Here is a 144,179-nt window from a genome sequence, read left to right as displayed (position 1 = left end):
TTTCTGTAGTGTCTGTTGTTACGTTTCCTTTTTCATCTCTGATTTTATTGATTTGGGTCTTTTCTCTTCTTTTTTTAGTTAGTTGGGCCAATGGGGTGTCAATTTTGTTTATTTTTTCAAAAAACCAGCTTCTCGCTTGGCTGATTTTTTGTAATGTTTTTTTGGATTCAATCCTATTAATTTCTTCTCTGGTTTTAATTATTTCACTTCTCCTACTAGATTTGGGTTTGGTTTGCTGCAGTTTTTCTAGGTCCTTGAGGTGCGCTGAAAGCTCATTTATTTGGTACCTTTCCAATTTCTTGGTATAGGCACCTATTGCTATAAATTTGCCTCTCAATACTGCTTTTGCTGTATCCCATAAGTTTTGATATGTTGTGTTGTTGTCTTCATTTACTTCCAGAAAGTTTTTGATTTCTCTTTTGATTTCTTGAATGACCCAGTGTTCATTCAGGAGCATGTTGTTCAGTCTCCATGTGTTTGCTTACTTTCTGGGGTTTCCTGAGTTGCTAATTTCCAGCTTCATCCCGCTGTGGTCTGAGAAGCTGCATGGTATGATTCTAATTCTTTTAAATTTGCTGAGACTTGCTTTATGGCCTAGTATGTGGTCAATCCTAGAGAAGGTTCCATGCGCTGCTGAGAAGAATGTGAAGTCTGTAGATGTAGGGTTGAAAGTTCTGTATATATCTGTTAGATCCATTTGGGCTATAGTGTCATTTAAATCTGCTGTTTCCTTGTTGATCTTCTGTCCGGATGATCTGTCTATTTCTGAGAGTGGAGTATTGAAGTCCCCCAGTACTATTGTATTGGAATCTAAATCTCCCTTTAAGTCCCTTAACATATCTTTTAAATAGACCGGTGCCCTGTAATTAGGTGCATATACATTTATAATAGTTACATCTTCCTGTTGAATTGAACCCTTAATCATTATATAGTGTCCCTCTTTGTCTCTCTTAACAGTTTTTGTATTAAAGTTTATTTTGTCTGATATTAATATGGCTACACCTGCTTTTTTTTGGTTTCTGTTGGCATGGAATATCTTTTTCCAACCTTTCACTTTCAGTCTGCATGCCTCTTTGTTAGAGAGATGTGTTTCTTGTAGGCAACAAATAGTTGGGTTGTGTTCTGTGAGCCAGTCAGCTAAACGGTGTCTTTTAACTGAATAATTCAGACCATTAATGTTCAATGTGACTATTGATACGTAGTGACTTTGCCCTGCCATTTTCCCGGAAATATTTTCTAGTATATGCTTTGAGCTTCCCATGCTCTTTTACTGGTAGGTGTTCTTCCTTTCCCTTCTTTCATATTGATGGCCGTGTTTCTGTGTTTCTGAGTGTAGCACATCTTTAAGTATCTTTTGCAGGGCCGGACGAGTGGCCACAAAGTCTTTCAATTTCTGTTTGCTATGAAAGGTCTTTATTTCACCTTCATTCACAAATGAGAGCTTGGCAGGATATAATATTCTGGGCTGGCAATTTTTCTCTCTTAGCACCTGTGCTATGTCTCGCCATTCCCTCCTAGCTTGTAGGGTTTCTGATGAGAAGTCAGCTGTGAGTCTGATTGGAGATCCTCTGAGAGTAATCTGACGTTTCTCTCTTGCACATTTTAGGATCTTTTCTTTATGTTTCACTGTGGTAAGTTTAATTACCACGTGTCGTGGTGAGGATCTCTTTTGGTCATGTTTATTGGGGGTTCTATGAGCTTCCTGTACTAGGATATCTCTGTCCTTCTCCAAACCTGGAAAGTTCTCTGCTAGTATCTCACTAAAAAGGCCTTCCAATCCTTTCTCTCTCTCCATGCCTTCAGGAACTCCTAGAACTCGAATGTTGGTTTTTTTGATAGTATCCTGTAGATTCCCAACAATATTTTTTAGGTTTCTAATTTCCTCTTCTTTTCTTTGGTTTGACTGTATGTTTTCCTGTGCTCTATCTTCTAAGTCCGATATTCTCTCTTCTGCTTCACCCATTCTGTTTTTAAGGCTTTCTAATGTGTTTGTCATTTGATCTATTGAGCTCTTCATTTCATTTTGATTTCTCTTCACTATAACACTTTCCTGTTCTACTAGTTTCTGAGTTTCATTTTGACTCTTCCTTAAAATTTCGTTTTCACGAGAGAGATTTTCAATCTTGTCCATTAAGGATTTCTGTAGTTCAAGGATTTGCTTTTGAAAACTTCTAAATGTTCTTATCATAAATTTTTTGAAATCCGTATCTTGCATTTCTTCTATCTCATCATCTTCATACTCTTGGCTTGGGGTGTTTTGCTTATTTGGAGGCATCATAGTGTCATCGTTGATCTTGCTCCCTCTATTTCTGTGTTTGTTACTCGGCATAGTTAATTCTTCTTGCGTCACTGTGCGTTTTTTTTTTTTCTTTCTTTTTTTTTTTTTTATTTATACTGTGTCCGTGTTAAGTGGACTGCCTGCTGTTGGAGGAGCCTTGGAGGCTTGAGATGGGTGCGGCCTGAGAGCTCTGCCTGGTTCTTCCAGGTTAAGGGTGTGCAAAGGTGACACCCTCAGGTTATGCGTGGTAAATCTCTCTCTTTTTATTTATTTATTTATTTTATTTATTCAGGGGGTAAGTAACACCGCAGGGCAAGGCTGTGCAGAATTGATGGTATTTAGCTTCCAGTCTTTGGCTCCTCTGGACTCCCACTGGGTTGCCTAGGCTACTGAATTGTAGTGACTCAGTTGCTTAGCTCTCCCCCATTGATATGTAAATCCAGAGCGCAGGCCTGCTCTTTGTCTCTTGGGAATTCTAGCCTTGCAGCCTTGTAACCTTTGCAAGGTTAGGGGGAAGAGAAACCCCGAAGCTTTTTTTTTTCCTTCTTTCCGGTAGTGAGTTTGCTGCACTTTCCGGCCCCCCTCTAGATTCTGACCCCCGTTTCCCCACCAATGTCTCGGGTTATTGAGCTCACCTCCCCTTCCAGCGCCGATGTGTGGAGCGTCCCAAGTCTCCCCGCTGTTGTCTGTGTGGCATGCACTCCCCTTGGAGCACTGGGGCTTCTGCGGCTCCGTCCCGCGACTTGGCTTCCGCGCGGTGGGCGACCTTGTTCTCCCAGTAGGTCCTCCGATTCACGATTCCCGTGCAATTTTTTCCTGGTTCTTTTTTCTGTGGCTACCGTAACTCCCCTTTTATTAAACTAAATTTTCCCGGACTATCGGTGCGCGCCCTCACTATTCCGCCATCTTGGCTCCGCCCCTGGTTCAAGTTTATTGAGATCAGGTGGGTAGAAGAAAAAGAATGGTCATTGTTTTAAAGAAATTATTTCATTGTTGAGATGACTATATTCACATGCAGCAAGTGAATGGCTGGAATTTGTGTAGAAAATGATTATGAAAAATATCTGCAGCACTTCACCTAATAAACCTGAGGCAATGATGAGGTTAGGATTGTAGAGGGTCTTCTAAATACCATGCCTCTGTGCCAGTGATTTTTGCAATATTCAGCATGATAGATTTCAAAATGTGTTTGCTACTAAGATATTTTTAAACATGACTTTACAATGTTAATCAAGATGGCTTCATAATGCAAGACTTTCAAACTGGAAAAACTGAAAAATCCAGTCACAGTCATGTCTAGATTATTCAAAGTGTGTAAAGAATATTTTTGCTGAAAGTAGGTAGTTAGCTCCCTGATAACCTCTCTCCCATAAAGAGAGAAAGGGGAAATAAAGGGACTAGCTAAAATGAGGTGAGTACTCCCTTATTCATCAACGAATACTCCCCTATTCATTAACATGGAAATTCTCTCCTGAAAGATTCCTTTCATGTAGCACTCTTCATGTGCAAGTAAAAGCAGGTGTGGGGAATACGTACCCTATTTGTTAAAACATGGGAATTTTCTGGTATCTTCATGTATGTAAAATCAGTTCAATATTTCAAAAGAAGAAAGCATACTGATACCTATCAGAAAGCAGAATGAAATAGGAAATGGATTTGAAGGAAAAGGATTGGTAGGACATAAATATCATTAGTCAAGATCAAAGCAAAACCCAAGCACATTGTAAGTCACTTCTATCATAGGTAGAAGAGGACATAAAAAATTAAACTCAAAAAGAAGATGATTTGACAAACTTAGAGTATATGAACTCTTAGTGTGATGGTGAGTTCCTAAATTAAGACATCCAAGAATGTGCTATGAAATAGTGATATTATTATAGTCATAGTTGGTGGGTGTTTATGACATGCAGGAGGAATTGTAAAATTTTAAGAAAGCAAATGTAGAATTGATGCAATATATAGAGAGGGTTAGTAATTTACAGAATACAAAAAAGTGTAGAGGAATAAAATGGTCACTTTGGAATATGATTGTCATTTTTAGCTTGTGTTTATGATCCCATGAAACTGCGGTCTTCTTATTTTTTTTTCACTTGTTGAATATTTGATTAGTGGTGAATTAAGCCTGTGACTAAAGCTTGGATTAAAATAATGTCTGTGCAAAAATTGAGATGAGGGAGGGATGGGATTGGAGAGGGAGGAGGTAAGGGAGGGATGGGGATAGACAAGAATCAGGGCCATGAGGGAAGTGTGGTTCTTCTTGTAACTGTACCTAAGGAATGCATAGAATATGTTCTCTTTATTTATAAAGAATATTTTAAAAAATAAATTCAGACACAGGACTGGAAAATACATTAGATCTGACTTCTGAGAGTTTAAAATACAAGAGTAAAGCTAAATTAATTCAGTCAGAGAAGTATGAAGAAAGGCTCCTGTTGATTTACATTCCAAGAACTAGAAATTTAGCTAAGGTGTTGTGGAGCTGGAATATTGTATAAGGGTTAAATTTGTTTATTTTTAAATATAGGCAGCTCTTGTAACATATAACACTACATATATTTTAAAATCAACCAACGTTAGGTTTGGAAGAGTCTTTAAAGGGAACATTCAACTCCTCCATTATGCAACACTTACTCTAAATTAAAAGAAGATCATGGTGAATTGAGATCAGAATGAAAGCAAAAAATGAATTTTTGAAAATGAAAACCAAACCCACATTAAAATAGTTGTTGAGTTATTTTTACTTTTTTGCTTTAGCCAAAGAATTTCTTATCAATAGATGTAAAGGACTCAGGCTACCATGTAAAATTTTTTAACAACTAAATATGCAATGGCAAATTTTATCTGATATAAAGGTAGAATATTTTCAAAGATATATGCCATTTTTCATATATCACTAATCACCCAAACACTACAGCATTCCAATAAATCCATGCTCTCTAAAAAGGGACAAGTTACTCAAATTTGCATTTTTATATTCTGAAAAAGTAAAATGAACAAGCATGCAAATCTATGCATGCAATTACTATTCTTGAAGATAGAGGACTATGAACTGTATGCACCTCAATGTTTATTGCAGATCAATTCACAACAGCTAAGACCTGGAATCAACCTAAATGCCCATCAACAGTAGACTGGATACAGAAATTATGGGATATTTACTCTATATAATACTATACAGCAGTAAAAAAAAAAAGAAATTCAGTCATTTGCGACAAAATGGTGGAATCTGGAAAACATAATGCTGAGTGAAATAAGCCAGTCCCAAAGGGACAAATATCATATGTTCTCCCTAATTGACAAATGACTGATCACCTAAAAGGAAACTTGTAGACGTGAAATGGACACTATGAGAATCAGTGACTTGTTCAGCCCTTGTCCTGACTGTCAAGATATAACTTGCTATTTTATTCCTTTTAGTATTTTTTGTTCTACTTAATACAATTGCTTGAACTCTATTTAACACACAATTACTTTTAGGCATTTAAATTAAACTGAAAAGTGATCCTTGCTAAATATAAGAGTTGGAATAAGAGAGGGAGGGAATATACAGGTTGGCACATGCTCACTTGGGCTTACCCCTAATGGTAAAGCTAAAAACATGAGATGGGATTACAATTCAGTCCCATCAAGGCGGCATGTACCAATGCCATCTCATTAGTCAAGGTGATCAGTTTCAGTTCATAATTCATCATAATTATAGGATTAAGTATCAAAGGGATCACATAAACAAGGTTAGTGTCTGCTAATACTAACTGATAGAATTTAAAAGAAGAGAACTATCCAACATGGGACATGGGATACACAGCAGACTCATAGAATGGCAGATGTCCTAAACAGCACTCTGGCCTCAGAATCAGCCCTTAAGGCATGCGGATCCAGCTAAAAAGCACATGAGAGTATTTCAGGCATGGAAAGCCAAGAAACTGAGGCAAAAAAAAAATGACCTAAATGAAAGATCTCCGTGAGTGAGATCCCAGTGGAAAGAATGGGTCATCAAAGAAGGAGGTACCTTTCTCTGAAGGGAGGAGAGAACTTCCACTTTGATTATGGCCTTATCTAAATAAGGTTAGAGTCTGTAAACTCAAGAGGCTTCCTTAGTCTCAGCAGTTCATGACAAGAGCCTCGGGTAATTACTGACATCATAAATAAGAATTTCAACAGGAGTCACTGTGCAGTTACTCCTCATGTAGGATCTCTATCCTTAATGTGTTGTACTATGTGAATTAACTGTAAAACTACTACTCAAACAGTACTTTATACTTTGTGTATCTATGTGGATGCAAACTGTTCAAATATTTACTTAGTATATACTAAGTTTATCTTCTGTATATAAAGATAACTAAAAATGAATCTTGATAAAGAATGGGATGAGAGAGGGAGTGGGAAATGGTATGGTTGTGGGTGGGAGGGAAGTTATGGGGGAAAAACCGTTATAATCCAAAAGTTGTACTTTGGAGATTTATATTTATTAAATAAAAGTTGAAAAAATAACTAAAAGTTTAGAATATATATATTTATAAAAAAGAAAGAAATGTATGCCTAGTCATTCAATAACTTTTATGTTATGTATACAGAAAAATAGAACTAACTAGTATCAATTCATAATGAATAGTCAATTACAATTATTTCATACACATATTAAATTATTGAACTATATAAAAGAACACTGGGACTTCTTGAATCACTATGTTAGTCACTGTGATGTATTAAAAATACTTCTGAGCTTTTATCACTAGCTCTTGGCACAAAGCTGGAAAATTCCTTCAAATTTCATAAGTGATAGGAATTATTTTGTTATGCATAGTGAGCACCCTTAGACTAGTCCTAGATTATGATAACAAATGACTCATGGTGGTTATCCTTTGAAAATTTCAAGGGATTGATGAATCGTGCCAAGAAGTACAAGTATTTGAATAGGAGGTTGAATCTTTCAGCCACATCCTTCAAAACTGTGGCTAAAGAAGGTGACTGGAGATTAAGTTCAATCATGTGACCAGTGATTGTTTATTAATTATGTATGCATAAGGAGATACAGATAAACACTCTGCACATTTAACCTTAGTTGAATTCTATGTTTCTGAACACTCTGATATGCCAGGATGACACATACTCCAGTTCTACAAGTGAAGAACATGGGGGAATCTGTGAAACCCTCTATGAGGGCCTGGACTTCCTCATCTCCTTAATTTGGCTTATACTAATCATATCCTTTTAAACAAAACTACAAGTTTACATGTGACACCTTCAAAAAGGTCTGTGAGTTCTTCTAGGAAACTATCACACCTGAAATGAGGTCATGGGATCCCCAAATTTGTAGCAAATTGAAGAAAAGTGGAAGTAGAATTGAAGGAAAACATTACCAGTAATTTGTAGAATCTCATGGTAACTCTAGGTATTTAGTATCACTTTAGAGTGAATTGATTTGTGTGACACCCAAGTGATATCAAATAATTGGTGTCCGAAATGTAAATTTTTATACTTATATTTAACAAGCAAATACATATTTGTAGGTATATCAGAACATTAATATTAAAATTGTTATGGAAATTTAATTATAAATAAATGATCACTTTGCTTGGCATATCATGATTGCAATAAATCTTGATGTAGAATCAAGACCATTGAAGTATAAAAGTTCTCAGTAATTTATTCAGGTGACTTGAATTTTATGGTTTAAATGCAGAAATTTACATTGCCCATATTTTTATTTATGGTATTCATAACCATCATGAGAAAAAAATGTTGCTTTTTACAGATGTTATTATATCTATCATTACCTTCCAATATTGTACCTATGCACTTCACATTTTGATATTCACTTCTTGTGTCCTTTCTTTCCATATTAAATAAAGAATAATCTGTATGACCAATAGAATGTAACAGAAATGATGTGGTATGACTTCTGAAGCACTATATTTTCTTTATTTAATTGTTCAAATCGTATTTTTTAACTTATATTTAATAAATATAAATTTCCCAAGTACAACATTTGAATTATAGCAGCTTTTTCTACCCATAACCTCCCTCCCACCCGCAACCATCCCATCTCCCACTCCCTCTCCCATCCCATTCACATCAAGATTCATTTTCAATTATGTTTATATACAGAATATCAATTTAGTATGTACTAAGTAAAGATTTCAACAGTTTGTACCCACACAGAAACACAAAGTGTAAAGTACTGTTTGAGTACTAGTTATACGGTTAATTCACATAGTACAACACATTAAGGACAGAGATCCTACATGGGAAGTAAGTGCACAGTGACTCCTGTTGTTGATTTAACAATTGACACTCTTATTTATGATGTCAGTAATACCCTGAGCCTCTTGTCATGAGCTGCTAAGGCTATGGAAGCCTCTTGAGTACTATATTTTCTGCCTTGGGCTTTGAATTGCTCAGCAAAAACTAGGTTTCAGATCATGAGCATATATAAGCCTTCTTATGGATAGGTCTATGGAAGAAGACCGGAGTCCCCCTGTCAACAACATGTGTCAACTCACTGGTCTTGTCAAGGAGTCACTTGGACAGCAGACTTTCCAGGCCCAGTCAACCTTCAGATAATGCCTTAAATATAATCATGTGAGATCATTCAAAACCACCTTTCATTCAAACCATTTAGTATTTTGGGTAATGAACAACAGATAACAGAGATCTTGTTTTTAAAAAATATGACAAATAAGCATACACACATGCACACATTACATATAATATTAAAGTTTAAAACCAAGGAAGTGATTTTGAGACCAATTAGTAAAGAAGCTGCAAAGACTTTGAGGAAAACTTTGAATGTTATATCAGCAGAATTTTGATGAGATTCAAAGAGTCAACAGGGAAGCACTAAAAAAAATTGAGAAATATTTGTGCAAAAGGACCCTTGTTATATAAAGCATATGACATTGTTTCCTAGAAATAAAACATGGAGAATGCATGTCTATTGTAATTAGGTATCAAGATAGGAAATTTTCAGACATAGTTTTGTAGGTGCATCCCTGCTTCTCTTTGAGGTTTATATTAAAATATAAGATAATAACAAGAAAAAAGAAATAAAATAAAGCAAAAACATAAAGGAAACAGAATGCTTGAATTTTAAGAATTTCATGTTTTCAGACAACAAGTAAAATTAATCTGAAAAAATAGCTTTCAGTGAAAAATCAAAATGAACATGACAGTAGCTATTGTGAGTTTTAGCTTAGAAGAAGAAAAATAATAAATGAAGTCAAAGTGATACTTGTAAAAACAATGATATTATCATGGGTATAAAGAAAGTTCAATGATTTCATATGAAAGAGTACACAATGGGTTCCATAGGATACATTTAAAAGGAAATGCAAGTACAAAAAATTAATAGGCTAAAACGATCTTAACTGTTTCCATGCATTGCTTTACATGTGTGATTTTATTCACATTTATCTGAGGTATTTAATAAATACTGATCCGCAGTATCAAAAGAAAATTAGGTATATTAGATTCTATGAGATCTGCCTAACGCAAAATAATGTAAAATTTTATATAAGCCTCCTAGTAACCATAAAGCAAATACATATAGTAGATAAATAATAAAAAGAAAGAAGAGAATCAAAACAGGCCAGTGCAGAACATCACCAAATACCTAAGGAATATAGCCAAACCCAGGAGCCAGGAACTCCATTGGGTCTCCCGTGTGGGGCAAGGGCCCACATACCTGGTCCTCTTTCTACTGCTTTCCCAGGCACATTAGCAGAAAACTGGATCAGAAGTGGAGCAGGCAGGGCTCAAACTGCAGCTCATATGGGATGCAAGCCTCCCAGCCAGTGGTTCAACACACTGCATCACAATACTGGCCCCAGGTTAAGCTTGTCTTGGAGCCATATGAGAGAGGTCCTTAACCCTGATGCCTGGAAGTCAGCTAACGTTATTTTATAATGCATTTCAGGTAAAGCTGGCATCATCTTTAATTATTTAACATTTGTGAAATAATCATCATTTCCATAACTGATATCTACAAAATCATGTCATAGAAGCAATGTCATAGAAGTGACAGATAATAAAATAAAACCACTAAAGTAGCTATATATAATAATATTTCTCACATTCTCTGCTCATAAAATAGAAAAAGGCACACTGACCGGGTTAAACATAACTTTACAATTGCTATATTTGTTGATAAACACCACTAAAAGGCCAGATGTTAACTATCTGCCATTATCTAAGACTCATCCAATGATTCAGAGCTGATAAAATTGGATTTTAAATACAACTATTCTGAGATCATCATTCTTGTAGATATGAAATCATCTTTAATGCCAACAGTAGTATTTGTAGTATGCCCAGTTTCTCTCCAATATACATATGAAATTTCAGACTCTTCAACTAGGCTCTACACTTAACAATATTCCTTTTTCATGGCAGGCATTGTGATGCAGTATGTTAAGCCACCCCTTGATATGTCTGCATCCCTTATCAGCATGCTGATTCAAGATCTCTCTCTCTCTCTCTCTCTCTCTCTCTCTGTGTGTGTGTGTGTGTGTGACATTCTGCCTTTCAAATATATATGTATATATATATACATAAATATACTATATATATAACTTTAAATATAATAATGAGACTTTCTCTAAGTGCTGGAATTGCTTGAAATATGCATTCTAATTTTCTTAATTCCGCCATTCCTCAAATGCAACTTGTTTTCTCTAGTTCCCTTAATAACTTTTTGAAAGGATTGTTAAAGTTCACTATTTGTTAAATTCACTAATTGTTAAAGACTGTTAAAGTTCACTATTCTTTTTTTAGACTTATTTATTTGAAAGACAGAGTTACAGAGAGGGAGAGAGAGAGAGAGAGAGAGAGAGAGAGAGAGAGAGAGAGAGGCGTCTCCTGGTTCACTCCACAGATGGCCACAATGGCAGGAACTATGTCGATCTGAAGCCAGGAGACAGGAGCTTCTTCCTGGTCTCCCACATGGATACAGGGGCCCAAGGTCTTTTGCCACCCCCTGCTTTCCCAGGCCATAGCAGAGTGGTGGATCAGAGTGGAACAGTCAAGACTCGAACTGGTACCAATATGGGATTTCAGCATTACGGGTGGCAGTTTTACCAGCGAAGCCACAGTGCCAGACCCAAGTTCACTATTCTTAAAACACCATCTTTTTCCCCTTGAATTCATTCTAATCTAGAAAAAAATAAGTTCAAGCTTCGAAAATAATTATATAAATCCAACAAAAAATATAGCCTATCACTCAGATAATAAAATAATCTGTCAGGACAAGAGTTGATGTACAATGTAATACTTTATCCATTTTAGTATTTTTTTTGTTCTAGTACCATTGGTTGAACTCTGTAATTAACACACAATTGTTCTTAGGTGTTTAAATTTTAACTGAAAAGTGATCCCTGTTAGGAATTTGGAAAACATTATGCTGAGTGAAATAAGCCAATCCCAAAGGGACAAATACCACTTGTTCTCCCTGATAGGTGACAACTAACTGAGCACCAAAAAGGAAACCTGTTAAAGTGAAATGAACACTATGAAAAACGGTGACTTGATCAGCCCTCACCCTGACTGTTGATGAGCAACTTGATATGTTATCCCTGTTAGTATTTTTTTGTTTGTTCTACTTAATACTTTTGGTTGAATACTGTAATCAATACACAATTCTTCTTAAGTGCTCAAACTTAACTGAAAAGTGAATGCTGTTAAATATAAGAGTGGGAATAAGAGAGGGAAGAGATGTGCAATTTGGGACATGCTCAAGCTGACTTACCTCAAACGGTAGAGTTAGAAACATACCAGGGGATTCCAATTCAATCCCATCAAGGCGGCATATACCAATGCCATCTCACTAGTCCCAGTGATCAATTTCTGTTCACAATTGATCGTAATGATAGGACTAAGAACCAAAGGGATCACAGAAACAAGAATAGTGTCTGCAAATACTAGCTGATAGAATAAAAAAAGGAGAGAACAATCCAACATGAGGAGTGTGATACACAGCAGACCCATAGAATGGCAGATGTCCTAAACAGCACTCTGGCCTCAGAATCAGCCCATAAGGCATGCGGATCTGGCTGAAAAGCCCATGAGAGTATTTCAGGCATGGAAAGCCAAGACAGTCTGGGGGAAAAAAAAAAAAAAACTAAATGAAAGATCGTGAGTGAGTTCTCAGTGGAAAGAACAGGTCATCAAAGAAGGAGGTACCTTTCTCTGAAGGGAGGAGAGAACTTCCACTTTGACCATGGCCTTGTCTAAATATGATCAGAGTCAGTGAACTCAGGGGGCTTCCATAGCCTTGGAAGCTCATGACAAGAGCCTAGGGTGATTACTGATGCCATAAACAAGAGTGTCAATTTGTTAAGTCAACAACAGGAGTCACTGTGCACTTACTCCTCATGTAGGATCTTTGTTCTTAGTGTGCTGTCCATTGAGATTTAATGCTATAACTAGTACTCAAACAGTATTTTTCACTTTATGTTTCTGTGTGGGAGCAAACTGTTGAAATCTTTACTTAATGTATGCAAAACTGATCTTCTGTATATAAAGAGAATTGAAAATGAATCTTGATGTGAATGGAAGGGAAGAGGGAGTGGGAGAGGGGAGGGTTGCGGGTGGGAGGGACGTTATGGGGGGGAAGCCATTGTAGTGCATAAGCTGTACTTTGGAAATTTGTATTCATTAAATAAAAGTTAAAATAATAAAAAAATAAAATAATCCAATTTTTATCCACTTTTAGGATAAAAATTGAATTTTAAAATGTGACTTCTCAGTGTTTCCTGGTTTGAAGCTCATAATATGTATGAAAAACAATCCCTGATCATGCTTTAAACTAGGGGATGGTAACGTCTGAACTGTGGACTGTATAAGGCTTTTGTCCCTGCCAAGGCAACTGCAGGAGACACTCAGAGTTTAATAACTCTAAGAGCTATTTTTATAGCTTGACAAATTTATATTAAATGAATCATAATAATAATGTAAATTTGAGGGATAAGCAAGAAAGATCAATTTTAGAATAGACAGGACAGGTGCATGCTCTCAGGGGCTGCTCACAGCCCATCTGACTGCATTGTGGTGACTCAGAAGACAGCCTGTGCCAAAGAAGGCTGGGAATGTACGTGTTGCAAATATGTTATAACATTGTTGTGAAACTATGGCGATGCAGTGATGATGAGACAAGATGAGATGGATGAATTTTTACAATATTGATAATCATGCTGCTGATGGTTGAAAATGACATCAACTCCCTTGTCAACACTGAAAACTCCAATAAAGCCTTTATCCATAAATTCATAATCAATGATTCCCACAAAAACCGAATCTCAGATGAAGATGCAAGAAATTATAATACATAAAACAGACCCCAAGGATTGATGGTATGAATGTGGGATATGCTCCAAATCCAAAATGTAGTATTAAAATAGCTGTGAAAGCAAAATAATTGCATTGTGGTGACACAGACACCAGATAGTTATCTAAAATCAAGTGGTGTGACATCCAATAAAAGGTGACTACAAAAAAAAGAAAGAAAATTTGATGCAGATTGTTGATCTTTCCAATTGAAATAGATAAATGATTATTCTTTTGTTAAGACCCAAAGTAAATTGTTGTGTCTAGTTTGTGGTGATGCATTAGCAGTAATGTTGAAAAGACAAGCTGGACTGTCATTACAGCTCATAACATGCTATACACAATGAATTGTTAGGGCAAAACCTTCTGGATAAAATCATCACTTTTCAGTGGAATTTGGAATCACAACAAGCCACTTTCACTAGTCCTTGGTGTGACAGAGACAATGTAGTTCAGACAAGTTATGTAGTGAACTAGCTAATTACACAGAAGTTGAGGCCTCAGGTAGAGGTGGAGTTTGTGAAAAAGGATATGGTGGTTACTGCATACTTGTGCATACCATACAAATTAAAATTGTTTCATTGTGTCAGTTTATCTCTGAGAGCCATCACAGATTTAGTGCAAGACACTGAAAAAAAAAAAAACACCAGAAGTTTCTGAAGGAAATTCCCAATTTTTTTTCCTCTGGGTTGCACTGAGACAATGAACAGTCAAATTCTACCCAACGACTCATTTTAATCCATGGGATAACTGCAGTTTGTCATGCCAAGAGGACCTGCTGTCACTGGAAGCCATGCATGGCACTACAAGAGGTGAGGACTTGTTTGAGACATTCATTTTATCAATGAAAAAACTTGATGAGAAGTCAACTGTGAGTCTAATTAGGTGCACAGCTGACTTCTCATCAGAATCTCTGCAGGCTAGGAGAGTATGGCGAGATATATTCCAAGTCTTAAGAGAAAAAAGAACTGTCAACTCAGAGTACTGCAAACTACAAACGTTTATTTATGAATGAAGGTAAAATAAAGACCTTCCAAAACAAAAATTGAAAGAATTTGTCACCCCCATTCAGCATTACAAAAGATGCTTAAGGATGTGTTATGCACAGAAACACAGAAAAATGGTCATCACTATGAATGTAGGTGAAGGCAGAAAATCACCCAGTAACAGTACAAAGGAAATCCAAAGAAAATAATAGGAATATTTATGAAAAAAATGGCAGGACAAGTCTTTACTTATCAATACTTATCTTGAATGTAAATGGCCTTAACTCTCCAGTTAAAAGACACAGGCTGGCTGAATGGACTAAAAAAAAAAAAAAACAAAACCTATCTATTTGCTGCCTACAAGAAGCATATCTTAGAAACAAAAATACATGCAGATTGAAAGTGAAAAGATGGGAAAAGACATTAATGCTAACAGAAGCTAAAAGAATAAAAGCTGGTATAACCATCCTAATTCAGACAAAATGCACTTTAACAAAAAAACTGCTAAAAGAGACAAAGAAGAGGGCTATGAAATGTTTGAGGGATCATTCAACAGGAAGATCTGACTATTATAAATTTATAGGCACCTAATTATAGGTTCCTGGCTATTTTAAAGAAATGTTAAGGAATCTAAAGGGAAACATAGATTCCAATACAATAGTAACAGGGATCTTCCATACCCCAGTTTCAACAACGGTCAGATCAATAAGACAGAAAATCAATATGGAAACAACAGAGTTAATTGACACTATAGACCCAATGGACCTAAAGACTATCCACAGGGGCTGGTGCTGTGGTACAGTAGGTTAAAGCACCAGCCTGAAGCAATGAGATCCCATATGGGCACAGGTTCTAGTGCCAACCACTCCTCTTCTGATCCAGCTCTCTGCTATGGCCTGGGAAAGCAGTATAAGATGGCCCAGGTCCTTGAGCTCCTGCACCTGCATAGGAGACCCAGAAGAAGCTCCTGGCTCCTGACTTCAATTGCATCATCTCTGGTCATTAGGGTCATTTGGGGAGTGAACCAGTGCATGGAATACCTCTCTGTGTATGTCTCTCTACCTCTCTCTGTAACTGTGTCTTTCAAATAAATAAAAATTACATCTTTAAAAAAAAGAATATTTACAGAACGTTTCTCTTACAGCTGAGAATACACATACTTCTCACCAGTGTGTGGAGCTTTCTCTAGGGTAGAACACATACTAGACCATAAAGCAAGTCTCAGCAAATTAAAAAAAAAAAAAAAAGAAATCATACCGTGCAACTTTTCTACTGTATGCCAACAAATTGGAAATTCTAGTAGAAATGGGAAGATTTCTGGACACATATAATCTATCTAAATTGAGTCATGAATACAGTAAACCTAAATAGACCCATTACCAACATGGAAATTGAATTGAAGTAATAAAGATCCTCCCTACAGGAAAAGCCCAGGACTGGGGTGCTGGATCTAGTCCTGACTGCTCCTCTTCTGATCCAGCTCTCTGCAATGGCCAGGGAAAGCAGTGTAAGATGACCCAAGTCCTTGGGCACCTGCACCCATGTGGGAGACCAGGAAAAAGTGCCTGGTTCCTTGCTTTGGATTGGTGAAGCTCTGGCTGTTGCAGCCATCTGGGGAGTGAACCAGTGGAAGAAAGACCTTTCTCTCTGTCTCTCCCTCTCACTGTCTGAAGCTCTAACTTTCAAATAAAACCTTAAAAAAAATAATAAAAAAAAATAAAAAAAGAAAAGCCCAGGACTGGATGGGTTCATTGCTGAATTCTACCAGACATTTAAAGGTCAACTAATTCCAATTCTTCTCAAGTTATTAAAAAAATTGAAAGGGAGGGAATCCTCCCAAATTCTTTCTATGAAGCTAGCATGATAGTAATTCTTAAACCTGAAAAAGATGCAACAGAGAAAGAGAATTACAGACCAATTTCTCTGATGAACATAGATGCAAAAATCCTCAACAAAATTCTTGCCAATAGAATTCAACAAGTCATAAAGATCATTCAACCAGACCAAGTGGGATTTATTCCATGTTTGCAGAATGGTTCAAAATTCACAAACCAATCAATTGTATACATCATATTAACAAACTGAAGATCAAAAACATTTGATTATCTCAATAGATGCAGAGAAAACATTTGATAAAATATGACACCCTTTCATAATGAAAGCTATATGCAAAAAAAAAAAAAAACATTCCTCAACACAACCAAGGCAATTTATGAAAAACCCATAGACACCATCGTATTGAATGGGGAAAAGTTAGAGACATTCCCTCTAAGACCCAGAAACAGACAAGGATGACCACTCTTACCATTGCTATTCAATATAGTTCTGGAAGTTCTAGCCAGAGCCATTAGGCAAGAAAACATAATCAAAGGAATATAAATTCTAAAGAAGGAAATCAAAATATCCCTATTTGGAGTCGCATGATTCTATATAGAGGGGCACCAAAGACTACACTAAGATACTGTTGGAATTCATAAACAAGTTTGGTAAAATGGCTGATATAACATCAACACACAAAAATCCATATACACAGACAATGGCATGGCTGAGAAAGAACATCTAAGATCAATCACATTCACATAGTTACAAAAAATCAAATACCTTGGAATAAATTTAACTTATAAAATCAAAAAAACTCTACAATGAGAATTATAAAGCACTAAAGAAAGAAATAGAAGACACCAACAAATGAAAAAATTTTTCATGTTCATGGATTGGAAGAATCAATATCATCAAAATATCTACACTATGGAAAGCAATTTACAGATTCAATTCTATACTAATTAAACTACCAAGGACATTCTTCTCAGATATAGAAAAAAGGTACTGAAATTCATATCTAGACACAGGAGACCCTGAATAGCTAAAGTAATCTTATACAACAAAAAACAAAGCCTGGGATATCGTAATACCAAATTTTAAGACATACTACAGGGCAGTTATAATCAAAACAAATTGATACAAAAATAGATGGGTAGACCAATAGAATGGAATAGAAATGCATGAAATCAACCCACACATCTACAACCAACTTATCTTTGAAAAAGTAGCTAAAAATCAATCCCTGGAGCAAGGACAGTTTCTTCAAAAACTGGTGCTGGGAAACTGGTTCTCTGCATGCAGAAGTATGAAGCAAGACCTCTACTTTGCACCTTACACAAAAATCTGCTCAAAATGGATCAAAGACCTAAATCTATGACCTGATATGACACCATCAAATTACTATAAAACATTGGGGAAATCCTGCAAAGCATTGGCATAGGCAGAGACTTCTTGGAAAAGACGTCAGAGACACAGGCAATCAAATTCATAATTGACAAATGGGATACTTCAAATTGAGAAGCTTCTGTACTGCAAAAGAAACACTCAGCAAAATGAAGAGACAACAGACAGACTGGGAGAAATTATTTGTAAATTACACAACTGGTAAAGGATTAATAACCAAATTATATAAAGAGATCAAGAAACTAAACGACAATAAAACAAACAACCCAGTTAAGAAAGGGGCAAAGAACTTATACAAGCATTTTTTAAGGGAGGAAATCCAAATGACCAATAGACACATGAAAATATGCTCAGGATCACAGGCTATCAGGGAAATGCTAATCAAAACCACCTTAAGGTTTCAATATAACTACTATTATATTGGCTTTTATACAGTAATCAACAAACAACAAATTCTGACAAGAATGTTTGGAAAAACATACCTCAATCCATTGTTGGTAGGAATGTAAAATGGTACAGCCATTTACATGGCCATGAAACACATTATGGAAATACTTCAGAAAACTGAATATAGGCCTTCCATATAATCCAGCCATCCTACTCCTGGGAATTAACCCAAGGGAAATGATAACAGCATATCAAAGAATTATCTCAACCCCCAAGTTTATTTTAGCTCAATTCACAATAGCCAAAAAGATGGAATCAACCCAAATATCTGTCAACTGAATACTAAATAAATAATTAAGAAATTATGGTATATGTATGTCATGGAATTCTACACAGCTGTAAAAAAAATTTCCGTCATTTGCAACACTATAGATGAAGCTGGAAAACATCATACTTAGTAAACTAAGCCAGACCCAAAAGGACTAATACCATATATTATCCCTGATCTGTTTTAAATAATATAGCTCCGAAAAGGTAATCTATAGGAATGAAATTGTTATTTTGATGTGTGATGACTTTGAACAGCCCTTGTCTCAACTGTAGAACAATTTTTTTTCATTCTATTTGTAGAACTCTTTACTTAGTATAAAATTAATCATATGTGTATAAAGTTCATTGAAAATAGATCTTAGTAAAAAAATAAGAATGGGAATAGGAGAGGTAGGAGGAAGAAGGGTGTGTGGGTGGGAGTGTGGGTAAGTTGTATTTATGAAATGCATGGTTAGTATACCTTAAATAAAAGGCTTCTGAGGGGGGAAAAAGGAAAAAAAAAACTTGAGCTAACATGCAAAAAGTAGCCTTCATACAGATGGAGCTGAGCCATGGCTTTCTCACCAAAAGGAATAATTGCAGTTGTCAAGAAAGAACTAAATCATCTTAGTCTTGATTCAAGTGTTAATTATATGACACTACATCATACACCAAGAAAGTATCTGTGCACAGCTTTTGTGGCTGAACAATGTGATGTCAACAGTAGTCTTATGCATACATTTTGTCAAAAGCAGTGTTTAACGGCTGTCATTCTAAGGAGTTACAGAATGATGGTGACTCTGAACATAGTGACCTTGTTTACTACTGTGTAGTGTTGTGGCTGAGCTGCAAGAGCATGCTCGTGAAATTTTGCAAACTGTGGGATGAAGTCAAGCAGCTAATGGTGGTGAAAGGAAAACCTGTCAGTGATCTCAGTGACGGCGAGAGGCTGTGTGAACTAGCCTTCATGGTGGAAATTACCAACTACCTCTCAGAGCTGAACATCAAGCTTCAGGGCCTCAAAGAGCTTCTCAGCTTCCTGCTTTCAAGCATAAAATCATTTGAAGCGAAATTATAGCTGTGAAAACTGCAACTCAAAAGGAATAACATGGTACATTTCAGCACTTTGAAAGGAAACTTGACTATGCTAGTGTAACTAGTTGATGCATTTAATGAAACAGCAATGGACATGAAAAGTGAATGAATGGAAATGACCATCTTTGCTAAACTGTTCAATCTGGGACACTGATTTGCCTGGTCACCCACAATGGGTAATCATTCAGTTATGAAGCAATCACGAGCTGTAATCTAGGTACAGCAACCTTCCACTACTTGAGTTTTATGTGTAACAGAAGCAATGATGAATCTCAGGGTTTGAGAAGAAATCATATCATCTTCTGCAAGCAGTCCTTCTCAAAACCTACCATCATAAAGAATCAACTGCTCCAGATTGACCAAAACAAACCTTTAAAAGCAGCAGCTAGTAGGAATATGCTAGATACCAGCTAACACCTGATGGCTCACCAAAGAGAAGCAATTTCAGCAATGACACCAGGGATGAGTTAATTAAATGTTCCACCAAACACAACAGGCTAATTATGAAGTTGATAATTTTGTATGACCTATGCATAATAATAATAGTAATAATATTCCTTCCTTGCTTTAAATTGTTGAATGAATTTTCTACACACAGCTGCCATAATATCACCTGCTGAACTTTATCTTGATAAAACTCTCTGCCTGACTCATTTCACACTTCCATTTTGTCATTAGTTTCACAAAATGCAATTTTTGAATTATAATTTATATGTCTAGTTTGAGAGATATATTTATAGATACCTATAGTGACCCTACATGCAGCCTTTAACACTTCATTACCATTTTGTCTCCCTCTAAGGCAATAATTAGTAGTAACTGTAACAATATATTAAACTTTCTTAAAGCCAGAGGACAATGTCAATCAATTTTTATTATATGCATTAAGAATCACAGTTGAGAGGAATTTATTTGAATGTTTAATTGTCCCTTTACCCAATTTTTCACACAGGTTTTGGGTTCCAGGACATACAACATATCTTATAAAATGTATAAGAAACATAATATTCTAAAAATGAAAGCTATCCAAGTATTCAAATGCAATTTTTGAACTTTCTATGTATACAAGTATGTGTGTATGTATATCTGTGTGTGTCTGCATATAAAAATTGTACAGAAGGTTTTGATCCTCAAGGCAAGGAACGGTATTTTAATCCTGAATGGTGGATATATAGTTTTTTCTTTATTTATTTGTATTTCGTATCTTGTCTTGGGGAATCAGTATTATCAAAATGGATCAAGAATCCATTAGCATGGAAATTTAATATTCAATGAATGTTATCATTCACAAAGTTCTATTTTCTGAAAGTTTCATCTCAATCCTATTGTTGCTATCCATGATTTTACTGGGACAAGTAAAAAATATCTAAAGAAATCCTATTTTTCTAGTTTTGTTTTTGTTGCCTGGGATTTTGAATCTTCTCTAAGAAGTCATCACCTATACCAGTGAAGTATTTCTCCTACAATTTCTTCCAACAACGACATAGTCTCAAGTCTTTAATTTAGGTCCTTGATTCACCTTGAGTTGATTTTTTGTATATGGTGAAAAATGAGGATGTAATTTCATCTTCTATAAACATCTAACCAATTCTGCCATAACTATTTTATTGAAAAGATTACTCTCTCCAATGTATGGTTTGGGCACTTTTCAAAAATCAGTTGACTGCATGTATGTGGATTTATTTATGAGCTACCTATTTTATTCTATTATCTTTCTCTTTATTCTGTGTTAGTTTTTATGGTAGTACTGTGCTTTTTAAAAAAATACTATAGCTTTGTAGTATGCTTTGAAGTCAGGTATTGTGGTTACTCCACTTGAAACATTTTGTTCAGGATCACCTTTGGTTATTCTATGTATTTTGTGATTCTATATGAATTTTAGGATAGATTTTTCTAAATATGAAAATAATGTCACTGGTATTTTGATAGAGATGACATTAATTTGTAGATTGTTTTAGATAATATAGACATTTTAATGATAATTATTTTTCCAATCCATGAACATGGAATATCTTTCCATTGTTTTGTGTGTCAGAAGTCTATGCAGAGCAAAGGGAGCAATAAATAGAATGAAGAGACATCCAGAAGAATGAGAAAAAGTATTTGCCAGCCACCTATCAGACAAAAATTAATATCCAGAATATACAAGCAACTCAAAAACTTGAACAGGAGCCAGCATTGTGGCATAGCAGGTAAAACTGCCGCCTGCAATGCTGGCATCCCATATGGCCACAGTTCAAGTCCTGGATGCTCCATTCCTCATTCAGTTTACTGATAATGTGCCTGAGAAAGCATCAGAATATTGCCCAAGTTCTTGGGACCCTGCACCCATGCAAGAGACCCAGAAGAAACTCTTGGGAGGGAGGGAGGAAGGGATTATTATTATATATTTAGAATTGTATCTGCAAACCACATGGTACCTGTTCTCTTTGTATTAATATCACATTAACGTGAAAATTGATTAGAACTGTACTGTAGTAACTACAATGCATTAATGTGATCCTGAGAATTTAATATATTAAAAAGCTACTTTAAAAATAAAAAAATAAAATTTTAGAAAGTATAAACAAAAATAAAACATAACAAAAAATAAAAGAACAAAACTGAATGTTCATCAGTCATTTCCTAGCATCCAGGCCTTATGCTAGCATGCATTATTAATAATATTTTGAAAATAATAGAGGTAGTCAACGTGCTATCTATAGTGAGGTTTAAAGATGAAGAAATTGGTGTTACAGAAAGGTTGAAAACTTTTTACACATTATATTCTTTTAGTAGATAGTGGAAACAAGTTTTTACTTTTAGAGATTGGAAAACTTGTAACAGTATAATGTTGCATCCCACAAGGAAATGCAGAGCATGGTTGGAGATCCTCAAAACAAGGCTGAGCATTCTTAATGAGCACTGAGCATTTAACAGCATGAAAGGGGAGGCATTTTGAATGTTGTTTCCAATTGAATGAGTGCCATACAACAATTTTCATGGCTCATTTGATAAGACATCCTAGCTGATTTAATTATCTCCTCTTTGATCATTGATTTTTTTTTTTTTTCAGTGATGTTTTCACCAGCATAGATTATACTGGATCTTGGGTGAATGAGTCTTTTCATTAATAGAATGTATTAAAAACACAGGTACTGTTGACCCAAAAGTAGTGCACTTATTAGAATGTTACCTTTTATCCTAGCTTATTTTCATTACAAAATATATAGAAACAGTATCCTCAGACGCTTTTGCAGGCATTTCATTTATTAAATCAATAAGTGTTTCTTCTTTTAAATGTAACGTTTTATCTAATTTACCATATTATAAGTACAGAACATTCACTTATATTCTGTTTAAATAATAGATAAATATTAATATATGATTATAAAATGGTGTTTTGAGAACATTAAAAGAAAAAACTGAGAAGCTGCACACACTTTGCTAGAAAATAAAATTTAAGTTAAGAGTCTTTTTTGAGGCAAAATCTGCATGAATTGCAAATGGATTACTACACTCTTCCCAGGTTCCCCCTATCTCTTTCTGGATCAAAAATTCAGCTGACAAAAGTGAAGTATCTGGTAAATATAAAGAAAAAAAATTCACAAAAATGTGGACAGATCATAGAGATCTACAAACATTTCATTTGATATTACTCCTGACCTTTTTTCATAATTTACTTATAAAGGTTTGTTAAAAAAGGATAAGTTGGGGCTGGCGCTGTGGTATAGTGGGCTAGAACCTCTGACTGCGGTGCCACATCCCATATGGGCTCTGGTTCGAGTCCCGGCTGCTCCATTTCCAATCCAGCTCTCAGCTATGGCCTGGAAAAGCAGCGGAGGATGGTTCAAGTCCTTGGGCCCTGAACCCTCATCGTAAAACCTGGAAGAAGTTCCTGGCTCCCGGATTTGGATTGGCTTTGCTCTGGCTGTTGCGGCTATTTGGGGAATGAACCAGTGGATGGAAGACCTCTCCTCTCTCACTCTCTCTGCCTTTCTGTAACTCTGCTTTTCAAATAAATAAATAAATCTTTAAAAAAAGGGTAAGTTTGGGCCAGAGCTGTGGCTTAGCAGGTAAAGCTGCTGCCTGTAGTGCCAGCACCCCATATGGGCACTGATTGTAGTTTCAGAAGCTCCACTTCTAATTCAGATCTCTGCTATGGCCTGGAGAAAGCAGTAGAGGATGGCCCAAGTCCTTGGGCTCCTGCACCCACGTGGGACACCTAGAAGAAGCTCCTGGCTCCTAGCTTCAAATTGGCCCAGCTCCCGCCATTGCGGCCATTTGAGGGGTGAACCAGCTGATGAAAGACCTATCTCTCTCTGCCTCTGCCTCCCTGCAACTCTACCTTTCAAATAAATAAATACATCTTTAATAAAAGGGTAAGTTATGATTAGTATTTTGCTTGCCTATTATAAAATCCAGGTGGAAAACCAGACTGAAAAAGGAAACATACATGTTGGTATTTATATGATTAATTAGAACATGTATCTATTTATTTGATTTATAACTAGGGAAAATATATTTATAAATTCAGAGGCAGGACATTTTAGTGTTTGATAATTTTGATTTCTCTGAAGAATGGCATAATTGAATGACTGTTCTTTTATTGAAGCAATATAATGCTTTGGCAGAAATTAAGGGTGATAATAAAAATTCTATTGAAACTAACACAATTAAAGAATACAGTCTTTTAGTGAAAGTAATTTCTTCAGTGATATCTGAAAATATTTGACTGAAAATATTTAGTGCAGGCCGGCACGCGGCTCAATAGGCTAATCCTCCGCCTAGCGATGCCGGCACCCCGCGTTCTAGTCCTGGTCGGGGCTCCAGATTCTGTCCCGGTTGCCCCTCTTCCAGTCCAGCTCTCTGCTATGGCCCGGGAGTGCAGTGGAGGATGGCCCAAGTGCTTGGGCCCTGCACCCCATGGGAGACCAGGAGAAGCACCTGACTCCTGCCTTTGTATCAGCATGGTGCGCCGGCTGCAGCACGCTGGCCGCGGCGGCCATTGGAGGGTGAACCAAGAGCAAAAGGAAGACCTTTCTCTCTCTCTGTCTCTCTCTCTCACTGTCCACTCTGCCTGTAAAAAAAATATTTAGTGCAATTTATCTATTTACTCCAAGTGATCAATTTCAGTTCACAACTGATCACACTGATACATCTAAGAGTCAAAGGGATCACGCAAACAAGACTAGTGTCTGCTAATAATAACTGATAGAATCAAAAAGGGAGAGAACGATCCAACATGAGAAGCAGGATACACAGCAGACTCATAGAATGGCAGATGTCCTAAACAGCACTCTGGCCTTAGAATCAGCCCTTAAGGCATGCAGATCTGGCTGAAAAGCCCATGAGAGTATTTCAGGCATGGAAAGCCAAGACACTCTGGGGGAAAAAAAAATGACCTAAATGAAAGATCTCTGAGAGTGAAATCCCAGTGGAAAGAAAAGGTCATCAAAGAAGGAGGTACCTTTCTCTGAAGGGAGGAGAGAACTTCCACTTTGACTATGACCTTGTCTAAATATGATCAGAGTCGGTGAACTCAAAAGGGTTCCATAGCCTTGCAACTCATGACAAGAGCCTAGGGTGATTACTGATGCCATAAACAAGAGTGTCAATTTGTTAAGTCAACAATAGGAGTCACTATGCACTTACTCCTCATGTAGGATCTCTGTCCTTAATATGCTGGACATTGTGATTTAATGCTATGACTAGTACTCAAACAGTATTTTTCACTTTGTGTTGCTATGTGGGTGCAAACTGTTGAAATCTTTACTTAATGTATGCTAAACTGATCTTCTGCAAATAAAGAGAATTGAAAATGAATCTTGATGTGAATGGAATGGGAGAGGGAGTGGGAGATGGGAGGGTTGCGGGTGGGAGGGAAATTATGGGGGTTGGAAAGGCATTGTAATCCATAAGCTGTACTTTGGAAATTTATATTCATTAAATAAAAGTTTAAAAAAAAGGTTGGGCATGAATCTTTTCACAGCTTGCTGGCCTCCATGAGCAAAGTGGGTGTGTTTCCTGTGTACTTTCATCAGTACTGCAAATATAAAGAGAATGTTCCAAAGTTGTTGTTTGGCCTGTCAAAATCTGAACCTGATATTCTTGGAGTTGAGCTCATCCATACGCTCCAACTACTTCTTTCTTTCTTAATATTTTAAGTCAATGATTGAGAACAGATACATTCTGAAACATTCAATCTTGAATTTCTGAAAACTCTGTTTAATTCCTCATTTTCCTTCCCTTTCATCTAAAACAACATTTACAGTTAATACCAAATCCTGATGTTTTCACCTATTCAATACTACCAACTCATTTCTGTGTAAATGTAGATTTCCCTCTTTGGATTGCCACAGCATCCTCCTAAATAGGTTTTTTGTTTGTTTGTTTGTTTGTTTGTTTTTAACTTCAATCTTGCATGCTTATATACTTCTTCTCTGAGTCCCCAAGGTGAATTTTCTGAATGAATTGTCTCATCAACTCTCCTAAATCCTATTCAGGACTCAGTCTTTGTTATCTTCCTTCACCTAACACTGAACCTGTAATAAGGAAACAGTTTACAAAATGGCATTGGAAGAGTAATTTTTATCACAATAATTCCTGGGGCTGGCATCCTGGTGTGTTGGCTAAAGCCACTACCTGCACCACCAGCATCCCTTCTTGGTGCTGGTTCAAGTCCTGGGTGCTCCACTTCCTATCCAGCTCCCTGCTAGTGGCCTGAAAAAGCAGTGGAAGATGGCCCGAGTGTTTGGGCTCCTGCACCCATGTGGGAATCCTGGATGAACCTCTTAGCCTCGCTCAACCTTGGCCGCTGTGACCATTTGGGGAGTGAATCAGTGGATGCAAGATCACTCTCTCTCTCTCTCCCTTTTTCTCTCTCCTCTCTCTCTCTCTCTCCCCCATCCTATATAATATAATATTATATATTATGTATTATAAATTATATATTACACTACATTATTACCACATACTCCTACTTATATGGTCAATTTAACAATTAATCTTATCTATATGATCACTGCATTACTTAACCCTATCCCTATGCACACTTTAACACTTAAAATTCTATTTTTACCACCCAGCCTAAGTGGGTTTGGAATCCCACGGTAAGATTTTAAACTGTACCCTCAGAAGGAAGTCCATAGGAATGTATAAGGAACTCTACACTTTGTAGTTGCAAACTTCATACATATTCCAATTATAACTTTAGGAACATGGTAATTCTTCCCACCATGCCCACCATCCCAACCACAGTCCCACCTCCTTCATCCCCCCCCTTTACTCTCAATCGTGTTTTTACCTAAGATCTATTTTCAGTTAACTTTATATATATATATATATATATATATATATATATATATATGATTATCTCTAAGTTGAATAAAGAACTCAGGAGGCTTCCATAGCCTTGGCAGCTCATGACAAGAGCCTAGGGTGATTACTGATGCCATAAACAAGAGTGTCAATTTGTTAAGTCAACAACAGGAGTCACTGTGCACTTACTCCTCATTAGGATCTCTGTCCTTAGTGTGCTGTACATTGAGATTTAATGCTATAACTAGTACTCAAACAGTATTTTTCACTTTATGTTTCTGTGTGGGAGCAAACTGTTGAAATCTTTACTTAATGTATGCTAAACTGATCTTCTGTATATAAAGAGAATCGAAAATGAATCTTGATATGAATGGAAGGGGAGAGGGAGTGGGAAAGTGGAGGGTTGCGGGTGGGAGGGATGTTATGGGGGGGAAGCCATTGTAATCCATAAGCTGTACTTTGGAAATTTATATTCATTAAATAAAAAGATGGGGGAAAAAAAGAGTTCAACAGATAGTATGAGAAAGAAAAAAAATTTTAAAAGAAAAAAAAGATGAAAAATGATGTGTCATGGTGAAGATCTTTTCTGGTCATGTCTATTAGGAGTTCTATGTGCTTGCTGTATTTGTATGTCTCTTTCTCCAAATTAGGGACGTTTTCTCTTATTATTATACTAAAAAGGCTTTCTAATCCAATCTCTGGCTCCATGCCTTCAGGAACTCCTAAGAACCGTACATTGGGTCATTTGATTGTATTTTATAGATGGCCACCAGTGTTTCTTAGTTTTCTGATTTCTTGTTGTTTTTGGTTTGGCTGTAAAATTTCCAGAGATTTTTCTTCTAGTTTAGATATTCTTTCTTCTGCCTCACCTGCTCTGTTGTTAAGACTTTCCACTGCAGTTTTTATTTGATCTATTGAATTCTCCATTTCAAGTATTTCATTATGATTTCTCTTTAATATCTCAATTTCATGTGAAAAAATTTTATTCAAATCATATATAGTTTTCTTTAGTTCTTAAATGTGCTTCTGAGTAATCCAATGATTAGTTTTTGAATTCTGTTTCTGGTATTTCTTCAATCTCTTCATCTTTACAAACTAATATTGAAATGTTGCAGTGTTCCTTTGGAGGGCATATATTGTCTTCCTTATTTTTTATTTTTGAATTTTTGACTTTGTTTTTCAGCATTTGCAGAATTCTTTTCTCTCTGGTTAGATCTGTGGTTCAAAGGCATGCAAAGTGCCTGCCTGCTGCAGCCTTGCTTACATTTCAATTTTCCTGGGTGGGTTGCAGGGTCCCTCTGGTGTTTTTTTCCCTTCCCCTCCCATTGCTTGGCAACTCCTGTGGTACAAGTTGCACATAGCTGGTGCGGCTGCCCCCTTCTGTGTCCAACAATGGTGTCAGCTCTCCCCCTGCTGGCTGCAGGTTTCTGCTATAGCAGTTTTCAGGAAAGGGGGAGAGATATTCCATCTTTTTTTTCTGTTTTTTTTTTTTTTTTTTTTTTCCCTCCACCTGTGGGGAATCTGCATAGAACTCCAATAACAGTCCCTCCCATTGTATCAGCAGTGCTGTGGACCTGTGGAGTCCCCTATCACCTGGTTGCTAAGTTGGGGGTCCCCCTCCTTAAATCCAAATGGGCTGTTCTTCTGTTTTGTTTTTGCTCTCTTAACATGGGTCTGGATCACCTCCACTACTCTGAGGGGAGTCTCCGCTAGTGACTCTCCCACAGTTTTATCCTGAGAATGTATTCTCTCTCCTTTTTTAATATTAATTTCACCCTCTGTAAATCAGAAGGTACTGTCACTATTCCACCACTTTGGAACCCCAGAATTCATATTATATATATATATAACTGAATTAATTGAAAATTTTTCTGGATTTATGTTACAGTCTATACTTTTCATTTCAGACTTGATGGAGTATTGGCCTGAAAACAAGCTGGGTTAAAAAAAAAATCTAAGCCAAAGTTCAAGGTTTATTATGAACTTCCCCATAACCCCACCCTATTTCACCCTATTTTGTAATGAAGATATTAATGAGAAGCAAAGCTTCCCTGTCAATAAGAAAATCCTTAATGAGTTGACCTTTAGCTTCTGGAGGGCCAGAAATGAAATCCAACAGGTTTACATTTAATTAGCTGAGATGTCATTTTAAAAAAATAGCAAAACAAAGTCATAATTCTGGTAGACATTTGTTCAATTGGGATTTGGAAGGAGCTGATAGGCAGCAATGCTGTCAAGCTTTAATGACTTCTTGAGCCTGAGTGACAACACAACATTTCATTATAAGTAGGTCAAGGTTAGTTTGTCACTCAGTGACAGCACAAATATACACCACAATTCTCTGTACATATATCAGAATGAAATCACAAAAACTAAGGATAAAAGATTAAGGCTATAGATTTATTTCTGTTTTCTGTCAACAATTTATAAGACTATTAGAAGTACAGTAGTTATAAAATGAAAAAAATCACCAATAATTATAGTATATTCATAATTTGTATTTCTTCCATATATGTTATTGAAATAAATTATTACATTGACAAATCAAGATTAATACTATTTTCTAAACTGTTAGAGATATTTTCAGTAAATATACAGCTATTGACTATATTTTTATTTCATTATTTTTTAAAAAAATTTTATTAAGTAAATATAATTTCCAAAGTACAGCTTATAGATTACAATGGCTTCCCCCCCATAACTTCCCTCCCACCTGCACCCCTCCCATCTCCCACACCCTCTCCCATTTCATTCATATCAAGATTCATTTTCAATTGTCTTTATATACAGAAGCTCGATTTAGTATATATTAAGTAAAGATTTCATCAGTTGGCACCCACACAGAACATAAAGTGTAAAATACTGTTTCAGTACTAGTTATAGCATTAATTACAGAGTTCAACCATTAGTACTAGAACAAAAAAATACTAAAAGGGATAAATTTAACCAAGATGTTAAAGATCTCTATGATGAAAATTACAAAACCTTAAAGAAAGTAATAGAAGAGAATACCAAAATATGCAAAAAACTTCCATACTCATGGATTGGAAGAATCAATATCATCAAAATATTCATTCTCCCAAAAGCAATTTATAGATTCAATGCAATACCAATCAAAATACTGAAGACATTCTCAGATCTGGAAAAAATGATGCTGAAATTCATATGGAGGCACAAGAGACCTCAAATAGCTAAAGCAATTTTGTACAACAAAAACAAAGCTGGAGGCATCACAATACCAGATTTCAGGACATACTACAGGGCAGTTGTAATCAAAACAGCAGGTACTGGTACAGAAACAGATGGATAGACCAATGGAACAGAATTGAAACACCAGAAATCAATCCAAACATCTACAGCCAACTTATATTTGATCAAGGATCCAAAACTAATCAAACCAATTCCTGGAGTAAGGAAGTCTATTCAATAAATGGTGCCAGGAAAACTGGATTTCCATGTGCAGAAGCATGAAGCAAGACCCCTACCTTTCTCCTTACAGAAAAATCTACTCAACATGGATTAAAGACTTAAATCTATGACCCGACACCATCAAATAATTAGAGAACATTGGAGAACCCTGCAAGATATAGGTACCGGCAAAGACTTCTTGGAAAAGACCCCGGAGGCACAGGCAGTTCAAGCCAAAAATAACATTTGGGATTGCATCAAATTGAGAAGTTTCTGTACTGCAAAAGAAACAATCAGGAAAGTGAAGAAGAAACCAACAGAATGGGGAAATATATTCGTAAACTATGCAACAGATAAAGGATTGATAACCAGAATCTACAAAGTAATCAAGAAACTCCACAACATCAAAACAAACAACCCGCTTAAGAGACACACCAAGGACCTCAATAGACATTTTTCAAAAGAGGAAATCCAAATGGCCAACAGACACATCAAAAAATGTTCAAGGTCATTAGCAATCAGGGAAATGCAAAACAATACCATAATGAGGTTTCACCTCACCTCAGTTAGAATGTCTCACATTCAGAAATCTACCAACAATAGATGATGGCGAGGATGTGGGGAAAAAGGGACACTAACCCACTGTTGGTGGGAATGCAAACTGGTTAAGCCACTATGGAAGTCAGTCTGGAGATTCCTCAGAAACCTGAATATAACCCTACCATTCAACCCAGCCATCCCACTCCTTGGAATTTACCCAAAGGAAATGAAATTGGCAAACACAAAAGCTGTCTGCACATTAATGTTTATTGCAGCTCAATTCACAATAGCTAAGACCTGGAGCAACCCAAATGCTCATCAACAGTAGATTGGATAAATTATGGGGCATGTACTCTATAGAATACTATACAGCAGTCAAAAACAATGAAATCCGATCATTTGCAACAAAATGGAGGAATCTGGAAAACATCATGCTAAGTGAATTAAGCCAGTCCCAAAGGGAAAAAATATCATATGTTCTCCATTATTGGTGACAACTAACCAACCACAAAAAAGGAAACCTATTGAAGTGAAATGGACACTATGAGAAATGGTGACTTGATCAGCCCTTGTCCTGACTGTTGATGTATAATGTAATACTTTATCCATTTTAGTATTTTTTTGTTCTACTTAATACTATTGGTTGAACTCTGTATAACACACAATTATTCTTAGGTGTAGAAATTTAACTGAAAAGTGATACCTGTTAAATATAAGAGTGGGAAGAAGAGAGGGAGGAGATGTACAATTTGGGACATGCTCAATTGGACTTGCCCCAAATGGTGGAGTTAGAAATGTGCCAGGGGATTCCAATACAATCCCATCAAGGTGGCAGGTACCAATGCCATCTCACTAGTCCAAGTGATCAATTTCAATTCACAATTGAACACACTGATAGGTCTAAGATTCAAAGGGATCACACAAACAAGACTAGTGTCTGCTAATACTAACTGATAGAATAAAAAAGGGAGAGAACAACCCAACATAGGAATTGGGATATACAGCAGACTCATAGAATGGCAGATGTCCTAAACAGCACTCTGGCCTCAGAATCAGCCCTTAAGGCATTCAGATCTGGCTGAAGAGCCCATGAGAGTATTTTGTGCATGGAAAGCCAAGACACTCTGGCAAAAATAAATAAATAAATAAATAAAATAAAAGAGGTCCTGAATGAAAGATCTCTGTGAGTGAGATCCCAGTAGAAAGAATGGGCCATCAAAGGAGGAACCTTTCTCTGAAGGGAGGAGAGAACTTCCACTTTGACTATGACCTTGCCTAAATAAGATAAAAGTCAACAAACTGAAGAGGCTTTCATAGCCTTTCCGACTCATGACTAGAGCCTAGGGAGATTACTGATGCCATAAACAAGAGTGTCAATTTGTTAAGTCAACAACAGAAGTACTTACTCCTCATGTGGGATCTCTGCCCTTAATGTGTTGTCCAATGTGAATTAATGCTATAATTAGTACTGAAACAGTATTTTACACTTTATGTTCTGTGTGGGTGCCAACTGATGAAAGCTTTACTTAGTATATACTAAATCAATCTTCTGTATATAAAGACAATTGAAAATGAATCTTGATGTGAATGGAATGGGAGAGGGAGTGGTAGATGGGAGCGGTGCGAGTGGGAGGGAAGTTATGGGGGAGAAAACCATTGTAATCCATAAAATGTACTTTGGAAATTTATATTTACTAAATAAAGGTAAAAAAATAAAATGGGATGAGAAAAGCCAATATGTGTGTGTATATATATATATATATAATATTTTTTCAGAGCAATCATAAATTCTCATTAGCCAGTAACAGACTTATGTCATGCCCTAACTGTAGGATCTGAGTAGCTGTGGATCTACCACCATAAACATAGCTATATCCATGTTATTTTCTGACTGTTGGTTTATTTATTTTTTTCTATTGCATATCAAGGAACTTATTGACTTAATGATCATGGATGAATATCACCTGACATTTTATTGCAAAGTGTTCTAAAGAGTTCAGATTTTATCCAATATCAATAGAGTAATTTCTAATTTTTTGTGATGATCAGTGAATGAGAAAAGGGACTGGTGGCTCAGTTTGGGGCACATATACCCATGAAGAGGAAATGGAATTTACTTTTGAGATGCAGAAAGAACATGCTTGTATATAGAGGGCAGGGGATGATAACTTCCCTTTTTAGTGACAACCTAGTACACACTATTTTAAATAATCTGTATATATTTATTAATTATCTGCAAAATTGATTAGTTTAATCTCCTGAACACATTGTGTGGATAATTATTATTTGTTCTAAGAAAAGGTGAGTTATGAGACAAAAGTACGCTCACACTTAGAACTGTGCAGATTCTTTGTACAGTTCATGCAGAAGCATGGATGAGGGCCAACATCTAGACATTGATTCACTTGGAATAGAGAAGTTGAGGGTATGATTATACGAAGAGAAGTGATCATAGCTCCCCCCATTTCCATTAACAAGAGGAGATCTACCATGCCCAACTTGAGAGTCTCCCGATTACTCACTCTGTGCTGGAATATGGACAAGAGCTCTTCGCCACACCCAGCACAAAACTCTGGATATTCACTGAATGAGCAGACACTCCACTAAGCCACAGAGGTACAGTTCAAAGATAAAAGTCATCAGAGGTAAAAACCAATACATATCTCCACAAATGCCTAAAACAAACACATGAATACTTAAATTCAATAATCAAGTGTAGGAAGACAACATGACCTGCCCCAAGGAACAAAACACTTTGATATTAGAATGTGAAGACGAAGAAATTGATGAAATGCCTGAAATAGAATTCAAAAGATTAATGACAGCATTACTCAGTAGCAGTGAGAAGTATGTTCATGAATTAAAGAAATCCATACATTCCATGAAGGAAAAACTCCCCTTGAAGTCCCTTTAAAGAGAAATCAGAAAGAAATATTATAAATGAAGGATTCACATGCGGATCCGGCTGAAAAGCCCATGAGAGTATTTCAGGCATAGAAAGCCAAGACACTCTGGGGAAAAAAAAAAAAAAAAAACCACCTAAATGAAAGATCTCTGCGAGTGAGATCCCAGTGGAAAGAAAAGGTCATCAAAGAAGGAGGTACCTTTCTCTGAAGGGAGGAAAGAACTTCCACTTTGACCATGGCCTTGTCTAAATATGATCAGGGTTGGTGAACTCAGGGGGCTTCCATAGCCTAGGCAGCTCATGACAAGAGCCTAGGGTGATTACTGATGCCATAAACAAGAGTGTCAATTTGTTAAGTCAACAACAGGAGTCACTGTGCACTTACTCCTCATGTAGGATCTTTGTCCTTAGTGTGCTGTACATTGAGATTTAATGCTATAGCTAGTACTCAAACAGTATTTTTCACTTTATGTTTCTGTGTGGGAGCAAACTGTTGAAATCTTTACTTAATGTATGCTAAACTGATCTTCTGTATATAGAGAAACAAAAACGAATCTTGATGTGAATGGAAGGGGAGAGGGAGTGGGAAAGGGAGGGTGCAGGTGGGAGGGAAGTTATGGTGGGGGGAAGCCATTGTAATCCATAAGCTGTACTTTGGAAATTTATATTCATTAAATAAAAGTTTGAAAGCAAAAAAAAAAAAAAAAAGAAATGAAGGATTCAATAGGTCAAATAAAATATGGTAGAAAGCCTTAAGAACAGATTTGCTGAGGCAGAAGAAAGATATCCAAGTAAAAACACAAATCTTTGGAAAATTTTAATTCAGAACAGAAAATAAAAGAAGAAATCAGAAAACTTCAAATCAGTGTTGGAGATACATGAGATACTATCAAATGACCCAATGTTGAGCCTTAGGAGTTCCTGAAGGCATGGAAAGAGAATTAATTAGAAGGCATATTCAGTGAAATAATAACAGAAAATTTGGAGAAAGAAAGAGACTTCCAAGTACAGGAAGCAATAGAACTAATACACATGACCAGAAATGATCAAGTTGACACACTGCAGTCAAATTTTAATGGTAAAACATGAAGTAAAAATTCTAAAATGTGCATGGGAAAATGTCATATCACCTATAGAAGATCTCCTATTAGACTCACATCAGAATTCTGATCAGAAACTCTACAAAATAGAAGAGAATGGTAAGACATAGTCATAATGTTAGAGAAAAAAAAAAAAAACTGTCAACCCAGAATACAGTACCCTGCAAAGCTCCCATTTATGAATGAAGGTGAAATAAAAACTTTCAGAACAAATAGAAAGGATTTGTCATCACTCATCCAGCCTCACAAAAGATACTTTAAAATGTGCTGCTACGCACAGTACAAAGGAAACACAAGCATCACCATAAAAGAAAGTGAAGGCAGAAAATCTCCCAGTAAAAGTGCAAAGGAAATCCAAATCAAACAATAGGTATATTTATAGAAAAATGACAGGGCCAAGTTGTTACTGATCAATAGTAATCTTGAATGTAAATAGCCTAATTTTCCAGTTAAAAGATACAGACTGGCTAAATGTGTTGAAAAATAAGACCCATCTATTTGCTGTCTAAAAGAAACATTTCACCAACAAACATGCCTGTAGACTGAAAAAAAAAGGATGGAAAAAGATATTCTATGCTTACTGAAACCAAAATAGAGAAAGTGTAGCCATCTTAATATCAGGTAAAACAGTCTTTAAAGCAAAAACTCTTAAAAAAACAAAAGGACACTATGTAATGATTAAGAGATCAACTTAATGGGAAGATGCAGTCATAATAAATGTATATGCAGACAATTACAGGGCTCATGGCTACATAAAATAAATGTTAATGTGACTAAGAGAATAACAGACTCCAATACAGTAGTAATGGGGTACAACACCCACTTTCATCAACCAGACAGAATATCAACAATTAAATAACTGAATTATACAACTCTAAGGAACAAATGGACCTAACTAATTTCTATAGAACTTTTCATCCCATAGTTGCAGAATATGTTTTTCTCACCATTGTTGGACCTCACTCTAGGGTAAACCACATGCTAGACGATAAAGCAAGTCACACACACACACACACACACACACACAAATCATACCAAGCATCTTTTCTGACCACAATGGAATACAGCTGGAATTCAAAAAATCAAATATTTCTAGAACATATTCATACATATGAAGACTAAACAACATGGTCCTAAATGAACTGTGGTTCATAGAAGACATCAAGAAAAAATCCAAAATTTCTGGAAATGGGTGATGACAACAATGAAATCTATCAACATTTATGAGATTCAGCAAAAGCAGTGTTAAGAGTGCCTTAGTGCCTACATCAAGAAATTGGAAAGGCACCAAATAAATGAATTATCAATACATCTCCAGGACCTAGAAAATCAACAAACCAAACCCAATATTAATAAGAGGAAAGAAATAAGTAAAATTACAGAAGAAATAAATAAAATTGAGACAAAAAATCAGAAAAGATCAAATGAAGAGCTGATATTTTTTGAAAAAATAAAGAAAATTGAGACACCATTGGCCCAACTAAAGAAAAAAAAGAGAAATAAGACCCAAATTAATAAAATCATGGATTAAAAGTAAATGTAACAACAGAAACCACAGAAAGAAAAAGAATCAACAGGGACATCATTGTGACATAGCAGGTGGAGCTGCTGCCTGCAGTGCCAGCATCCCATGTGGGATGTCCCAGCTGCTCCACTTCCATTCCAGCTCTCTGCTATGGCCCGGGAAAGCAGTGGAAGATGGCCCAATTCTTTGGACCCCTGAACCCACATGAGAGACCCAAAGAAAGTTCTTGGTTCCTGGCTTCAGATTAGCACAGCTCCAGCATTGCTGCCAATTGAGAAGTGGACCAGTGGAAGGAAGATCTCTCTCTCTCTCTCTCTCTCTCTCTCTCTCTTTTTCTGCCTCTCCTTCTCTCTCTAATTATTACTTTCAAATAAATAAATAAATCTTTAAAAAATCAAAATGAAAAGAATCACTAGGAATTACTACAAAGAGCTGCATGCCAAAAAATTGAAAAACGTAGAAGAAATGGATAGATTTCAGGACACACTGAATCTACAAAATTAAGTCATGATGACGTAGAAAACTTAAATAGACAAATAACCAATATGGAGATTGAATCAGAAATACAGATCTACCAAACAAAGAAAAACATTATACCAGATATTTAAAGAAGAATTAAATCCATTATTTTAAAGCAATTGAAAGTGTTGAAATCCTCCTAAAATCCTTCTTTGAAGCCAGTATCACCTTAGTTCCTAAAGCATAAAAAAGATGCAATAGAGAAAGAAAAATATAGATCAACATCCCTGAAAAATATAGATGCAAAAATTCTCAACATCAGAAAACATTTACCTGGACTAAGTGGGATTTATCTCTGGTATGCAGGCATGATTCAACATTCACAAATCAATAAATGTAATAAATCACATTCACAAATGAAAGAACAAAAACCCTATAATTATCTCAATAGATGCAGAGAAAGCTTTTGATAAAGTACATCATTTCATGATGAAAATCATAAGCAAAGTGGGTATAGAAAGAACATTCTCAACACTAGCAAGGCAATTTTTGACACATCCACAGCCAGCATCTGTTTGAATGGGGAAAAGTTGGAAGCATTCTCCCTAGATTCTGCAACCAAGCAAGGATGCCCACTATCAACACTGCTACTCAATATAGTCCTAGAAGTTTTAGCTAGAGCCATTAGGTAAGAAAACAAAATCAGTAGGATATAAATTGGAAAGGAGGAAGAAAAAAAAAAAAAACAACTATTCCTATTCGGAGTGTCATGATTCAACATATAGGGGAACCAAAGACTACACGAAGAGTCTGTTGGGACTCATAAAAGATCTTGATAAAATGGCAAGATATAAAATTAACACACAAAAAAATAGCCCTTATACCCAGACGATGGCATGGCTGAGAAAGAACTTCTAGGATCTATCTCATTCACAATAGCTACAAAAATCAAACACCCTGCAGTAAATCTGAAAAGGGAAACCAAAAACATCTACAATGAAAATTACAAAACATTAAAGAGAGAAATAGAAGATACAAAAAAATGGAGAAATCATCTATGTTCATGAGTTGGAAGAATAACATAATCAAAATAGCCATACTACTGAAGGGAATTTGCTGATTCAACATGATCTCAATCAAAATATGAATTATGTTATTCTCAGATCTAGAAAAAGCAGTTCTGAAATTCATATGTAAACACAATAGACCCCAAATAGTAAAAGCATTCTTATACAAAAAAGCAAATCCAGATTTCAAGACATACTACCAGGTGATTATAATTAAAACAGCTTGATACTGGTACAAAAACAGATGGGAAGACCAATTGAACAGAATAAAATGCCATAAATTAATCCACACATCTACAACAAACATCTTTGACAAAGGAGCTAAAATCAATCCCTGGACTAATCTACAAAGGCATGGTAAAAAGATAAATGCCACCACAGGGAAAAAAAAAAAAAAAGATAATGATAAGTATCTCCACAAATGCTGAATAAAAAATGCACCAGTTTCAGAAACAAGAATATGGAAGACAACATGATACCTCCAAATGAAAATAACACTTCAATATTATATTGTGAAGATAATGAGATTAAAGAAATGCCAGAAATGGGATTTAAAAAGTTGATCATAGGATTACTTAGAAGTAATCAAAAGCAAATGCATGAATTAATGAAAACCCTACAGGACATGAAATAAAATTTCTCCCATGAAATTGAGATATTAAAAAGAAATCAAAATGAATTCTTGAAAATAAAGGATTCAATATAACAAATAAAATTTGCAGTGGAAAGCCATAACAATAGAATTGGTGAAAAGAAGAAAGAAAAGCTGACATATAAGACAAAGCACAGGAAATTAAACAGTCAGACCAAACCCACAGTAAGAAATAGGAATATATTTGGAAAAATGGCAGGCAAAGTTTTTACTTATCAATAGTTACCTTGAATATAGATAGTCTCTCAGCTATCCAGTTAAAAGACACAGACTGGCTGAATGGATAAAAGAACAAAACCCATTTATTTGCTGCCTATAACAAACACATATCACCAACTAAGATGCACACAGACTGAAAGTGAAAGGATGGGAAGACATTCCATGCTAATAGGAACCAAAAATGAGCAGGTATAGCTATTCTATATCAGACAAAATAGATTTTTTTTCCAGGCAGAGTTAGACACTTAGAGAGACAGAGAGAGAGTTATAGACAGTGTGAGAGACAGAGAGACAGAGAGAAAGGTCTTCCTTCCAATGGTTCACTCCCCTAATGGCTGCCACGGCCAGCACTGCGCCGATCCGAAGCCAGGAGCTGGGTACTTCCTCCCAGTCTCCCATGTGGGTGCAGGGACCCAAGCACTTGGGCCACCCTCCACTGCCCTCCCGGGCCACAGTAGAGAGCTGGACTTGAAGAGGAGCAACCAGGACTAATACCCAGGGTGCCAGCTCCACAGGCAGAGGACTAGCCAAGTGAGCCATGGTGCCGGCTGAGAAAATAGATTTTTACACAAAAACTGTTGAAAGAGACAAGGAAGGGAACTATATAATGATTAAGAAATCAATTCAACAGGAAGATTAACTATTATAAATGTATATGAACCTAATTACAAGGCACTTGGCTATTTGAAGAAATGTTAAGAGATTTAAAGGGAGACATATACTCAAATAGAATAGTAACAGGTGATTTCAATACTCCAGTTTCAACAATGGGCAGATCACCAGACAGAAAACCAGCGAGGAAACAGCAGAGATAATCAACACCACAGACCAAATGGACTTAACAGATATCTATAGAATTTTTCCTCCTACAGTTGCAGAATACACATTCTTCTCACCTGTGCATGGAACTTTCTCTAAGATTGACCACATGCTAAGTCATAAAGCAAGTTTCAGCAAATTCAAAAGTCTCAAAATCATACCATGCATCTTCTTGGACCACAATGCAATGAAGCTGGAAATCAGCAACTCAGAAATCTCAAGAACATATGCAAATACATGGAGATTGAACAACATACTCCTGAATGAACAATGGGTCATAGAAGAAATCAAAGAGAAATAAAAAGATTTTTGGAAACAAATGAAGACAACAATACAACATATCAAAACTTATGGGATACAGCAAAAGCAATGTTAAGAGGAAAGTTAATAACAATTGTTGCCTACATGAAGAAATTGAAAGAACACCAAATAAATGAGCTATCAATGCATCTCAAGGATCTAGAAAAACAAAAGTAAACCAAACTCAAAGCCTGTAGAAGACGAGAACTAATTAAAATTGAAGAAGACATAACCAAAAATGAAACAAAATATAAGTGAAATGAAGAGCTTGTTTTGAAAAATAAACAAAATTGACACATCATTGGCCCAACTAGCCAAAAAAGGAGAGGGAAAATACAAATCTACAAAATTAGAGATCTGGCCGGTGCCGTGGCTCACTAGGCTAATCCTCCGCCTTGCGGTGCCGGCACACCGGGTTCTAGTCCCAGTCGGGGCGCCGCATTCTGTCCCGGTTGCCCCTCTTCCAGGCCAGCTCTCTGCTGTGGCCAGGGAGTGCAGTGGAGGATGGCCCAAGTCCTTGGGCTCTGCACCCCATGGGAGACCAGGATAAGTACCTGGCTCCTGCCATCGGATCAGCGCGGTGGGCCGCGGCGGCCATTGGATGGTGAACCAATGGCAAAGGAGGACCTTTCTCTCTGTCTCTCTCTTTCACTTTCCACTCTGCCTGTCAAAAAGAAATTAGAGATGAAAAATGAAATTTAACAACAGATACCACAAATAAAAAGAAATGACAATAAAGAGCTGTATGCAAACTGGGAAACCTAGAAAAAATGGATAGATTCCTGGAGATATACAACCTACCTAAATTGAGCTATAAACACGTAGAAAACCTAAACAGGCCCATTACCAAGATGGAAACTGAATCAGTAATAAAGACCTTCCCAACAAAGAAAAGCCCAAGACTGGATGGATTAACTGCTGAGTATCACCAGACATTTAAAGAACTAACCTTAATTCTTCTGAAGTTATTCAAAAAAACTGAAAGGGAGGAAATCCTCCCAAATTCTTTCTGTGAAGCCAGCATCATCTGAATTCCTAAACCCAAAAAAGATGCAACAGAGAAAGAGAACTACAGACCAGTTTCCCTAATGAACATAGATATAAAAATCCTTAACAAAATTCTAGCCAATCGAATCCAACAACCCATCATAAAGATCATTCACTCAGACCAAGTGGGATTTATCTGTGTTATGCTGCAATTTTTCAACACTCAAAAATCAATCAATGTGATACATCACATTAGCAAACTGAAGAACAATAATCATATGGTTATCTCAATTTATGCAGATACAGCACTTGATAAAATACAACAACCTTTCATGATGAAAACTCTATTCAAATGGTTATAGAAAAACATTCCTCAACACAATCAAGGCAATTTATGACAAACACACGGCCAGTCATCATATTGAATGGGGAAAAGTTGGAAGCATTCCCACTGAGTTCCAGATCCTGACAAGGATGCCCACTTTCACCATTGCTATTTCAATATATTCCTGTAAGCTTTAGCCAGAGCAATTAGACAAGAAAAAGAAGGGATACAAATTGGGAAGGAGGAAGTCAAATTATCCTTATTTGCAGATGACATCACTCTATATATATCAGGTATCCAAGAGACTCCATCAAGAAACTACTGGAACTCATAGAAGTGTTTGGTAAAGCAGTAGGATATAAAAATCAAGAAACAAAAATCAACAGCCTTTGTATACACAGTAAATACCATGCTGAGAAACAACTTCTAAGCTCAATCCCATTCACAATAGCTATTAAAAATTCAAATACCTTTGAAGAAATTTAACCAAGAATGTCAAAGATTTGAAAATGAGAATTAAAAAACATTAAAGAAAGAAATAGAAGAAGATTTTAAAAATAGAAAAATTTTCCATGTTCATGGATTGGAAGAATCAGCATCATTCAAATGTCAATTGTTATGAAAGCAATTTAGAGATGCAATGAGATATCAATCAAAATATCAAATACATTCTTCTCAGATATAGAAAAAATGATACTGGAATTCATATGGAAACACAGGAGACTTCGAATAGATAAAGCCATATTCTATAAGAAAACCAAATCTGAGGCATCACAGTATCAGACTTCAAGGAAAACTACAGGGCATTTATAAGCAAAGCAGCCTGGTACTAGTACAAACAGGTGGATAAGACAATGGAACAGAAAAGAATACATCTATAACCAACTTATCTTTAAAAAAGCAGCTAAAACCAAAAAATCTCTAGAATACAAACAGTCTCTTCAACAAATTGTGCTGGGTAAACTGGATTTCCACATGTGGAAGTATGAAGCAGGACCCCTAACCTACACCATACAAAAAATCCATTCAAAATGCATTAAAAACCTAAATTTATGACTTGATACCTTCACAATAACAAAACAAAAAACTCAGTTAAGAAATTAGAAAAGGACTTAAACAGACATTTTTCAATAGAGGAAATCCCAATGGCCAACAGACACATGAAAAAATGCTTAGGATCACTAGCTGTTAGGGAAATGCAAATCGAAACCACAGTGAGATTTCACTTCACCATCGTTAGAATGGTTTTCATACAGAAAGAAAAAAATGCTTGCAAGAATGTGGGAAAAAGGCACCCTAATCCACTGTTGGTGGGGATGTAAACTGGTAAAGCCACTAAGCAGGACAGTATGGCGATATCTCAGAAATGTGATTATAGACCTATCATACAATGAAGGCATCCCACTCCTGTAATTCACCCAAAGGAAATGAAATCAGCAAAGAAAAGAGTTACTTACCCCCTCCTGTTTATTGTGTCAGTTCATAATAGCTAAAACATGGAATCAATCCAAATGCCCGTCAACTGAAGACTGGATAAAGAAATTATGGGATATGTACTTGAAGGAATATAACACTGCAGTAAAAAAATGCAATCCAATCATTTGCAACAAATGGGTGAATCCGGAAAACATCATACTTAGCGAAATAAGATAGTCACAGAAGGGGCAAATACTGTATGTTCTCCCTGATCTGTAATAACTAATAGAGCACCTAAAAGGAAATCTGTAGAAGTGAAATTGACACTTTGAGAAGCAATGACTTGAACATCCCTTGTCTTGACTGTCAAGGACGTTTTTTTTCCCCTCTTTTTCATTACTGTTTGTTAAACTCTTAACGTAGAGTTAATAATATGTGTATACAGCGAATTGAAAGTTAAATTAAAATTAAATTATAAAATTAAATTATAAATTAAAAAATAAGAGTGGGGGGCTGGCACTGCGGCTCACTAGGCTAATCCTCCAACTAGCGGTGCCAGCACACTGGATTCTGTCCCGGTTGCCCCTCTTCCAGGCCAGCTCTCTGCTGTGGCCAGGGAGTGCAGTGGAGGATGGCCCAAGTGCTTGGGCCCTGCACCCTATGGGAGACCAGGAAAAGCACCTGGCTCCTGCCTTCAGATCAGCGCAGTGCGCCGGCTGCAGCATGCCAGCCGTGGAGGCCATTGGAGGGTGAACCAACGGCAAAAGGAAGAGCTTTTTCTCTGTCTCTCTCTCTCACTGTCCACTCTGCCTGTCAAAAAAAAAAAATAAGAGTGGGGATAAGGAAGGGAGGAGGAAGTTTGTAAATGGAAAGCTGTATAGTTCTATATACATTACTACAGACTTACTTCAAAGAATACAGTTTAAAAATTTGTCATGGCACCCCAAATCCCATTAAGCTGGGTGGTAAAAATGCCATCTTAAGTGTTAAAGTGATCATAGTAAGTGTTAAGTGATCATATAGATGGGATTAAGTGTTAAGTGATCATATAAATAGATCATGTGTCTGGTAATAATAATAGGTAGAATTAAAAAGGAGAGAATGTTCCAACATGGGAAGCAGTCCATACAGCAGACTCAAAGAATGATAACTGCTTTAAGTAACACTCTGACCTCAGAATCAGTCCTTAAATCTCCTTGATCTTGCTGAAAATCCCATGAGAACAATTCAGGCATGGAAAGCCAAGATTATTCTATATGAAGGATCTCTGTGAGTGATACCCTAGTGGAAAGAAGTGTCCAACAAAGAAACAACAAAGTAAAGTAATTGAAAATGAATCTTAATTGACAATGAGATTGGGAATGGGAGAGGGAGAAGGAGGTGTGCTGAAAGCGGGGGTGCAAGGGTGGGTACGTTGGGCAAAATCACTATATTCCTTATTTGTACTTATTTAATTTATACTCATTAAATAAAAGATTACTTTGGGGGCCAGCGCTGTGGTGAAGCAGCCAAAGCCACTGCTTGCAATGCCAGCATCACAAATGGGTGCTGGTTCAAGACCCAGCTGCTCCACTTCCAATACAGCTCTCTGCCATGGCCTGGGAAAGCAGTAGAGGATGGCCTAATTCCTCGGGCCCTTGCACCCGCGTGGGAGACCTGGAAAAAGCTCCTGGCACCTGGCTTCAGATCAGCACAGCTCTGGCCTTTGCAGCCAATTGGGAGGTGAACCAGCAAATGGAGGACCTCTTTCTCTCTGCTTCTGCCTCTCTGTAACTCTGCCTTTAAATAAAATAAATGAATGTTAAAAAGCAAAACAAAACACAACAACAAGAAAAAACTTGGGTCCTTGTCACTGACTTGGGAGATCCAGATTGGATTTCAGGATCCTGGATTCAAACTGGTCCACTCCTGGCTTTTGTAGGCATTGGGATTTAGGGAGTGAACAGACAGATGGAAGATCGGTGTGTGTCTCATCTTTCAAGTGAAGATAATTTCTTTTAACATAGAGGGACCATGAAAAAACAAGAATGGTACACTTATGTGTAACTATGGAAAATCCATCCAGTTAGACACTGATCTATTAAACAGGAATACGTAGTCACTATAATGCATGTTACCTATTTCTCTACATTCTGAATATGTTAATGACTTTTTCTTCCATTACCATTTTCAAATATATTGTACTGTATCTTGCATTATGCATTGAGTTAAAAAGTACTGATTTCTGTTTCCTAATAAATTTTGTGTTCATAATAATAGATACTATTAAGTAATTTTTAAAAGTTTATTTAACTCCACTAAGTTATGTTTCACAGCATCTCAGAACTAATAAGCAACTGTCACAGTTTGTCTGTTTGTTTCCAAAAGGAAAATGAGACAGGTGCCTGAAGAATCCATCCACAATGTAAAACAACCGCCTCATTCATACAGAATATTAGTGGCCTTGATGCCACACAATGGAATCTGATGCCTAACAATATTGCCTCTCTTCATTGATATTGATATTTTAAATTTCCATAATTTGTCTTCAGACTCAAGTTTATAGTCATCATCATTATAATAGTCCAATAGTCAATTGAACCAAGTATAAGAAAGTAGAACAGAATATAATCAAAGTCAAATCAGAATAATATCAAATATTCCTTTCATTTGGACAATATTCACATTAAGACTTCAATTTTATTTCGTTCTTCTCTGAAAAGTTTTCTCCAGATACATAAGGCTAAAACAAAGAATCTAACATCACAATTTTATGAATTGTCTCTGTGGGTATAAATGTGCTTTTAGTCTTTATGCTATGGCTTCTGGATGCAATGTCAGAAGATAACCAAGAAAGTTTACTATGATTCTATTGATTTTATTCATTCAAAAATAAGAATCACTGTTTTTACAGCATATTGTTGATTCTCTCATATAGTTTGAATGTTTATGGAAGGTACCTCCCAACACAAATAAACACACATATATTCACTGGGTTAATTATCATAAAGAGTAGTTAAACTTATATTTCCATAATGGAGACACTATTTACTCAAAATTAATTTAATACAACAAAGAAAAGATCTACAAATTGCTGTAAAACTCTCACTTCAAGTTTTGGATTTCTATTTTTAATACAGAAATGTTACAGAATAATCAAAGTGGAAGTGAAGAAGATTCATAAAAATAAATTTAACAGAATGATTGCATATAGCTTCAACAGAATTGGGATTTGAAATTTAATAATGGTTTATATTGTAAAAGTGCCTTTTGAAACATATAAACAATAGATATTAATTGCCAAAGGCACTTCAAAGACTTCTCTTCCCATTTGCTATCTGTTATTATTTTTATATCATCCTATATCATACCATATATTAAGTAGCATTTTTGGAATTGTATAGAACCAGAATGTCTTAGATTTCCAACAGTGTGAAACATTCAAAGTAGCTTAGCTTCAGACTGCTAGGAAGGCCCCACTTTTAATTTGATGAACTGTCTTCTTACTAGGTAACTGACTTAATGACAGATATGCTACAAAAATAATTAGGAACATTTCCTCCTAAGGAAAATTAATTTTGTCTTCGTAATTGTTAAGTTATTGTGCAAACATGGCTAGGTTATTATGTTCTGTTGTTAGGTCAAATGTCAGTATAGATGTTGCTGTGAAGGTAATTTTTACATGTGATTAACATTTATGTCACTGGACTTTGAGTAAAGCTGATTACCAAGCTCCATAATTCAGATAAGCTTCGACTAATCAATTGAAGGTATTTAAAAAAGAACTCGAAGTCCCCTGAGGAATACAGAATTTCTCCAGCCTGCCTTTGGACTTGAATCTACTTCCTTGACCCTTCCTTGACCACCCTGTCTGCAGTCCTGTCATGCAGATTTCAGACTTGCCAACCCCCATGATCATTTGAGCCAATTTTCTTAAATCTCTAGGGTGGATGTTGTGTAGACACAGATACCATGACATAGCTATAATGTATATCTTGTTGGTTCTGTTTCTCTGGAGAACCTAAATACACCTTTTTTGGCTAGAAATTCTATTTATCTCCTCAGACTCAATAAATAAAAATTGATAGTTCTGCAATCCAATGCGCTACCACTGAGCTATACCCCCAAGATTAACAGTTGGGGCATTCAGAAATTGTATTTAAGTGAAATCAAAACTTCAGAAATCTCTGATTATCAAATGAAAATAAAGATTGCATTTTGTCACAGTCTGTACTGTACTTTAGCACAAATATAAAATAAAACAGGTTATATTTGATGAAAATAGCAATACTAATAACATGCAATTGCTTGTAAATTTTTTCTCAGTTGATAGACTTTATGACATACAATAGTTTAATAGTTTCTTGTCATTTTGGAATAACAGAAGCAGTTTTGAAGCTGCTTTTTTTAAATAGTTTCTTAATTTATTTGAGAGGTAGAGACACACAGAGAGACAGAATTCTTATTTGCTGATTCACTTCCCAAATACCTGCAACAGGGCCAGAGGGTCATAGCTGGGAGGAGCACCTCAATCAATCACGTGGGTGACAGAAACCCAATTACTTGACTCATTACAACTGCCTCCTAGGGTGCCCATTAAGCAGAAAGCTGGAATCAGGGTAAGGTTCAGGGATTGAATCCAGGTAAGGACAACAATATGGGACACTGGCATCCTCATTGGTATCTAAGCCTCTGGATCAAACATCTACACTAGTAATTTATTTTTAAATTATAGTAAGCAATATTTACCTGTTCAAGTAAAGCAGTGTAACTTAAATGACTATAGCAGTGAAGCAGAAGCAAGTTTTATTTGTATTAACCAAATTAATAAAATGATTCTGTGCTTCATCCTCTGGGTGTGTTTGTCTAATGTGATGATGTGTATATGCATAATTTTATGTGTGTGAACTAAAAATTAAATAGAAAATGAACCTGGAACTATCGTGCATAGATATCTTGACATGAAAACAAATTTTTCTCCTCAGATATATCACATCTATAATGAAATTCAAGTATTTAAATTGACAATAAATGATTTAATGTTCAGATTATCACTAGGGCAAATTTCAGAATGTTTTAAATAGTAATTTCCTTGCTTTAATGCAAAATGTAAGTAAAAAGTAGACTGAAAGTATATATACATTTTTATTTTATCAAGTGATTTTAGCTATATTTTTGATCATCCTGAACATATTCATACATTTCTTTTCTCTTCCATTTTTTGTCATTAAATAGCTTTTAAATGTCTAGCATATTGTAGCCAATGTACAAAGTATTGGAGATAAGTTGAAGGACAGCATAGATAATATGTGTTAGTTACCAAATTCTGTATAACAAATTCCTTTAAACTTGGTGCCTTTCAAAATGATAATTTTATTGTCTTTAACAAGACTTGGGACTCTGTAGACAGATATATTTTCTGCTTATGCAATGCTAGTTGTGGATGTAGCAATTCCCTTCAGGACTGGAGAGTGAGCTGACTTGTTAATCAGCTCACATTACCATAAAGAAGTATTATCAACAAGATGGTTTAAACAACAAAAATTTATTTTTTCACATTTATGGAGGATGGAAATCCAACATTATGGTGGCCATATAATTAGATTCTGATGAGGACTGTTATCCTGACCTGCAACACTACATTTAACTGCACTAGTCACTAGCTAGCTGTGCTTCGTAAGTTGAAAGAGTGATCATTCTCTCCTCCTCTTCTTATAACATTAAAGTCCTATTGGATCAAGAAACCACACTTAGGACCACATCTAAATTTAATTGCTTCCTAAAATCCCACGTTGCTTTGAACATAGATGCAAAAATCCTCAAGAAAATAGTAACAATCCAAATTCAACAGCATGTTAAAAGGACCATTAACCATGACCAAATGGAATTTATCCTGAGATGCAAGGATGGTTCAACATACAAAAATCAATAAATGTGAAATACCACCTTAGCAGAATGCAGGACAGATATTATGTGGCCATCTCAATAGATGTATAAAAAGGATTAAAAAAATTCCCTATCCCCTCATAATAAACTTTCAACAAACTGAGTATAAAAGTATTGTAACTCAATGTTAAAATAATGTACTACAAGCTCACTACCAACCTCATACTCAGTAAGAAGCTGGAAGCTTTTCTTCTAAGATCAGAAACAACAAAAGAGTGACCACTCCTGCTAATTTTATTTAATATTTTAGTGGAAGTTCTGGTCAGAGAATGCAGGCAAAAAATAAGGAAAAATAAACTAAGAAGGGGCATCAGATTTGGAAGAGCTTTAAGACAAAGACATTCTTTGAGAAACAATGCATTGAAAAATCCAAAGCTAAATAGGAAACAGGGATACTGACTAGAGAAAACTTTGAAATATTGTATCTAGATGCAAAAAGCATTCAACACAACCAGAAATAGAATGTATGTGAGCAAATCCTCATAATGCACACTTGTTTGCCTCGTTTGTTATTAGTATTACATGTTCAACTTCCAACAAAAATGACAAGCCACAATAACAATAATATATTGGGTTAATATAGAATGTAAATACATGAATAAAAAACACATTGTCAGCAGGGAGAAATGCAGAAAACTCTATTAGAAGATACTTCCACCATATTCAAATGGTACAGTGATATTTGAAAGAAAAACTAACTTATTAAAAATGTTTGTTGCAAACTGTACAACAACCAAAGAAAAAAAATATAAAGGGTCAGTGTTTGGCCTTGTAATAAACACACTGGTTGGGAAGCCCACATCCTATATTGCAGTGCCTAGGTCCAACCCCTTGCTGCCCTCCTGATTCTAGTTTCTAGCTAATGTACACCTGGCAGGCAGCAGGTGAGGCTCAAGTAGCTGCGTCTCTGGCATTCATGTGGGAGGTCTGCACTGAGATTCCAGATCCTACCTTCAGCCTAAGCAGCCTCAATTGATGGGAATTTGGAGAATGAACAAGCAGATGGGAACTCTATGTGTCTCTCTCTGTGTGTCTGCCTCTCTCCCACCGTATCCTTCTTTCTCTGCCCTTAGTCTCTCAAACAAAATAAATAAATAAATAAATAAAAATTAAAAAAAAATACACTAAAAATGAATTAGAGTATAGTTATATAAAATGCTTAGGAAAAACTAGAAAAAGCCAAGGAAGGGAGAAAAAGAAACAAAGAACAGATGCCACAAACAAAAAATAGCAATAGGCTTTATTCCAAGTATATGGATAATCACTTTAACTATGTATTCAATTGTAGCAGTAATTCAGGTGACTCTTCTTTCATCCTGCAGTGCAGAACTTGTTGCTTCAATTGCTGACCTTACTAACAAATATAAAAGATATTAATTATAGCTCACACCTGGCTATGTACCATATTAACAGTTGCTTAAGATTTACAGAAACTGGCCTTGGCGAAGCAAGCTGAAGTTGCAAAATAATCTGGCTCTGATAGAGCTAAAGACACCCGCTATGACTCCAAATAGCTTTTATCACCTGGCAAGTGGTCAGCATGCAGCTGTCCTATTCCAGGTCCCCATTTGATCCTAACTGCACTCCTTTACCTCCTTGTTCTGCTCCCTTCAAAAGTTCTCCTCCTAAGTTGAGAATTTGAGATAGTATTTGTGACCAAATTTCCTTCATCTCTGCAGTTTGCCAGTTTGTCTCTTGAGCATTGACTTTCAAATAGTAAGCAGTCTCAACACACTGAATACATCAATTAAAGTACAATTGCCAGAGTAGACATAAAATGTGGTGTTGACTTTATGTGTCTGAACTTGATGGGTATGCTGGTTGCTAAGAGATGCCTAGATTGCTGAAAAAATATTATTTCTAATTGTGTCTGTGATGGTGATTCCAGAACAGATTTGCACTTGAATCAGTCAAGTGAAAATAGATCATTCACATCAGTGAGGTTAGGAGTTATTCCATTGAGAGCTCTAGTAGAACAAAAATGTAGAAAAGCATAGTCACTCTCTGTGTTTGAGCTGGCATATTAATATTCTCCTGTTCTTGGACATTGGTGCTTCTTTTCCTCAGACTTTCAGTGTAGGATTTAAATGTATCACCCCCTTTACAGGTTCTCCAACTTGTAGATGGCATATAAGATTTATTTATTTGAAAAGCAGAGGGGAAGGAGGGAGCGGGGGAGAGAGAGAAAAAGACAGACAGACAGACAGACACAGACACAAAGGAAATCTGGGCCAGGCCAAAGTCAGGAGTTTCATCCAGGTCTCTACATGGGTGCAAGGGCCTAAGCAGTTGGACCATCATCTGCTGTTTCCCAGCACATTAGAAGGGAGCTGAATCAGAATTAGAGCAGCCGGAACCAAAACTGGTGCCCTTATGGGATGCAGGTATCACAGGCAGTGGCTTAACCTGCCACACCAAAATATCAGCCCTTCATGAGGCTTTTTGACATCCATAATCATGTTAACCAATTCTCACAATACATGCAAGGATGCATGGATGGATAGATGGATAGATAGATAGATAAATAGATAGATCTGTTCGCTTTATTTCTCTGAAGATCTATGTCACATACAGGGTTTCTGCATAAAGAAACAGATTTTGGATTGACTACATTAGAGGTTGAAGTCTAAAATCCTTAGAAATATATTATTCCCAAAGCTTCTTACTATTTAACTGTATATTGTGTATTACATAATCTCAGGTAAGTCACAATATGCTACTCATGATTTGAGAGTTTATTCCCATATTTCTTTGGACTAATCAGTCTCTCAGTTTCCTTCACTAACAACCCAGATCCTTGTGATGCTTAGAGAACAGCAAAAGACATTACTGAACGATTATTTATCCACTTAGATTGGCTTCTTTTAAAAATCATTTATTATTATTTTTCTAGCTTTTTGTGTGCATATATTTAACAATTAGTTGCAAACTCTAATGTGAATAACATGAAAATTTGGATGTTCAGTAAATTTCATTCAATACTTCTTTTAATGTTACAAAATTGATTAGCCTTAGCACAAACCTATCAATTACTTCTAATTTGTTATAAAACAATTTATATTTAATGTTACTTAATGATCTTTCAATGTGCTATCTAAAATAGTTTGATATATCAGGCAGACTATCGAATGTTTTTAAACATAAATTTAATGTTGATCAACTGATAGTAACCAGTCACACACACAAACACACATACACACAGACACACACCACAGTATATATTTTTAACTGGAAATGATTCCATGGTTGAATATATTTTTAAATCTGTTTTTATATTATAGAACAAATGCATTTTAATAAGGAAAACGCAATACTCCCTCCAATAATCCTGGATTGTATGCTCAGTTTTTACCTATTTATATTCTTTTAAATCTGTGACTCATGCTTCTGAGAAGGAAAAAAAATAGAAAAATTTTTAAAATGAGTTAAACTGAAATACATTTTATATTTCTTAAAATGTTCACTGGAAGCTTACAGTTAAGAAAAGCTTCTTCAAGGAAGTCATTGTTATCAGCTGCAGAATAATAGAATTTTGTAAGGTCTGTATACTAAATCAGTCTAGTATCTAAATAGCCAACACACAAAGTGATATGTTAGCATTAGCTTGAGGAGTTAACTGAATGCAAACTGAGACAGTTCTGAAAGTCCAGGCATATCATGTAATAGAAGTTGAAAAATATATTTTTGATGACATCTCAAAAGATAATTAAAAATATAACATATTCAAAGATTCATCAATGCATTAACTATGATATTTTAGATAAACATTTTTATTTCTTTCTGACATGTTTCTAAAGTTGCTGTAAACGTTTTTGTAAAAGTGGTTGGGGATAGTACAATTTCTGCATTACATGATAGGTATCAGTTTAGCTTTACAAGAAACTGCCAAGTTGTTTTCATGGTGTAGATACCATTTAGAATTCCTACCAGAAAGTTATCAAAATTTCAGTTGTTTCACATCCAAACTGATACTTGATACTGCCATTTTAAAAATCCATTTTCATTAGTGTGTAATGTCACTTTAATTCTAAACACTGCTATTCCTCAAAAAGAAAAGATCCAATGATGAGAATTCAATAGACACATTTCTTTGACATTATAAACCTAAGCTGATTTCTTAATATTACTTATAATTTTTCTGAAGCATAATGCACAAACTACCTACAGAAATCTGATGTATAAATTATAATTAATTACAATTCTGCATTAAGTAGTTATAATGAAGCATTAATGTAAGTCATAGACTTTGAAACCATGTGTACAAAAAATATATATGACCTGTTTGAACAAAGTCCCTCAAGACCTCTTGAGTGTATGTGTGTGAAAGGAGAGTGGCAATCAGAAACAGAGATAATGTTTAAGAGAATGAATATATACATATCATTCTTATTTTAGAAACACTGTCAGAAATACTTTAAAAAGCCATTATATAGTCAAATGACAGGAAAATCAATCTGAATTACTATTGATTTGTAAAATATAAGGTTATACATGGATATTAAAACAGTATTGGGTAATTCTCTGTATTTTCTTTTGTTATGCGAGAAATACATTTTAATATAATCAACATGTAGGACCTAAGAGCTCCCTAGCAAACATTGAAAACAAGAAAATTCTTAATTGAAGAGGATTAACTACATTGCCAGTTGCACGGTTTTTTAAACAATTAAACAAGGCGATTTATAAGTAGAAAAGTAAACCTGTGAAGTATTCTAACAATGTTTCTGTGCACACAAAAATTCCAGCATACAGTGCTCAAAAATATTTGTCAACTCTTGTACTATTGCCTCATATGCATTGACTTTGCATGGATCTACAGTGAAATCTCATTTTTTTAGTGTGTGCATGTAGAGGGAGTTGGAAGTAGTACAAATGATTCTATTTAACCTCTTTTAAAAAAAGATTCATTTATTTATTTGAAAAGTCAGAGTTGCACAGAGAAAGAAGGAAAGGCAGGGAGAGAGAGAGAGGTCTTCTATCTGCTGGTTCACTCCCCAACTGGGAACAACTGCTGGAGCTGTGCCTATCCGAAGCCAGGAGCCAAGAGCCTCCTCTGGGTCTCCCACATGGGTGCAGGGGCCCAAGAACTGGGGCCATCTTCTACTGATTTCCTAGGCCATAGCAGAGAGCTGGATCAGAAGTAGAGTATCCAGGACTTGAACCACCACCCATATGGGATGCTGGCACTGTAGGAGGTGGCTTTACCCACTAGGCCACAGTGCCAGCCCCGCTATTTAACCTCTTACTCAACCAGCTAAATAAATGATCCACGGGTAACTCAGTTTGCACTGGTTGTAAAACTCAGTAAGCTTTCATGAAATTTATTAATACAAAACATCATAATTATTACAAATGATTTCAATATTATCATTTATGAGCATCCTTATTTAACATTTATTTTCTGCAAAATTGATTAAAATAATTTTATATTTGATATTTGGTGATTCTTTTAAAATCATACCTTGTAGCTTAATAAATGTAATAACTAATCATTTTAAATAAATAGTTATTAAAATAAACTATAATAATGGTGAAATAGAGCATGCACATCTTAAAATTTAAAAACACATAATTTTATATAACAATATGCTAAAGATGTGTTAAAAGAAGGAATATCAAAAAGTTTTTGTGACTAATGATAAGTGGTAACTTTGCCCTTTCATTTGCCAAAGATAAGTTCTAATATATGCTTTGAATTCCCTGTGATCTTTTGCTGTGAGGTTTCCTTCCTTTACCTTCTTTCATATTGATGACCGTGTTTCTGTGTTTCTGTGTGCAACACATCTTTAAGCATCTTTTGCAGGGCTGGATGAGTGGCAACAAATTCTTTCAATTTCTGTTTGCTATGAAAAGTCTTTATTTCACATTCACAAATGAGAGCTTTGCAGGATATAATATTCTGGGCTTTCTGGGCTGGCAGTTGTTCTCTCTTAGTACCTGGGCTATATCTCACCATTCCCTCCTAGCTTGTAGTGTTTCTGATGAGAAGTCAGCTGTGAGTCTGATTGGAGATCCTCTGAGAGTAATCTTACATTTATCTCTTGCACATTTTAGGATATTTTCTTTATGTTTCACTGTGGTGAGTTTAATTACCACGTGTCGTGGTGAGGATCTCTTTTGGTCATGTTTACTGGGGGTTCTATGAGCTTCCTGTACTAGGATGTCTCTGTCCTTCTCCAACCCCGGAAAGTTCTCTGCTAGTATCTCACTAAAAAGGCCTTCTAATCCTTTCTCTCTCTCCATGCCTTCAGGAACTCCTAAAACCCGAATGTAGGTTTTTTTAATAGTATCCTGAAGATTCCTGACAATATGTTTTAGATTTCTAATTTCCTCGTCTTTTCTTTGGTCTGACTGTATCCTTTCCTGTTCTCTGTCTTCTAAGTCCGATATTCTCTCTTCTGCTTCACTCATTCTGTTTTTAAGGCTCCCTAATGTGTTTTTCATTTGATCTATTGAATTCTTCACTTCATTATGATTTCTCGTCACTATCACAGTTTCCTGTTGTACTAGTTGTTTTGTTTCATTTTGATTCCTCCTTAATATTTCATTTTCACAAGAGAAATTTTCTATCTTGTCCATTAAGGATTTCTGTAGTTCAAGAATTTGTTTTTGAGAACTCCTTAATGTTCTTATCAATTTTTTGAGATCTGCTTCTTGCATTTCTTCCATCTCATCATCTTCATAATCTTGAATTGGGGTGTCTTTTTCATTTGGGGGCATCATGGTGACTTCCTTGTTTTTATTACCTCTGTTTTTGTGTTTGTTATTTGGCATATTGGAGATATTTGGTTTCTTCACTGTGGTGCTTTTTCTTGTTATACTATGACTCTAGATTAAGTGGACTGTCTGTTTTTGATGGAGCCTTAGAGGCTTGAGATGGGTGTGGCCTGAGAGCTTTGTTTGGTGTGCCAAAGGTGACACTCCCAGGTTAAGCGTGGTAGATCTTTCTTTCTTTCTTTTTTGATTCAAAAGGGAAGTAATTCCGCACAGCTGAACAAAGTTGGAGGTTGTTAGCAGGCAAATGATAAACCCACAGGAGCCAGAGATTGGAAGCTCTTTCCCAAGGACCCCACAGGGAATCTGTTCGGCCCTCAGAGTGGGCTCAAATTCTCCTTCAGTCTCCCACTGGGTTGCCAAAGTTACGGAATTGTAGCGTCTCTGGAGAGTATTCACGTGAATTCCGTGAGTTCTCTCCCCCATCATCTCTTTTTTCACAGTCTCAGTTCAGTAGCACCACAAATTCACTAGGTCCTAATATCCTGTTAATTCACCCCGCCCAGAGTCAGGTTTTTCCTGCTAGGCTCAGGGCCGGTGCAGACCTGAGGTCGCTCTGCTTATGAAGTATGTCCAAGATGGCGCCTGCTCTTTGTCTTGCTCACCTTTGAGAGGTGAGCGGAGAGAGAAACCCGTGTCTGTATCACTCATTTTTTTTTTTTTCTCTCTCTCACTTCTAGTTAGCCTGGTGAGCTTTTCCCCCCTTGGGTTGTTCCCTCTAGTAGTCTCCTCTTTCTGCTTGCCTGCCGGTGTCTCAGGCTATTGAGGTTCGGCTCATCTCGTATTCCAGCGCTGGTGTGTTGAGTCTGCCACTGGTGTCCCGAACTGTGGGCTCCCACGCTCTCCACGCAGGTCCACAGTGAATCACTAGTTCCGGAAGAGTTTCTTCTGCTGTTTCTTCCCCTACTCTTCCTTGAACCTGCTGTATCTCCACTTTTATTAAACTGTCTCTCCCTGGACTATCAGTGTGCTCCCAAATATAAGAGTGGGAATAAGAGAGGGAAGAGATGTGCAATTCGGGACATGCTCAAGCTGACTTACCTCGAACGGAAGAGTTAGAAACATACCAGGGGATTCCAATTCAATCCCATCAAGGTGGCATGTACCAATGCCATCTCACTAGTCCCAGTGATCAACTTCTGTTCACAATTGATCATAATGATAGGACTAAGAACCAAAGGGATCACAGAAACAAGACTAGTGTCTGCAAATACTAGCTGATAGAGTCAAAAAGGGAGAGAATGATCCAACACGGGAAGTGAGATACACAGCAGATCCATAGAATGGCAGATGTCCTAAACAGCACTCTGGCCTCAGAATCAGCCCTTAAGGCATGCACATCTGGCTGAAAAGCCCATGAAAGTATTTCAGGCATGGAAAGCCAAGACACTCTGGCAAAAAAAAAAAAAAAAAACCTAAATGAAAGATCTCCACGAGTGAGATCCCAGTGGAAAGAACGGGTCATCATGGAAGGAGGTACCTTTCTCTGAAGGGAGGAGAGAACTTCCACTTTGACCATGGCCTTGTCTAAATATGATCAGGCTTCCATAGCCTTGGCAGATCATGACAAGAGCCTAGGGTGATTGCTGAGGCCATAAACAAGAGTGTCAATTTGTTAAGTCAACAACAGGAGTCACTGTGCACTTACTCCTCATGTAGGATCTCTGTCCTTAGTGTGCTGTACATTGAGATTTAATGCTATATTTAATGCTATAACTAGTACTCAAACAGTATTTTTCACTTTATGTTTCTGTGTGGGAGCAAACTGTTGAAATCTTTACTTAATGTATGCTAAACTGATCTTCTGTATATAAAGAGAATTGAAAATGAATCTTGATGTGAATGGAAGGGGAGAGGGAATGGGAAAGGGGAGGGTTGCGTGTGGGAGGGGTGTTATGTGGGGGAAGCCATTGTAATCCATAAGCTGTATTTGGAAATTTATATTCATTAAATAAAAGTTAAAAAAAAAAAGTTTTCTTCCAGCATTTACAGAGTAGTTCAATTGAGTTCATGACCAAAGTCCCATGACTTGACAAATTTGTATTCCATATTTATTAATCTGGCAATGTGAAATACACAAACTCAGATATCTCAAAAGAAACCTTAGTCTCTTCAAAAAGTTAAATTATTTATTTAAAATTTTATTTGTCTTATAGTTCTTCACTGACGCATCTCATGTATATAACAGTTTCCCCTTCTTTACCTGTATTATGGTCATTATCATGAATCATTCACTTTGTGATATTAATGTTTTCCAAAAAAATTGTATATATGTGTACAAATTAGGAGCCCATTACCTGGGAGACTAGATCTGGATTTGGACAGGCCAAAGAGCAATTTTGGAGCCTTTTCTAGATTTATGTCTCTATTTTCACAGTGGGAAGAAAGTATACATAAGAAACCTTTGCTTGCATATGGTGGCAGTTTCATTATAAGAGGTCTTCATTTAATCATAGCCCCCTCATCTTTTTATATAAGCTTATAGAAAATTTCAACCAACAACGATGCAGTTGTGTAACAGAGGTACGATAGTTTCTGGTCTGCTGGTTATAATAACACATGTTGGCCGGCACGGCGGCTCACTAGGCTAATCCTCCACCTAGCGGTGCCGGCACACCGGGTTCTAGTCCCAGACGGGGCGCCGGATTCTCTCCCAGTTGCCCCTCTTCCAGGCCAGCTCTCTGCTGTGGCCAGGAGTGCAGTGGAGGATGGCCCAAGTCCTTGGGCCCTGCACCCCATGGGAGACCAGGATAAGTACCTGGCTCCTGCCATCGGATCAGCGCACTGCACCGGCTGCAGTGCGCCGGCCGTGGCAGCCATTGGAGGGTGAACCAACGGCAAAGGAAGACCTTTCTCTCTGTCTCTCTCTCTCACTGTCCCCTCTGCCTGTCGAAAATAAATAAATAAAAATTAAAAAAAAAAAAATAACACATGTTGCCATAGCAGCATACAGGCATGTGATAGAGGTCCGGGGACCTGATTAGTCTTATTTTTCAACAATTTATTTTATTTTATTAGGTTTCCTCACTTCCACATCTGTGTACATTATTTTTTGAGGGTGTCTCTGTGTGAAGAGCTTGCATGGAGTTTGTAACACAGTATCTAAATACCATAACACTATAAGCTACAGTAACAAATGATAAGTGAACCTGCAATCCCAGATATGACAATTAGGACTTCTGCTATTTATATCAGAAAGTAAAGGCACACAAAAGGCATGATAAAATTTCCCATTATGAATTTGAGGTTTTTTTTGATATTTTTAGTTATGTGTTATATATAAAGACACAGTAATCTATCTCATTTGGGATCCATTTTTTTTATGTATTTTAGCACAGGTGACAATAGCTTTATGTCTTTGTAGAAAGTCAGCCCAAAGTTTCATACAGAATATCCCAATCTGAATAGGATCTTATGATATTACTACTGGGCTAAAGTCTTCCCATGGGTCCAGGTGTGGGTTTATAATCGGTTTAAAGAGCTTTAACTTTGTTATCATGTCCTGTTTTGGTTAGTGGCTTGGTTACCTTTTAAGGCAGCTTAGATGTAGAGCTGTTAGGTAATTTGGTGTACACCCAGCAATCTGATTAGTTTGTTATTGTTGTAAAGTGTGAGCCCAGTTCATCATGGTATTTGTAGCCACCAAGCTAAAAATAATACAAAGAAGTTAATGGCACCAACAATGGAAACTTTCAAATATTGGGTAGGATACAAGTAAGGGATTTATCTTGATATAATCTTATGGCAGGCAAATGGGGTCTACCCAGTCTCTTATATTAGACTCAGTAGGACATAGTCTCTATTGGGTAATCTTTTACCTCAGGGATGTTTGGGAAGCTAGCACTGTACCCTTGAGTAAAATAATTGCTCCATTTTTGTGTGGGTAATGTGCCTTGACCATAGATGGCCAAGTAGCCATTGGTCATGGTTTTATTTTTAGGTCATGTTTTAGTCTTGCTCCCCATGACAACAGTGAAGCAAATTAGCTTATACAGGCTTTTTGTATTTTTATAGTCATTGCTAGGTGGCATGCGCCACAAAATTTGGTGAACTAGACTCCAGTATAACAATATGGAGCCACACTTCCTGTTTCCCACACTCAGATTTGAATCAGAGAATATTATAACTTGTCAAGATCCCTACAAGGAGGAAGCCCTTGATACCATGAAAGGAAGAAGCAGGAGAAAGTAATACCCAGCTATTTTCTTGTAGTGCCTGTGAGAATTTTATATTCTGAGTCATGGGATGTGGTCAATTGGATTGTTTAACACCTGAAGGAAAACACAATTCTCAGTCATTCCTTGTAACTTGGATGTGAAATGGATCACCCCTTCATCACTAAACCAAGGCAAACACAGCTCTGCGTCAGCCTTAACCACCTATTTGTGCAGAGCCCACAGATCACCCATAAGTACATGCCTCTGGTCTTTGCTCAGCATGCCTCTGGTGTTGGGATGCATGCTGTACTCTCTTACCTTGTATGCACAATTGTTGGTCTGAACTCTTGTCCTCCCAAGAAACTTCGTTTTCACCCTCCTTCTTCCTGAGTCCTGTCTGCTACTGCTCCCCTTTCATGAACTGGCATACACCAGCAGCATATGTCTTTAAATATTTTCACATATACACAGAAAACTAGTCTAAACAGAGGGAAACAAAAGTTATATTTTGCATAGTCTTTCAGGAACTAACTGACAGGTCAAAGGCATAGCCACAGTTTAAAAACAAAGTCACATTAATGTCCTAACACGAACAAATACCACCAGGAATATAAACTCTTGACACCTGCATGCTGTTGTTGAGCAAGGGCATAAGATATGTTAGGTTGGCAGGTGATTTCTTACCAAAATTCAGCAACTCTTTTCCTTTGCAAGAAATTCCTTGGGTACTATAAAATTTGGATTAGATTCTCTAGTTACAAAAATGTCAATCCTGACATTCTTCACCAGCAATATTTACTTAAGTGTATGGATCAATTATTTGAATGCCCTATGCTACCATTTGCTGTCACGTTACAGCCATTGGTATACATGTCTCGTGTGCTACTTATTGGTGAGTGCTTATGAGGTTTGCTTTTTAGAATCCAAAAACATTATATTTATGTAATTGTCAAATGAGCAATCAAAAGAGTCTTATACATACATACATTTTTCCAAATTAAATATGTCTGTAAATGTGTTCAATATATTATTTTAATTGATTCCAACGAAGTTTTCAACCTTCCCCTATTACACTTTGTTCTCATTCCCTTTGCATCAATTATTTTCAATAACTCACTTTGGTATACAATTCAGCATATGAATTTTTGTTTTTAATGAACTCTTAATATCTTGTTTTAATTTTAATTTGAAAAGTAATTTATTTGATTTTAAACAATCAAACTATTTAGCAGAGGTTATTCTCCCTATCTTTCAAAATTTCCAGATGTTGCCTGCATTCCTTAGCTCTTGGTCCTTTACCTTGTCCTGACTGTTGATGTACAGTTTAATACTTTACCCCTTTTAGTATTTTTTTTTGTTCTAGTTAATACTATTTATTGGTTGAACACTGTAATTAACACACATTTATTCTTAGGTGTAGAAATTTAACTGAAAAGTGATACCTGTTAAATATAAGAGTGGTAATAAGAGAGGGAGATGTACAATTTGGAACATGCTCAATTGGACTTGCCCAAAATGGTGGAGTTAGAAATGTGCCAGGGGATTCCAATACAATCCCATCAAGGTGGCAGGTACCACTGCCATCTCACTAGTCCAAGTGGTCAACTTCAGTTCACAACTGATCACACTGATAGATCTAAGAGTCAAAGGGATCACGCAAACAAGACTAGTGTCTGCTAATACTAACTGATAGAATCAAAAAGGGAGAGAACGATCCAACATGGGAAGTGGGATACACAGCAGGCCCATAGAATGGCAGATGTCCTAAACAGCACTCTGGCCTCAGAATCAGCCCTTAAGGCATGCACATCTGGCTGAAGAGCCCATGAGAGTATTACAGGCATGGAAAGCCAAGACACTCTGGGGTAAAAAAAAAAAACCTAAATGAAAGATCTCTGTGAGTGAGATCCCAGTAGAAAGAACGGGCCATCAAAGGAAGAGGTACCTTTCTCTGAAGGGAGGAGAGAACTTCCACTTTGACTATGACCTTGTCTAAATAAGATGGAAGTCAGCGAACTCAAGAGGCATCCATAGCCTTGGAAACTCATGACTAGAGCCTAGGGAGATTTCTGACGCCCTAAACAGGAGTGTCAAATTGTTAAGTCAACAACAGGAGTCACTGTGTACTTACTCCTCATGTGGGATCTCTGTCCTTAATGTGTTGTCCAATGTGAATTAATGCTATAACTAGTACTGAAACAGTATTTTACACTTTATGTTCTGTGTGGTGCAAACTTATGAAATCTTTACTTAATATATACTAAATCAATTTTCTGTATATAAAGATAATTGAAAACGAATCTTGATGTGAATGGAATGGGAGAGAGAGTGGGAGATGGGAGGGTTGTGGGTGTAAGGGAAGTTATGGGGGGGGAAGCCATTGTAATCCATAAACTGTACTTTGGCAAATTATATTTACTAAATAAAAGTGTTTATAATAAAAAAAATTATGAAGAGCATTTGCCTCAGAAGAGCTAACAACATACTCTGCCTATTTGTTCTGGCTGTTAGGGAACTAAAAATCCAACCTCAGCTTATTTATTACCAATACTGCTGCCCAAGCTTCCTTACCATGAAATGATTCTCTGAACTTAATTTTTCAAATATCAGCATTTTATAAGTGTTTGATTTTAAAACATAACTGTTTTCAAGAGTATTTATGTATATATATGTGTGTGTGTGTGTTTATGCTATAGTTATTTCTGCTATTGGTTGGTTTTTGATCTACTCCTCATTCTTGGAGCTTATAACTGGCCAAGACTAAGAAAAGAAGAGAATAGATTATAGACCTCAACTTCAATTAGAAGACAGATTAATACTACAGAGTTTTTCTAGTCATTCAATTCAACACAACTGTTTTTCATAAATCATATTAAAGGATAGTTAACATGTTGATATATATTTTATGTTAGAAATTGCAAGAACATTAATAAATTTATTAATATTAAAGATTATTGTTCTGTATCTTCCAGTGAAAAAAAATCATGCTGATATTCTTGCTTGTTCTAAGACCATTTTAAAGTTATGGAAAGCATTTCATATAAACATATGGTTAAAGACACCTTAGAATTACTGTGGAACCCAAGACATCAGAAACAAAAATCCTGGAGTTAAGGAAAACACGTCGAAGTAAGCTTGATTTTCTACAGCCGTTTTCTCCCTGAGACATTTTCTGATTGGTAAGTGGTACATGACAGAGATGCTAACATATCCAGCATAAAAGAGAAAATTCAGTGTTCAATAGACAAAAAAGTGGATTCCAGACTCTACAAAGAAGAGAAAAAGCCTTACAATGCATTCCAAGCTTACAGTTAGAATTGTTGAAAAGAAATTACTTATATGTTATAAATAACCAGACTTTTGGAAATATTAAAGTCACTTAAGAAAACACAATCCCAGAATGAATAGAAAGACTTATCATTATCAAAACTGCATCCCAGAAAATCAACATCTGTCCTTGCTGGATAAAGTTCAACAACAAAGCACCATGCTTAAATATTTTCACAAGTGAGTTCTACCAAATGCCCAAAGCTCAGAAAACATCATGTTACTTGTTTTTTTTTTTTAATTCAAAATCTATTTTAAAACTTTTTATTAGCTAAGTATAATATTAATAACTAAATAATTAAAAAATTACTACAATAAAATATTTTAAATAACAATATACGTGTGTTGAAAATCTATGTGAGGAAAACTGAAACACTGGGAAGTATATTGAAAATCAGTATAACAAAATGGAATGATGTCCCCTGTCAACCCTGTTTATATGATCATATTAAAAATATCAAGGGATATAGACATGTTGAGGTATTCATAAATGAAAAATGTTGATATAGGAGATCAATCCCTGGAGAAAGGACAGTCTCTTCAACAAGTGGTACATGGAAAAATGAATCTCTGCATACAGAAGTATGAAACAAGACCCATACCTTACACCTTAGGAAAAAAACTCAACTCAAAATGGATCAAGGATCTACATCTATGAACTGATACTATCAAATCACTAGACCAGAACATTGGGGAAACTCTGCAAGACTTTGGCATAGGCAAAGACGTCTTGGAAAAGATTCCAGAACTACAGACAACCAAACCCCAAAAAAGACAAATGAGATTACATAAAATTGAAAAGCTTTTGCACAGCAAAGGAAACACTCAACAAAGTAAAGAGGCAACTGACAGAATGGGAGAAAGTATTAATATTCAGAATCTATAAATATCGCAAGGAACTCAACAACAACAAAACAAAAAAATCCAGTTAAGAAATGAGCAAAGTTGTCGCTGGCGACAACTAACTGAGCACCAAAGGGGAAACTTGTTGAAGTGAAATGGACACTATGAGAAACAGTGACTTGATCAGCTCCTGTCCTGACAGTTGATGTACAATGTAATATTTTATCCATTTTAGTATTTTTTTTGTTCTAGTACCATTGGTTGAACTCTGTAATTAACACACAATTATTCTTAGGTGTTTAAATTTTAACTGAAAAGTGATCCCTGTTAGGAATTTGGAAAACATTATGCTGAGTGAAATAAGCCAATCCCAAAGGGACAAATACCACTTGTTCTCCCTGATAGGTGACAACTAACTGAGCACCAAAAAGGAAACCTGTTAAAGTGAAATGAACACTATGAGAAACGGTGACTTGATCAGCCCTCACCCTGACTGTTGATGAGCAACTTGATATGTTATCCCTCTTAGTATTTTTTTTTTGTTTGTTCTACTTAATACTTTTGGTTGAATACTGTAATCAATACACAATTCTTCTTAAGTGCTGAAACTTAACTGAAAAGTGAATGCTGTTAAATATAAGAGTGGGAAGAAGAGAGGGAAGAGATGTGCAATTCGGGACATGCTCAAGCTGACTTACCTCAAACGGTAGAGTTAGAAACATATCAGGGGATTCCAATTCAATCCCATCGAGGTGGCATGTACCAATGCCATCTCACTAGTCCCAGTGATCAATTTCTGTTCACAATTGCTCATAATGATAGGACTAAGAACCAAAGGGATCACAGAAACAAGACTAGTGTCTACAAATACTAGCTGATAGAATCAAAAGGGGAGAGAATGATCCAACATGGGAAGTGAGATACACAGCAGACCCATAGAATGGCAGATGTCCTAAACAGCACTCTGGCCTCAGAATCAGCCCTTAAGGCATGTAGATCCGGCTGAAGAGCCCATGAGAGTATTTCAGGCATGGAAAGCCAAGACACTCTGGAAAGAAAAAAAAAAAAAAAAAGAAGACCTAAATGAAAGATCTCCACGAGTGAGATCCCAGTGGAAAGAACGGGTCATCATAGAAGGAGGTACCTTTCTCTGAAGGGAGGAGAGAACTTCCACTTTGACCATGGCCTTGTCCAAAACTTATCATAGTCAGTGAACTCAGGGGGCTTCCATAGCCTTGGCAGCTCATGACAAGAGCCTAGGGTGATTACTGAGGCCATAAACAAGAGTGTCAATTTGTTAAGTCAACAACAGGAGTCACTGTGCACTTACTCCTCATGTAGGATCTCTGTCCTTAGTGTGCTGTACATTGAGATTTAATGCTATAACTAGTACTCAAACAGTATTTTTCACTTTATGTTTCTGTGTGGGAGCAAACTGTTGAAATCTTTACTTCATGTATGCTAAACTGATCTTCTGTATATAAAGAGAAATGAGGATGAATCTTGATGTGAATGGAAGGGCAGAGGGTTGGGAGATGGGAGGGGTGTGGGTGGGAGGGAAGTTATGGGTGGGAGAAAAGGCATTGTAATCCATAAGCTGTACTTTGGAAATTTATATTTATTAAATAAAAGTTAAAAAAATTTAAGAAAAGAAATGGGCAAAGTATCTGAACAGGCGTTTTTCAAAATAAGTTCAGATTGCCAACAGACACATGGAAAAATGCTCTGGATCATTAGCCATCAAGGAAATGCAAATCAAAACCACAATGAGTTTTCAGTTAGAATGGTTCTCATGTAAAAATCAGCAAACAATAATTGTTGGTAAAGATGTGGGGAAAAAGGTACCTTAATCCACTGTTGATAGGAATGTAAATTAGTAGAACCCTTGTGGAAGACAGTACAGAGATACATCAGAAACCTGAAAATAGATGTGCAATATGTCCCAGAAATCCCATTCCTGGATATTTACCCAAGGGAATTGAAATCAGCCTATGAAGAGTTGTCTGTCCCCTCATGTTTATTGCAGCTCAAAGCACAACAGCAAAGATATGGAATCAACCGAAAGAGAGAGAGAGAGAGAGAGAGAGAGAGAGAGGAATACTACTCAGCCATAAAAAGAATGAAATCCTGTCTTTTGCAACAAAATATATGCAACTTGAAGTCATTAAATTAGTGAAATAAGCAAATTCCAAAAGATAAATACAAAATGCTTCTCTGATCTATGGTAACTAGTAGAATACCAAAAATGCAATCTATATGAGTGAATTTATCTTTGAACTTGGCAAGCCAACTTTCTAAGAATTTGCCATGAATGTATATCTCTAACAATGTAAAACTATATCTGTACAAAGTTATTTCATTGTTCCATTATTTACAGTCACAACAATTTAGAAACTATTGCATTACACCTGCACAGACTGAATACACTGTGGTCCACTCACATAATTCTGTTTTAAGTAGCTATATACAAGAATATGTGGGTATTTAAAATAGATATGCAATAATTTCTCAGATAATCTTATTAAGTGAAAAAGGCAGGAAACAAAATGTTTTTCATATTTTTATTTTGTGTAAAAATTGGCAGGGAGCATAGAAAAATATGCATAGGCAGGTATTTGCTTATTTTTGCAAAAAGAAACAGAAGAAGGAAAAAAAGAAACACAGGGAAGGCAAATAAGAAAGTTATTCAATTTTTCATATATAATTGTGATCAGGAATTACAAAGTAGATACTAGGGGAAGTAACAAATCTGAGTTGTCTGCCTGAATTGTAATTCTTACACTCTTATCTAGGAATAAGCTATCTCTCCTGTATTTTCAGGACTTGGTGTATTGTGTTAATTATACTTCCCATGTGTCTCATTTTTCCTGTTTGCCCTTTTCCAAGTGATCCCTTCACTAAACTTTCCTCAATCAATCTTTCTAGTCAGTCATCTGTTTACTGACAAAAAAACAAATTGACATAAATGGTTTATGTATGAGAATACACTTTATTCGTTATTCTCTCTCATATTCTTTCCATCTTTGAATGTCTATGTTTGTGATCTTCCTACAATTAAACTTGCAGAATTGGTATTACATTAAGGATGACTGCTCAATTACCTTCAATTTTGGGATATTGATTGCTGATATAGTTATTTTCATTACAATTCACGTTGTGGTTATTTAACACTGAATTAATGATAAAGAACACGTACTCTGCACATGAAGTTAGTTATTTCTTATTCATGTTAACTTTAAGGAATCCAGAATTTGTAGGACACACAAGAAGCATTTCCCTGGTTAGCCACTCTTTTGGATTGAAATATATTAGAAGACTTGGCGAAAAAGTAACTGAACAAGAAATAACATCAAAAAAGTGACAAAGGTGAAAAAAACAAATAATGTGGTCAATATTTTCTATACCACATGGTTCTTTCCTTAGAGTATCTATACATTTAATGATGTATGTTACTCATTGCAGTGAGTTCCCCAAAATTTGTTTATTTAATATATAGTTTACCTAACAATTTTATTGTGAACATTTTATTTTGTTTCATTTTAATATCTTGAGTTTGGTTCCATAGATTTATCAGAAATGCTGATTTCCATAAACAATCAATATAGTATAAATGACTACATGAATCAGAGGACAGTATTCAAATCTTTTTATTTTCAAAGATTTATTTATTTATTTGAAAGTCGGAGTTACACAGAGAGAGAAGGAGAGGCATCCACTGGTTCACTCCCCAACTGGCCACAACGGCTGGAGCTGCATGCAACCAAAGCAAGGAACCAGGAGCTTCCTCCAGGTCTCCTATGTGGTTGTATGGGCCCAAGGGCGTAAGCCATCTTCTACTGCTTCTCCAGGCCATAGAGGAGAGCTGAATCGAAAGTAGAGCAGCCGGGACTCAAACTGGCTCCCATATAGGATATCGGCACTGCAAGAAGCTGTTTTACTCTCTACGCCACAGTGCCGGCCCCAGTATTCAAATCTATTTTGGATGGAGACCAATATTTTAAAAAACACAGACTTTCTTAAAATTATTCCCATTTCCAGTTTAATTATTAACACAAACAATAGAATGAAATAATCTCTAAAGTAGCAGAATTGATGGCAGATGTCAGCAAAAATCGAATTATAAATAATGTAAAAAACAGGTGCACACATTCCATGCTAGTCTTCAAATAAAAGTTCAAGGTTTCAAAGCTTATTTTGGAGAAGTCTGGCACATTGGTATGATAATATTATTACAGCAGTCTTTGCAAACAGCCAGTACCCTCTAGTGTACATTATCAATAAAACCCTCAACTAAAATGAACAACATTGCCTTTCGTTTTAATGATTACCATTTCTCTGCACTCTGTTTGTTTGTTTTACTATTTCCAAGCATGTAATCTAGCAACGATTACCTGGGTGAAATGATGAAACTTGCTGATTACAAATGCTTCACAGCCATGGTGCAATCCATATGAATCTATTCCTTGGTACAGAGCTATAATTCTTATTCATGTTCATGTCAGTTGAAAATTTATATTGATGAAAGAATTAGATCTCAAAGTGGTTCTTATTCTGAAACTCTGCCATGGGTTATTGATTTAACTGACATTTAAACTATCACAGCATATCTCAAACATACGCAAATCCTAACATATCCTTGTCAAAGTCAATAGAAATAAAGATACAGAACGGATAAAAAAAATTAAGTAAAGAGGAATATTATATTAAGTCAGTTGCTTTCAGGAATCATTTGGATTAACCAGAATTCCTATTACTCTGGCATATAGCCTGGAAGCCTAATTGTACACATTGGGACATCCTCAACATCACCCAGATGCTACAGCTAAAGCATAATAAAATATTTTCCAACTTCAATATTAAGCAATTGCTCTCAAGTTCACACTGGCTGCCATATATAAACTAACACAAAACATGATATTTGCATTTCAGATTGGAAAACAGATGGACATAATCCAACAAAAAAATTCGCTTTCCTAATCTATTGTGATAATCAAGGAGTATTGGTCTTGAAATCATTATTTTGGATAACAGAAACTCCAGCAGTATCAATGTAGTTTACCAGTTAGTATGCCCAGCTATTTGTTCTTTACTGTAACAATTACATTTAGCTGTTATTATGTAAGGAGGGCAATATTTCAAAAGCAAATTGGTTGTCAGAGGAAATTGAGCATTCCTAAGGAAGTAGATTTATCACTTGAAAGAAATGATTATTTCTTGCATATAAACAGATAACTATAGGAAGGAGTTTTCTCATACCTATTCCAACTTTTGATTTTAGATAGCTAAATATCATCTTTTTTAAAGAAAATGCTGAATAAGCTAGAATCCATTGCTTAGAGACTCTATAATTAGATTGAGTGAAGTAAACCAGACAACACTTTGATCAATTAGCTATATCAATGCATATTTTGTAATTGCTAAATAAGGAAAAAGTTAAAATGGAATATTAAGATTATATTGTTGTCTGAAGTTAAATACCTTTTATACACAGCATGAGCACATAGAAACAAAGACTATTATGTTTTAAGAATTATTTGAATATATACTGAAAATTGAAGAAGCCCCCAACACACACACACACACACACACACACACACAACCCACTCCAATTCTTAGACCCATCAGATAGGAGTAATGGCTATTTAAAGAGGGAACCTGCACATTTCTTAAAAATCATTTTAAAGAAAGGTGAAATATATAATAGATGAGGATAAAAATTTTGGAAGAAACAACTAATAATGCATTCAAGTAATTAAATCTCAATATTGGATGAGAGAATTTGCATTTAGCTTTATTCGGTTAGGAGAGTTTTCTATCCCAATGTCGGGCAATATAGCAATTCAAAAGCAAAATCATATTATTTTCATAAAAGTTATGATATGTATTACTAATAGCTTTAGCTTCTTTATTTTTACAACTTTTACAAAACAGTTTTTGGGGTCACACCTTTGGCACATGATTAAGACAATGCTTTGGATGCCATCATTCCATATCTGAGTTTTTGGGGATTGAGTCTGAGCTCCACTGTCCATTCCAGCTTCCTGCTAATGCACTTCTTTGCAGACAGTAAGTGATGGCTCAAGTTCTTGGGTCCCCACTATCCATGTAAGAGACCGTGATTGAATTCCTGGCTCCTGGCTTCAGCTTGGCTTACCATTGGCTATTGTGGGCACTGAAGAGTGAATGGATGAATGCAAGTGCTCTCCCTATCTCTCCCTTATTCCTTTCTCTTTCTCTTTCAGATAAATAAGATAGATAAAAATTTAAAATGCACTGGTGCCACGGCTCACTAGGCTAATCCTCCACCTTGTGGCGCCAGCACCCTGGGTTCTAGTCCTGGTTGGGGTGCCGGATTCTGTCCCAGTTGCTCCTCTTCCAGTCCAGCTCTCTGCTGTGGCCCTGGAAGGCAGTGGAGGATGGCCCAAGTGCTTGGGCCCTGTATCCGCATGGGAGACCAGGAGGAAGCACCTGGCTCCTGGCTTCAGATCAGCGCAGCGCGCCGGCCGTAGAGCCTATTTAGGGGGTGAACTAACGGAAGGAAGACCTTTCTCTCTCTCTTTCTAAAAAAAAAAAAAAAAAAAAAAAAATCCAAATGCTTTTAAAATGTAAAACCATATCTAATCATGCAAATTAAATGAGTAAATACTTTTTCTTATGAGTTCAAATTATACTGAACTTCTCTACATTACAAACAATGACAAATGTCTTTTATCCTGAGCACGGGTGGTGAGATACACCACGGCACTAAAAGTTGCTTTTACAGACTTTTAATAACTTTTGACTAATGTTGATGCTGTCACTGCTCTAGAGACACTAGATATGTACCAGAGGTTCTTAGTGAAGGCAAATTCAGGGTCATAATGAGGAAAATCATCGTGAGGAAAAAGATAAAGATCTACCTGAAGAAGTAACATGGGCTGAATCCTATGAAAAGAACCCTCAGAGATATTTCACAATAATGAAAAGAAGATTCACTCTTGGACTATTGCTATGTGACTCATAAAACAAGAAGCTATTTCCTTGCATCTTTGAAAGAGCATATAAGAATAATGAGGAAGAGGAAACCTATAATATATCCTAAAATATCTACTATCTGGATCCAGAATATCGGTTATCAAAATTAAAGTCAAAAGAGAAGACGTAGTTAATATGGTGGATAATCACTTTTCTAAAGCACATGGATAACAAGAGCTGTGTGCATTATGAGTAAGGGACTACTAAATTATAGCCACTCAAAAGGAAAGATGTGGAAGGGCTGGATGGTACCAATGAATGATGGGAAACTGGGGTCTGCATGCTGGGAATAGTCATTTAGAACTCAGATGTAGATGCCTACCCTGTCCTAAATGCTTATAATATTCCATGCAGTCATCAGAAACATCACCCAAAGGTTGAGATTCTAATATCTTTCTGCCTAAAGCTAGATGTCTACTTCAATTTAAAAATCCTTGATTTGATAAGGTGAGTATATTGCTGACGAGATATATTATTTTCCATGATATGAACACTATATTAGCAGGGGCACTGTAAAAGATTCTGACTTGTATAAAATCTAGCACAGTAAATTGTTCCTTCTCTAGGAGTATTTGAGCTTCAAAAATAACTAAGACAGCAATCTTAAGTAGAATACTGAGTAAGCCACACAGAAATGCATAATGTTCATTATAATCTATAAGATTGTTTTATGTTCAGAGCAATTGTACTGTATAAATAACAGTGGAAGCCCTGAGCTCTCCTGTTAGAACCAACTTTATAGATTCTATGACTGAGATTTTTATAGCTCAGTCTCTCATTATCAGCCAAAACGCAGAATACTATTGGTTCATTCTAACTTGACAGAATCAGCAGTTTAACATTAAGATTTCTTTTATGTTTTATGTGGCAGACTTCTCATGAATATCTTTTTAACCTCATTACATAAAAGAAGAAGACATTAAAATTGTGAAGAATGTCTGATGTGGACAAGCAAATAATTTAAATCTTGGCTCAAGAGATATGATTTAAGTACTGACCAATACTGGTTTGCTTAACCTCTTAAATAAAACTCATTTCTCATAGAAGTGAATGTGTAGTGTTTCATAATATGAAATTGCCAATATTTTAGTTTTTTTGAAACAAAAAAATAGGTAAACCTTTGAATTACTGATACTCACTTTCTGATCTGCAAAAACCTTTGGATGATATGACTGAGGTTGAATTTTGGCAGCAAGTCAGGGAATGGGAAGGGAAAGGGTTGTCAAGGAGACCATCCTGCAGAGATGAGGAAGCCGAAGGAGCAATTGTATCAGCAGTGTAAAGCCCCAGATGACTGTAATAGCTGAAGATGCTAGCGAGGGTGCTATCTATAATGAAATTACATCAATGATTCTGTCACAGGTATTTTTAATATTAAAAGAGATTTTTGAATAATTAAAATGGAAAATAAAAACAAATAGAGGGGAAAATTTAAATATCCAAATAATTTATGCAACTCTTGATCCAAATTTGGCGCTAAGTAGACAATGCTATATTAAAAAGATAATGTTTTATTTTAAAAGTATTTTACCTCATTTTAAAAAAGGTAATTTTCTGTGTTTGTTTACTTTTGAATTATTACCAAAACAGAAATTTCCTCATTGTAACAATTTAGTGTCTGTGACATTTAATAGAGTTAACAGCATCCTGTTAGGATTCATATGGTAGCGTTTTTTAAACCTTTGATATTTTGAAGAGGAAGCAGTCTTCCAAAGCTAGGAGTACTTCAGATGAAAAAAAAGACTGAAATATAATGGTCGCTTTTCAACTTTAAAAGAGAATAAAAGGGTGAGTGATGACCATAGGTTCAAACAGCAAATATCAGCTGAAAATAAATAAATATTAAGATATAGGGAAAATAACTCATCTGGAATTTTTTTTGTTTGTTTAACCAAAACCAGTACAAATGCAGTCTCAACAATGTATTATGACCTTCAGGATGATAGGAAAAGCTAATTATAATCTTGGTGGAAATTTTAAGTTTCAATAGAGGTTCCAACTTAACATGGAATTTTAGGATATATCTTGTCAAAATCACACAAAAGAATGAATTTTTTGAGATAAATGAAAAGTACTTTCTGAATGGTTAGGCAAAACAAAAGAAAATATAGAAGTGGCAGAATTAAAACTTCGAATCAATGCTGCAAAACAACAAGCATTCTAAGGTTTTACTTTCAGCAAGTTATTAACATCAAAATCACCTGTTTGTAAAATGGAGATTTCAATAGTACCTACTTGATGGGGTTTTTGATAAATAAATTAGAAAATATATGAAAGCTCTTCACACAGACACTAACACACAACATTTTCTCAATAAGATACAATGTGGAGAAGTTAAATATTAAATTCAAAGATAATGTTAAAACCATGGGAAAAGGTCTAAACACATGAGTATTTTGAAACAACATAAGAAATGAAGCATCAGGAAAGAAATTCTGTAAGGAAAGGTTAAAAGTTAAATATAAATTAACAAACTAAATCTCCAACTTATTTGTTTATGTAAAAAGAAAGCAGGCAGGGAAACAACTCTGATAGTCAAATGTAGATGAACAAAAAGGTATTTTTTAAAACATTTATTTATTTGCAGGCAAGGTGTTGAAGAGAAGAGGATCCACAGAGAATTCCCTAGTACACTCCCCAAAATGACTGCAATGGCCCGGGTAAGGACAGGCAAAAGCAAGGAGCCAGCATCTCCAGCTGAGTCTTTCATGTGGGTAGCAGGTACCAAGTACCAGGACCACCTCCCACTGCTTTCCCAGACATTTTAGCAGGGAAATGGATTCGAAGCAGAGCAGCAGGGACGTGAATCTGCCCTCTGTTGTAGGATGCCTGCTTTGCAGGCAATAGCTTAAACTGCTGTGCCAGGGCTTTGGCCTCAGTAATTGTTTTTATGTTTATAGTAACTCACATACTAAATTCCACACAATGGATACAATCAAACCAGATTCTAGTCATTTCACACATAAGTTATGTTTTCAGTGTTTTTTTTTTATGATTTGGGGTTTTATCAAATATATTCAATATTTAAACTTTACCACTAAAGATTCATTTTCTTCATATCTTTGGAATGAAAACTATGCTTACTGGGTAGAGCTTATTAAATACAGGTGTACTTCAAAATTTTCATGCTCTGGAAAGATAGCATTTCCCCATTGGCCACTGGCTGTGGGAGCCACTAATACATGTTTTTGTGCTATCCTTGCTACTCCACAGAGTTTCTGTTCTGTTCTGTAGGCTCTCCACCAAAAATTTTTCTCCAACTGAATCCTTGGAAAGTGTCCATTACTTTGTTTATCTAGTATATTCACATAACTAAAATCTGTGTGTCTTCCTCTTATTCAGCCATCTTGGATTCCCCTTATAGCAACCTCATTATTGCTGTACATTAAAAAAGTATTTGTATGATTAATTATTTTTGATTTCTTACCTAAGCAACTGTACTCTAGACATGAAAACATGAATACAAAGTGGATAATCAAAGCACAATGACTTACAATCATTGTACTTTAATATTACCACTGTCAGATATCAGATAATTATCTCCAATTAAACTTAAAGTATACTCTATTTTCTATAGAGGATTTACTTCTCATTCAATGTTCACTGATGTTAAAAACAAATTCCATGGGACCAGCATTGTGGCATAGCTGGTTAAGCTTCCACCTATGACAGCATCATCCAATATGGGTGCTAGTTCCTATCCCAACTGCTCCACTTCTGATCCAGCTCCCTGCCAATGACCTGAAAAAAGCAGCAGAGAATGGCTCAAGTACTTGGGCTCCTGCAACCCATGTGGGAGATCAGATTAAAACAAATTCCAAACAAATCTATGCCCACTCTTCTTACGATGTGCTTATTCATACCTCAATCCTAGACTGACACAGTTTACTCAACTCTAAGTTCCTTAAATATCATAAATATCTGCACAGTTTTTGAAACAAGACTGGAAATATCCTAAATGACCATTTGGGTGTTTGTTCTCTATTTTGCTTTAAGAAGATAGATTATTTTGACAGATTGAAGGATCATTTTAAGTTTCAGCATGATAGTGTATAATTTTCTACAATTGGGTAAATGTCCTTTTTTAAAAGAAAGTCATATGCCACTATTGTGGAAAGTAAATTTAAATAGAAATATTTAAAGTGTTTTGTTGGCAATTGTATCAAAAAGTATATTTTATATATCAGGGCATAAGGAACTTATAACATTTGTCTTTCAAGAGCAAAAGTTGAATCAGCATGCATACTTAGACTGCATAAGAAATGATGTGTCTTATAATTCTTAAAGTGGCAGAAAAATTAATTTACCAAGGAAAAAGAGAAAGAAATTATAAGAGGAATAATGGTCAATTTTTAAACAATGATTTTGGTGTAATTATTAAAAATTTTCAAATAAATTTAAAATACAAAGGAGTTTTGCATTTTTACTTTGTTGTCTTTACATGGCCTTGGCTTATACAAAGCTTTGGCTTCTTTTCGATTGTCTCATCCTATTTAGATCCTCTCTTTTATTTACAAAATGCCACAGCAGAAACTAATAGTAGCTTTAAATCTTTCCAAATTATAGAAAATCTGGTAGAGTAATATGATGCTAAATGATTTTTAATAATTGAAGGGGCAATAGATTTTTTTGGCTCTTTGGAAGATGTAGTTGAATTTCAAGTCGAAAATTATATTTTATCCATTTCCCTGATATTTTCACTTCTCTGGCAGGCTATTCAAAGAAAAAAGAAAAAACAAATAAAATAAAAATAGGACATGAGCCACGCATTTATCATATAATGGAAACACACAGAATGCTTTTCTTTGGCCATGTGAAAAATGTGCACACTCTGTTGAATATGTGCATATTAATCAAAGATGTTTGAAGAGATTTTTTTGGATAGTTGAAAATGTTTTTACACCATCAAAATAGTGGAGCTGGTGTTCTATAAGTATAAATACAGACAAGCTGTCTTTGTATGAAGTGTACTTCAATAAGGTTGTGGGAAAATCCAACTAAGAAATTTGTCTCAGTATTAAACTTTTTGAAATTCCTGTTAACTGTTTTATATGTATTTTCTATAAATATTTTGAAGTAGCCTTGTGCATTCTTCTAATAAGATGAGAACAAATGAACACAGATGAATTAGGTATAATTCATGATTATAGTATAATCATTCCTCTTTTGGATACAAATAATTGGTCACCTGGATCCTCGAAGTATATCTTGGCTACCAACCTAATTCTCTTATCTCTCACTCCACATAGTTCAAGTTTTGTATATTGAACAGAAAGAAATAAGGGCTGTTGTTATGGTACAATGGGTAAGCCACCTATTGGGACACTAGCATGCCATATTGAGGTGCTGTTTTTAATCTCAGCTGTTCTGCTTCCAATCCAGCATTCCTGCTAATGTGCCTGGGAGACAGTAGATGATGGCCCAAGTGCTTGGGCTTCTGCGACCTGTGTGGGAGACCTGAATGGAATACCTGGCCCCTGGCTCTTGCCTGGACCAGCCCTGACTGTTCAGGGAATTTGAAGAGTGAACCCATGGATGGCAGATGACTGTCATTCCCCCTGTTTCTCCATCATTTTGCCTTTCAAATAAATAAATAAAATAAATATTTAAATGAAATAGAATTTTAAAAAAAAGAAACAGAAGATAATCTTACTAAGAAAACATTGATAATTCTTTGTGATAGTACTCCATCTGTATCATTATTATAATAATGCTGATTATTCAAATGCACTGTTCTCCTAGGTGTACTCTTTGAACTAATCTTTAATATTAAGGACAACTAAACAGATCCTCTATATCACCATTAATTTCAAAGGCTTTACAGAAATCTAATTTCATTTATTAATGCCTCCATTTTTTTTGTAGAGAGAATATCAGAAAACTATTTTTTAATATTCATTTGTTTTATTTGAAAGGCAGAGTTACAGAAAAGCAGAGGCAGAGAGAGAAAGAGAGAGAGAGAGAGAGAGAGAGAGAGAGAGAGACCTTCCATTTGCTGGTTCACTACCCAGATGCCAGCAATGGCTGGATCTGCAGCAATCCGAAGCCAGAAGCCAGCAGCCAGGAGCAGTAACTTCCAGGTCTCCCATGCAGGTACAGGGGCCCAAGGGCTTTGGCTATCTTCCACTGCTTTTTTCCAGGCCATAGTAGAGAGCTGGATCAGAAGTGGAGCAGCTGGTACTAGAACCAGAACCTGTATGTGATGCTGGCACTGCAGGCTGTGGCTTTAACCACACCACAGCACCAGCGCCAGAATACCAGAAAATTATAAAGGGATATTTTGGACCCCCATGGCCTGAAGAGGGAAGATTTGTCTATTAGGAAATACTGCTTCTTATAGTTTACACATCATGTGAAAAAAGCAAGAAGTAGAACTGCTTTTGCTTCATGACAACACAGTACAACATTTTTTTCTACTGCACTTGAGGAATACTTTTTAAGAGACATTTCACCAAGCTGTGAAAAATAAGCTATATTACCTCCCTGTTGAAAAGATGAGGGATGCTGAAATTGGAAGGTTAAATGGTTTGCTCACCATCTCACGCTAAGGTATCGGCAGAGGAAATATAGGAGAATAGCCTCTGGACTTTAAATCTGTTGCTTAGCTACTGATCCACAATAGTTCCCAATTGACTTGAACTACAGACTAGAGAATTTGAAGATTCAAAAAAGATCATGCCTCCACTAAAATGAAAAGTGGAAAATTCTGTCAACAAATTATTCTATACACAAACCATTTGGTCACTCTCATCAAATAGATTCTTGTTTTATACAGTCAATTTATTTTTGCAATTTTGTATTGTCATAAATAAATTCCTGAGAGATATAGTGCAGTATGTGTCCATTAGAAAATAACTACCTTAGTTCACTTCATATAATCTCTTTGAATATATATATATATATATAGAGAGAGAGAGAGAGAGAGAAGAACCTTCTTAAAATAATTTGCAAATTTCATCTTAAATGGGTTAACAATGGGTTAAGTTGAAATAAAGCTACAGACAATATTGTCACACAGAACTTTTTAAAAATATTGTTAGTAATTATGTTTTGATTTAAAATATACAAGAAAGACAAAGTTTGGTTTAGCTCAGAATAGTTTGGCCAGAAGAATGTTTTGATTTTAGAATTGCCCCACCCTAAAATAAAGATGGCTGTTATTGATTCATGGAGATTTGCATTTCTATTTTCTTAAGATTTCTTTATTTTAAAAGAGTTATGGAGGAGGGGAGGAAGAGGACATAGAGAGAAAGCCAAAACCAGGAGCTGTTTCCAGATCTCCCACATGGGTGGCAGGAGCACAAAGACTTATGCCTTTTTCTGCTGCTTTTCTCAGGCCATTAGTAGGGAGTGGGATCAGGAGTGGAGAAGCTGAGACATGAACAGGCAGCCATATGGGATGCCAGCCTCGCTAGTGTAGATTTACCCAGTAATCACAATGCCAGCCCCAAGATTTTTTTTTTAATTTACTAAATACATCTTTAATTAGAATAAATGCCTCTACCCATTTCCATCTTGTTTTGATGAAAATGAGCCAGTGGCAGAGTGGAGGTTGGAGATATCTCCCATTTCTAGTATACACCTTTCTCACATATACAGTATTTTGAACTCCGCTATGACCCCTTTGACCCCCTTTTTAAAAAAAAAAGAATTATTTATTCGAAAGACAGAGTTACAAAAAGAGAGGTAGAGGAAGAGAGAGAAAGGTCTTCTACCCACTGCTTCACTCCTCAAAAGGCCCCAAGAGCTGAGCAGATCTGAAGTCAGGAGCCAGGAGCCAGGAGCTTCTTCTGGGCCTCCCACACAGGTGCAAGGGCCCAAGCACTTGGGATATTCTCCACTGCTTTCCTAGGTTCATTAGCATTGAGCTGGATCAGAAGCAGAGCAACTGGGACTCAAACTGTTGCCCATATGGTATGCCAGTGCTACGGGCCAGGGCGTTAACCTGTTGCACCACAGCGCTGGCCCCTTGATTCCCTATTATGATGCCCTACATTTTATCTCTGTATGGTAATAAACAAACATTTTGGCCAAGAGTGTAGACAAGAAAAGTCCTTATAGAAATAGACTGTGCAGTTGTTTAGCCCTAAAACTGAAATAGAGATCATCATCTTGGTGTAGCAGATTAAGCAATTGCCTAAGAAATCAGCATCTCATTTTGGAGCGTTGGTTTAAGTGTTTGCTGTTCTGCTTCCAGTCCAGGTCCTTGCTAATGCACCTGGGAAAGCAGTGAAGGATGCCCAAGTACTTGCACCCACGTGCATGTGGGAAACCCAGATTGGGTTCTAGGCTCCTGGCTTCAGCCTGGCCTGGTCCCATCTGTTGCAGCCGTCTGGGAGTGAATCAGATAATGGAAAATCTCTTTTTCTCTCTCTGTCTCTCCTTTTTTTTTCTATCACCCTGCCTTTCAAAAGAGTGAAATAAATCTTAAAAGGCAATTTACAAGAACAGGGGAAGAGAGCTCTATTTCCCGACTGTGATTCCTTTCAGCCAGATGTTGCAACCCACAAAACACTCAAGGTAACATAGGAATACATCTTTAAGATTTATTACTAATGTTCTATGGTCTAAGTCATTAGCTTAAGAAATAGTATTCAAGTTCCCTGGGGCATGCTAACTTGAAGTAATAGTTTCATACCTCAATCAAATGACCTATTCCTTGATTCAAAACTTAATTGACAATTTTTAAAAAGCTCTGTTATGTCTCCTAATACTATGTCCAAGATCACAACAGGACATCCATTTACTTCATTTGACTGTGTGTTTCTCAGTATATCAGCAACACTTGTTTCCAGAGTGTTCATTCCCTCTGTAAAGAGAATTTTCACTTTAGTCAGACACCTTGAGTTCCTTTCATCTCAGCAGTGTTTTCAAACATATAAATGCTCCATAAATTCTCATTCATTATGCATGTTCTTTCTTTATTCACGATTTGATGAATTTTCCACATTTCACGAAGTCTCTGATATTTAGGCATGCATGCATTTCTAGTAACTGACCTTAATGATTCTTGGTGTGTTACCTTCTACCGCACATTTTTTCCTGGTAGGGATATTTCCCCATCACTATATACTATGAGAATAAATTCAGCCACCAGAAAAAGTCCAGTTGTGGGTGGCAGGGACCCATCTATTTGAGTCATCATCTGCAGTTTTCCAAGGTGCACATTCATAGGAAGCTGGTTTGGAAGTGGAGGATCTAAGATTTGAATCAGGCACATTGCTATAGGGAGTGAGTGTCCTGAACTGCAAAGTAACCCCGGGGCCAAATACCTGTGGCTAGGAGAAATAAATTTTAACTTAGATGGAGAAGCCATTTTATGATAATGTAGACAAATATCTCCATTTCTAAGTAATATAATCTCTGCACTTTAATAAAATAATGGAAATGGTAGAATTTCATTGTTTTTATAGCTGAATAATATTCTATTTTGTATACATACCACACATTCTTTATCCATTCATCTGGTGATGAACATCTTGGCTGATTCCAAATACTGGTTATTGTGAACAGTGCTTCTATGCGCATGTGGTGCGTATATCTCTCAGACACATTGTTTTCAAATCTTTTGGGTATAAACCCAGCAGTAGGATTGCTGGATCACATGGCAAGTCTATTTCACGTTTCAACCCAGCCATCCCATTACTTGGAATTTACCCAAAGGAAATTAAATTGGCAAACAAACAAGCTATATGCACATTAATGTTTATTGCAGCTCAATTCACAATAGCTAAGACCTGGAACCAACCCAAATGCCCATCAACAGTAGACTGGATAAAGAAATTATGGGACAAGTACTCTATAGAATACTATACAGCAGTCAAAAACAACGAAACCCAGTCATTTGCAAAAAGATGGAGGAATTTGGAAAACATCATGCTGAGTGAATTAAGCCAGTCCCAAAGGGACAAATATCATATGTTCTCCCTGATTGGCGACAACTAACTGAACACCAAAGGGGAAACTTGTTGAAATGAAATGGACACTATGAGAAACAGTGACTTGATCAGCTCTTGTCCTGACAGTTGATGTACAATGTAATACTTTATCCATTTTAGTATTTTTTTTTTTGTTCTAGTACCATTGGTTGAACTCTGTAATTAACACACAATTATTCTTCGGTGTTTAAATTTTAACTGAAAAGTGATCCCTGTTAGGAATTTGGAAAACATTATGCAGAGTGAAATAAGCCAATCCCAAAGGGACAAATATCATATGCTCTCCCTGATAGGTGACAACTAATTGAGCACCAAAAAGGAAACCTGTTAAAGTAAAATGAACACTAGGAGAAACGGTGACTTGATTAGCCCTCACCCTGACTGTGGATGAGCAACTTAATATGTTATCCCTCTTAGTATTTTTTTGGTTGTTCTACTTAATACTTTTGGTTGAATACTGTAATCAATACACAATTCTTCTTAAGTGCTGAAACATAACTGAAAAGTGATCACTGTTAAATATAAGAGTGGGAATAAGAGAGGGAAGAGATGTGCAATTCGGGACATGCTCAAGCTGACTTACCTCAAATGGTAGAGTTAGAAACATATCAGGGGATTCCAATTCAATCCCATCAAGGTGGCATGTACCAATGCCATCTCACTAGTCCCAGTGATCAACTTCAGTTCACAATTGATCATAATGATAGGACTAAGAACCAAAGGGATCACATAAACAAGAATAGTGTCTGCAAATACTAACTGATAGAATGAAAAAGGGAGAGAACGATCCAACATGGGAAGTGAGATGCACAGCAGACCCATAGAATGGCAGATGTCCTAACAGCACTCTGGCCTCATAATCAGCCCTTAAGGCATTTGGATCCGGCTGAAAAGCCCATGAGAGTATTTCAGACATGGAAAACCAAGACACTCTGGGAAAAAAAAAGAAGACCTAAATGAAAGATCTCCGTGAGTGAGATCCCAGTGGAAAGAACGGGTCATCAGAGAAGGAGGTACCTTTCTCTGAAGGGAGGAGAGAACTTCCACTTTGACCATGGCCTTGTCCAAAAATTATCATAGTCAGTGAACTCAGGGGGCTTCCATAGCCTTGGCAGATCATGACAAGAGCCTGGGGTGATTACTGAGGCCATAAACAAGAGTGTCAATTTGTTAAGTCAACAAGAGGAGTCACTGTGCACTTACTCCTCATGTAGGATCTCTGTCCTTAGTGTGCTGTACATTGAGATTTAATGCTATAACTAGTACTCAAACAGTATTTTTCACTTTATGTTTCTGTGTGGGAGCAAACTGTTGAAATCTTTGCTTGATGTATGCTGAACTGATCTTCTGTATATAAAGAGAAATGAAAATGAATCTTGATGTGAATGGAAGGGGAGAGGGAGTGGGAAAGGGGAGGGTGCGGGTGGGAGGGACATTATGGGGGAGAAGCCATTGTAATCCATAAGCTGTACTTTGGAAATTTATATTCATTAAATAAAAGTTAAAAAAAAAGAAATCTCTACAGCGTTTTCCACATTGGCACTAACTTACATTCCTACTAATACTCTTTTATAAGTCTTATGCTTTGTCCACATTCTTGTTTGTTACTCTCTGTTTTTTGTATTTAGCCATTCTGACGGGGTAAGATGATGTCTTATTATGGTTTTGAATGTATTCCCTTGGTGGCTAGTGATGTTGAGCATTTTTTCATATGTTTGTTGGACATTTGTATGTCTTCTTTTGAGAAATGCCTATTGAAGTCCTTTTGCCATTTTACAACCAGATTGGTTGGGTTTCTTTTGTGGCTGAGTTTCTTAACTTGCTGATAAATTCAGGATATTAATCCTTTATTACATAAATGGTTTCCAAATATTTTTGCCATTCTGTTCAATATCTCTTCACTCTATTGATCATTTACTTTGCTGTGCAAAAACTTCTCAGTTTGATACTGTCCCATTTATTTAGTTTCTCTTTTGTTGCCTGTGCTTTGGGGGGTCCTGTCCAAGAAGTCATCCCTGACACCAATGTGTTGGAGTGTTTCCCCTACATTTTCTTCCAACAGCTTCGTAGTTTCAGGTCTTAAATTTATATCTTTCATTCATCTTGATTTGATTTTTATAAATGATGAGAGACATGGGTCAAATTTATTTCTTCTGCACATATAAATCCAGTTTTGCCAGTAACATTTGTTGAAGAGTCTATTCTTACTCCATTGTATGTTTTGAGCACGTCTGTCAAAAAAAAGTTGGATATTTGTATGTGGATTAATTTCTGGGCTGCCTATTCTGTTTTGTTGATCTATGTACTGGTTTTTATGCCAATACCAAGATGCCCAAGATGTTTTAATTACTATAGTTTTATAATATGCTTTTCTTTTTTTAAAGATTTGAAAAGTAGTGCTACAGAGAGGCATAGACAGAAGCAGAGAGAGAAAGGTTTTCCATCTGCTAGTTCACTCCCTAAATGGCTGCAATGACCAGAGCCAGGCCAATCCAAAGCCAGGAGCCAGGAGACTCTTCTACGTCTCCCACATGAATACAAGGGTGCAAGGACTTGGGCCATCTTCTGCTGCTTTCCCAGGCCATAGAAGAGAGCTGGATCAGATGAGGAGTAGCCAGGACTTGAACCAATGCCCATATGGTATGCCAGAGTAGCAGACGGCAGCTTTAACTGCTATGCTACAGCACCGGACCCTTATAGTATATTTTGAAGTCAGGTATTGTGATGCCTCCAGCTTGATTTTTCTTGTTCAGGATCACTTTGGCTATTCGGGGTCTTTTGTGATTCCATATGAATTTTAGTATTTCTTTATCAAGTTAGGTAAAGAATGCCATTGGTATTTTGATAGGGATTGCATTGATTCTGCAGATTGCTTCAGGTAGAATAGACATCTTAATAATATTGACTCTTCTGATTCTTGAGCAAGGAGTATCTTTCAATTTTTTTGTCCTTAATCATTTCTTTTGTCAATGTTTGATAATTTTCACTGTAGAGCTCTTTCACTTCTTTAGATAAATTTATTTCTAAATATTTGATTTTTGTGGCTATTGTGAATGGGATTCCTTTCTTGATTTCTCTTTCTGTGAGTTAATCATCACATAGAAAAAGCTACTTTTTATGCTTATTTTATAACTTGCCACTTTACTGAATTGGCTTATCTATTCCAACAGCTTTTGGGTGGAGTGTTTTTGTTTTTCCACGTACAACATCATGTCATCTGCAACCATGGATAATTTGACTTCCTCTTTTCCAAGTATGATACTCTTTATTTCTCCTCCCTAATTGCTCTTGCTAAAACTTACAGTGCTATATTGAATAAGTGTGGCCAAAGTGGACATCGTTGTCTTGTTCCAGAGCTGAGGTGAAATGCTTTTAGCTTTTCCCTGTTAAGTATATTGGTTGTTGGCAAATCTTACATAGTCTTTATAATTTTGAGGAATGTCCCTTCTATATCTAATTTGTGGAGGGTTTTTATCATGAAGGGGTGTTGAATCTTACAAAATGCTTTCTCTGAGTGTATGGAGGTGACCGTTTGGTTTTTGTTGTTCATTCCATTGATAGGATTTATGATGTTTACTGATTCATGGATGTTGAACCACCCTTGCATACCTAGGGTAAATTGTGATGTATGATCTTTTTCATGTGTGTTTTGGTTCAATTTATTATTATTTTTTTAAGATTTTATTTGCTTGTTTGAGAGGTAGAGTTACAGACAGTGAGAGGTAGAGACAGAGAGAAAGATCCTCCATCAGCTGGTTCACACCCCAAATGGCCGCAATGGCCGGGAGCCAGGTACTTCCCCTCCTGGTCTCCCACGTGGGTGCAGGGGCCCAAGGACTTCGGCCATCTTCTACTGCTTTCCCAGGCCAAAGCAGATAGCTGGATTGGAAGAAGAGCAGCTGGGACTAGAACCAGCACCCATATGGGATGCCGGCACCTCAGGTGGAGGATTAACCCACTGCACCACAGTGCATTCCCTAATTTGTATTTTATTGAGGATCTTTGAATCTATGTTCATTAAGGATATAAACCTGTATTTTTCTTTTCATGTAGAGTATTTGGTTTTGGTATCAGTGTAATGCTTGCCTCACAAAAAGAGGTTGGCAGAGTTTCATCCTGAACAATATTTTGGAATATTTGAAGAGTATTGGAGTTAATTTCTCTTTGAATGGTAGTAAAGCCATCAGGTCCTGACTTTTTTTGATGGGAGAATTTTGATTATGGCTTCAATCTCATTACCTGTTACGGGTCTATATAGGTTGTCTATATCTTCTTGATTTAATATTGGTAGGTTATATGAGCCCAAGACTTTATTAATTTCTTCAAGATTTTCCAGTTTATAAACATATAGTTTTTTGTAGTAGCTTCTTGTGATTCTTTGTATTTCAGTAGTGTCAATTGTAATGTCTCTTTTTCATCTCAAAGTTCATTTACTTTAGTTTTTATCTTTTTGTCTTTGTTAGTCTGGCTTGAGGTTTATCTATTTTGTTCATCTTCTCATAAAATTGACTTTTTGTCGTTTTTTAATAATTTTTTTAGTTCCACTTTCATTTATTTCTGCTCTGATCTTTATTATTTCTTGCCTTCTACTGATTTGGGGTTTAGTTTGCTCTTATTTTTCTAAATCTTCAAGATACATCATTAGATTTTTTTAAAAAGATTTTATTTATTTATTTGAGAGGTAGAGTTACAGACAGTGCGAGGAAGAAACAGAGAGAAAGGTCTTCTTTCTGTTGGTTCACTCCCCAAATGACCACAACAGCCAAGGCTGTGCCAATCCGAAGCCAGGAGCCAGGTGCTTCTTCCCAGTCTCCCATATGGGTCATTTTTTTTTTTTTTATGCAGTCAGTCGACTAAGACTTTTGGTTGATGAATTTAATCCATTAACATTCAAGGTTAGTATTGGTAGATAAGAATTTAGACCTGTCATTTAGTGGATAATGATTCCACCTGCTCTGTTAGTGAAATGGTGGGGACATGTGTTTCATGTTTGCTTCTAAGGCAGGATGCCCTTCAGAATTTCTTGTAAGGCTGACCTGGTAGTGGTGAATTCTCTGAGTTTTTGCTTATCTGGCAAATATTTTACTTCTCCTTCACTTTGAAAAGATAACTTCATTGGATATATGGACACAACTGGAGGACATCATGTTTAGTAAAATAAGCCAGACCCAGAAAGACAAATACCACATATTCTCCCTTACACATGAGACCTAAATTAGGAGAAGAAGACACAGAAGAAAAAGAAGGAGAAGGAGGAGGAGGAGGAGGAATAGGAAAAGAAGAGGAAGAAAGGAGAATGAAAGAAATGTGTGCATATTTCAGTACTGCTGCAAATGTAGTTTTGTAAAACTGTTTTATACCTTGGTGAACCGATGGTTAAGAATGTTATACTGCTATAGTTTAAATGATCTGTGATTACTTTAAAATTTACCATATATGGCTGAAATGGTCACTTTTCCATTCAATTATTGTTTAAAGACATTGCCTATATTTACAATAAACTAGGATCTTTTTGCTATTTATTGTTAAATATCTCAATCGGTGGAAGTATTAAGCATCTTACTGTGATGTAAAAATATGGAATCTCAAAAACTAAAAAAAAAAAAAAAACAGAAAGAAAGGTGTAAGAGTGAATTGTGGGAGGGAAAGAGGGAGAGGGGCAGTTGGGGAGGAAGAGAATATAATTATGCTCTTAGAATCATATCTACAAAATAGATTGATATGGTAAAAATGAAAAAAAGTTTTTAAAAAATCACAAATTTAACATATACCTTCCAAAATGATAAAAAATAAAGCAAAATAATGGACCATTGAATTTTAAGAGTTTAATGGGGGGCTGTAGTGCAGTGGGTTAATGCCCTGGCCTGAAGCACCAGCATCCCATATGGGCGCCAGTTCTAGTCCTGTCTGTTCCTCTTCCGATCCAGCTGTCTGCTATGGCCTGGGATAGCAGTACAAGATGGCCCAAGTCCTTGGGCCCCTGCACCCATGTGGGAGACCCAAAAGAACTTCCTGGCTCCTGGCTTCGGATCGGTGCAGCTCCGGCAGTTGTGGCCAATTGGGGAGTGAACCAGTGGATAGAACCCTCTCTCTCTTTCTCTCTCCCTCTCTCTCTCTGTCTCTCTGCCTCTCTTCTCTCTGTGTAACTCTAACTTTCAAATAAATAAATAAATCTTTTTAAAAAAGTATAATGGACAAAATTAAAGTAAAATACTAACACTTTTTGATAATTTAATAGTAACACACTGCAGACTATCACACTGTTAAATTGTTAGACTATGTTCAAAATTCTAATATTTCAAGAATGACATAATTATAAAACTGTATTATTTAAGCAACATCTGTAGACATTTATAATTTTTGTTTTCAACTTCTGAATAATTGAATAAAAGTAAATTGTCTTAATTTCAAGAAGTTTTTCATATTAATTCAAAAAACTGGAAATATATAAAATAAATCAGACAAAACAGATTACTAAGATTATAACAGCACATAAAAACAGCTGAATATCATTAAAACATACCTTTAGCTTGATGTTTTGTCACACAAATTGTGAAACAAGCAAAGTAGAAATAAAATACATATGTGTCACTCTTTAAAATAAACTTTCACTTTAATCAGAGAAAAGTTATTGTGTACCTTTATTTACTATGCTGTTTACAATACCTGAACTTAGTAGGTCTTTATATGGTAGGGAGACAGTGTTCCATTTTGTTTGATTGTGAGAAAATCTCATTCACTAAACGATAGCAATTTTTCTCCCCTATGATTTGCCTATCTGTGTTCCAGAGCATAGTCACTCTCCAATACAGTATAATGCCTGAAAAATAAATGGCCTACAGACAAAGAAGCAGTTTATTTCAGATAGAACTAGGAGTGCTGGTGTGTAAATTTAAGATTCTTGAGAAATTAAAACTGGTATAACTTATAATCTATACTTTAACATCAAGTTAACAAAACTTGTATCTTAGATTATATATAAAATATATATTGTGAAAATTTTATTCATGTATCTAAGGTACAGAGTTAGATATAGAGAAATAGTGTTCTCATCTGCTTGTTCACTCCCCACATACCCACAACAGCTTGGCAAGAACCAGAACAAACCAATAGCCAGAAAATCCATCCAGATCTTCAATGTGTGTGGCATGAGCCCCATCATTTAAGCTATCACCACTGCCTCACAGTATCTGCAGAAAGCTGGAGTCAGAAGACAGAGCTGGGCATAAAAAACTCAAATACTCCAGTATGGGACTTGGACAGTTTAGCCCATATCTTAACTAACAAGCTAAATGTCTCCTCCAATTTTTTTAATATTACAGTTTTATAATATTAAACTGCATTATAGCTTTACAATTATTATTTTTGTTTTATTTTTAATTTTTTACTCATATGTAAAATCTATAGGCTAAAAATATTTCTAGTCATAGTAAAAAACAATAAAGTTAAAATAATACACTGATATCAATCACTCTCCAGTAGTATTTTAAATACCTTGATACACACAATCACCAATTTTTTTTTTATTTCCTTAAAGTAACCAAATTATTTCAGAGAATTCTCTGAATAAATAATAAAATGTGAAATTTTTTGAATAACAATGATTTAGTGGCTTAAGTATGATTTCCAAAGATAATATTTGGAGTATTTAAATCATATATCCCTTTCAATAAATGGGAAAAAATAAAACAGTTTACATTAATTGATGGGGGATTTATAATCTGGGCTCATCTCAGAACATGAGCACCAGTATGGGGTCTCAGAAAAAGTTTCCAATGCAAGGTCACCATTATCCTGACTGTTCACCATATGCCCTGATAGATAATGTCACTGTAAAATCAGAGTTGGCAAACTCAACAGGATTCCATAGCCTTGGCAGCTCATGACAAAAGCCTCAGCTGATTACTGATGTCATAAATAAGAGTGTCAATTGTTAAATCAAAAAAAGGAGTCATTGTGCACTGACACCCCATGTAGGATCTCTGTCCTTAATGTGTTGTACTATGTGAATTAATGGCATAACTAGTACTCAAATAGCACTTTATACTTTGTGTTTCTGTGTGGTGCAACTTTTGAAATCTTTACTTAGTATACACTAAATTGATCTTCTGTATATAAAGATAATTGAAAATGAATCTTGATGTGAATGGGATGAGAGAGGAGTGGGAGTGGGATGGTTGCGGGTAAGAGGGAGATAATTCAAAAGTTGTACTTTGGAAATTTATATTTATTAAATAGAAGTTAAAAAAATCAGAAATAAATCTTCTGTTTTGAAAAGATATGAGGAATTGCTATTTTGTTCATAACAAAAATTTTAGTACCAGTGTTCTCTTAAATTGTGTTGTGTTTTAGTTTCCATATGTATATGACTAATACATAAAATATAATGAATTTTGTTGGTTTTGATCTTGTGTCTTGTGACCAACCTTTACATGTCATTTATTTTCCTCATGATTAGTGAAACTGAGCATTTTTTATATACAAGTTGATGATTTGCATGTCAGTCTTTTAGAAATATCTATTTAGATCTGCCCATTTTTTATTGGAGTATTTGATTATTTTTGATACTGATTTGAGCTTCTGATATATTCTGGTTATTAACGCCTTGTCAGATAGGTAAATTGTAATTGTGTTCTACCATTCTGTATGTTTTACTTAATTCTATCTGTTGTTTCCTTTGCTGTGAAGAGTTTTTCATTTCAATGAAACCTCACTTACTTATTTGTGGCTTTTGTTTCCTGTTCATTTGGGGTGTGATGCAAAAAAGTGTGCCCATCTTCATTATCCTGAAGTGTTCCTTCAGTTTCCTCCTAGTAATTCCACAGTTTTGAGTCTAACATTTAGATCTTCAGTCCAATTTCAGTTGATTTTTGTACATGGTGAGACATAGGGGTTCTGGTTTCATATTTCTGCATGTGGGTATTAGATTTTCCCACACCATTTTTTGAAAATCTTTCCCTTTCTGCAATGTACATTGTTAACATCTTTGTCAAAGATCAGTAGGTGGACAGCGCCACGGCTCACTAGGCTAATCCTCTACCTGCGGTGCCGGCACCCCGGGGTTCTAGTCCCGGTTGAGGCACTGGACTCTGTCCTGGTTGCTCCTTTTCCAGTCCAGCTCTCTGCTGTGGCCTGCGAAGGCAGTGGAAGATGGCCCAAGTGTTTGGGCCCTGCACCCACATGGGAGACCAGGAGGAAGCACCTGGGTCCTGGCTTCCAATCGGCACAGCACTGGCCGTGGCGGCCATTTTGGGGGTGAACCAACAGAAGGAAGACCTTTCTCTCTGTCTCTCTCTCACTGTCTAACTCTGCCTATCAAAAAAAAAAAAAAAATCAGTAGGCTGTGGATGCATGGGTTTACTTCTTATGTCTCTCTTCTGCTTCATTGATCTATGTTTTTATGCCAATAACATGTTGTTTTAATTATTATACATACATAATATAATTGAAAGTCAAATAATTTAATGTTATTTTTTGTCTTTCCAGATTATTATCAAAAACAGAAAAAAGAAAAAAAGAAATGAGTGTTGGCCAGATTGTGGCAAAAAGGGAATGCTGGCACACTTTGGTGGAGATGTGTACAGTCATTACAGAAAACAGTTCAAAAAATCCTCAAAAAACTAAAGCACAACTATCAAATGATCCAGCCATCCCCATAATGTTATCAATTCAAGGGAAATAGAGAGACACCTACACTCCCATGTTTACTGTAGCACTATTCAAAATAGCAAAGAAATTGAGTGTCCATGCATTGATGAATGAAGAATATGTGATATGGACACACAAAAGGATATTACTCAGCTACAAAAAAAGGATGAAATCTTGACTTTCATAATGATATGAATGGAATTGTTGGCTATTATGTACAATAATCCAAGTACAGAGAGTAAGTACTACATGATGGCATGCATATATGACTCTAAAAACAGGTGATCTAACAGAAATTAAAGTATAATGATGGTTATCAGAGGATGTGAAGGGGAAGCAATGTTTGGATAAGGAAAAACTGATAAATAAATACAAAATTAGTTAGATATAAGTAAGATGTTCTAAGGATTAAGATGGAAATTTGGAACAGTAGTTAAGAAGCCACTTGGAATACCTGCATCACATATAAGCATGCCTGAATTTGAGTTTTAGCATTGCTTTTGATTCCAGTTTCTTGCTGATGTATCACTGGGAAGCAGCAGGTGACAGGTCAAGTAGGAATCCCTGCAATCAACATCGCAGACCTATCCTGAGTTTCTGCCTTTTATTTTTGGACTGTACCAGGCCTGGTAGTTTCTGGCATCTGGGGAATTAATCAACAGATGAAAGTCTTTATCACTCTCTTTCACACTCTTGCTCTCTCCTCTCTTTGTCTCTATTTTTCAAATATAAATTGATTAATTAATCCTGGGGATTTTCTATAATATATACCTATTTCATCTAATAATTCAGTTTTATTACTTTTTGTTCATTTTCAATTATCTTTATATACAGAAGATCAACTTAGCATATACTAAGTAAAGATTTCAACAGAATGCACCTACACAGACACACAAAGTATAAAGTACTTTTTGAGTAGCAGTTTTACCATTAATTTGCATAGTACAACACATTAAGGACAGAGATCCTACATGGGGAGTAGTTGCACAGTGACTCTCATTGTTGATTTAACAATAGAAACACTTATTTATGATGTCAGTAATCATCCGAGGCTCTTGTCATGAGCTGCCAAGGCTATGGAAACCTCTAGAGTTCACCAACTCCAATCTTATTTAGATAAGACCATAGTCAAAGTGGAAGTTCTCTCTTTCCTTCAGAGAAAGGTACCTCCTTCTTTGATGGCCTGTTCTTTCCACTGGGATCTCACTCACAGAGATCTTTCATGTAAGTCATTTGTCCCACAGTGTCTTGGCTTTCCATGACTGAAATACTCTCATGTGCTTTTTAGCCAGATCCACATGCCTTAAGGGCTGATTCTGAGGCCAGAGTGCTGTTTAGAACATCTGCCATTCTATGAGTCTGCTGTGTATCCCGGTTCCCATGTTGGATAATTCTTTCCTTTTTAATTCTAACAGTATTAGCAGACACTAGTCTTGTTTATTTGATGCCTTTGACACTTAATCCTATCTTTATAATCAATTGTGAACTTAAACTGATTACTTTAACTAGTAAAATGGCGTTGGTACCTACCAACTTAATGGCATTTTGAGTCTCATCGCACTTTTCTAGCTTTTCCATTAAGGATAAGTCCAAGTGAGCATGTGCTGGACTGTACATCTCCTCCCTCTTTTATCTTCACTCTTATTTTTAACAGGGATCACTTTTCAGTTAAATTTGATCACCTAAGAATAATTGTGTGTTAATTAAAGAGTTCAACCAATGGTATTAAGTAGAACAAAAAAATACTAAAAGGAATAAAGTAATAAGTTGTTCCTCAATGGTCAGGACAAGTCACTGATTCTCATAGTTCCATTTCACTTCAACAGGCTTCCTTTCAGGTGCTCAGTTATTTGTCACCAATCAGGGAGAACATATGATATTTGTCCCTTTAAGACTGGCTTATTTCATTCAGCATGATGTTGTCCAGATTCTTTCATTTTGTTGCAAATGACTGGATTTAATTTTTTTTACTTCTTTGTAATATTCTATAGAGTGCATATCCCATAATTTCTTTATCCACTTTTCTGTTGATATGCATTTAGGTTGACTCCATGTCTTAGCTATTGTGAATTGAGCTGCAATAAACATTGAGGTGCAGATAGCTGTGAGCTGCAGAGATCTTTCATTTAGGTCATTTTTGCCACAGTGTCTTGGTGTTCCACGTCTGAGTAACTTCCCTTCTTTTCAAATTATATCAGTTAGTATTAGCAGACACTAGTCTTATTTATATGATCCTTTTGACATTTAATCCTATCATTATGGTCAATTATGAACTTAAACAGATCACTTTAACTAGTAAGATGGCATTGGTACATGCCATCTTGATGGGACAGAATTGGAATCCCCTTGCACATTTCTAGTTCTACCATTAGGGGTACTTTGTTGGTGGGAATGCAAACTGGTTAAGCCACTCAGAAGACAGTTTGGAGATTCCTCAGAAACCTGAATATAGCCCTACCACATGACCCAGCCATCCCACTCCTTGGAATTTACCCAAATGAAATTAAATTGGCAAATAAAAGAACTGTCTGCACCTCAATATTTATTGAGTACTCTCATCAAGTACTTTCAACTTGGACTGCAACAGTTTTTTTACCAGTTAGATCCCAATCCCCTTGAACAAAAAAAATCTTGCAAAATAGGTAATTTACATTTATATTTCACAAAAGTCTCAGACAGTTAACTGTGAAGTGCCAGTGAGCTATGGCCTGACCAGAGTTACTCCATTTTCTCCCTGGGTGTCCTCTAACCAGCCTCACAGCTGCTATATACTCAAAAATTAATCTTGAGAGAATGTTATCTGTAGGTTTGTTTATATTATGTGCTGGAAGATAAGTGATAAGCATAAACTTGCTTTCTCTAGCTTCTGTAACAAATTCTTGGCTCTGTAATTAACTTCCAATAATAAGTAGTGTTTGCCTTTATAAGCTTACTCCTGATCTCAATACTTCATAACTTGGAGAGCACAGCCGCCAGCTTTCAGGCTTTCAGAAATAAAGACTCCATAATTCTTCCCTGAGACTTTGGTGTCTTCTGTAACTCGCTGTTCTGAATATAACAAATATGTTTGGCTCCAATTTGCATTACAAATTTTCATATGAAATATGTATTTCACAATGTTAAAGAAAAATATATTTCCACTGGGCCAGCGTTGTGGTGTTGTGGCATAGGGGGTAAAGCTGGCATCCCATATGAGTGCTAGTTCATGTCTTGGCTGCTCTACTTCTGATTCAGCTCTGGGCTAACATCCTGGGAAAAGCATTGGAAGATGGCCCAAGTGCTAGGTTCTCCTGCTATCCAAATGCAAGACCTTGAAGTAGCTTTGGCTCCTGGCTTTGGCCTGGCCCACCCCAGGACTTTGTGGCCATCTGGGTAGTAAACTAGCAGATGAAAAATCTCTCTCTCTCTCTCTCTCTCTCTCTCTAACTCTTTCAAGTAAATAAATATTTAAAAAATTTCATAGATAGTTTAATATTCACTCACATTTCTTTTGAGTCAATGACAGATTATTTGCAGGACTGTTTTAACTTTTAATTCAAGTTACCTTAACATGGAGTACTCCTACATTGACAGCTATCACTGAGTATGCACTAGAATAAATAAATATAAGGCAAGAAGAATATAATAGATAAGATAGGATATTTGGAGTTATAATATGATGAGTCTATATGAAGTTGTGAAAAACAAATCATTAACTATTCTTTAAGAAACAAAAACAGTAGATATATGAATTGCATAATATTCATAGTAATTTATGGACTGTGCAGCAAGAAACCTTATGAATGCTTTAGCTCTAGGCCAAATTAGGATAGATTTAGTATGCAGTTATCTGATGATACTTTACCATTCAAATCACATAGACTCCATTTAGACACATAACACTGTTTATCTTATTGGAACCATGGCCTATTGATGACAGCAATCATTCTCTAGGATTTTCACATTTACAATATTAGTGAAAACCTGTATTTAGTTTCCTATTATTCCACATTTCTTCTCTCCTTCTTCAAAATTATAACAATTATTTCTATGATGGTAAATATAGAGATGCACGTATGAATTCTTACACATAAAACTACCAAGAGCAAATGGTGCTTTTTTATGTTGAATTATATTCCAATTTAAGAAAAAAATTAATATATTTAATGGCTATTTTAGTGTAACTGGAGACTTGGTAACTCAATCTTGTATTAGAGTAAAAGTTTTTGAGGCATCAATCATCTTCCAGTGTTATGGAAAGAGCTGACAGCCATCCAATCCAATCCTAACAGGATATTACTGTGGAGTTAATCTCAGTTATTCCTTGAAAATTCTCTCTCTTCTGGTTGAGGCTTATTTCTAATTTCTCATTAACCTCTCCTCTCTGTACTACTCTAGTGTACCTTTGAAAAATCATGTTTTCCAGGATACATTATAAATTTGATCAGAAATAAATCTATATCTGTTGCACAAGCAGATAATTGACAATCTCAAAGCACAAGCAACAAATGTAATTTTTGAAAGTCTATTCTTTTATAAATATGCTGTCTCTCAACCACACAAGAACAACATGCCAGGAAATCCCCTTTTCTGCCTCACCCTTATATAGTCATCACATATGTACTCATATGTTGATGTCTCTTACTAATATATGCTCTATGCAATTCAATTTGATACTATGGCAAACAGAATATGTACTTTGTATGCTATTTTTGTGAAAATTAACACATCATTTTAAAATTATGGGGACACTTGTCATGCTATTTTACTCACTTAGAAAATATAAGTGACTGGGACTGGCATTGTGGCATAGTGAGTTAAGCTGCCCATGATGCTGGCATCCCATATGGGTGTCAGTTCCAGTATCAGCTGCCTTACTTGCAATCAAGCTCGCTGCTAATTTGCCAGAGAAAATATCGGGAAATAGACCAAATGCTTGGGCTCCTGTACCCTTGTGGTAGACTCAGCTTAATCTGGCTCCTGGCTTTGGCCTGGCCTAGCTCTAGCCATTGTGATCATTTGGGGAGTGAACCAGCAGATGCAAGATCTCTCTTTCTCTCTTTCTCCCCCTCTCTCTCTAATTTTGCCTTTCAAATAAAATAAATGCATCTTTAAAAAAATAAAGAAGAAAACACGAGTAAAAACATTACAAAAAAGTCACATTTAAACAAAATTGCTTATATAATATTCTTTTTGGGGGGCTGGCATTGTGGCTCAGTGGGTTAAGCTACCACATGAGACACTGGCATCCCATATCAGAATGCAGGTTTGAGTCCTGGCTGCTTAAGATTTATTTACTTATTTATGCTGAAAGTCAGAGAAAAGAGAGAGAGAGATCTTCCAACCACTGGTTCATTCCAAGATGGTAATAATGCACATGGCTGGGCCAGGCCAAAGCCTGAAGCCAGGAGCTTCCTCTGGGTCTCCCATGCAATTGCAGGGATTTAATTACTTGGGCCATCCTCTGTTGCTTTTCCCAGGCCCATTAGAAAAGAGTTGGTTCAGAAGTGGAGCAGCTGGGGCTCGACACAAAATAGTCTACAGAAAGAGGCAATGCTACAGAGTGGGAAAGGAGTACAAAAATTATACTAACAGGAAGTGATAGGAATGGTTTATATGTATTAAAAGAAAAAAGTGCTTGTAAGAAATTGTAATTTAAGGAAATAAAATTAAGTCAACTTTTGATATTTGAGAAGTCTGGAAAGAAAAGAATCTTGCAAACAAGGTTCACCATTAGGAAAGACTCTACTTATTGGTGGAAAGTACATAGGAGTGAAAAGTTATCAGGCAAGAACGATACTGAAATTCAGAAATAAGACTGATCTAAGTAAAATGGCCTGAAGATGTTTTATGGAAGAAAGGCAACATTAAAGCCAGGCACAATGTTTACAAAATGAATTCAACCTACACAATATAGAAACCAAAAGATAAGGGATTAGTAGATTTAACTGTGTTAATATATTTTTGGAAATATGATAAAATTTGTAATGAAACATTATTGTTTTACAATAATAAAAATTAGAACATAGCGTATTTTATAATTTTAACTGATATATAAAAATTGCGCGTATTTATGTGATGTTTTAATACATATAAACACTGTGTAGTGTCCAGAGTAACCATTTTCTCAAATATTAACCATTTTTTATAGTAAAAATATTCAAAATCCTTTCTCCCCACCTTTTTTAAGAAAAATATCCAGGGAGGTTCCAAGACAGCAGCATAGGGAGGGAGCTTACTGATCTATTCCAGAAGATAGTTTAATAAAAGTAGAGAAAGTGTAGTCTCAGGGAAGAGTTAGGGAAAAAATGGCAGAGGAAACTCTTACGTTATCAGAGTGACAAGGTGGACCTATGTGGAGGGCGCGGGCACCCAGGGCTCGGGACTCCAGCAGTCAAGAGCCTCTGCACCAGCACTAGAAAGTGAGGTGAGCCGAGATCGTAGAAGCCCGAGACACTGGCAGAAAAGCAGAAAGAAGAGCCTAGAGGGAACGAGGCTTGAAGCCTCATTGGGGAAAATACACGAGCCTAACTAGAGGAGAAAAATGAAAGAGATGGTACGGACTTGATTCTCTCTCCAATCACCTTACAAAGGTGCATAAGCCAATAGAGCAGGCACCATTTTGGACATATGTAACAGCTGTGCCAGCTCATGTCTGCACCCAGCAATCAGCTGAGCAGAGAAAGCTGACTTTGGTGGGGAGTGATAACAGGAGGCTAAGACCTAGTGACTGTGTGGAGCTTCCGAAACAGGACTGTGGGGAAAAAAAAAAAAAAACAAAAAAAAAAACTGAGAGTGTATAGGAGAACTCACAGTGTAGCTGAGACTTTGAGTAGTCTCAGTAGGAGACGGCATAAGCTCAGGTGGTCCTGGCTACCCAGTGAGAGACAGTGCTGGGGAATCTGAACTTACCCTGAGGATTGCACAGATCCCCAGGCACTGATCCTCAGGCACTGATTGCTATCAAGGAGAAGGGCTCACCTGATTGGAATTACTTCCCTTCTGATTAAGAGAGAGAGAGAAAGAGAGAGAGAGAGAGGGATTTACCACGCCAAAGCTGGTGTGTCACCTTAAGCATGCCCTTAACTTTGAAGAACTAAACAGAGTTCTCTGGGCACACCCTCCACAAGCCTCTAGAGATTCACTGAAAGTAGACAGTCCACTTATCTACAGAGTCATAGTACAAGGATAAAAGCTGCCACAGCAGGAAAAAATAGAAGAAGAAACCAACAAGTATCTCCACAAATGCCAAACAACAAATGCAGCAATCCAAAAAACAAGAATAAGAAAGACAACATGATGCTTCCAAAAAGAACATGAGACTTCAATACAAGATTATGAAGACGATGAAATAGAAGAAATGCAAGAAATGGAACTAAAAAAAATTGATAAGAATACTTAGAATTAATCAAAAGCAAATGCACAAACTACTGAAATCCAAGTGGAACATGAAAGAAAATCTCTCTCATAAAAATGAAATCTTAAAGAGAAATCAAAATGAAATGAAGAAGTCAATATAACATGAAATTGAGATATTAAAAGCAGAATCAGTGAGGCAGAAGAGAGAATATAGGACTTAAAAGAGCACAGGAAAGTATATAGTCAAACCAAAAACAAGAAAAGGAAATTAGAAATCTAAAAAATATTGTTGGGAATCTACAGGATACCATTAAAAAACCCAACATTTGGGTTCTAGGAGTTCCTGAAAGCATGGAGAGGGAGAAAGGATTAGAAGGCCTTTTTAGTGAGATACTAGAGGAAAACTTCCCGGGTTTGGAGAAGGACAGAAACATCCAAGTACAAGAAGGACACAGAACTCCCAATAGTCATGATGAGAAAAGATCCTCACCATGACACATTATAATCAAATTCACCACAGTGAAACATAAAGAAAAGATTCTAAAATTTGCAAGAGAGAAATGCCAGAATACTTTCAGAAGATCTCCAATTAGACTCACAGCTGACTTCTCATCAGAAACCCTATAGGCTAGGAAGGAATGGTGAGATATAACCCAATTACTAAGGGAAAAAAAACTGCCAGCCCAGAATATTATATCCTGCAAAGCTATCATTTGTGAAAAGGTGAAATAAAGACCTTTCATAGCAAACAGAAATTGAAAGAATTTGTTGCCACTCATCCAGCCCTGAAAAAGATGCTTAAAGATGTGTTACACACAGAAACACAGAAATATGGTCATGAGTACAAAGAAGGTAAAGGAAGAAAATCTCTCAGTAAAAGATCACAGGAAATTCAAAGTATATATTAGAAATATCTTTGGAGAAATGGCAGGGAAAAGTCACTACTTATCAATAGTCACATTGAATGTAAATGGCCTCAACTCTCCAGATAAAAGACACAGACAGGCTGAATGGATTAAAAAATAAAACCCATCTATTTGCTGCTTACAAGAAACACATCTTGGCCTGCTCCGTGGCTCAATAGGCTAATCCTCTGCCTGCAGCACCGGCATACCAGGATCTAGTCCCGATCGGGTTGCTGGATTCTGTCCCGGTTGTCCCTCTTCCAGTCCAGCTCTCTGCCCTGGCCCAGGAGTGCAGTGGAGGATGGCCCAAGTACTTGGGCCCTGTACCTGCATGGGAGACCAGGAGAAGCTCCTTGTTTCTGGCTTCGGATCAGCGCAGTACACTGGCCGCAGCATGCCGGCTGCAGCGGCCATTGGAGGATGAACAAACAGTAAAGGAAGACCTTTCTCCCTGTCTCTCTCTCTCTCACTGTCCACTCTGCCTGTCAAAACAAACAAACAAACAAACAAAAAACCCCACATCTTTCCAACAAAGGTGCATGCAAACTGAAATTAAAATTAAAAGGTTAGAAAAAGATATTCCATGACAACAGAAACTAAAAAAGAGCTTAATTAGCCATCTTAATATCAGACAAAATAGACTTTAACACAAAAACTTTTGAAAGAGACAAAGAGGGACACTATATAATGATTAAGGGATCAATTCAACAGGAAGATGTAACTATTATAAATGTATATGCACCTAATTACAAGGCACCGGGTCATTTAAAAGACATGTTAAGGGACTTAAAAGCACACTTAGACTCTAATACAATAGTATTGGGGACTTCAATACAGTATTCAGCACAGTATTTTCATTGGCAATGTCTAATTTGCTGTTTAATTTCAAGAATATGAAGTATCATGTAAGCTGCAGAAAAACATTTCCCAAAATGAATCAAATTATTCCAAAAATGTATAAATTGTCTGTTGAAATAAGTAGGAATAGATGAGCTGATATCTATTTCCAGTGTAATTTGAAGCTCTGCAAATGAGCTTCAATGTAAAGTACAATGCTACTAAAGACCAAGTAATGAAACAGTGTTAATTTGATGGTTGTAAAGTAAAAGTTGTCATTACTTTGAATAGTAGTCATTAGAGTAAAATGTACTTTACAAGCTTAAACAAAGCAAAATGATCTGAATGGGAAAATTTATAATTGCTTTATTGTACTTAAATATACATTTATTACCAACATTAGGAATTTTTTTTTTGCTTTTTATTTACTTTTAAAATGTATTAATTAATTTACATGAAAGGCAGAGAAGCAGTGAGGGGAAGAGAAAGAGACAGAGGCAGAGACAGAAGGAGATGTCCTATCTATCATTTCACTCATCAAAGTCCAATGCCAAGTCCAGCAGCTGGGAGCTCAAATCCAGTTTGCCTTGTGGGTGGCAGGGATCCACTTACTTGAGCCATTACATTGTGTTCTCATAGTGTGCATTAGTAGGACTCTTAGATCCAGAGCAAAGCTGACACTCAAACCCAAGCCCTCTAATTAATTTTGTGTTTTATTATAGCAAGATTTCACTCTGATAGTTATAAATTTATAGAGGAATCAAAAATAATAAAGTTTATATTTAAATGTAATTCAAAAACTGAAATTAAAGTGTTTCATTTTCTAGGCAAAAACATAAAAAAAATCTTCCCTTTTCTTCTCCTATAATTTATGATACAAAGTGAGCATATTTTCTATTCATCAGGAATCATAACCCTGTATTCTAAGTTTTCATTATCTTCCAATATTTTTGCTTTTGTTTTTTCATTATTATGAAATAACTCTGAAGGTTTTCTTATTTATATTTTTAAGTTATATATAGGGAACAAATTTCTTTTATTTTAAATATTTTATTTATTAGAGTGAGGAAAAAAAGAGCTGTTATTCACTGGTTTACTCTCAAATGCCTAAAATTGTGAAGTGTGGCCTGAAGCTCAGACAGAGAACTCAACCTAGGCATCTCATGTGGGTGATGGGAAACCAGTTAGTTAAGCCATCATTGGTGTCTCCCATATTTCCATCATCCAGAAGCTGGAATTATGAGCCAAAACTGGGCATCCAACCCAACTAATCTGTTGTGGGCTGTAGACATCTTAACTATTAGTTTCAATGCCTGCCCCTAAAGTTTTTTTTTTTTTTCTGTGAAAAAGATTTTTGCCTTTGTCACCTCCTCTGTGAGTATCTTTATCCATATTTCCTTATAAACATCTCCCTAATTATGTCTCAGAGTATGCTCCACTAACATCTGCTGTTTGCATATCTGGAGTTTCTAGAATGATGGGATCATCAGCATTCCCATAGTACTGCTCTTTCTTCTCTATGTCCATTTACATTCAACTCAAAAGTTGATTTTCTAATCATTGTCATTTTTCATTTCTTTGCTTCTCTCAAAACTTTGCCAGTTATCTCAGTCTCATACCCATTTTTGCAATTGTCACATGAATTTATCACTGTGAGACAATAAGTTGGTATAATTTCAGACTTTGTGGTATATGCATTAAATGAGTAATGGATGCAATAGTCAGTCACTGACAGACTTTGAAGGAAGTGATGTGATTTGTCACTGATCACAATGCACATTTGTTGCTCAATAATAATCCTTGGGCTGAAGAGCTAGCTATGAAGCTAACACTTTATGGAGCTACTCATACTTAACACAGTGTGATAACTAGAAATTGTACTTGTACTGTTATTGGATTGCTGATGCTGTTTTACTAAAACATGGTAACTGAAATTTGTGCAAATAGGAAACATAAAAAGCAAGGTTCAATAACTGTGGCAATCAGTAAATGTGACAATAGTTTAGGTCATAGGCATGGGGAATGTCAGATCTGCAGGCCATATACAGCCTGGGAAATCATTTGATCTGGCCTTTCTATGGCAGCCATTGATAAGACTTGAAATTCAAATTCAGTAGCATTGAATTTATAGTTAACTTTAAGTTTTGATATTGCGTGTCCCCAATTTATGTTTTAAGTATCCACATGGCCTTGACAGAATAAAGGTTCCCCATCACTGAGGATGTAGGTCCTACTTTTTAGAGAAGAAAATTTGTCCCTGACATTATTTAGAAGCCCCAATACATACACTTTGAGCACTTTATTGTTTTTAAACTCTTCTCTCTTCCTTTCTATTGGTAAGCCAAGTAGGTAGATAAGTTCATGACCAGGAGTCCTTTAGAAACTAGAGCATTCAGTACCATCACAACCTGAAGATGACTTTAAAACAGAAAGAAATGGCTGGGTGATTAAATTTAGAATTAATGTTGTTATTGTGATTAAAGATTCTTCTACACCAGCCATGGAAAGAGGCATCAAAGAACAACTGTAGTGGGAATAATGGCAGATGCAATGTTAACTTTGTTTTTTGCTACAGCTAACTGTACACTGTTACAGTTTTGTTACAGTGTTAACTTTGTTTTTTCATACAGTTAAATATCTCACAGAAAATTCTGGGTGACATTCTCAGTTCTTTCCTATCTTCACATTTATTTAAAGTATTCTAAAACAAATTAATGTCTTAATAATGTATGTTGTTGTTAATTACTAAAGCCTATTAAAAATTGTGAAACTCTTTTCTCCAGCTAGACTAAACTCTAAGGTTAGTGTCTCACTTAATGGGACATTCATTTAATTCTTAAAGGGTCTTATTGAGTCTGTAATTTGTACATTGATATTTTGATTTTGCCCAGTGACATGTAATTTCTTTAATATGTATTTTGTAAGTGTTTACCCTTACTCTGAGTTGGGGTGAGAGGACTAAGTAAAACCCCATTTCCAATTGTCCCCCCCTTCTCTCCCCAGTCAATGTTTTCCTTATACACTGGCTCCCCCTGCAAGTCCAATATGTAACCTTTTCCTTGCACATAAGCTCTATGGGGCTCTATGACTCTATGGGGCCAGCGCTGTGACATAGTGGGTAAATCCACTGCCAGCAGTGCCAGCACCCCCTATGGGCACTAGTTCAATACTTGGCTGCTCCACTTCCAATCCAGCTCTCTGCTAAGGCCTGAAAAAACAGTAGAGATGGCCCACATCCTTTGGCACCTGCACCCTCTTAGCAGACCCAGAAGAACCTCCTGGCTCCTGGCTTCAGATAGGCCTAAGTCCTACTCTTGCAGTCCTCTGGGGAGTGAACCAGTGGATGGAAGACTTTCTCTGTCTCTCTCTCTGTCTCTCTCTCTGCCTCTCTGTAGTTCTTCCTTTTAAATGAAAATAAATAAATATTTAAAAAATTAAAAAATAAGACTATGAACTTCTATGACCAGAGCTGATTTTTTTCACTTTTCAAGAGAAGACTAAATCCTGAAATCAATAAAATAACAATTTTTAAGGATTTATTTATTTATTTGGAAGGCAGAGTTACAGAAAGGCAAAGGTAGAAGTATAGGCAGAGGCAGAGAGAGAGAGAGAGAGTTTCCATCCTCTGGTTCATTCCCCAAATTGTTGCAACGACTGGAATTGGTCCAATCTGCAGCCAGGAGATAGGAGCTTCTTCCATGTCTCCCATGGAGGTGCAGCTGCCCAAGGACTTTAGCCATCTACTACTGCTTTCCCAAGCCATAGCAAAGAGCTGGATCGGAAGAGGAGCAGCCAGGTCTTGATCGTAAATGTTCCGAACACACATTCACACACCAAGTTAACTATCTGAAGAGGATAGAATAATCAGTTTGATTGTGTAATCATTTCACAAGGTACACATATAACAGCTCATCATATTTTATACATTCAATATGTACAAATGTGTTTCTCAATCATACCTAAATGAATCTCAAAAGAGTCTATTTTTAATTAAGCTTAACATATAATTTGCTTCACACCTAAGTGTAAGATGTATAAACATACAAAACCAAATTTTATCTTAAAATTAAAGTACTGTAGCCGGCACTGTGGCTCAATAGGCTAATCCTCTGCCTTGCTGCACCAGCACACCGGGTTCTAGTCCCTATCATGGTGCCAGATTCTGTCCCAGTTGCCCCTCTTCCAGGCCAGCTCTCTGCTATGACCCGGGAGTGCAGTGGAGGATGGTCCAAGGGCTTGGGCCCTGCACCCGCATGGGAGACCAGGAAAAGCACGTGGCTCCTGGCTTTGGATCAGCGCGATGCGCCGGCCGCAGTGGGCCGGCCATGGCGGCCATTGGAGGGTGAACCAACGGCAAAAAGGAAGACCTTTCTCTCTGTCTCTCTCTCTCACTGTCCACTCTGCCTGTCAAAAAAAAATTAAAGTACTCGCTTTTTGGTAAAATAAATTAACAGCATGAAGGAAATAAAGCAGCAACAAATAAAAATATAGAATTTATTCATAGAAAATGACTATTCAAGAATTAAGATATAATAGGTAAATATTTATTCAACAAAAACATAAGAGAATTTATCACCACTTTTGTACTAAAAGAATTCTTAAAGTGAAATTTTCACAAAGGAGTAAAACAGGCTTAGACAGAAACATAGAAATTAAAGAACGAAAAAAAAAACTCCAAAAAAATTCTAAAAATAAGTAATCTTATTATTTACCAGAGTTTAAAACTTATAAAAATAATCATCATGAAAAATACTGAAAAAGGAAGAACATTATTAAAATTAGACATCTTTTTTACAATGTATTAAAATAAAAATTTAGTTTGTAAATACTGAAAACATAATAAAATTGTGAATGACTAAAAATCATTACAAAAGTGGAAAGTGTTATATCACACAGAAATGCAAAACAAAATATGGATCATACACAACTCAAAGATTGGATGGTTTTTTCCACCGGAGTGTCTTGGATTTCCATGCCTGAAATACTCTCATGGGCTTTTCAGCCAGATCCACATGCCTTAAGGGCTGATTCTGAGGCCAGAGTGCTGTTTAGGACATCTGCCATTCTATGGGTCTGCTGTGTATCTCACTTCCTATGTGGGATCATTCTCTCCCTTTTTGATTCTATCAGCTAGTATTTGCAGACACTATTCTTGTTTATGTGATCTCTTTGGTTCTTAGTCCTATCATTATGATCAATTGTGAACAGAAATTGATCACTGGGACTAGTGAGATGGCATTGGTACATGCCACCTTGATGGGATTGAATTGGAATCCCCTGGTATGTTTCTAACTCTACCGTTTGAGATAAGTCAGCTTGAGCATATCCCAAATTGCACATCTCTTCCCTCTCTTATTCCCACTCTTATATTTAACAGCAATCACTTTTCAGTTAAGTTTCAGCACTTAAGAAGAATTGTGTATTGATTACAGTATTCAACCAAAAGTATTAAGTAGGACAAACAAAACAAATACTAAGAGGGATAACATATTAAGCTGCTTATCAACAGTCAGTGTGAGGGCTGATCAAGACACCGTTTCTCATAGTGTTCATTTCACTTTAACAGGTTTCCTTTTTGGTGCTCAGTTAGTTGTCACCTATCAAGGAGAACAAATGGTATTTGTCCCTTTGGGATTGGCTTATTTCACTCAACATAATGTTTTCCAAATTCCTAACAGGGATCACTTTTCAGTTAAAATTTAAATACCTAAGAATAAGCCAAGACACTCGGGGAAAATAAAAACCTAAATGAAATATCTCTACGAGTGAGATCCCAGTGGAAAGAATGGGTCATCAAAGAAGGAGGTACCTTTCTCTGAAGGGAGGAGAGAACTTCCACTTTGACCATGGCCTTGTCTAAATATGATCAGAGTCAGTGAACTCAGGGGGCTTCCATAGTCTTGGCAGCTCATGACAAGGTGATTACTGAGGCCATAAACAAGAGTGTCAATTTGTTAAGTCAACAACAGGAGTCACTGTGCACTTACTCCTCATGTAAGATCTTTGTCCTTAGTGTGCTGTACATTGAGATTTAATGCTATAACTAGTACTCAAACAGTATTTTTCACTTTATGTTTCTGTGTGGGAGCAAACTGTTGAAATCTTTACTTAATGTATGCTAAACTGATCTTCTGTATATAAAGAGAATAGAAAATGAATCTTGATATGAATGGAAGGGGAGAGGGAGTGGATAAGGGGAGGGTTGCGGGTGGGAGGGACGTTATGGGGGTGAAGCCATTGTAATCCATATTTTGTACTTTGGAAATTTATATTCATTAAATAAAAATTTAAAAAAAAGATTGGATGGTAATTTTATATTCAGATATATTAGTAATTTTATTTAGGCTAATGAATAATATATTCCAAGTATAAATATAATATTTTTCCTCTTCAAGTGATAACAGAATCAGGATTATTAGAAAATAAACTGTACAAATACAAAATTATCATATGCTGTTGGAAGCCATAGTAGTCATGGGAAGGTAATAGTAGAGAAATGGGAACGAAGAGGGATTCTCGGTTATAGGCCTTCCTGTTGCTGTGTTTAGATATGATAACTTCCTTAAATTGCACACCATCTAAGAAATGTGTATATTTAATTGATAGTTTCACAAATGATTATTGATATTATGCATTCTTCATGTGATTAATCACCATATATCTACTTAGGTTTGTTCAAATTTCATTTTAGTGGGTTATTTGGGTTCCTATTTTTGACATTTAAGATTTCTTATTATTTTCTTGACTATAAGTTCATTTTAAGATAAAAAGTCCTTTTTGGTGTTTTCTCCCAATTATGCTCCCAAATAGAGTCCTTTAAATAAATGTTATTAAAGAAGCCTACCATTTATTTCCAAAAATATTATTTTATTGAAACACAACAACCTTTATATTACATATAACATGTTTTTAACTACAATGGCAGAATTTTGTAGTTGCAGCAAAGGCAATATGGTTAAAATACTTATTTTCTGTTCTGTCATAAAATTTTCTTTTTTATTATTTATTTGTTTGACAGGTGGAGTTTTTTTAGACAGTGAGAGAGAGAGAGACAGAGAGAAAGGTCTTCCTTCTGTTGGGTCACTCCCCAAAAGGCCGCTATGGCCGGAACTGCACCAATCCGAAGCCAGGAGACAGGTGCCTCCTCCTGGTCTCCCATGCTGGTGCAAGGGCCCAAGCATTTGGGCCATCCTCCACTGCCCTCCCAGGCCACAGCACAAAGCTGGACTGGAAGAGGAGCAACCGGAACTAGAACCCAGCGCTCATATGGGATGCCAGCACCGCAGGCAGAGGATTAACCAAGTAAGCCATGGTGCCGGCGCTGTCATAAAATTTCCAAAACCCTACCAAGATATCCAGTACATTGTAATTTTTATTAAAACAAAATTGAGTTATATTTTAGTATAATTAAAAAGCAGTTAATAAACTAAAATCGTTATTTCAATGTGAATATTCATCATTATATAGTGAAGTTTTAAAATTTTCCTGAGGAACTTGCTTAATATTGTTCATGGATTAGGTATACTGACAATGAATTACTCGTGTTTTTTTTTTTTTTGCATAAAGTCTTTACTTTTCCTTTATTGTTGAGGATTATTGTGTGATTATTGGTTTCTTTGTTAACAATATTTTTCTTTCTGTCATAAAATCATTGATCTCATTCATTTGTTCTTGGGCATTGTTTCTGAAGAAAAATTAACAGTTTTCCTTATTCTTCTATACCAGTCACACTTTTTTTTGGTGGGGGAGGGATTGGCGGGAATAGATTAGGAATTTTTTTAAAATGTATTATCTACATTTCACCCCAAACTACTTTTTATCTTCACACATGAATGAAACAGGTTGGTAAATGGTAGTATGTGGACATGAGCACATGTATGAGGAAATCCAAATGGCCAACAGGCACATGAAAAAATGTTCAAGGTCATTAGTAATCAGGGAAATGCAAATCAAAACCACAATGAGGTTTCACCTCACCCCGGTTAGAATGGCTCACATTCAGAAATCTACCAACAACAGATGCTGGCGAGGATGTGGGGAAAAAGGGACACTAACCCACTGTTGGTGGGAATGCAAACTGGTCAAGCCACTATGGAAGTCAGTCTGGAGATTCCTCAGAAACCTGAAGATAACCCTACCGTTCGACCCAGCCATCCCACTCCTTGGAATATACCCAAAGGAATTTAAATTGGCAAACAAAAAAGCGGTCTGCACCCTAATGTTTATTGCAGCTCAATTCACAATAGCTAAGACCTGGAACCAACCTAAATGCCCATCAACGGTAGATTGGATAAAGAAATTATGGGATATGTACTCTTTAGAATACTATACCGCAGTAAGAAACAAGGAAATCCAGTCATTTGCAACAAAATGGAGGAATCTGGAACACAACATACTGAGTGAAATAAGCCAGTCCCAAAGGGACAAATACCATATATTCTCCCTGATCGGTGACAACTGACTGAACACCAAAAAGGAAACCTCCTGAAGTGAAACAGACTCTATGGGAAACGGTGACTCGATCAGCATAGCCCTGATGTTAATGAACAACTTAATACGTTATCCCTCTTAGTAGTTTTTTTGTCTGTTCTACTTAATATGACTGGTTTAATTCTGTAATTAATACACAGTTATTCTTAAGTGTAAAAATTAACTGAAATGTGATCCCTGTTAAACATAAGAGTGGGAATAAGAGAGGGAAGAGATGTACAATTTGGGACATGCTCAGGCTGACTTGCCCCAAATGGTAGAGTTAAAAACATACCAGGGGATTCCAATTCAATCCCATCAAGGTGGCATGTACCAATGCCATCTCACTAGTCCAAGTGATCAATTTCAGTTCACAATTGATCATAATGAAAGGACTAAGAGTCAAAGGGAGCACATAAACAAGTCTAGTACCTGCTAACACTAACCGATAGAATAAATAAAGGGGAGAGTGATCCAACATGGGAAGTGAGATACTCAGCAGACTCATAGAATGGCAGATGTCCTAAATAGCACTCTGGCCTCAGAATCAGCCCTAAAGGCATTCGGATCTGACTGAAAAGCCCATGAGAGTATTTCAGGCATGGAAAGCCAAGGCACTCTGGCAAAAGATCTCTGTGAGTGAGATCCCAGTGGAAAGAACAGGTCTTCAAAGAAGGAGGTACCTTTCTCTGAAGGGAGGAGAGATCCTCCACTTTGACTATGACCTTGTCTAAACAAGATAAGAATCGGAGAACTCAGAGGGCTTCCATAGCCTTGGAAACTCATGACCGGAGCATAGGGAGACTACTGATGCCATAGACAGGAGTGTCAATTGGTAAAGTCAACAACAGGAGTCACTGTGCACTTACTCCTCATGTAGGATCTCTGTCCTTAATGTGCTGTGTTGAGATTGAATGCTATAATGAGTACTCAAACAATATATTTCACTTTGTGTTTCTATGGGGGTGCAAACTGTTGAAATCTTTACTTAATGCATACTAAACTGATCCTCTGTAAAAGAAAAAAAAAAAGAAATTATCAACTCCCACTTGACTCTCACTGGGATTAAACATGACAATAAGTCTGATCTGATTTCATCATCATTTAAAAAAATCATCTATTATTTTTCACTTTATGTTTCCGTGTGAGAGCAAACTGTTGAAATCCTTACTTAATGTTTACTAAGCTGATCTTCTGTATATTAAGATAATCGAAAATGAATCTTGATGTGAATGGAAGGGGAGAGGGAGTGGGAAAGGGGAGGGTAGTGGGTGGGAGGGACGGTTGTGGGGGAAGCCATTGTAATCCATAAGCCGTATTTTGGAAATTTATATTCATTAAATAAAAGTTAAAAAAAAATTCTAAAAAAAAATTCTAATTGTGTTAGCTGCTGTCTGACAGATATAAAAAGAGGCCTTCAAAAGGTTCTGTTATTTCTTAATAGCAAAATTCAATCACTGGAAACTCCAAGCAGGTAAATATGGATGTTTAATAACAGAAAACTTGGCATTGGCATAGTATAGAATTACAATCACAAGAATCTGTACTTTCAATTAAAAGTCAATAATGCTATGGAATACTTCACCAAGAGAAGTAAATCTATATATTTTTTATGAATCATTCTTAATAAAATCTGGAGTAAATTTGTTTCTTTAAACATTTTCTTATTGTTTGTATTGTTCTTAACCATAAAGTATGAGATATAAGTGATATGAGATATGAGAAAAAAAGTTCTTTACAGTTATGATAAATTATCTGGGTCCTACTTATCCTCTTAGTTTACTATATCTCAGATGTTTATATTCCATAAAGTCACCTCTGGAGAAGAATCAACAAAATTTATTTACCAAATATTTGTTTATCAATTGAAATACAGGTTATATTAAACACATTATTTTATTAATTAATATTGAGGATTAAACATGACAATAGGTCTGCTCTGATTTCATCATCATTTAAAAAAAATCATCTATTATTTTTCACTTTATGTTTCTGTGTGGGAGCAAACTGTTGAAATCCATACTTAATGTATACTAAGCTGATCTTCTGTATATTAAGATAATCGAAAATGAATCTTGATGTGAATGGAAGGGGAGAGGGAGTGGGAAAGGGGAGGGTTGTGGGTGGGAAGGACGGTATGGGGGGGAAGCCATTGTAATCCATAAGTCGTACTTTGGAAAATTATATGCATTAAATAAAAGTTTAAAAAAAAAAGAAAATTAAAAAAAAATTAATATTGAGGAAGTTGTTCAAAATGTCACATATATATATGTATACATACATATATATATATATATATATCTTTAGACCAATCAAAATAAACATTTCATACAATTAGGTATTGCATAATATGGTGGTCCCATGAGAATTTACTGGTGCTGATTTATCATCATAGACACCACAATGTCCTAACACAATACCTAGTCCACATGTTTGTGGTGGTGTTCTTATAAAGTTTTAAAAAAATCAGTAGTTTTATTAAGCAAGAAATTAAAAAAAGAATATAGAGCTCAATGTTATAGTAGCAATTATAAATTCTAAAACACATTTTCTGATAAAATTTCATGACTGAAGTTTTATAAAGCATTCATGATCCTGTTATAAAACAACACAAATCTTAATAAATTAACTTAAAATGAGATAGAAAATCATAGAATTAAAATAATTTTGGTGCTATATTATTCTTCGTGGCTAGACTTTAGATAAGGTGTTGATTTTCCTTGTGATTTCTTGTCATGATAGAATAAATCCAATTCTATTTAACCAAAAAAAGTATAGCATGCTAGGTTTTTTTCTTTAATGTTCCAGGTTCCAAACATAGAGAAAAGGAAATCAAAAAAACTATTGCCTGGTATGATTGACAAATGCTGCTTATATGCATTGAAATATTGACTTGTACCCCAATAAAATCTATAGGTATTACATGTTAATCAAAAACTTTAAAAAATTTAAGAAACAAGTCTACGATATATAATTACCTAAGAACAGTACATATAACTATGTTACTCAGTTTTATGTTTCCTGTTTTATACATCTATCATTACTTAGAGTGTACTGCTAGATAAAGAGAATTTACTGTAAAACAGTATGTCATGATAAACTGGCAACAGCTACATAAATACCAAGCATGCTTACTACATTATTGATGAAATCAAGAGGTCACATGAAGTAGCTGACATATATCATGTGAGTTTATGTAAGCACATTCTGATGTTCATTTAGCAATAAAATTGACAAATGACACACTGTTCAGAATGTGTCCCTATTGTTGAGCTCCCATCACTCTACTTGTACTTTTGGAAGGCCAGTAAAAAGAGTTCTATGTGGTATCAAGGTAATTTCTCCATACCCACTCATTCTTCCTGGGTGCTGCTTACCAGAATCTCTTACCAGCCCCCTGAAATTAACTCACAACATCACACCTTGCAACTTTGTGCAGTTGATTTTTTTTCTTCTATGATTGGAATAAATTTTTCAAATATTTTGATTAGTTGACTTACTCTGTAGGTAACACATCCAGGGTAGTCTCACATGTTTAATACTTCAAACAAGCCAACTCTAGTTATTTTAAGTTATTATTAATATTTTTGTTTTATCCCTGTCTTCATGTGTGTTTCAGGGAGAAAGAATTGGTATCTTAGTCTCTATTCTAATCTTGTCAAAGAACCAAACTCAGCACACAGTTCATTCACAGTAATATTTATTGGAAAAATAGTGTCCCATGTTTTTAGTATTATTTATATTTATTGTATCAGATATCATGAAATTTCTCATTTCAGTTTCCACGAAGTTGATTTGACTTTTTCTGATATTAAATTCCGTTTACTATTTTACTCCTATTAGTATTATAAATGATCATAAGCAGTGTATTGCTTGTACCTAAAATTTTCTGAGATATATTAAGCATACTAAGCTATGTTTTATTCAAAGACAAATTAAATTTAACAACATTTAAACTACTCCCTTTGTTCTGTGTCTAAAATGTAGTAGTGATTCAAATAATGACAAAATTTTCCACCTTGTCTAATTGCTTTATTTATCAAGCTTTTAGAATATTTCTTTGATTTTTTATTAGTCAAAGAATATACCATAAACACTTGAGTTCCTAACACAACACATCATATGAAAATTTTAAAAATCTCTTTAGGCTACATTTTAGACTAACAAAAGCATGAGGTGTTATACTATAATGTTTTATATATAATAAAAATTAATACACGGAAGCATACTTAACGCAAATGATTACACATCAATGTCTTAAAAGTGGAGGTCTCCAAGAAGGCTAAATAGGGAGAAGACATGCTGATTTTGACCAAGGGAAGACAGCAGAACAAAAGTGAAGGAAGTGTATTCCCAGTGAAGAATTGGAGAGATGTTTGGAGTGGACATTCAACAGAAAGAAGAGAGACATCATGGTACAACATGGAAAGAGTGGATGTAAGCAGCAAGAAGACTGGGGCAGTCTGTGCCACTGGTGATAACGCATGAGGGAGAACCTTGCAGACCACACTGGCTTTGAGTCTTGCCTGGAGCCCTAGCCAGGGGAGGGGGTTGGGGGTTGTGGTGGCTGGGTACCCACCTAATCCAGCAAAGGAAAAGCACAATTGTTTCTCTCCATCACCCTACAAAGATTTCTAGCAACCAGTGGGGATCAGGAAGAAACCATATTTCCCAATGACTTTGAGTCTGGCAGGGAGGGCTGACAGAGGACTGGAAACCCACTTAGGATTGTGATGTTCTCCCATCATCAAAACATATCATAGGCTCCAAGGTTCAAATCGCCAAGGAGGAGCACCCATAGGCAGCTGGCCCAAGGAATGTCTCTGCTCTCTCTACGAATAGAGCAGGAGAGCAGGGCTGAGAGGGGATCCTTTGCATCCCTCATGACTGTGCAGGCATTGCACATGTGGCTGTGGGAATTCTGTAACTGCATGATACTGCTGGGGGTGTAGCTGGATCTCTGTGCACTCACTGTGTCTCGTGCCAGAAACTCAGAGCTCCCCAGCTGCCTATGGTGGATCATTTGCAGAGGATTCTATGCTCATACTAAGGACTGCAAAAGACTCCTATTTTGTAACTTATACAAAAAAATCAACTCAAAAAAGATCCAGGATCCAAATCTATGACCCAATATCATCAAATTAATAGAGGAGAACATTGGGGAATCTGAAAAAAACCATGTCATAATCAAAGACTCCTTGGAAAATACTCCAGAAGCACAGGTAAGCAAAGCCAAAATTGACAAATGCAGTTACACCAAGATGAGAATCTTTGGCACTGCAAAGGAAACACTCAACAAAGTGAAGTGGCAACCAACAGAATGGGAGAAAATATTTGCTAACTATGTAGCTGAAAGGATTCATATCCAGGATCAATTATGGGATATAGTATAAAGAGTCCTTAGGAGAAATTTTATACCACCAAATGTATATGTTAGAAAAAAGACCCAAAATTAAAAGCAACTCATTGCATCCTAGTAAAACAGAAAATCAAATCCAAATCAAAGTGAAACTATATAATAAAAGTCAAAGCAACAATCAATGATATTTAAAATAGACAAAAAGTGAAATTTGTCATTTTGAGAACTGACTATTGTTATATCCACTGTCTCTAATGTTGAGGAAGAGTGTTCTTACTATTTGTTGAATTCTTTACTTAGTTGAGGGTTAAACTTATGATTATAAAATAAACTGAAACTATGTGATTATAAAAATTAAAAGAAAGAATAAGAAATGAAGGAGGAGGGAGGGTAGGAGTATGGGCAGAAGGTTGGTAAGGTGGGAAGTATCACTTTGCTCCTAAATTTGTATATATAAAATACATGAAAATTATTCACCTAATATAAATTTTAAAAGTAAATAAATGTTAAAAAAGCCAAAGTTGGTTGTTTTAAAAACAATTATCTTATTTTTTTTTTCGTTCTGGATGACTTGTTTATTTTTTTTAATTTTTATTAATGTATTCATTTTTTAACTTTTATTTAATGAGTATAAATTTCCAAAATACGGCTTATGGATTACAATGGCTTCCCCCCCATAACGTGCCTCCCACCCGCAACCCTCCCCTTTCCCACTCCCTCTCCCCTTCCATTCACATCAAGATTCATTTTCGATTCTCTTTATATACAGAAGATCAGTTTAGCATACATTAAGTAAAGATTTCAACAGTTTGCTCCCACACAGAAACATAAAGTGAAAAATAATAGATGATTTTTTAAATGATGATGAAATCAGATCAGACCTATTGTCATGTTTAATCCCAGTGAGAGTCAAGTTGGGAATTGATAATTTCTTTTTTTTTTTTTTTTTTTACAGAAGATCAGTTTAGTATACATTAAGTAAAGATTTCAACAGTTTGCACCCCCATAGAAACACAAAGTGAAATATACTGTTTGAGTACTCATTATAGCATTAAGTCTCAATGTACAGCACATTAAGGACAGAGATCCTACATGAGGAGTAAGTGCACAATGACTCCTGTTGTTGACTTTACAAATTGACACTCCTGTTTATGGCATCAGTAATCTCCCTATGGTCCAGTCATGAGTTTCCAAGGCTATGGAAGCCCCTTGAGTTCTCCGACTCTTATCTTGTTTAGACAAGGTCATAGTCAAAGTGGAGGTTCTCTCCTCCCTTCAGAGAAAGGTACCTCCTTCTTTGAAGACCTGTTCTTTCCACTGGGATCTCACTCACAGAAATCTTTCATTCAGGTTTTTTTGTTGTTTTTGTTTGTTTGTTTGTTTGTTTGTTTGTTTTTGCCAGAGTGTCTTGGCTTTCCATGCCTGAAATACTCTCATGGGCTTTTCAGCCAGATCCGAATGCCTTTAGGACTGATTCTGAGGCCAGAGTGCTGTTTAGGACATTTGCCATTCTATGGGTCTGCTGTGTATCTCACTTCCCATGTTGGATCACTCTCCCCTTTATTTATTCTATCGGTTAGTATTAGCAGGTACTTGACTTGTTTATGTGCTCCCTTTGACTCTTAGTCCTTTCATTATGATCAATTGTGAACTGAAATTGATCACTTGGACTAGTGAGATGGCATTGGTACATGCCTCCTTGATGGGATTGAATTGGAATCCCCTGGTATGTTTCTAACTCTACCATTTGGGGCAAGTCAGCCTGAGCATGTCCCAAATTGTACATCTCTTCCCTCTCTTATTCCCACTCTTATGTTTAACAGGGATCACATTTCAGTTAATTTTTACACTTAAGAATAACTGTGTATTAATTACAGAATTAAACCAGTCATATTAAGTAGAACAGACAAAAAAAAACTACTAAGAGGGATAATGTACTAAGTTGTTCATTAACAGTCAGGGCTATGCTGATCAAGTCACCGTTCTCATAGTGTCCATTTCACTTCAACAGGTTTCCTTTTTGGTGTTCAGTCAGTTGTCACCGATCAAGGAGAACATATGGTATTTGTCCCTTTGGGACTGGCTTATTTCACTCAGTATGTTGTGTTCCAGATTCCTCCATTTTGTTGAAAATGACTGGATTTCCTTGTTTCTTACTGCGGTATAGTATTCTAAAGAGTACATATCCCATAATTTCTTTATCCAGTCTACCGTTGATGGGCATTTAGGTTGGTTCCAGGTCTTGGCTATTGTGAATTGTGCTGCAATAAACATTAGGGTGCAGACCGCTTTTTTTTTTGCCAATTTAAATTCCTTTGGGTATATTCCAAGGAGTGGGATGGCTGGGTCAAACGGTAGGGTTATCTTCAGGTTTCTGAGGAATCTCCAGACTGACTTCCATAGTGGCTTGACCAGTTTGCATTCCCACCAACAGTGGGTTAGTGTCCCTTTTTCCCCACATCCTCGCCAGCATCTGATGTTGGTAGATTTCTGTATGTGAGCCATTCTAACCGGGGTGAGGTGAAACCTCACTGTGGTTTTGATTTGCATTTCCCTGATTGCTAGTGACCTTGAACATTTTTTCATGTGCCTGTTGGCCATTTGGATTTCCTCTTTTGAAAAATGTCTATTGAGGTCCTTGGCCCATCTCTTAAGTGGGTTGTTGGTTTTGTTTTTGTGGAATTTCTTGATCTCTTTGTAGATTCTGGTTATTAACCCTTTATCTGTTGCATAGTTTGCAAATATTTTTTCCCATTCTGTCGGTTGTCTCTTCACTCTCCTGACTGTTTCTTTTGCAGTACAGAAACTTCTCAATTTGATGCAATCCCAATAGTTGATTTTGGCTTTGACTGCCTGTGTCTCCCGGGTCTTTTCCAGAAACTCTTTGCCTGTGCCAATATCTTGAAGGATTTCTCCAATGTTCTCTAATAACTTGATGGTGTCAGGTCGTAGATTTAGGTCTTTAATCCATGTTGAATGGATTTTTGTGTAAGGTGTAAGGTAGGGGTCTTGCTCCAGTTTTCCCAGCACCATTTATTGAATAGACTGTCCTTGCTCCAGGAATTGGTTTTAGATCCTTGATCAAATATAAGTTGGCTGTAGATGTTTGGATTGATTTCTGGTGTTTCAATTCTGTTCCATTGGTCTATCCATCTGTTTCTGTACCAGTACCATGCTGTTTTGATTACAACTGCCCTGTAGTATGTCCTGAAATCTGGTATTGTGATGCGTCCGGCTTTGTTTTTGTTGTACAAGATTGCTTTAGCTATTCGAGGTCTCTTGTTTCTCCATATGAATTTCAGCATCATTTTTTCTAGATCTGAGAAGAATGTCTTTGGTATCTTGTGGGGAGCAACTGGGACTAGACTGTTACTTGAATTAAGACTTATTCTATGCATCTGCTCTCCCACAATATGGCACTGGGAGAGGAGGAAACAGCTTCTACACAACTGCCTCCAGTTCAACCAATAAACAGCAGGACCTGCTCCTGATTGGAGGAGAGCAGCGTACTCGGCGTGTGGGTAGCAGAGTTGGGATTGGTGGAAAAGGACTATAAAGGAGGAGACAGACAACATGCACCAGGAACATCTATCTGAAGGAACACCTGTGCAGCCCCCGAGAGAGCCGGCCGGAGGTGTGCCGCTCCCCTGCGGAAGTGGGGAAAGTGGCAGGGGGCCCGCCCCTCCACGGAGGTGGAGGGTCGGTAGCCAACCCGGGAAGAACCAGCAGCAAACCCGGGGAGGGCCGAGCAGACGAAAGAACAGCGCAGGGTCCTGTGTCGTTCCTCCACGAAGACGGGGAGCGACATAATGGTGCCGTGACTCGGATATGAAGCCTAGGCATGGTTTAGTGTTGCTCCTCCATGAAGAGGGGGAGCGACAGTATCTTGATTGGGATTGCACTGAATCTATAAATTGCCTTTGGGAGAATGGACATTTTGATGATATTGATTCTTCCAATCCATGAGCATGGCAGTTTTTTCCATTTTTTGGTATCCTCTTCTATTTCTTTCTATAAGATTTTGTAATTCTCATCGTAGAGATCTTTAACGTCCTTGGTTAAGTTTATTCCAAGGTATTTGATTGTTTTTGTAGCTATTGTGAATGGGATTGATCTTAGCAGTTCTTTCTCAGCCATGGCATTGCTTGTGTATACAAAGGCTGTTGATTTTTGTGCATTGATTTTATATCCTGCCACTTTGGCAATCTCCTCTATGAGTTCTAACAGTCTCTTAGTAGAGTTCTTTGGATCCTCTAAGTAAAGAATCATATCGTCTGCAAAGAGGGATAGTTTGACTTCTTCCTTCTCAATTTGTATTCCTTTAATTTCTTTTTCTTACCTAATGGCTCTGGCTAAAACTTCCAGAAGTATGTTAAATAGCAGTGGTGAGAGTGGACATCCCTGTCTGGTACCAGATCTCAGTGGAAATGCTTCCAACTTTTCCCCATTCAATAGGATGATGGCCATGGGTTTTTCATAAATTGCTTTGATTATGTGGAGGGATGTTCCTTCTATACCCAATTTGCTTAGAGATTTCATCATGAAAGGGTGTTGAATTTTATCAAATGCTTTCTCTGCATCTATTGAGATAATCATATGGTTTTTCTTTTGCAGTCTGTTAATGTGGTGAATCACATTGATTGATTTGCGAATGTTGAACCATCCCTGCATACCAGGGATTGTGGGGAGCAACTGGGACTAGACTGTTACTCGAATTAAGACTTATTTTATGCATCTGCTCTCCCACAATATGGCACTGGGAGAGTAGGAAACAGCTTCTACACAGCTGCCTCCAGTTCAACCAATAAACTGTAGGACCTGCTCCTGATTGGAGGAGAGCAGCGTAGTCAGCGTGTGGGTAGTAGAGTTGGGATTGGTGGAAAAGGACTATAAAGGAGGAGACAGACAACATGCACCAGGAACATCTATCTGAAGGAACACCTGTGCAGCCCCCAAGAGAGCCGGCCGGCGGTGTGCCGCTCCCCCCTGGAAGTGGGGAAAGTGGCAGGGGGAACCGCCCTTCCACAGAGGTGGAAGGGTCGGTAGCCAACCCGGGAAGAACCAGCAGCAAACCCGGGGAGGGCCGAGCAGACAAAAGAACAACGTAGGGTCCTGTGTCGTTCCTCCATGAAGAGGGGGAGTGACATAATGGTGCCGTGACTCGGATAAGAAACCTAGGAGGGAAGAAGCGGGAAGAAGTGGGAAAATACCGGAGAGAGAGACTAGCAAAGAGCCTAGGGGAAAGCCGGACGGAAAAGGTGCCGGAAGAAGCTATTGAAAGCCTAGGCATTGACTCGGATATGGACTGTGGGAAAGAAGTTAGGATTGAAAGCTAGGATTTAAAGTGAAAGCAAGAAAAAACTTAGACTCAGATACGGACTGCAGGTTGAAAGTGAAAGTGAAACCTAGAAGAAACTTAGACTCGGATACAGACTGTGGGGAGAAGCCAGGAGAAATGAGAGGGGAATATTGTTGGAAGAAAAGTTAGGAAACATACCGGGTAAAGAAAAATGTTAGGGAGGATGAAGCCGCGGGGGCAGGCTGAGGCGGAGATGTAAGCTAGCTTGGGATTCTTCAAGTCAGCCCGGGGAGCAAAAGGCGAAAAGCTAAAACTAGAGGCGGACGCGTAAGCCAGGTTGGAATCCGTCAGATTAGCCCGGGGAGCAAAAGACGGGAAGCCAAACCGAAAGGCGCAGACGTGAGCTAGGTTGATTTCGCCAGGTTAGCCTAGAGAACTTAGACTGAATACCAGTGGCGGAAACGTGAGCAGGCTGTGTGATTCGTGGAAGCCGCCGCGTGCAGAGAGAGCGCATGGGGCACAAGTGGGGAGAGTGCATGGGGCACGAATAGATAGGAATGCGGGGCTAGCACGGAGGCCGTGGTGCAGGCGCGAAGGGGCACGGAGACCGCGGAGAGCGGGCGAAGCCGGGAAGCGGCTCAGAGCCAGGAAGCCGCCGCAGGGCGAGGCGCCGAGAAGCAGCCTCGGGGCGGGCGCCGGGAAGCCGCGGGGATAAGAGAAACAGAAGTATAGAAGTAAAATGAGAGAAATAGGAATGCTGGTAGATAGAAGTAAAATAGGAGAAATAGAAATCCCCGGAGATAGAGCAATAGAGAAAAATAAGGCCTCCCCACAACATGGCAATGAGAGAACTTGGATTCGGTCTGCCTAATTAGTAAGACGATAAGCACCTGTGAGCGGCTGCAGGTCACCGAAGACAGGCACGTTATCAACACCAATAAGTCTCCACACAATACGGCAATGAGAGGGCTTGGATTCGGTTTGCCTGGTTGGTAGGGCTTGTAAGCACCTGCAGGCAGTTCTAGCAGAGCAGAGCATGGGCTGTAGGGCACCGAACACAGGCACGCATCAGCGCCTAAAAACCTCCTCACAACATGGTGAAGAGAGGACCCGGATTCGGTTTGCCTGATTGGTAGGGCTTGTAAGCACCTGTGGGCAACTCCAGCAAGCAAAGCAGAGTGTGCGCCGCAGGGCACCGAAGACAGGCGCGTATCAACGCCAAAAATAAAAAGAAAGGGGGATCTGTGGGGAGCAACTGGGACTAGACTATTACTCGAATTAAGACTTATTCTATGCATCTGCTCTCCCACAATATGGCGCTGGGAGAGGAGGAAACAGCTTCTACACAGCTGCCTCCAGTTCAACCAATAAACAGCAAGACCTGCTCCTGATTGCAGGAGAGCAGCGTACTCGGCGTGTGGGTAGCAGAGTTGGGATTGGTGGAAGAGGACTATAAAGGAGGAGAGAGACAACATGCACCAGGAACATCTAAGGGGAACATCTATCTGAAGGAACACCTGTGCAGAACCCGAGAGAGCCGGCCAGCAGTGTGCCGCTCCCCCGCGGAAGTGGGGAAAGTGGCAGGGGGAACCGCCCTTCCACAGAGGTGGAAGGGTCGGTAGCCAACCCAGGAAGAACCAGCAGCAAACCCGGGGAGGGCCGAGCAGACGAAAGAACAACGCAGGGTCCTGTGTCGTTCCTCCACGAAGACGGGGAGCGACAAGGGATAAATCCCACTTGGTCTGGGTGGATGATTTTCCTGATGTGTTGTTGTATTCTATTGGCGAGAATTTTATTAAGGATTTTTGCGTCTTTGTTCATCAGGGATATTGGTCTATAATTTTCTTTCAGTGCTGCATCTTTCTCTGGCTTAGGAATTAAGGTGATGCTGGCTTCATAGAAAGAATTTGGGAGGATTCCATCTTTTTCGATTTTTCTGAATAGTTTGAGAAGAAATGGAATTAGTTCTTCTTTAAATGTCTGGTAGAATTCAGCAGTGAATCCATCTAGTCCTGGGCTTTCCTTGTTGGGAGGGCCTTTATTACTGTTTCAATTTCTGTTTTAGTTATGGGTCTATTTAGGTTTTCTATGTCTTCCTGGTTCAATTTTGGTAGATTGCATGTGTCCAGGAATCTATCCATTTCTGACAGATTTTCCTGTTTGCTGGCATACGAGTCCTTGTAGTAATTTCTGATTATTCTTTTTTATTTCTGTGGTGTCTGTTGTTACGTTTCCTTTTTCATCTCTGATTTTATTGATTTGGGTCTTTTCTTTTTTTAGTTAGTTGGGCCAATGGGGTGTCAATTTTGTTTATTTTTTCAAAAAAACAGCTCTTCGCTTGGCTGATTTTTTGTAATGGTTTTTGGATTCAATACTGTTAATTTCTTCTCTGATTTTAATTATTTCTCTTCTCCTACTAGATTTGGGACTGGTTTGCTGCAGTTTTTCTAGGTCCTTGAGATGTGCAGAAAGCTCATTTATTTGGTGCCTTTCCAATTTCTTGGTATAGGTCCCTATTGCTATAAACTTGCCTCTCAGTACTGCTTTTGCTCTATCCCATAAGTTTTGATATGTTGTGTTGTTATCCTCATTTACTTCCAGAAATTTTCTGATTTCTCTTTTGATTTCTTGAATGACCCATTGTTCATTCAGGAGCATGTTGTTCAGTCTCCATGTGTTTGCATGCTTTCTGTGATTTCCTGAGTTGCTAATTTCCAGCTTCATTCCGCTGTGGTCTGAGAATCTGCATGGTATGATTCTAATTCTTTTAAATTTGCTGAGACTTGCTTTATGACCTAGTATATGATCAATCCTAGAAAAGGTTCCATGCACTGCTGAGAAGAATGTAAAGTCTTTAGATGTAGGATTGAAAGTTCTGTAGATATCTGTTAGATCCATTTGGGCAATAGTGTCGAATAATCTGCTGTTTCCTTTTTGATCTTCTGTCCGGATGATCTATCTATTTCTGAGAGTGGAGTATAGAAGTCCCCCAGTACTATTGTATTGGAATGTAAGTCTCCCTTTAAGTCCCTTAACATATCTTTTAAATAGACCGGTGCCCTGTAATTAGGTGCATATACATTTATAATAGTTTCATTGTCCTGTTGAATTGAACCCTTAATCATTATATAGTGCCCCTCTTTGTCTCTCTTAACAGTTTTTGAATTAAAGTTTATTTGTTTATTTTCTCTGATATTAATATGGCTACACCTGCTTTTTTTGGTTTCTGTTGGCATGGAATATCTTTTTCCAACCTTTCACTTTCAGTCTGCATGCATATTTGTTAGAGAGATGTGTTTCTTGTAGGCAACAAATAGTTGCCTGTTGTTCCTTAAGCCAAACAGCCAATCGGTGTCTTTTAACTGAAGAGTTAAGTCCATTCTCGTTTAATGTGACTATTGATACATAGTGACTTTGCCCTGCCATTTGCCAAAGATAAGTTCTAATATATGCTTTGAGCTTCCCATGCTCTTTTACTGGTAGGTTTTCTTCCTTTACCTTCTTTCATATTGATGGCCGTGTTGCTGTGTTTCTGAGTGTAGCACATCTTTAAGTATCTTTTCCAGGGCCGGATGAGTGGCCACAAACTCTTTCAATTTCTGTTTGCTATGAAAGGTCTTTATTTCACCTTCATTCACAAATGAGAGCTTAGCAGGATATAATATTCTGGGCTGGCAATTTTTCTCTCTTAGCACCTGTGCTATGTCTCGCCATTCCCTCCTAGCCTGTAGTGTTTCTGATGAGAAGTCTGCTGTGAGTCTGATTGGAGATCCTCTGAGAGTAATCTGACATTTCTCTCTTGCACATTTTAGGATCTTTTCTTTATGTTTCACTGTGGTGAATTTGATTATAATGTGTCATGGTGAGGATCTCTTTTGGTCATGTTTACTGGGGTTTCTATGAGCTTCCTATATTAGGATGTCTCTGTCCTTCTCCAAACCTGGAAAGTTCTCTGCTAGTATCTCACTAAAAAGGCCTTCTAATCCTTTCTCCCTCTCCATGCCTTCAGGAACTCCTAGAACCCAAATGTTGGTTTTGTGTTTTTTTTTTTTTTTTTTTTTTTTTTTTTTTTTTTTTTTTAACAGGCAGAGTGAACAGTGAGAGAGAGAGACAGAGAGAAAGGTCTTCCTTTGCCATTGGTTCACCCTCCAATGGCCGCCGCGGCCAGCACGCTGCGGCTGGTGCACCGCGCTGATCCGATGGCAGGAGCCAGGAGCCAGGTGCTTTTCCTGGTCTCCCATGGGGTGCAGGGCCCAAGCACCTGGGCCATCCTCCACTGCACTCCCTGGCCACAGCAGAGAGCTGGCCTGGAAGAGGGGCAACCGGGACAGAATCCGGCACCCCGACCGGGACTAGAACCCGGTGTGCCGGCGCCGCTAGGCGGAGGATTAGCCTAGTGAGCCGCGGCGCCGGCCGCAAATGTTGGTTTTTTAATAGTATCCTGTAGATTCCCAACAATATTTTTTAGATTTCTAATTTCCTATTCTTTTCTTTGGTTTGACTGTATGCTTTCCTGTTCTCTGTCTTCTAAGTCTGATATTCTCTCTTCTGCTCCACCCATTCTGTTTTTAAGGCTCTCTAATGTGTTTGTCATTTGATCTGTTGAGCTCTTCATTTCATTATGATTTCTCTTCACTATCACACTTTCCTGTTCTACTAGTTTCTGCGTTTCATTTTGATTCTTCCTTAAAATTTCATTTTCACTAGAGAGATTTTCAATCCTGTCCAATAAGGATTTCTGTAGTTCAAGGATTTGCTTTTGAAAACTTCTAAATGTTCTTATCATAAATTTTTTGAAATCCGTATCTTGCATTTCTTCTACCTCATCATCTTCATAATCTTGTTTTGGGGTGTTTTGTTTATTTGGAGGCATCATAGTGTCATCATTGATCTTGTCCCTCGATTTCTATGTTTATTGCTTGGCATGGTTAATTCTTTTTACCTCACTGTGAGGTGTTTTTTTTTTTTATATATATACTATGTCTGTGTTAAGTGGCCTGCCTGCTGTTGGAGGAGCCTTGGAGGCTTGAGATGTGTGTGACCTGAGAGCTCTGCTTGGTTCTTCAGGGTTATAGGTGTTCAAAGGTTATGCGTGGTAAATCTCTATTTATTTATTTATTTATTTTATTTTATTTTTTATTCAGGAGGTATGTAATACTGCATTCTGAGCAGAATGGATGGTATTTAGCTTGAGATCTCTGGCTTCTACCCAAAGAGTCTGTGCAGGCTCTGTTTCTCTTGTGGACTCCCACTGGGTTGCCTAGGCTACTGAATTGTAGCCTTATCTCTCCCCTTTTATTATGTATATCCCAGCTCTTTGCCTCTTGCTGGCCTTTGCAAAGTTGGTGGAGAGAGGAACTTGTCTGTACCAGTATGCAGTATGCTCCCACCTTTTTTTTTTTTTTTTCCCTTCTCTCCTGTAATCTGTTGAACTTTCCCGCTTCAAAGCCTGCTTCCCTCTAAAATTCTGTCTGCCGTTTCCCTGCCAATGTCTCCGGTTACTGAGCTCACCTATGCTTCCAGCGCCGATGTGTGCACTCGGAGCCCTGGGCATCCCTCCTCTCCCTGCTGGTGTCTGTGTCACATCAACTCCCCTTCCCGCACTGGCGCTCAGACTCTGCGGCTCCCGCGATTTGGCTTCCGCACTGTGGGCGACCCTGCTCTCCCAGTAGATCCTCTGAGTCACCGCCACTAGCTCCGGAAGAGTTTCCTCTGCAATTTTTTTCCTGATCCTTTTTCTTAGGCTACCGTAACTCTGCTTTTATTAAACTAAATTTTCCCGGACTATCGGTGCGCGCCCTCACTATTCCGCCAACTTGGGTCCGCCTCTCACAATTATCTTATTTTAATCTTAACTCCCTGCTCTTCATTTTCTATCCAGCAAAGATGTAAAAAATAAAACATTGATTCAACAAAATGATATTCTGCAACTTCCTTTGCTAACCCTCAAACTATACCACAAATACTCTAATACTCTTGCACCATATCCATGTTTCCTCTCCTCACCTACAATTAATTCTCCCAGATCAAATACAGAGAGGGCAATGAAGTGAATAATCCATATTAGAACACTATTAATTTGCTATCACCAAAATAAGGAACAATGGACAAAGATTCATTCATTCACCTTCAGCTAGGATTTCACAACATTTAAATATTTACACAAAATAAATATTTATGTAAAATTAAATATTTCAGATCCAAATTAGAATTTCTTCTTTACTTGAAAATGAACCTAAACAGCATGTTCACATCATATAAATTGCTTATATTTCATCTTAGTTTATGAATATTATCCTGCATTAGGGAGTTTAATCTTTACATATGTAGTATTATTTTAAATAAAAATAGTAATCTTAAATAACATGTCAAGTCACTAATGCTAATCTCATAATTGTAATAAATGGTATTAAAATTTAAATATGCTTAACATTTTAGTAATTTAATGTATTACAGAGATAATATTTTTCAAAGATTTAAACTTGTAAATCCAGCATTTTTTTTCTAAAAGTCTCAGAATAATTACCAGATATTTTGTAATATACAAAACAGATTCTTCCCATTTTAAGATCATGTGCAATGCAAAGAGCAGCTAAAGCTAGACAATTGGGAATAATCTAGATGTATATAGTTTATGGTATACACTATCATAATCCTTAAGGCTTCATTATATGCTATTAATTACTGGAATTCTAAAATATGTATAATGTACAGATTACTACTATGTGTAAAACTATTCTAGATTTTAAACATAAGCTTTTGGCAATCATTTGTGACTAATTACATTATAGAACAGACATTTGCATTCACTCCCTTAGAGCAGATGACAGGAAAGCAACTAAAGAGGGGTTATAATATGGAAATTTATGCAAATACCCTGAATATGTGAAGAGAACACGATTAATTTTGGTGATGAAAAGACAGGTAAAATTTACAATTCTCAGTGATTTGTGCACTGGGAATTGTACACTTTCCTGATTACATTAATGGAGGAGTACATGAGGTGGCAATTGTGCAGATGTTACTATGAATACTGCATAGATATGCACAGCTGTTAGCAGCAGGTATCCCTCTATTGTATTTAATTTCTACATCAGATATATATGACAGCCTCTGTAATGAAATGCTACTGTAAAGTGGACACAGAAAAAAATCAACTGCTGTCCTAGAAAACTTAAATATATTCCAAAATATCTATTAGAAATCCTTAAAAATGATTCTATACCAGTGATATGGATTATGAACAAAGAGTTTTCCAGATTATAAAAGCAGTAGATTTACTCTTTTTTTTTTTTGCAACTTTGTATACTAAAGCAAGTGGTTACATCATATTTTATTATATTGGTAACAAACTTGGTAACATACTAACTTGAAACTTTATAGCAAAAGAGAATTTTGTGGGATGCTCCAAAAAACAAATAGTGAACATCCTCTTCTTTCAAGAGATTGAAATAATTCAGGGCAATATATTTCCATTGCCTGTGTTTCTATTTGTATCTGTTATCTCTTAGAATGCCAATCAGATAAAAGTCATTTTTAGTATTCTGATTCAAATAATTTCTGATCTTCAGATTGATATAATTCCAGAGTGACTATATAAGTACATATTTTCAATGGTTACAACAAAATAGAATGGTGAAATGTTAGGGTTTTGTTGTCAAGAAAAAATCCTAAATAACAGAAAGAAAAACTAGTAACACATCGAGAAGTTTCTGCTTTCATTACAAAATTCTAATATTTGAACTGTCTCTCACTAAATCTTAAGGATAACATAAAACTTCTATAACTATGTAATGTGAAGGACCATCTAAATATTTTTGTGAAAAATATAGCATATTTTTTCACTCAACAATGATGCATTTTAAAATATCTACTTTGAGGTCTTTTAAAATGTTTCTACAATGTTAGTAACAAATACCTCTTAAATTATACTCTTTTGAATTTCTATGCACTAATAGATAGAGGGAAACAGAAATATCACATTATTATTATTATTATTTTAGTCAGGCTACTTAAGTGCTATGAACAGATGATTAGATCAAATGTCAGATATGCAATCGATAAATACATGCTGCAGGAAAAATGAATCTGAATTTGACTTCATTCCAGGAGAATACTGACAAATCAAATATACACCCATGCTATAATTTCTTTAGGAAGTATTACTATCACTTTCAATCATTTTTACTTTATTATTTGTATATTGTTTTAGCTTACATTATTTTACATGAAAGTCAAAACAGGATAATTAATATTTCCTCTTCTTTGACAACACTTTATTCATGGAGGTTCTTTCTTCTATTTGTTCTTATAATATCTACCAATTTATTATGAATTGTAGTCCCCCAACTATGCTGTGTATCACTAGGAATTTATTCCTTCTATCAAACTCTGGTTTGTTTCATGTGATCTGAACTCCCTCTATACTACCCTACCCCTTCCAGCCTATAGTAATCAACATTCTGTATTCATATTGACATATTTTTAGCTTTCACATATGAGAAAAATATCTGACACTAAATTTCCTTTGTTTGACTTACTTAACAGTGTTATGTTCTCCAGGTCTATTCATAAACTTCAGATGACATGATTTCATACCTTTTTTGGCTATAGAGTATTTCATTGTGTACATATTTTGTTTGTCCATTCAGGTGATTCCATGCTATTGTGAAAAATGCTTCAATAATCATGGAGGAGCAGGTATCTCCATTACAATAATTTCAGGTCTTTTAGCAATATATATCTGGTAGTGAGTTTGCTGGGTAATATGCCTTCTATTTCTAGTTTTTTTAAGGAACTATCTTCCAGTGGCTACATTAATTTGCATTGCCACCAAGACTGTATAATAGTTCCTCATTTTTCACATCCCCTAAAGCACTGGTTAATTTTTTTCATAATGGCCATTCTAAAATGTAGGAGGTGATAACTTACTGTGGTTTTTGTAACTTAATGGAATTTTTTTTTCCTGATGGTTAATGACATTGATTAAGACTTCCTCTTCTATTGTTTTCTACCAGTTATTTTATTCTTCAAGATCTTTTTAAATATACAACACCCTTGGCAACAGCAAGTACACTTTGTGTACTGCTGTTTATCACCATAAAATGGTAACCATCCTACAAGCAAGAATTTTATATACTGCCATCACTTTCTCCAATTTGTTCAGTCTTATGACACATAGTTAACCAAGGGATGTTTCAGTCACAAATGCTGCTGGCAATTAAAAAAAAATAAATTGATTTGTCTAATTGCTGTGTGTAATCAGAATAATCCTCTCTTTGTTCTTGTTTATTCTTCCAGAATTAAAACTCCGAATCCTACCAGGACAATATTTACTTGTGAAGAAATAAAAAATACATTTCTACAACTAAGTAGTTCAATAAAGATATCATAAAATAAAATGTGCAGTCCCAGGGTAGTAGTATAGCAGGTAAAGCCACCACCTTGGTGCCAGTTCATTTCCTGCTTCCCACACTTCCAATCCAGTTCTCTGCTAATAACCTGGAAAAAGTAGCTGAAAATGGCCCAAGTGTTTGAGTCCCTGCCGATGATGTGTGAGGCCTACATAAAGTTCCTAGCTCCAGACTTCAGCTGCTCCAATCCTTCCCATTGAGTGCATCTAGGGAGTGAAACAGCAAATAGATCTCTCTGTGTGTCTCTCCCTCTCTCTCTGTAACTCTGAATTTCAACTAAATAAATAAATTGTTTTTAAAGAGTAGGCAAAAAATAATAAAATAATATAAAATGCTAACAAATTTTGGATAAAAGTATGTTTCTCCAAGTTCACAGATAATAGATTGAAACATCACAATTTATCCCATAAATATAGATAATTATTATTTATCAATTGTAAACTAACACATTTTAAAATAAAATAAAATAGTTTACAGTATAGCATTGAGGAGGCTTATCATGATTAAACATGAACAAAAAAAATGTATCAGAGCTAGAAACTAAACTGGTTTGAAAATATGTAGATGTTGGTCTACCATTTTTTTCATATTCAAATTTGGATTGGGAAACACCAATGATAAGTTTTTCCTCTGGCAGTTATTTGATCTTAAAGTTATTTACATGATACTTGATTGTTTTAGGAAATATTTGAAATTCAAATAGCAAAAATATGAAATTTAATATCATCTGATTCTATATACTTTTGGGTTTTGTCAACATTTATATATATATATATATATATATATATATATGAATACTTCCAAAAAACAATAGTTTAAAATGCCAAATATTTATTATAAAATATTTTAATGTTTAACAAAATAGGTAATTAAATTGTTTCTACATCTTATCCATGAGTGATTTTGTAACCTTGATGTAACTGGTTTTCCTTAGATTATACCTACAAACACATTTTCCACACAAGTGACTAGACTTCAAAGATTTGATGTTAATTCACTATATATATGACTTTGAAATGATGACTACACATGGTTCTTGTCAAAAGAATTAGTACAAAGGATTACATTTTAATGGCTGGTAAGTAGACAGAATACAAAACTCATGAAAATATCAAATTGATTTCTTTAAACATGAGAATTACAAGAAGCAGGAATCATAAGTGTGTGTGAAATGTAAAGTTATACATATATCTGAGAAATAAAACCACATGAAAATTTTAAAAGAAGTATGGAAGGTGACTAGTTCACTTTTTAAATATTGTTTTTGAGAAACCCATGGAACTGTCAATGTTGAGGTCTAGCTTGAGCCTGGGAGATGCACACCATTAGTGATACCAATTTTTGTAGTAAGAAGATCACAGTGGCACTTCAAAAAAGAGTTTGGATTAAGCTAATTTAAAAGTTTATTAATAATGAAGATTAGCACAAATCCAAAGGGATAAGATGAAAACCAATATTTTGATAACTTGGAGAAGATAACTATGAGAAATGAAAGCTGGTGAGAAGAGTAGAATACAGAGGAGAAAGCTCAGGACAGGAGTGATCAATTATAATACCAACCTAAGAAATGTAACATGACAAGTGAAGTGGAAACCTCTATTCAATTGACATTTTGTCATAGATGACTGACTGTTCAGAGTAATTTTGGGGATAAAGTGAACACATAAATAGGCAAGAGGTCAGGGACAAATATGAGGGAGATGACCAAATTTATCAGTGGGTACAGATTCACTTCCATGGAGTTAGCTGTTAGAAATGGCAAGGATTAGGCTAGCATTCTAGCGCAGCAGGTTAAGCTACGGCCTGCAATGCAGGCATCCAATATGAGGGCTGGTTCAAGTGCTGCTCCACTTGTGATCCATCTCTCTGCTAATGTGCCTGGGAAAGCAGCGGGAGATGGCCCAAGTGCTTGGGTTCTGCCACCTATATGGGAGACCCAGATGGCATTCCAGGTTCCTGGCTTCTGCCTGGCCAAAAAATCTGGCAGTTGTGGCTATTTAGTGAGTGAACCAGCAGATGGAATATATGTTTTTTCTGTCTACCTGCACTCTCTCCTACCTGACCTCTGCCCCATAACTCTGCCTTTAAATAAATTAATTAATTAATCTTAAAAAAAGAAAGAAATGGCACACATGGAGACTGGTAAACAATGCAAGGGGCTAAATTGCTGCTTGGGATTCCCGCATCCTATATCAGACCGCTAGTTTGAGTGTCAAGTACTTTGCTTCAACCCAGTTCCCTGCTAATGTGCCTGGGAATAAACAGATGATGTCTAAATGCTTGAGTCCCTTCCACCCACATGGGAGATCTGGATGGAGTTCCTGGATCCTAACTTTGGCCTGGTGCAGTCCTAACTATTGTGACCATTTGGGGAAGGAATTGGCAGTTGGAAGATTTCTCTTTCTCTCCCTCTTCCTCTCCCTCTCTCTTTGTTATTCTGCATTTTATATAACAATAAATGAATGAACGAATAAATAAATAAATAACTCGAGGTTAAGTGTTTTTTTTTAAGATTTTACTTATTTGTTTTTATTTAAAAATCAAAGTTACATTGAGAGAGGAAGAGATACTGAGAGATCTACCCACTGGTTCACTCCCCAGATGTCTGCAAAAGCCAGGACTGGGCCAGGCTGAAGCCAGATGACAGGAGCTTCTGGGATTCCCACATGTGGCAGGGCCCAAACACTTGGGCCATCTTTCACTGCTATTCTTCAGGCTTTTATCAGGGGAATGGATAGGAAATGGAGCTGCAGGGACATGAACCAGGGCCCATATGGGACGCCCACACTGCAGGTGGCAACTTAACCCACTATGCTATACTGCAAGCCCCCCCGGGGGGGGGGGGGATAACTGTTTTAATGAAAAAGAAGATGCTAAAATACAAGAGCTTTTTAAAAGAAATTCTGTAAATTAAAGAAAACTTTGGATAAGTAATAGCATTTAGTCAAAGTAGGGACAATTTATCAGTATCTTAGGAGTTGTGAAAAAAATGGAATTTGGGAGAATGTAAGAGAGATAGACATTTTTCCTTTTATAGTCTCATGATTTTAAGTAAATAGAATGTCAGACTGTAACATAAGAAGAAATACAGAGGATGTTAAGGAATGGATTGCATCCTTCCGTGTTCATGTGTTGCAGCTTTCATCCTCAGCAACTTAGAATGCCACTTTATTTGTAGAAAATATCTTTTTACTAAGGAAACCAAGTTAAAAAGTGAGGTCACTAAAATAGTCTCAAATTCAGTATGAATAGTATCATTAAAAAAAAAAAAAGGTGTTGGACACAGATACAACACAGGACAATGATGTGAAGAGATACAGAAAGAAGAAAACCATCTATAAGCCAAGGAGATAGGACTGGAATAGCTTCTTTCTTCAAAGCTTTCAGAAGTTACCACCCCAGCCTACCCTAGAGAAGCTCGAGACGATAACTTAATTTTCTAGTGTTTAAGTAACTTGCTTTGTAGTATTGTGTTGTGATACACAATAAATTTAAAATTCTAAATTATTTATGTAGAGTTTTATAAAAAGCTTGTTCTTCACCTCTCACCACCCCTTCAGAAGCTAAACTTTATAGGTAGATAATGAATAATTTTTGAAAGTTTGTATTTTATGTATGTAGTTGAATGCAAACAATATGTTTTCACTTGAAATTATGTGTTGGCAGTAGAGATTAATGTATAATACGTTGAGCTATGAAAAAAAGAGTCTGTGCAAATAGTCCCATGCAAATAGTACCATTCAATATCTAGACAATTGCAAATAACTAAATAAATGAAATTATTTCCTTACAAGTTAACTAGATATAAGGATACATGCCTACATCTAAAAACAATGCAAAAATGATACATTTACCACAACTGTACAGAAATACAAAATTATAGCAGATAGTACTTATTTTGAGTTTGAGGTTTTTAGTTAAAAATGAAAATTGAGAGAAATAAAAGTTGGCATTATTAATAGAAATATTAGATTCTCTGTAAGGTCTGCAAATATTTAAAATACTACAAAAAGATACAAGTTTTAAATGGCAACATTGTGATATTATTTTTATATCAATTCAGTTGAGATGGCTATGAACAGAAAATAAAAGCCATTTTAATTTTGTAGGGTTTTAAAGCAGGGAGAATCTGCCAGTGGAACAGATCCTTTAGCTTCCTGCTGGGCAAACTCAGCTAGTAGACATTTAAAAAAATTGACAGAGTTTGAGAATAAGCAATTTTTCATATAAAAGCTGACAGTTACGGAGGAAAAAATGTTTTTATCTTAATGAGATTGGATTTGGCCACTGGGATCTCTTCCATTCACCACAATAAATTTAGAAACCATTTGTAAATTTATACCACTCAGGATTTTTATAGTTACCTGAAAAGTTGCATAACTCGCTACTGGTGCTGACTCCGCTCTTTACTTCTTGGAGTTTTTTGCATTCTTTCCCTTGGGGGTTTCTGAAGAATTTGAGGGAGCAGAGTTTGTTTAGCAGCTGCTTGTCTCCTGCTAATGACAGACAAATGGGTACCCCTGCAATACATTATTTGCTTTGCTTCCCTCTTAAATCACCCTGCTTATTTGAGTGTTTTGTTGTTTGAGCTCATCAGGAACATAACACATGCTCAAAAGAAGTACAATCAGCATCCATTATAATATGTTAATTGTTTATTCTTGGCTTACATTGTTTTCAACTAATGGAATATTGTGTTGCGAACATTGATTGTGTTTTAACCATCAAACATTATATTGTGATTAAACTAGAATTAGTACCTTAAAGATTTTTAAACTTGCAATGAAAGATCATATTGGATATGTACTTTGTTTAATATTTGTTATTAATTTTCCTTAGCACCAAACATATTGACATGCACACATGTAAACATAATCACATATATAACAATGTATTTTCTCTGACTTATTTATTTATTTATGTTGTATGTTTACATCATGTACACTATGGTGTTTTTGAATGACTTGAACTGGCACCTCCATATGGGATGTGGGCAGTAAAGGATATGTTGCAACTTTCCCCTCCTCCCTTTCCTATCCCCTCCCCTACCCCACCCCATTCCCTCCCTTGGTGCCTAACCAGACCCTTCTCTACTCCTTGCAATGCAAATGGCAAAACAGATAAGCTGCACAGGGCAGCTATGAAACAGAAGAGAGGAAAGTCCCCTGAGGTTTCAAATATCCCCCTACACTTTCAACCTTTTTGCTTCAAATAAAGTAAACCCTCTCTGATGAGGCCCATCTCCATCTCCTTTTTCCATCTCTCCTTTCTGGGGATATGAAAGCAGAGAACCCCAAGCTATTCCATACTTAATAGGCATCTCAAAATGGGCTTAATCCACTGCGCCACAATCATCATCCCCATTTCATTGTTTATACTGAATTTTGAATTTTAAACATACTACATATTCTCCTGAATATTGGTAAAGTGACTTATTTGAAAAATTTGTACTCTAGGAAATATTTCTATATGATTTTGAATGAAACTCTTCCATTAATTTGACTTGAAAACTTGTAACAAAATCATAATAAAAAAATTCTATATATACCAAAAAAAGTTGAAAACTGGAAGCAGTTAGCCCTAAATGAGGCTAAGAAGCAGTTACACTAACTGGGTTATCAACATATGTTGATATCATCCCTACCCTACACATCCTTCAGAGGTTGGAAACAGAACTCTAGAGCAAGATGGAGAAGATGTCTTTTTAAATTTTCCAAATCAGCATGGGGCCAAAATTGGACAATAAAATAAACTAAAAAACAAAGCTCACTAAAAGTGTTGGAGGAAAAATGGAAGGTGTTTGGTTCAATTGTTAAAATGCAATTAAAGATGCCCATATACCATATTAGAGTGCCTGAGTTAAATTCCTGGTTCCAGCTCCTAATTCCAGCTTCTTGGTAAAAAAAAAAAAAAAACACCAAGGAAGAAGTAGCAATGACTCAAGCGATTAGTTCCTGCCACATGTGTGAGAGATCTGAATTGAGTATCTAGCTTGCCTGGAGTGGGCTTCAGGTCCAACCAACCCCAGGTTTATGGGCATTTGGGGGATGAACCAGTGGATGGCAGACATTCCATGCCCCCCTCCCATTTGTATACATCTCAAATAAATAACACTTTAAAAATTAGAGGAACAAATGGAGATATAGGTATGCCATTCTTGAGTTGGATGTCTACCTGCTTAGGAAGCAAAATTACTGACAAACCATTTTCCTATCTGAACAAGAAAAGATTTGAGGAGAAACGGCAGATTGGAGGAAAAAGATGTTAACAGATGTGATTTCAGGGGGCCAGTGCTGTGGTGGAGCAGGTAAAGCAGCCTCCTGCAGTGCTAACATCCAATATGGGCACCAGTTCAAGTCCCGGCTGGTCCACTTCCTATCCAGCTCTCTGCTATGGCCTGGGAAAACAGTAGAAGATGGCCCAAGTCCTTGGGCCCCTGCATCCACATGGGAGACCCAGAGGAAGCTCCTGGCTCCTGTATTCAGACTGGCTTAGCTCTGGCTGTTGCCGCCAATTGGGGAGTGAGCCAGCAAATGGAAGACCTCTCTCTCTCTCTCTGTCTCTCCTTCTCTCTCTGTGTGTAACTCTGACTTTCAAATAAATAAATAAATCTTAAAAAAAAAAAAAAAGTGAATTCATTACCAGAATCTGCTGTGGTAAGATTGTGGCTCTCCTGTGATTCAAGTATCCTAAGAGTTGGCAGCAGACATCAGCTACCTTGCTGGTCTCTTCTATGAATATATAATTTATTGCCATAAATGGGATAGTTTCAAGAACAAAATGTGTTTGTATTAACAACTACTCCAGACTACAATGCAAGAACTGAGAGAACTAAGCAAACTGTCATGCCTCTTTGTTTCACCACTGTCCCACCTGACCAAAGGCTTATGATCAGACCACTCTGAAAGGAAAGGCCACCACAAAACACACCAAACACCGGAGTAAGGGTGAAGGTTTATTGTCGAGTGGGGGAAACCCAACAGGCTGCCTCCTTGTGCACAGAGAGAATAACAGCCTGTACTGGGAGAACAGGTCTTATATAGCTTTGTAGAGGTAAAGAAGTGGGAGGGGCAAATCCCATAAGGGTGGGGGTGGAACTGACACTTATGATTGAGCTATTTGGTCATCTGACTTTTAGTAAGCCAGGCTGGGTTTAGGAAAAAGGCACCTTTTTACTAACACATTTCCTATATTCTGCTTTTTTTGTAACCCAACTTTAGAGTCAGGATTCTTTCCTACCTGAAATCTGCTTGCTCCCGAGCTTATACATGTCGCTCCCCCTCTTCGTGGAGGAGCAACACAGGACCCTGCGCTGTTCTTTCGTCTGCTCGGCCCTCCCCGGGTTTGCTGCTGGTTCTTCCCGGGTTGGCTACTATCCCTTCCACCTCCGTGGAAGGGCAGTTCCCCCTGGCCGCATTCCCCACTTCCGCAGGGGAGCGGCACACCGCCGGCCGGCTCTTCTCGGGGGCTGCACAGGTGTTCCCTCAGCTAGATGTTCCCCATAGATGTTCCTGGTGCATGCCGTCTCTCTCCTCCTTTATAGTCCTCCTCCGCCAATCCCAACTCGGCTGAGTACGCTGCTCTCCAATCAGGAGCAAGTCCTACAGTTAATTGGTTGAACTGGAGGCAGCTGTGCGGAAGCTGTTTACTTCTCTCCCAGCGCCATATTGTGGGAGAGCAGATGCATAGAATAAGTCTTAATTCGAGTAACTTAGTCTAGTCCGGATTGCTCCCCACAGATCCCCCTTTCTTTTTATTTTGGCGTTGATACGCGCCTGTCTTCGGTGTCCCGCGGCACACACTAGAGTTGCCACAGGCTCTTACAAGTCCTATCCATCAGGCAAACCGAATCCGGGTCCTCTCTTCGCCATGTTGTGAGGAGGTTTTTAGGCGCTGATGCGTGCCTGTGTTCGGTGCCCTGCAGCGCATACTCTGCTCTGCTAGAACTGCCTGCAGGTGTTTACAAAACCTATCAGGCAAACCGAATCCAAGCCTTCTCATTGCCTTATTGTGGGGGAGACTTATTAGTGTTGGTTCGTGCCTATCTTCGGTGACCTGCAGCTCATACTCTGGTCGAGCTTTGCTGGCGCTTACCGCCTTAAATCAGGCAGACCGAATCCAAGCCTTCTAATTGGCATGTTGAGGGGAGGCCTTATTTTTCTCTATTTCTCTATCTCCGGGCATTCCTACCTCTCCCATTTCACTTCTATCTTCCAGCATTCCCATTTCTCTTTTACTTCACTTCCAAACTTCTGTTTCTCTTATCCCTGCGGCTTTCCGGCACCTCGCCCCGCCGGCGGGTTCCCGGCTCTGCGCCGCTTCAGCCCGCGCGCCTCTCTGCGCGGCTTCCCGGCTTTGCGCGGTCCGCGGTCTCCACGCTTAACCCTTTCGCGTCTGAACCACGGCCTACGCCAGCGTTCCCTATCTATTCACGCCCCGTGCTCTCTCTGCACGCGGCGGCTTCCGCGAGTAACACAGCGTAGCTTGCGTCTCCGCCACTAGGATTCAATCTAAGTTCCCCGGGCTAGCCTGGCGAATTCAACCCAGCGTACGTCTCCGCCCCACGATCTGGCTTCCCGTCCTTTGCTCCCCGGGCTAATCAGACGGATCCCAATCTGGCTTACGTCTCAGCTTCTGGTTTCAACTTTTCGCCCCCTATTCCCGGGCTAACTTGAGAACCCCAAAGTGGCTTTCGTTTCCGCCTTGGCCTGCCCCCCGCGGCTTCAATTTCCCTAACAGTTTTCTCTACCCGGTATGTTTCCTCAAGCTTTCCTCCAACGATATTCCTCCCTCATTTCTCCTGGCCTCTCCCCACAGTCCGCGTCCGAATCTGTTTGTTCTAGCTTTCACTTTCGCTTTCGACCTTAGAGATTTCTCCCAGCTTCCCCCCGTAGTCCGTATCCGAGTCTATGCCTAGGCTTTCAATAGCTTCTTCCGGCACCCTTTTCGTCCGGCTTTTCCCTAGGCTGTTTGCTAGTCTCTCTCTCCGGTATTTTCCTGCTTCTTCCCGTTTCTTCCCGTTTCTTCCCTCCTAAGTTTGCTATCCGTCCTAGGTTTCCTATCCGAGCTAGGTTTCCTATCCGAGTCACGGCACCATTATGTCGCTCCCCCTCTTCGTGGAGGAGCAACACAGGACCCTGCGCTGTTCTTTCGTCTGCTCGGCCCTCCCCGGGTTTGCTGCTGGTTCTTCCCGGGTTGGCTACTATCCCTTCCACCTCCGTGGAAGGGCAGTTCCCCCTGGCCGCATTCTCCACTTCCGCAGGGGAGCGGCACACCGCCGGCCGGCTCTTCTCGGGGGCTGCACAGGTGTTCCCTCAGCTAGATGTTCCCCATAGATGTTCCTGGTGCATGCCGTCTCTCTCCTCCTTTATAGTCCTCCTCCGCCAATCCCAACTCGGCTGAGTACGCTGCTCTCCAATCAGGAGCAAGTCCTACAGTTAATTGGTTGAACTGGAGGCAGCTGTGCGGAAGCTGTTTACTTCTCTCCCAGCGCCATATTGTGGGAGAGCAGATGCATAGAATAAGTCTTAATTCGAGTAACTTAGTCTAGTCCGGATTGCTCCCCACAATACATGCACTGAAATGCTAAGTATACTACATAATCAACTCTCCTGAGAACCAGATGGTGAGACTGTACACTTTTCCTGTAAAATTATTCAGGTCCCTTCTCATCATTTACTCAACTACTTTTTTATTGCTTACACTTTCCTATAAAAGACAAAGCTACCTTCTGCTTAATTTTGAGAAATTTATTGTCCCTGTGTTTGGGTGGCTCTAATGCAGCAGTCTTTCCAATTAAGCTATTTACCAAATACAAGTTGGTTTTTATTTGACTCACCTGAAAATTAATGTTGCCAATGCTGCCTCCCTGTGGTGAATCCCCTTGGAACACCAGAAGAATAAACTCCTTAGGCTTGGGGGGCATTAGCGGAAAGGCAGTACCATAAATGGATGGGAGGTTACCTATGTAAACACAGCTAAGGAAAAAATACTGTTGCTTCTTTAACAAACTTGGTCTTCCATCCTCCTTTAAAAATTTATTGGAAGAAAAGAAGAAAGACTCAAGGGGCTAATCCACCTCCGAGAGCAAACTCTATACTGTGTTCTGGTTGGTGGATGAGAAGATGAGGATAGAATAGGGAATAATTAAATCTAAAATAATAAATTGAACCTTTAAATAGAAGTAAACTTTACTAGTCTTTATAATTACTATAGGTAGAGACTTCATTTTGCCCAAGATCTTCCCAAAGAATACAAAATAATGATTTAACACATTATAGTTGAATGTGACATTCAGAAATCATTAAAATTATTGCGTGTTTAGAGCCCATTGAGTTACGAATGTTTGGTAGTTTCATGGATTTACTAGATCAATTGAATGCATACAGCAAAAACTGAAAGATGCCTGAATCACAGTGAATTAATTAAAAATGGCAGGTAGTAAGATAATATAATAACAAATCTGCAGGAAGGTAGTTTCAAGGCCAGATGAGAGCTCAGTGATATTGAGGACCAAGACCTTCTCTTCTTTATGCTTTGCCATCCACGGCATATTGTACAAGTCTCTGTTCATAGATTCAAGGTGACTGTGGAAGCAAAAAGGCAATGTACTCACATAACAATGTACACAGGAATGAAGAGGAAGGTAGCAACTTTATTACAGAGCATTTTTCAGGTGGCTTTTTAAAGTTTTAAAAGTTTTAGCTGGGAGGGAAATCTCCCTAACTCAATTAAAAGAATTATTAATTCTTATTGCCCCAAATCATATAAATAACTTAGAAGAGAAGAAGAGTTAAAGTTATATAGAAATTTTACCTTTTGATTGTGGAGCCAGGTTTTTATTGCAGGAAAAAAGGGGGCAGAGAAATTATTGTCACCTTAGTTCTTTGTCTCATATGGAAGGAGAATTTCCAAGAGGACAGCAAGGAGATTTGAAAGTGGGGGGGAGGGGGGACATCAAAAGACCTGATTTACAATCCTTTATCCTATCTGCTTTGCTCCTGGAAAAACAAAAACATCCAGAAGTGAGGGATAGGGAACCTGCCCACACAACAATCTGGGATCTCAGTTGCAGTCACCACTCCCTTGCTATTCTCATGGTAAACTTGTAAATTTGGAGATTGCTAAGGAATCTGATCTGCTAAAGATAAGCTTTGGAAGGGAACAGGCACCTCCTATTCCAAATTTCTAGCAGGGGACCACCCTGACTGCCTATTACCCATTTGACTCCTCACACTTTGACAGACCGGTAAAGATGAGTACTACTGTTAAGACATCAAATAGAAAGTCCTGATAAGCCTTTCTATTTTGCTATAATCAATATAACCTATGCATTAATTAGACACACAGTGGCATACATTTTTAGCAGATTTCAAATGAGACAAGCTGCATGTATCTATGTATATTAATTTAAATAAATGAATTATTTTATTTTATCTTGGTGAAGTTTTTTAAAAATTATCTTATATGTGGTATATCTATTTCAAATTATAGGAAAAATATTACTTGTCACTCAAGCTAAGAATATAGACAACATCTTTTACCATCTTTAAGTGTAATCAGACTCATGCAAAATCTATGTTTCAATTAGTTCTCTAATAACTCTGCCTGGTCCATAGTATTACTTATTATTATCTCGATTTCAACTCTTGTGTTCTATTACCAGAATTATTGCAAATAGTGCTGAGTATGTACTTCTGTGATCAGACATCTGAGTATGTACTTTTGTGATCAGACATCCTCCATTCTATCATTAGTACAATCACAATTTGATTTATCTCAAATGTCAGGAATTCTTTATTGTGCCTAAAAGGTTGATGTTTCTTCACTGATTCTTATATAGAATGTAAGATTTCTGCCATGGGTCCTTCCACTGAGCAACTCCAGCAGTTTTAGTTCTTTTCTCGTTTCATATTATAGACTTTATTAAAAGAATAAAGTTTCAAGCCACTAACAATTTTGCATAATATTTTTCACTTGGATTAAGTGCATTGCACAATTTACTTCATTAATTTTCTCTAGAGTTTTTTCTACACCATATATTACTGTCCATTATCTATGTATAGCATTGAGCTTACTACAGTTTGATATAAATGTGTTGATGAATTTTTGTTTCCTAAACTGAGTGGCCATATTGCCTAAATCAACAGTCAGCACACAGCTTATAAATACTTATAAATACTGTCCCTGTAGGCAGGCATATAGGTTAAATTTGATTAGGTTTGTTGCTGGAAGAGAATGTCTTTGCCACGCCCCTGGATGACCTTACAACCTACCTGATACCTTAGCCACGCCCCTGTGTGATCTCATGCCCCTACCTGGTCATACCTGGGTGCCCACCAGTCTATCAGGTTAATTAGCCACTCTCCTTTGGAAGTGGGTTAAAAGCCTGGGACGCGGTGTATCCTGCCCTTCTCTTCCTTTACCTGGCCTCTTGCCAGGAGGGGGCTGGCTGTAGCCCTGCACCTCCAGGGCACATAGCCTTCAGGCCACCCACCCTAGGCTTCCTGGCCTGGATGCTCCTTCATGTGGCTGGTTCGGTATGAACCCAGATTTACCTCTCCTAAATAAAGCTCTCACTCTCTTATGCATCTTTCGCACTAAATAAAAGCCTAAAATATACCATGCAGTCTCATTTATTTATGCTGGTATTTAGAATTCTCTAAATATTAGGCAAGAACACTCTCAAGCTTATTATTATTGGGGATTTATTAATAAGCATATTGGTGATATCATATGGCATCCCGAATTCCGGCAACATCCCAGATGGCACTTTTGGGGAACTTTAAGGGGCCACATTTTCGTATATATTTTAGGGGGTCATTTCCGAAATCACCTGGTGCTGGCATTGTGGTGTGGCAAGTAAAGCCACCACCTGTGAGCACATGTTCAGGTCTCAGCTGCTCCACTTCCAATCCAACTTTCTGCTAATGGTCTAGGAAAAATAGTGGAAGAGGACTCAAGTGCTTGGGCCCCTATCACCCATGTGGGAACCCTGAAGAAACTCCTAGGTCCAGGCTTCATTTTGGCCCAGCCCTGGCCATGTCGTCATTTGGGGAATGGACCAGTAAATAGAGGATTTCTCTCTCTCTCTCTGTCTCTCCCTCTTTCTGTAACTTTTTCAAATAAGTAAATACTCTTTTTTAAAAAAATTAAAAATTGTCCCAAAGGATTAATGAGTGACTCATCAAAATTTTCCAGAATTGTCTTAGAATTTGTAGCTAGCAGTGTTGTAGAGATGACTGACTTAACCAAAATAATTTGTAGGCAGTAGATATTAAGTGTTTTCAAATTTATAAAAATAAAAATACATTAAATCATGTATTTTCTTTTGCTACCTTCTCTACCTCTTTGCTAACATAAAGAAGCTTCTGTGATATCACACTAGCTGCTTTTCAAAGTAAACTTGTTTGAATGTGTCTCCTCTACACTGATCCCTAAATATTGAAGTGTCCCATAACTTATATTCTTTTAGATTTAATTATCTATTAGACACTTTCCCCAGGTAGTCACAAGTTCAAGTCATTATTGCATGACATATATGTATATATGTTTGCTAGCTGATCACCAATATTTAAATCTTGTTTATAATTCTGTTGAAGTTCTAGACTATTGTCTTCTCTCCAGTTAATGCATAAAAATAATATTATCTGTTTCTCACATGCTGAGCATTCAGAAGGAATATTTGGATTCTTCCTAGCCAAGTCAGCTCCTTTCTCAGGACCTCTGTTGGAAATTTTCTGTGTAGCTAAAAGGTAATCACCTTATAAAGAGAGTCTACTTTGATTATGATGACTTATCTCCCACTAGCCATTTTTAAGCTACAGGGTTTTTCTCATTTGCCACCCTTATTTGTCTTGAATTATCTTTTTACATATTATTACTTATTACATTATCTTCCCACTAACAAGTAAGTTCCCTGCCAATAGTATTATCACATTTCACCACTGAATTCACAGGGCCTAAGAATGGCTTCTCCATATTAAGAAGTAGCATGCCAGGGCAGCAATTAAGACTAGCTGATAAGATGCTGATTGGTTCTCATGTCTCATATCAAAGTGCTGGTTTGATATTCAGCTCCAGTTCCTGACTCAAATTTACTGCCAACAGAGATCCTAGATGCAGTGGTGACAGTGCAAGTAGTATGATTCATACCACTCATGTGGGAGACTTGGTTTGAGTTCCTGATTACCAGCTTTGGCTTAGTCCTGGAAGTTGTGGAAACTTGTGGAGATAGAATCCATAGGTGGAAAATCAATCTCTCTCCTTCTCACTCTTTCTCTTTTCTCTCCCTGTCCCCATCAGTCTTTCTCTCTCTCTGCTCAAAAGCCAGGTAACATGATGGAACTATAACCAATGAAATTGGAATTATGTATATAAAATCCCTAACTATATCCACTTTTAAGTACTTTCTCTAGAGATATTAAACATTTGTAAACTAGTGGTCTATACTGAGGTTGGTTATCTGAAATGATTGCTGTGATAATGTAATAAACTATGTGTGAAACAATATACCCTGAACATTTCAAAATGCTGCACAGTTGCTAGTTTTATTGCTGTTACTATATTCTTTGATACGTCTGTTGAAGCATCAAAAGCAGAAGACAAATCTCTACAATTCATATAAGAATTTGATAGTGTGGGGAGCAACCCGGACTGGACTGAGTTACTGGAATTAAGACTTATTCTATGCATCTGCTCTCCCACAATATGGCGCTGGGAGAGGAGGCAACAGCTTCTACCCAGCTGCCTCTCGCCAACTTGACAAGCTGCAGGACCTGCTCCTGATTGGAGGAGAGCAGCGTACTCGGCGTGTGGGCAGCCGAGTTGGGATTGGCGGAAGAGGACTATAAAGGAGGAGAGAGACAACATGCACCAGGAACATCTAAGGGGAACATCTAAAGGGAACACCTGTGCAGCCCCCGAGAGAGCCGGCCGGCGGTGTGCCGCTCCCCTGCGGAAGTGGGGAATGTGGCAGGGGGAACCGCCCTTCCACGGAGGTGGAAGGGACGGCAGCCAACCCGGGAAGAACCAGCAGCAAACCCGGGGAGGGCCGAGCAGACGAAAGAACAGTGCAGGGTCCTGTGTCGTTCCTCCACGAAGACGGGGAGCGACATAATGGTGCCGTGACTCGGATATGAAGCCTAGGCAGGGTTTAGTGTCGCTCCTCCACGAAGAGGGGGAGCGACAGATAGTTTCTGACAAATTGAACTCAGATACTTGGTCATCTGTAATTCTCATCTTCAAAATTTGCAGGATAGTAAGTTGTATGTGTTCTGTTTTAAGAATAACATTCTAAAACTATACTTTACAATAATAAAAACCAACACTACATATCCAATCAGCAGGATAATTTAAATGAATAAACTTTAAGAAGTATAGTCTTTAAATTTCAACAAACATTTATGCATCTAGTTACACATAGGTGAGTTTTTATATGATTATTTTGTAACCTGAGCGAATTTGGCAACATATTAGAAATAAATGGCCCCTGAAAGAACTGGAAAATAAAAATAAAGTGATTTTAAAATTAGAATAGAAATCAACATGAACATGAGTCAACTGACAGCAATTGAATTTTTGGAATGCATCTGTTTCAGGGAGTGTGTTACAGTTGTGGATATTTGGCTAATGATCTACAGTGCTAAAAGGAATGTTGTAGTCAAATTCATGGTAGAAATTTTTAGCTCTTCCCACAGAACTTATGGGATGTGTGTGTGTGTGTACCCATATACATACTTCATAAGTTGCATGCAAAAGAAAATATTTCATAAGAGAACAAAGAGAAAAAATATAATACTTCTGTCAATGATAAAATACAAAGTAAATCTTAAATAACTTATTTTATGCCATTAATATTTGAAAATTAATGACCAAGGAGTTTATATACCTGGAGTCAAAGTAGTGAGCTAAGTAAAAATGATCTCTTCTCTTTGTTGTGTTAGAACCTGTTGGAATGGAAGGTGATGCCATAAAAACAATGGAAGCAAATTTAATAAATTGTTAGGGGTGCCATGTTAGTAACATTTAAGGTATCAAAGGATTCTATGAACAGGGCATTTAACTGAGGCTTGATACACTGAAAAAATTAAGAGTATGTTATCATTGTAGTAAACACAACATATAGAGTCTATATATTATATATATATATACAAATATATTCTATATATTCTCTCTCTTTAATTATTTTATTTAACCCCTACATTTTCCCTATCTATCTATCTATCTATCTAGAAACCTTCATAACAGTTGTGGTAAAAAAAATACAACAAAAAAGAACCTAACATTAAATTCTCATTTGCTTCATGGTTTAT

Source organism: Oryctolagus cuniculus, chromosome 3, assembly GCF_051225735.1.
Source record: "Oryctolagus cuniculus isolate XC-2025 breed Fujian yellow rabbit chromosome 3, ASM5122573v1, whole genome shotgun sequence".
Lineage (NCBI taxonomy): Eukaryota > Metazoa > Chordata > Mammalia > Lagomorpha > Leporidae > Oryctolagus > Oryctolagus cuniculus.
This window is presented reverse-complemented; position numbering follows the sequence as displayed.